We start from the raw sequence: 126,590 nt of genomic DNA, 5'->3' as shown, positions 1-126,590 counted from the left end.
ATTGTGGGAGATTGATTCATGGATCACACTTAGAGAAACCTAAAGAAACACACTCTGTTGCTCTTAGTTGAGTGAACTTCCTGTTTGATAAATCTGGAGGCTTCTTCAGTTCAGTTCAGTTCAGTCGCGTCTGACTCTCCGCGACCCCATGAATCACAGCACGCCAGGCCTCCCTGTCCATAGGAAGATACTTTGGGAGGCTTTTTCAACAAGTCACTTTTGTGATTCCTTTATTAACAATCAACTGATCGTAAAAGGTAATACCTTCCAGATTTATCTCCCAGTACAGCTCATAGTATAGAAGTTTAGAAAACAGGAAGTAGCTAAGAGCTGTCTGGAGCCAATATTTTAATTCCGTGATCCTTTTCTGGGATGTTGGTTGGTTCCCTTGTCGCTGAATATCCAGGTTCCTCACCTGCAAAGGGAGCATAGCATTTTCTAGCCATAGAGTTGTTAGGAGGGTTGAAGGAAATGATGTATGTAAAGCATTTAGCGTAGTGCTTGACCTCTTTGCTGCTGCTAGTGTGATGACAGTGATTATAAATACTTCCCACTCTAGAACTTGCAGTTTTGATGTCAGAATGATCACATCCAGCAGAGGGCAGTGGAAGAGCACAAGGTTAAGCATTTAGGCCTTCTGGAGATGGCAGTTATCAAAAATCATGTATCTTAGGTTTTGGGTTTTGTTCTTTTTTTTTAATGGGGAAAGGAGGTGTATGATATTGGTTAGCTTCCTTTATGTTTGAGATCCTCACCACTTAGTTTATTGAAAAACAACAAGGCATCCAGTTTGTCCAGTGTTTGCTTGCAGTTACTTGCTGTCTTCCCTGCCCTTCATATCTATCTTTCAAAATTAAGGGAATGGATTAATTTTTTTTTGTTTTAAAGTGTACTATGTGATGATTTGATATATGAATAATTTGTGAAGTATTCTCAAAATTGAAACAACATATCCATCACTTCCCATACTTTTTTTTGATGAGGATGCTTAAGATTGATTTTCTTACCTAAATTTCAGTTGTGCAGTGTTATCAACTATAACCACCACGCTATAATTAGATCCTTATACCTTACTCATAACTGAAAGTTTATATATCCTTTCACCTGCTTCTCCCCTCCCGTTTTCTCTCAGCCCCTGGAAATCACCATTCTACTCTGTTTCTACTCAGTTTCTAAAGGATATGATGAAGAGCACACATGAGCAGCTAGATCAATGAGGTCTGGAAAAGCCCCAGTACAGAAGCTTCTGTTGCTGTGGAGTTGGGGTCCATCACCCTCTCAGAGTGGATGTATTTGCCAACCTGGAAGATATCTAAACACCATACTGTTGGGATTACTATTCCTTACATAGGCATGATCAGTAGTTAACTCTGTTTCTAGCCTTTTTTTTTTTAAGTTTCTACCTATAAAGGATAACATGAAGTATTTATCTTCTATCTAGCTTATTTCTGGTGAAATGCCCTGATTAATCCATGTTGTGGTAAATGACAGGACTTCCTATTTTCTTAAAGCTGAATAATGTTCCAGTGTATATATATATGTCACATTTTCTTTATCTGCATCCTTTGAAGGATACGTGGGTTGTTTCACAATCTTGGCTATTGTGAATAAGTGTGAGTACAGATATTTCCTTGAAATAATGTAACTTCCTTTGGATATATACCAAGAAATGGGATTACTGGATCATGTGGTAGTTCTGTTTAATTTATTGAGGAATTTCTATACTGTTTTCCATAGTGACTGTACCAGTTTACATTCCCCAGCAACACAGGTACAAGTGTTTCCTTTTCTTCATAACGTTGCCATCATTTGTTACCTCTGGTCTTTTTCATAATAGCCACCCTAACAAACGTGAGATGATACCTCATTGTGGTTTTGATTTGCATTTCCCTGATAAATTAGTGATGTTGAGTATCTTTTCATGTACCTGTTAGCCATTTGGATGTCTTCTTCGGAAAAAAATATCTGTTCAAGTACTTTGCTCATTTTTAAATTGGATTGTGTCTTTTTTTTTTGTTGTTGTTGTTGTTACTGAATTTTATCACTGGGGATAATGGGCATCCTTGTCCTGTTCCTGATTTTACAAGAAAAACGTTCAGCTTTTTCTCATTGAATATGATGTTAGCTCTAAGCTTATCCATAAATGCATTTTATTATGTTGGGATACCTTCTATCTGTACCTAATTTGTTGAAAGTTTTTACCATGAAAGGATGCTAAATTCTGTCATGTTTTTCTGTGTATATTGGGATGGTCATGTGATTTTTATCCTTCATTTTGTTAATGCAGTGTAGCATGTTTTTTGATTTGCATATGTTGAGCCATCCTTGCATCCTAGGAATAAATCCCACTTGATCATGGTGTATGATTCCTTTAATGTATTGTTGAAATTGGTTTGCTGGTATTTTGTTGAGGATTTTTGTGTCTATGTTCATCAGGGATATTGCTCTAAGAATTCTTGTGTTCTCATCTGGTTTTCATATTAGGATATTGCTGGCCTTGTAAGTTTGAAAGTGTTCGTTCTTCAGATTTTTGGAAGATTTTGAGAAGGATTAGTATTAATTTTTCTTTAAATGTTTCGTAGAATTCACTAATGAAACCATCATTGTGGATTTTTCTTTGTTGGAAGATTTTGATTACTGATTCAATTTTCTTATTGTTGTTCTGTTCAGAATTTCTCTTCATGATTCAATGTTGGTAGTTTGTGTACACATTTTCTAGTAATTCATCTATTTATTCTAGTGTCTCTAATTTGTTGGCGTATATCATTCACAGTAGTTTCCTATGATCCTCAGTGTTTCTGTGTTATCTGTTGTGATAGCTATTTCTGACTTTGTGTCTTCTCCTTTCTCTTAGTCTAGTTAAAGTTTCTTTGGTCTTTGTTATTGTCTTTCTAGTCTCTGTTTCTCCTGCTCTGATCTTTGTTATTTCCTTCCTTTTGCTAAATTTGAGCTTAGTTCTTCTTTTTCTGTTTCCTTGAGGTATAAAATTAGGTTGTTTATTTGTGCTCTTTGTTTTTTTTTAATGCAGCCATTTATCACTAAAAAAATTCCTTCTTCTTGTTGCCTTTCCTGCATCCATAGTTTTTAGCATGGTATGTTTTCATTTTTGTTTGTCTGAAGATACTTTTAAACTTTTCTTCTTGTTTTCTCTTTGACCCAATCACTATTCAAGAGCGTGTTGTTTAGTTTTCATGTATTTGTGAATTTTCCAGATGCTTTGCCTGTTGTTGATCTAGTTTTATTCCGAGTGATTATAAAAATTACTTGGAATGGTTTCAGTTTTCTTAAATTTGTTGATTTTGTTTTGTGACCTGACAAGATCTCTCTTGGGCAGTGTGTTCCATACACTCACTGAGAAGGATGTATATTCTTCTGCTGTTTTGTAGAAGGCCCTGTATATGAACTTTCATTGATCTAGAGTGTTCACATCAGCTGTTTTCTTTATTGATTTTCTGGATAGATGTTCTACTCACAGGTGTAAGCAGGGTGTTGAAGTCCCCTACTGTTGTTATATTGCTGTCAGGTGCATGGGTGGATAAATAACTCCAGAAAGAATGAAGGGATGGAGCCAAAGCTAAACAAATACCCAGTTGTGGATGTGACTGATGATAGAAGCAAGGTCCAATGCTGTAAAGAGCAATATTGCATAGGAACCTGGAATATTAGGTCCATGAATCAAGGCAAATTGGAAGTGATCAAACAGGAGATGGCAAGAATGAACGTCTACATTCTAGGAATCAGTGAACTAAAATGGACTGGAATGGGTGAATTTAACTCAGATGACCATTATATCTACTACTGTGGGCAGGAATCCCTTAGAAGAAATGGAGTAGCCACCATGGTCAAAAAAAGAGTCCAAAATGCAGTACTTGGATGCAATCTTAAAAATGACAGAATGATTTCTGTTCGTTTCCAAGGCAAACCATTCAGTATTACAGTAATCCAAGTCTATGCCCCAACCAGTAATGCTGAAGAAGCTGAAGTTGAACGGTTCTATGAAGACCTACAAGACCTTTTAGAACTAACACCCAAAAAAGATGTCCTTTTCATTATAGGGGACTGGAATGCAAAAGTAGGAAGTCAAGAAACACCTGGAGTAACAGGCAAATTTGGCCTTGGAGCACGGAATGAAGCAGGGCAAAGGCTAATAGAGTTTTGCCAAGAGAACGCACTGGTCATAGCAAACACCCTCTTCCAACAACACAAGAGAAGACTCTACACATGGACATCACCAGATGGTCAACACCGAAATCAGATTGATTATATTCTTTGCAGCCAAAGATGGAGAAGCTGTATACAGTTAGCAAAAACAAGACCAGGAGCTGACTGTGGCTCAGATCATGAACTCCTTATTGCCAAATTCAGACTTAAATTGAATAAAGTAGGGAAAACCACTAGACCATTCAGATATGACCTAAATCAAATCCTTTATGATTATACAGTGGAAGTAAGAAATAGATTTAAGGGTCTAGATCTCATAGATAGAGTGCCTGATGAACTCTGGAAGGAGGTTCGTGACATTGTACAGGAGACAGGGGTCAAGACCATCCCCATGGAAAAGAAATGCAAAAAAGCAAAATGGCTGTCTGAGGAGGCCTTACAAATAGCTGTGAAAAGAAGAGAAGCAAAAAGCAAAGGAGAAAAGGAAAGAAGCATCTGAATGCAGAGTTCCAAAGAATAGCAAGGAGAGATAAGGAAGCATTCCTCAGCGATCAATGCAAAGAAAAGAGGAAAACAACAGAATAGGAAAAGCAAGAGATCTTTTCAAGAAAATTAGAGATATCAAAGGAACATTTCATGCAAAGATGGGCTCGATAAAGGACAGAAATGGTATGGACCTAACAGAAGCAGAAGATATTAAGAAGAGGTGGCAAGAATACACAGAAGAGCTGTGCAAATAAGATTTTCACAATGAAGATAATCACGATGGCGTGATCACTCACCCGAAACCAGACATCTTGAAATGTGAAGTCAAGTGGGCCTTAGAGAGCATCACAACGAACAAAGCTAGTGGAGGTGATGGAATTCCAATTGAGCTATTTCAAATCCTGAAAGATGATGCTGTGAAAGTGCTGCACTCAATATGCCAGCAAATTTGGAAAACTCAGCAGTGGCCACAGGACTGGAAAATGTCAGTGTTCATTCCAATCCCAAAGAAAGGCAATGCCAAAGAATGCTCAAACTACCGCACAATTGCACTCATCTCACACGCTAGTAAAGTCATGCTCAAAATTCTCCAAGCCAGGTTTCAGCAATATGTGAACTGCGAACTCCCAGATGTTCAAGCAGGTTTTAGAAAAGGCAGAGGCACCAGAGATCAAATTGCCAGCATCTGCCAGATCATGGAGAAAGCAAGAGAGTTCCAGAAAAACATCAATTTCTGCTTCATTGACTATGCCAAAGCCTTTGACTGTGTGGATCACAATAAACTGGAACATTCTGAAAGAGATGGGAATACCAGACCACCTGACCTGCCTCTTGAGAAACCTGTATGCAGGGTTAGAATTGGACATGGAACAACAGACTGGTTCCAAATAGGAAAAGGAGTACGTCAAGGTTGTATATTGTCACCCTGCTTATTTAACTTATATGCAGAGTACATCATGAGGAACGCTGGGCTGGAAGAAGCACAAGCTGGAATGAAGAGTGCCGGGAGAAATATCAATAACCTCAGATATGCAGATGACACCACCCTTATGGCAGAAAGTGAAAAGGAACTCAAAGGCCTCTTGATGAAAGTGAAAGAAGAGAGTGAAAAGGTTGGCTTGAAGCTCAACATTCAGAAAACGAAGATCATGGCATCTGGTCCCATCACTTCATGGGAAATAGATGGGGAAACAGTGGAAACAATGTCAGACTTTATTTTTTTGGGCTCCAAAATTATTGCGGATGCTGATTGCAGCCATGAAATTAAAAGACACTTACTCTTTGAAAGGAAAGTTATGACCAGCCTAGATAGCATATTAAAAAGCAGAGACATTACTTTACTCCCAAGGTCCGTCTAGTCAAGGCTATGGTTTTTCCCGTGGTCATGTATGGATGTGATAGTTGGACTGTGAAGAAAGCTGATCGCCGAAGAATTGATGCTTTTGAACTGTGGTGCTGGAGAAGACTCTTGAGAGTCCCGTGGACTGCAAGGAGATCCAACCAGTCCATTCTAAAGGAGATCAATCCTGGGTGTTCATTGGAAGGACTGATGCTAAAGCTGAAACTGCAATACTTTGGCCACCTCATGTGACGAGTTGACTCACTGGAAAAGAGTCTATGCTAGGAGGGATTGGGGGTGGGAGGAGACGGGGACGACAGAGAATGAGATGGCTGGTTGGCATCTCTGACTCAATGAACATGAGTTTGAGTGAACTCCGAGAGTTGGTGATGGACAGGGAGGCCTGGCGTGCTGTGGTTCATGGGATCGCAAAGAGTCGGACACGACTGAGCGACTGAACTGAACTGCATGGGTTTATTTCTGGGCTTTCTATCCTGTCCCATTGGTCTGTTTTTCTGCCAGTACCATACTGTCTTGATGACTGTAGCTTTGTGGTATAATCTGAAGTCAGGAAGGTTGATTCCTCCTGCTCCATTCTTTCTCAGGACTGCTTTGGCTATTCAGGGTCTTTTGTGTTTCCATATAAATTGTGAAACTTTTTGTTCTAATGCTGTGAAAAATGCCATTGGTAATTTGATAGGGATCACAAAGTATCTGTAGATTGCATTTGGTAGTATAGTCATTTTCACAATATTGATTCTTCCTACCCAGGAACATGGAATATCGCTCCATCTGTTTATGTCATCTTTGATTTCTTTTACTAGTGTCTTATAATTTTCTGTGTACAGTTCTTTTGTCTCCTTAGGTAAGATTACTCCTAGATATTTAATTCTTTTTGTTGCAGTGGTAAATGGGATTGATCCCTTAATTTCTCTTTCTGATTTTTCATTGTTAGTATATAGAAATGCAGGTGATTTCTGTGTATTCATTTTGTATCCTGCAACTTTGCTAAATTCACTGATTAGCTCTAGTAATTTTCTGATACTATCTTTAGGGTTTTCTATGTATAGTATCATGTCATCTGCAAACAGTGAGAGCTTCTTTTCTGATCTGGATTCCTTTTACTTCTTTTTCTTCTCTGATTGGTGTAGCTAGGACTTCAGAACTATGATGAATAATAGTTGTAAAAGTGGACACCCTTGTCTTGTTCCTGATCTTAGGGGGAACGCTTTCAGTTTTTCACCACTGAGCATGTTTGCTGTGGGCTTATCATATATGGCCTTTACTATGTTGAGGTAGGTTCCTTCTGCTCCCATTTTTTGAAGAGTTTTAATCATAAATGGGTGCTGAATTTTGTGAAAGGCTTTTTCTGCATCTATTGAGATGATCATATGGTTTTTATCTTTCAATTTGTTAATATAGTGTATCACATTGATTTGTGTGTATTGAAGAATCCTCGCATTCCTGGAATAAACCCAACGTGATCATGGTGTATGAACTTTTTGATGTGTTGCTGAATTGTTTGCTAAAATTTTGTTGAGGGTTTTTGCATCTGTTCATCAGTGATACTGGCATGTAGTTTTCTTTCTTGTGTTGTCTTTGGTTTTGGTATCAGGGTGATGGTGGCCTTGTGGAATGTGTTTGGAAGTGTTCCTTCCCCTGCAATTTTTTGAAAGAGTTTTAGAAGGATAGGCATTAGCTCATCTCTGAATGTTTGATAGAATTCTGTGAGGTCATCTGGTCCTGGGCTTTTGTTTTTTGTGAGATTTTTGATCACAGCTTCAATTTCAGTGTTGCAATTGGGTTGTTCATAATTTCTATCTCTTCCTGGTTCAGTCTTGGAAGATTGAAGTTTTCTAAGAACCTGTCCATTTCTTCCAGGTTATCCATTTTATTGCCGTATGCTGCTGCTGCCGCTCAGTCACTTCAGTTGTGTCCGACTCTGTGCGACCCCCTAGACGGCAGCCCACCAGGCTCCCCCATCCCTGGGATTCTCCAGGCAAGAACACTGGAGTGGGTTGCCATTTCCTTCTCCAATGCATGAAAGTGAAAGTGAAGACACTCAGTCATGCCCGACTCTTAGCGACCCCATGGACCACAGCCTACCAGGCTCGTCCATCCATGGGATTCTCCTGGCAAGAGAACTGGAGTGGGTTGCCATTGCCTTCTCCGTTTGTTGTCGTATAGTTGTTCATAATAGTCTCTCATAATGCTTTGTATTTCTGCATTGTCTGCTGTAACCTCTCCTTTCTCATTTCTAATTTTGTTGATTTGATTCTTCTCTCTTTTGTTCTTGATGAATCTGGCTAAAGGTTTGTCAATTTTGTTTATCTTCTCAAAGAATCAGCTTTTAGTTTTATTAATCTTTACTATTGTTTCTTTCATTTCTTTGTCATTTATCTCTGCTAGGATCTTTATGATTTCTTTTCTTCTACTAATTTGAGGGGGAGGTTGTTCTGTTTTCAGTTGTTTTAGGTGTAAAATTAGGTTGTCTATTTTATTTTTTTCTTGTTTCTTGAGGTAGGATTGTATTGCTATAAACTTCCCTCTTAGAACTGATTTTGCTGCATCCCGTAGGTTTTGAGTTGTGTTGTCATTTGTTTTCTAAAATTTCTTATGATTTCTCTTTTGATTTCATCAGGAATCTGTGGATTATTTAGAAACGTGTTGTTTAAACTCAATGTGTTTGTGTTTCTTACAGTTTTTTTCTTGTAATTAATATCCTGGAGAATATTCCATGTGCACTTGAGAAGAAGGTGTATTCTGCGTTTGGATGGGATGTCCTGAAGATATCAATGAGATCCATCTCATTTAATGTATCATATAAGACTTGTGTTTCCTTATTAATTTTGTTTTGATGATCTGTCCATTGATGTGAGTGGGGTGTTAAATTCTCTTACTATTATTGTGTAACTGTCAGTTTCTCCTTTTATGGCTGTTAGTGTTTGTCTTATGTATTGAGGTGCTGCTATGTTGGGTGCTTAGATTTTTACAATTGTTATGTCTTCCTCTTGGATTGATCCCTTGATCATTATGTCGTGTCCTTCCTTATCTCTTTATTTTAAGGTCTGTTTTGTCTGATATGAGGATTGCTACTCCAGCTTTCTTTATCTTCCCATTTGCATGGAATGTATTTTTCCATTCTCTCACTTTCAGTCTATATGTGTCCTTAGGTCTGAAGTGGGTTTCTTGTAGACAGCCTGTCTATGGGTCTTGTTTTTGTATCCATTCAGCCAGTCTGTATCTTTTGGTTGGAGCATTTAACCTATTTACATTTAAAGTAATTATTGATATATATGTTCCTATTGCCATTTTCTTAATTGTTTGGGGTTGATCCTGTAGATCTTTTTTCTTCTCTTGTGTTCCTTGACTATATAAATCCATTTAACATTTGTTGTAAAGCCGGTTTGTTGGTACTGAATTCTCTTAACTTTTGCTTGTCTGAAAAGCTTTTTATTTCTCCATCAATTTTGAATGAGGTCCTTGCCAAGTACAGGGATCTTGTACAGGATTCTTCCCTTTCATTACTTTAAATATATCCTGCCATTCCTTTCTGGCCTGCAGAGTTTCTGCTTAAAGATCAGCTGTTAAGTGTATGGGGTTTCTCTTGTATATTACTTGTTGCTTCTCCCTTGCTGCTTTTAATATTCTTCCTTTGTGTCTAGTCTTTGTTAGTTTGATTAGTATGTGTCTTGGCATGTTTCTCATTGGGTTTATCCTGTATGGGATTCATTGTACCTCTTGGACTTTATTGACTATTTCCTTTTCCATATTGGGGAAATTTTCTATAATTTCTTCAAATATTTTCTCATACCCTTTATTTTTCTCTTCTTCTTCTGGGACGCCTATAATTCGAATGTTGGTACATTTGATGTGGTCCCAGAGGTCTCTGAGATTGTCCTCAGTTCTTTTCATTCTTTTTACTTAATCTGCCCTTCAGAAGTTATTTCCATCATTTTATCTTCCAGTTCACTGATTTATTCTTCTACTTCAGATATTCTGCTACTGATTCCTTCTAGAGTGTTTTCAATTTCAGTAATTGTGTTGTCTCTGTATGTTTCTTCTTTAATTCTTCTAGGTCTTTGTTAATTGATTCTTGCATTTTCTCCATTTTGTTTTCAGGGTTTTTGATCATCTTTACTATCATTATTCTGAATTCTTTTCCAGGTAGTTTGCCTATTTCCTCTTCATTTATTTGGACTTCTGTCTTTCTAGTTTGTACTTCATTTGTGTAGTATTTCTCGGTCTTTTCATTATTTTTTTTCTTGTGTTTGAGGCCTCCTTTTCCCAGGCTTCAAGGAAAGTTGAATTCTTTCCTTGAAGAAGATTGAATTCCTTCTTCCTTTTGGTTTCTGCCCTCCTAAAAAGCAGAGACATTACTTTGCCAACAAAGGTCCATCTAGTCAAGGCTGTGGTTTTTCCAGCAGTCATGTATCGATGTGAGAGTTGGACTGTGAAGAAAGCTGATCGCCGAAGAATTGATGCTTTTGAACTGTGGTGCTGGAGAAGACTCTTGAGAGTCCCTTGGACTGCAAGGAGATCCAACCAGTCCATTCTAGAGGAGATCAATCCTGGGTGTTCATTGGAAGGACTGATGCTAAAGCTGAAACTCCAATACTTTGGCCACCTCACGCGATGAGCTGACTCACTGGAAAAGACTCTGATGCTAGGAGGGATTGGGGACTGGAGGAGAAAGGGATGACAGAGAATGAGATGGCTGGATGGCATCACCGACTCGATGGACATGAGTTTGAGTGAACTCTGGGAGTTGGTGATGGACAGGGAGGCCTGGCGTGCTGTGATTCATGGGGTCGCAAAGGGTCGGACACGACTGAGCGACTGAACTAAAGTGAACTGAACTGAAGGTTGGTCCAATGGTTTGTGTGAGCTTGTATAGGGTGAGATTTGTGCTGAATTTTTGTTTGTTATTCCTCTGATGGGTAAGGCTGAGGGAGGTGATAATCCTGTCTGCTGATGATTGGGTTTGTGTTTTTGTTTTGTTTGTTGTTTAGATGAGATGTCCTGCACAGGGTGCTACTGGTGATTGGGTGTTGCTGGGTCTTATATTCAAGAGGTTTCCTTTGTGTGAGTTCTCACTATTTGATACTCCCTAGCGTTAGTTCTCTCATAGTCTAGGGTCTTGGAATCAGTGCTCCCACTCCAAAGCTCAGGGCTTGATCTCTGGTCAGGAACGAAGGTTCCACAAGTGGTTTGTTGTGGCATTAAGTGAGATTAGAACAAATATCCAAAAACGAGAAACCAAAGATGAACCTCAGACAAATATCAGTTACAAAATCAGGCAAATAATACTTAAAATTATGGAATATACACATAGATGTATACACCCATGAGCAAAGTCAAAACAGTCCAACAGAAATAAAAGTACAATAAATTGATCTGCCAAACGAGGCCAAAAATTATATCTACCAGTTAAGAACAAAACTAACTAAAGCACAAACTGGAAAACAAAACTAAAGCAAGGTGTCAACTGGGGAACAAAGCAATGAAAATAAAAGTAATAATTATGTTGAGAGGAAAAGAAAGAAAGGATATGCAAAGTTAAATAGAAGTAAATAAAGAAGATTTATATGCATTAAAGTTTAACTGCAAGGGGAAAAGAACAGTAGGAAAAGCAAACAGGAATAAATGTAGAAAAAATAATAATTGGTTTAAAAAATTAAAAAAAGAGAAAAGAAAAATGGAAAATTCCACAGAACTGCAAAAGCCCAACACAGAGGCAGAGATTTATAGCAATTATAAACCTCTAAATTATAGGGGGGAAAAAGCTTAATTGGATTTCATAGTGCCAATAAAATCAACAACTACAACAGAGGGTGAAGAAAAAGGAAAAAGAAAAAAAAATCCAAAAGAATCCACTGAACAAATCAAAAAATAAGAATAATAAATGTTTTTTGAGTCACTGCTATCAGAATCCTTTCCCTCGCTGAGAGTCACACTCCACATTACCTCCCTTGGATACTCTCCAACACTTTGCTGATCTCTGGACCTGCCTTGGGGGCAACTCAGATTCTAATCTGAATCCTATTCCTATGTGTTCTTGCCTTCAATGTTCACAACTATCAGCGCTAGTGGGTTTTCTTTTGTGGGAGCTCTCAATGACCTTTTATATATTCCATAGACCAAGAGTCTGCCTAGTTGATCATGTGGATTTAGTCTGCAGCTTGTACAGCTATTTGGAAGGTTTTGGGTCTTCTTGCTTAGCCACAATGCCCTTGGGTTTCAATTGTTGTTTTATTTCCACCTCTACATGTGGGTTGTCCACTGGGGTTTGCTCCTGAGGCTACCCTGGAGGACTTGAGTCTGTTCCTGCGAGGGCCAGGTGTGGAGGTGGAGCAGCTGCTTGGGTCACAGGGTTTCTGGCAGCCCTGGGTACTCAGGAGTTGGTGGTTAGGGCAGCAGGAAATATAATGCTTTAGAAGGGTATGGCAACCCTTATTGGCCCATACACTTGGGTATTGCCTGGAGAACCCCCTTCCCTAACAGAGAAGCCTGTCAGGCCACTGTCTACACAGTAACAGAAGTCAGACACTACTGAAGTGACCCTGTGCACACAGGCCCAAGACTTTTTTTGCCTGTGGCAGCTCTGCCCCAGTGAGAGTGGAGTGTGAAGGTAGACCAGCTGCTTGGCTTGTGGGGACCCTGGTGGCACCAAGTGTGCAGGAACACGGACTGCCTCCACCACAGAAGTTATGACCCTATTAGAGTCTTTTTGAGCCTCTTCTAGCTGGTGATCAGGAGGCCTCTTTGGCCAGTCTTTCTCCATAGCTCTGCCCGTTCAGGCACTTACAGTGCTCCCTTGCCTGGGGTCCTCTGTTGTTCGGTGTGTCAAGCACTTAAAGGGGGGGCACCCTGGGTGGGGGCCTACTCTGTAATTCAGTGCATCAGGCACTTGATGGGCCAGCCTCTCTGTTGTTCAGCTGCAGATGCTGGCATGTGGGGGGAGAGAGGCTACGGTGATGGCTCCATCCCCTTCACATGACTCAGCAGTATCGCCTTGCTTCCATGGCTGCCTGACTTTTCTCCACAGGCATTTTCCACCATGATTTCCTCCTTCACATCCTCTCAATCCGTCTCTCCACAGTCAACGGTGATCCTTGCCCTGGGATTGCTCCATAATCCCTAAACTCCAGCTCCCAAATGCTGCGCCTTCCAGGGGACCAGCATTCCTGTCCACGGTATGTATGGCTATTGCAAGGTCTGTCTGAGTCTCATTCCATTTAGGCTGCCACAGATCTGCTGTTTCACTCTCAGCCTTAAATGTTTTTCCTCTGACTCAGACAATTGCCCCACTGTGGGGATCTGACTCCTGCTTCAGTTCTCCCACCCGCTGAGGACAGGTCCAGTCCTACTAACACTCCTGTTTTTCCCCCTAGTTTCATTGTCCTACCGAGTTTTGTGTGGTTCTATATATTCTTTTCCACTGGTCAGGTACTTCTATCTGCTCTTAGCTGGTGTTCTGCATGCGCTTCTGTGTCTGAACGTGTATTCCTGATGTATCTGTGTAAAGAGATGTACTGCACGTCCACCTACTCCTCCGCCATCTTGTTCTTTGCCAGGAATTGACATCTTAATAAGATTAAATCTACTCCATGAATATGGGTTGCTCAGTCATGTCCGACTCTGTGACCACATGGACTGCAGCTCACTAGGTTCCTCTGTCAATGGAATGTTCCAGGCAAGAATACTGGAATTGGGTTGCTGTTTCCTCCAGGAGAACTTCCTGACCCAGGGATTGAACCATTCTCTTTCATTGGCAGGTGGATTCTTTATCACTGAGCCACCTGGGAAGTTCATGAATGTGGTATAGCTCTTCATTTATTTAAGTCTTCTTTTATTTATCTCAGCAATATTTTGTAACTTCCAGTGTAATATTTTGAATACTTGATATTTACTAATGAATATTTTGGTTTTTACACTATTCCGAATGGTATTCTGTTATTTAATTCCTGCTAGTATAATAAAAATATAATTGATTTTTTCATATTAATGATATTATGTAACATTATCATTTAAGTAAATGTTTAAAAAAAAGTTGTTTTGTAGGTTCCTTAGGATTTTCCATGTGAACAGTTATGTCATTTGCATATAGAGATAGTTCTGCTTTTTAAACTAAATTTATGCTTTTCTTTTTTTGTTTTATTACAATGATTAGGACCTTCAGTACAATGTTGGATTGAAGTGACATAACTGTGCATCCTTTCCTTTCTCCTAATCTTGTGGCAAAAGCATTTGATACTTATCATTGGTTGTGTTAGCTATAGGGTCTATGTCACTTTTGGGGAGACAGTTCTCCATGAGTGTCCTGTGGCTACACATCTTGCAGGCAGATATACTAAGCACTCTTTTGTTCTGGACTACCTTTTCAAGGATATTTGTATAGCAAAAAATGTTTGGAATATATAGTGTCTCCCTCCAGATCAGATGTTTACTGTCCAGTATGATAATGTCTCCCTCTGGGGCAAATGCTGGGCACAGTTGCTTGCAACCCATTGAAAGAGATTTGGGTTCACTAAACAGTGTTTCTCTTCTTCAATGCAAGCCACTGTGTGTGCAGGTGGTTTCTAGCCCTCTTGTGTCACCCTGTGAAACTGGGGTTTGAGAAAGTAGCACAAGAAAATGATAATATGGTAGGTACTACTATGGTTAATGAGAAATAAACTGTCCTTTACAGTGAAACTAGATTTGTGTCTTCTGCTAGCATCCATGACAGGCTGATTTGGTTAACTTGTAAGTAGAGTGAAGTTGTAACTATAATTCTTGGCAATGACTTTAATCAAATTGTGGAAAGTCCCTTCTATTCATAACTTTTATGAGTTTTTTTTTTTTTTTTCAAGATCTGAGTCTTGGGACTTCCCTGGTGGTTCAGTGGTTAAGACTCCGCTTCCACTGCAAGGGGCTTGGGTTTGATCCCTGGTTGAGGAACTAAGATTCAACATGCCACCCTGTGATGCAGCCAAAATAAAGTAAAAGATCTAATTATCAGTTGCAAATCATTAAATATAATAAATTTAGAACTTTTGGTATAAGTGGCTGCCATGCCTGTTGCCATTCTGAATGATGATTACCAGTGTACCACCAGCACACTTTAAAAAATTCAAATAACTTACTCTTTGTGACACTGAAGGAATGCTGAAAATAATATATATATATATATGTATATATGCACTCCAAATAAGGCTTGCCTTCTCCTTAAAAAAACTCAGACGTTTAAAATCATAAATGAGTGTTGAATTTTATTAAATGCTTTATTTTTACCTATTGAAATTGTCAAATACTTCCCCCTGTCCTGTTTTTGTGAATTACATTGATTTTTGAATGTTAAACTAACCTTAACACACACTATTTGGTTCTAATGTATTATCCACTGTGTGAGTAGCTGGGTTTGATTTGCTAATATTTTGCGGACATTCACACCTGTGTTCGTGAGATATATTGGTCTGTAATTTTTCCCTTTCCCTTCTCTCCTTCCTTTCATTCAGTCTCTCTCCGTGTCTGTCTGTCTTTCTCTATATTTTGTAATATTTTTGTGAGGTTTTGATATTTTGGACACACTCACCTCATAAAACTAGTTGGGAAAACTTCATCTTCTGTAAACTGACCAGATTTATGTAAGATTATGACAAAATTTTTGTAAGATTTTGGGCTTCCTAGGTGGTAATAGTGGTGAAGAACCCACTTGCCGATGCAGAAGACATAAGAGACATGGGTTCAATCCCTGGGTCAGGAAGATCCCCTGGAAGAGGGCATGACAATCCACTCCAGCATTCTTGCCTAGGTCGCCAAGTATTGGACGTGACTGCAGCAATTTAACAGCAGCAGCATCTAAGATTCTGTGTTCCTTAAATATATGATAAACTACACTAGTGTAGTCACCTGGATCTATAGTCTTTCTGAGAAAATTTTGATAATAGATATAATTTCTTTAATGGATGTAGGGAGGCCTATTAAAATGTCTGTGTCTTTTTGTGTTTGTTGGTGGTATTTTTCAAAGAATTTGTTCATTCATCTAAGATGTCAAATTTGTATAAAGTTATCCATTATATTTTTATTGTCTTTTTAATGTATGTGAGGTCTGTGGCAATAGTTTATTTCTTATATTGAAAATTCTTTCTAGCTAGAACTTTATCAATTCTGTTGATCTTTTCAAAGAACTTACTTTTGACTTTGATAACTTTCCTTGTTGTTTGCTTGTTTTATTTCAAAGTATTTATATCTTCTCTTTATTATTTATTTTGCTTTTCTTTTATTAGTTCTTTGAGCTCTAAACTTAACCCATTAATTTTGACCTTTCTTTTCTGAAATCAGCATTCAGAGCTATAAATTTTTCTCTAAGCACTGAATTAGCTTCATTTACATACTTTGATATGTTATATTTTCATTATCATTCTATTCAAAATAGTTTCTAGTTTTTCTTATGATTTCTTCTTTGACCCATAGGCTATGGAGAAGTCTGTTGTTTAATTTCTAAATTAGAGAATTTTTCTAAATATCTTACTATTGACATAATTTAATTCAGTTGTCAAAGCAGACTCTGATTTCAGTCATTTTAAATTGATTGAGACTTGTTATTCTAGCATTGGTCTACTTTAAAGAACAAACCATGTGCACTTGACTTGCAAAGAATACCTATTCTATTGTTGCAAGATATATTTTTGTATAAAAGTCAGTTGGATCAAAGTGATTGATAGTGTTATTCAGATCTGTCTTCACTAACAATTGCAAGTGTATAGCAGATATGTTAGTCACTTCGGGCTATGTAGCATGTATGAATAAGAAGGAAGGAGGGGAAAAGCACCTTTTATCTATGAGTTTGATATTTTAGAACTTGACTTTATTGTAATTTTATATTAAAGCTTTCTTTATATAGTTACTAATTATAAGAGCTACTGGTTGGGATAATTATGGTTAATTACTCATACATGCTAATAGAAAAAACGAAAGATCCATGTTAAGGACCAGTGGGAGGAAAAATAGTTAAAAATAGGAAGGATTAGATTTATAGTAGTTTGAGACATGGTAGGGACTATGGTAGGGACTTCCCTGGAGCTTCCCTGGTGGCTCAGAGGTTAAAGCATCTGCCTCCAATGCGGGAGACCCGGGTTCGATCCCTAGGTCGGGAAGATCCCCTGGAGAAGGAAACGGTAACCCACTCCAGTATTCCTGCCTGGAGAATCCCATGGACGGAGAAGCCTGGTAGGCTACAGTCCACGGGGTCACAAAGAGTTGTACACGACTGAGTGACGGAATGGAACGGAGGGACTTCCCTAATAGCTCAGTTGGTAAAGAATCCACCTGCAATGCAGGAGACCACAGTTCAGTTCCTGGGTTGGGAAGATCCCCTGGAGAAAGGGATAGGCTACCTACTCCAGTATTCTTGTGTTCCCCTTGTGGCTCAGCTGGTAAAGAATCCTCCTGCAATGAGAGAGACCTGGGTTTGAATATTCATTGGAAGGACTGATGTTGAAGTTGAAACTCCAATACTTTGGCCACCTGATGCAAAGAACTGACTCATTGGAAAAGACCCTGATGCTGGGAAAGGTTGAGGGCGGGAGGAAAAGGGGACAACAGAGGACAAGATGATTGGATAGCATCACCGACTCAATGGACATGAGTTTGAGTAAACTCCAGGAGTTGGTGATGGACAGGGAGGCCTGGCATGCTGAAATCCATGGGGTCACAAAGAGTCGGACACAGCTGAGTGACTGAACCGAACTGAACTGAGACATGGTATGTTGTGTTGTGGCAAGTTTTCTATGCAGTCCCTTTCTACTGGAGAAAAGGAATCCACCATCACTGAGTTCACTCTATTTGCAAAACATTGTGCGATAAACTTAACACATGTACATTCATTTTATGAGGTAGATATAATTATCACCATTTTCCAAGTGACATAGCTAAGAAAGATTAATTGTCAGGTTTATGAGGTTAACATAGCAGAAGACAATGCTTTGTGTTCTTCAATATTTATAATGTTTTCCAGCCTAGACTTGAAAAGTTTGCTTCCCGTTTCCCTTGTAATTAAGTGGGGCTGAGTAATAGTTCTTATCATTGAGCTGTAGCAGTAAAAAGTCCCTCAAAATTCTTCATTGTTTCCCCTCCCCTGGTACTCATATATTAAACTATGAATGGAGAATGCCTGAGCTGTTGAGTCACCACTGAAAATATGGTGCCCTGTAGTTGCACCAAGCAGATATTTGAGAAGTGAGAAGCAAATTTTGTTAAACACTGACACCTGGGAGTTGTTTGTTAGTGTATAAAAAAAATCTATCCTGAATAAAGTAGAGGGAGCTGGAGTTTGAATCCAGGTTTATTAAACTGAAACCCATGGTTTTTTTTAATACCTTTGCTGTTTCCCCAAAGGTCCAGAAATCAGGGTGGATATAGAAAGAGTGAGGGTTGCACTATAAAGAAAGCTGAGTGCTGCAGAATTGATGCATTTGAACTGTGGTGTTGGAGAAGACTCTTGAGAGTCCCTTGAACTGCAAGGAGATCCAACCAGTCCATCCTAAAGGAAATCAGTCCTGAATATTCATTGGAAGGACTGATGCTGAAGCTGAAACTCCAATACCTGGGCCACCTCATGCAAGGAACTGACTCATTGGAAAAGACCCTGATGTTGGGAAAGATTGAAGGCAGGAGGAGAAGGGAATGACAGAGGATGAGATGGTTGGATGGCATCACTGACTCAATGGACATGAATTTGAGTAGACTCTGGGAGTTGGTGATGGACAGGGAGGCCTGCAGTCCATGGGGTTGCTAAGAGTCGGACACGACTGAGTGACTGAACTGAACGGATAGACATCTTTGATTAGCCAGAGGGGTTGGGATGGATGTGTATATTAAGAACCTAGTAAGCACTAATTAACTATTTTTTGGAAACAGAAGTTGGGCTTTGGGGGGCTTCCTGGGCTTCCCTGTTGGCTTAGTAAAGAATCCACCTGCAATGTGAGAGACCTGGGTTTGATCCCTGGGTTGGGAAGATCCCCTGCAGAAGGGCATGGCAATCCACTCCAGTATTCTTGCCTGGAAAATCCCCATGGACAGAAGAATCTGGTGGGCTACAGTCAATAGGGTCAAAGACTCGGACATGACTGAGCAGCTAAGCACACACACTGGTGGTCCAGTGGTTAAGAATCCACCTTGAAATGCAGGGCACACAGATTCCAGGCCTGGTCAGGGAACTAAGATCCCGCATGCCGTAGAGCAACTAAACCCAGTGCCACAACTCGAGAAACCACACTGCAACAACTGAAGCCCATGTGCCACAACTACTGCGCTCATGCAGCATTACTAGAGGGTCATGCATCACAATGAAAGATCCTGTATGATGCAATCAAGATCCCGGGTGCTGCAACTAAGATGCAGCCAAATACATATTAAAAAAAAAAGAAATTGGATTTCTTAATCTGCTCTATGTACTTCTAATTACTGACCATATGTCAACTGTACACTGAAAAAAAAATTCATTCTTGCATAGGTTTTTGTTTTCTATACAAGTCACCTGACCTGAGTAGATAAAACTGTTGTTAATGGCTGTTATTGGATCCCTGAACAGTGGTTTGCAAAATTTTTATTGTAAATATATATGTGCACTTTTAGAAGTCTATACACTAAAGAACTGTGGTATACAATATGGTAGCCACTAGCCACAGGGGACTATTTAATTTTAAGTGAATTAAAATTAAATTAGACATTCAGTTCATTAGTTTGTACTAATCACATTTCAAAAGCTTGATAATTCATTTCTGGTCAGGTAGCCACCGTATTGGACAATGCCAATATGGTGCATTTTCATCATCCTAGAAATTTCAGGAGGACAATGCTACTGTAGAACTTTTGTCAGTTATCAAAGGAGTCTGTGATTGCAAAAAGGGTAAAAAACGATTGAGTTAGTACAGGCAGTTGCCTCATGGTGTATAAAAATAGCTTTGTCCTTGAGAGGTGGGCTATACCTCTGTTAATGATGATTCTAAGGTATGAAATATAAACTCCAGAAACATATTCCCCTGATCCTCTTAGATTGTGGTAAAGGAAATTAGAAGCTTTCTATGTGAGGGGATCTCAGTCACCTTTTTCTGATGTTTGCATGGGAGAAATCAAGTAAGGGTATTATATTAGTGTGCTTGGGCTGCCAAAACAAAATACCACAGACTGTGTGTCTTAACAGAAATTTAGTTTCTCACAATCCGTCTCACAGTCCATGATTGAGATGCTGGAAAACCTGTTTCTCGTGAGGACTCTCTTCTTGCTTGCAGGTGGCCGCCTTCTCACTGTGTCCACAAAAGGCCTGTCCTCTCTGGGGTGCAGAGACTGGCGGGGAGAGAAGGAAATCTTTTCCTCTTCTTATCAGGTCACCAGCCTTATCTCCTTATGGTTTCTCTGAAACTTTATTGCCTTCTCATAGGTTCTATCTCCAAACATAGTCACACTGGGATTAGGGCTTTCACGTGAATTTGGAAGGCAGGGAAATAGAAGGGGGAGGTGAAGGCAGACACAATTTAGCCCAAATAGGCATTTTCTATTGTGATATGAATCACAATTCCTATAGTAAATGGCAGGAAACAGGTTTGGATTTTTTTTAATCTATTTTTTATTTGGCTGCGCCAGGTCTTAGTTGTGGCATGTGGGATCTAGTTCTCCTCCCCTTGCATGGGGAGCCCAGAGCTTTACCACTGGACTACCAGGGAAGTCCCAGAAACGGGTAATTTCTTCACAGAATAAGTGCTAGGGGGACAGTGAATGAAGAAAAGTTTAGTAGTGTTAGCCTGAGGTATGAAGGGCTTTTCCTAGTTCATTTATTTATTTGAGAAAGAGTTATTGGACATCTCCGGTATGTCTCATGTTATGTTAGCATTTGATGAACAAATACAATGAGTCTATGTGAACACATATGATGACCATATATGATGAACAGGATATGGTAAATGCCATTGACCATATCAAGTCAGCTGGTGGATGTGGGAATGCACATATTCAGATGTGTGCAGGATGCTGGTAGCCTGGAATCCTTAGCTAGTGAGTTGTGTAAGCTGTTGTGTAAGTTGTGATCCTGTTGTGTAAGCTGGGAACTTTGTTTTAGGGTTAATATTTTTATTTTAGATTTCCTATGTTTTCTATGTGCCACAATTAGAGATAATTAGAGATTAGCAGAGTTTTGCAGAAAATGAGGCTCCCTGGAGACTTGCTTTTCCCTGATTAACCCTCCAGCCTCAACACACAGCAATACACCTCAAAATATTAGAGTCAATGGTGAGGGGAGGCTCCCAGGAGAACACCTTTCTCAGTTGGGCAAGGAAGTGAGTCTGGGCACAAATGATAATTTAGTCAGGGCCGTTCAGTGTGAACTAATACTTAAGGACCACACACTTTAGACTTTAGGGCAAATTTAATTCCCTTGTTGATGAAGGACAGGGAAGCCTGGTGTGCTGCAGTCCATGGGGTCACGACTTGGCGACTGAATAACAACTTTACAAACAAGGGAATGTAAGCCCAGTGAAATTAAAAAAGCTTGCCTACACAGAGTGCTATTGACAGAGCCCAGAACAGCATCCTGGCTCAGTTCCTCTTAGTGCTACTCAGGTGTGCTAGTGTTTATTTTATTTTCACAGTGTGTAAGTACAGAAATTTTAAGTAAAGAAATTGAAAGCCCACAGAAAGTTCCACAGCAATTTGACATTGCCACAACATCCAAGCACTGGATCATTTTTCTAATTAACTTTTATTGATTTTACAAAAGATGGCAACACATTGGAAAGAAGAAAATTGGTCTTTCACCGCAATTAGTGTGCCAGCTCTCTGATAGTACCTGGTAGAGCGGTTAGGTTGATTTAATCCGTGTCTGGGGGCAGTCTAAGCACTGGGAGACCCTGGCATATCCAAGAAAGCCGCGCTGGCTCCCTGCTCTGCTCCACCCTGCTCTCCACTCATTTCCTCCTGCCACAGCAAAGGTCAGTCTGTCCCCAGGGCTCGTCGCTGACCCCCTTCTCTTCCTTCTCCACGCTCCCCTGAGTCCTCGTTTCCGCTCTGGGTTGTATTTATAGACCTGTCTCCCAAAACTATTTCCTGCCTCAGGCCCTCTCTGTGACTCCAGTCTCTCATTTTCATTGTCCTGTTTCTCTTCATCAACTTACTTCAAGTTTATAAAGCACAAAATTCTCTGCTTCCTAGCACAATCACTCAGCCTCAGACCCTCAGTATCCTTACTCCCTTCCACTTCCTCAGCACCCTGGCTAATCATTCATCATCGTTCATCAAAAACATACTTTAATTTTTCCTTCAAAATATTTTTGGCACCTGCCTCGTCTTTCACCCCTTCTGCCACCATGGCAGTTCGGTTATTTGATGGCTGAGATCTCCTTGCTGGTCTCTCTGCTTCCACATGCCCTTCTTTTGAACATATTCTTCAGGCATTCCTAAAATGCTCTTTTAGTTGGTAGAACTTTTTCCCATTTAAAAACCTTCAATGACTAACTGTAAGATAAATTCCAAACCTTTACTCAGTGATAAAGGCCACGTCCAATTTCCTGGTCCCAACCCATGTTTCCAGTCTTGCTTCTCACTCCTCCATCACATACCATCTGCTGCCAGACAAGTGGAATTTCCTAACAGGTTTTAAGACATTCACTTCATTTTCTTTGTTGCATTTCTGTTCAAGTTATTTCTTCGGGTTAGCATGTTCTCCCTCTCATTTCTGCTCACTAAATGCCACTCATCCTTTAAAACCCAGCTCAGATCTTGCTCTCCTCAGCATTGTCAGAATTGATATTTCTGCCTACTGAGCTAAAGAATTTTGGTTGTGCCTCCATTGTGGCATTTATTTCATATTATTTTGCATTATAGTTATTTGTGCACATGTAAAATCTTTCCTAGATTATCTGCTCCATGGGAATGGAGTTCACATATTTTATGCATGTAGCTGGTATGTTGGATAACATTGACACATGGATTATAATCAAAATATAATTTTATTTTTATCTTTCACCATTCCTTCAAACTTTATTAAGTGGCAGCAATTTACTCCTTACTTTGAGTTCCAGCTGACCCATAGCTGTTCTGATCTTTCTTGAGTAATAGATTGTCCTAGAATCATTTTTGCAGTCAATCATTATTCAATAATCACTATGCCCAATCTAACGTGGAAGGAAAATCCCTTGAAGTGACACTAAGCTTTCTCTCTTGGCTTTGCTAGGGTAGACATACTCTTTATTCTCTTTCTGCTACTTCTTTGATCACATTTGATTGATTTTAACATATTGCAGTTACCCATTTATTTGCTTATGTATCTTATCTTTGGCCAATAGGAGCCTCTTCAAGTTGGCTCTGAATCCAAGGCCTTGTCCTAGCTTTGAAGAGGGAGAAAGGAGACACCAGCCAGGGAATGTAAGTGGTCTCTAGAAGCTAAAAAGTCAAGGAAATGGATTCTCTTCAAGAGCTTTCAGCTGCACCCTGCTGTCACCTTGATTTTAGCCCAATATGACACATTTTGGAATTTTGACCTCCAGAACTGTAAGATACTGTGTTATTTTAAGCCACTGTGTTTGTGGCAGTTTGTTACAGGAGCAGTACAAAACTAATGTTGTATGCACCAGCTTCCTCTGTCCTTGAGTGGGGGAACTCTGAGTTATATGTTTTGTGTTAGCTCTCAGAGTTTCTGGAGGTGGGGATTAAGTGCCTTATCTACGGTGGTAATTGTCTTGAAAACAAACCACATATTTGCTTCCTTCCTATTCCTGTCTAATTTTTTCACTCTCATACTGTGTTGGGAAGACTTCTGAAAAAACTGCTTACACTCAAGTCCTTGAACTGAGATTTGCTTCTGGGAAAACAATCTAAAACAAAAGTTGAGATGGTTTTGGTGAGAGACTGATATAGTACTTGTTTGAATTCTTCAGTTCGGACTGAAGAAGAGAGTTCTGTATTTATGAGAAATTTTTATTAAAAAAATTCTTATGAGAAATTTATCATAAAATTTGCTTATGAGAAATTTCCAAGATGCAGGAACGGAGGAGCCTTGGGAAGTGAGTGGAAGCCTAAGACTCAGGTGATAAAACATAGTCACTGCCTTTTCCCCCTCTTCTTTGTATGTTATTGTGTGCTTCTTCAGTACTTGGAGTAAGACTGTGTTGTAAGTCTCCAGAAGTGACACCTAGGGCGTCCACAGACACCAGGGACTATAAATCTGAGTTGGAATTTTAAGGCAGATACAGTAGATTGGTTCACTGTACACCAGAGTTTCTCAACCTTGGTACCAATGATGTATTGAGCTGGATAATTCTTTTTTTTTTTTTGGCTGTGCTTTGTCTTTGCTGTTGTTCAGGCTTTTCTCTAGTTGTGGTGAGCGGGGGCTATTCCAGTCAAGGTGTGCAGTGGCTTCTCTTTTTGCAGAGCACAGGTTCTAGGCATGCGGGCTCAGTAGTTGTGGCACAAAGGCTTAGTCACCTCATGGCACATGGAATCTTCTGGGACCAGGGATCAAACCCATGTCCCCTCCATTGGCAGATGGATTCTTAACCCCTGGACCACCAGAGAAGTCCCTGGATAATTCTTTATTTGCAGTCCATCCTGTGCATTGTAGGATGTTGAGCAGCATCCTTGGCCTTCACCCTCTAAATGTTATTTTCACTCCCACCTCAGTTGTGACAAACAGAAGTATCTCCAGACATTATCCACTATCCTGGAGGGATGAAATCACCCCGCAGTGAAAACCATTCCTCATGGAACTCCAACTCCTTTTCCTCCTGCCTTCTGGGACCCTGGAGGCAGAAAGTGATGATCACATTCCCCGGACTCTCTTTAGACAGGAGTCTGCGTGTGAGACTCAGAACATGGCAGTGAACATACATCAAGGAGCAGCAGACAAGTGATTTTTTTGACAAGCACAGTCATTGAGGTGTTTGTTTCTAGAACAGTAGTGGTAATGGCCTACTCTCAGACCTCAGGTGTGTTGAGTGCACTGGAAGCAGTGTGATTTTGTTATAACAATCCATACTTTGACCACCCGATGCGGAGAGATGACTCATTGGAAAGACCCTGATGCTGATAGAGATTGAAGGCAAAAGGAGAAAGGGGGAAACAGAGAATGAGATGGTTGGATGACATCACTGTATCAATGGACATGAGTTTGAGCAAACTCCAGGAGATAGTGAAGGACAGGTAAGCCTGGTGTGCTGCAGTTCATGGGGTCACAGAGTCAGACACTACTCAGTGACTGAACACCAATTGGACAACCGGGTATTTCTCTCCACTCTATTTCTCCTCGTTATGTAACATCTACGTTGGTTTCTTGGCACTTCAAGAAATTTGAAATTAATTCTTTTCTGGTTAAATTGGCTACAGATGATTCTGTTATCTGAAATGCAGTCATTTTTACCAGGACTGTGTGCAGAAAGCATCACAACCTAAAATGGCTTTGGTTTCATGAGAAAGCTGGGGAAACAATACTAAAAATTTAGACTCTGAAGACTGGAAAGCTTGTGAACCTAGTTATATGACATTCAACAATCCTTAGATGGCAGAACTCATGCTGACCAAGCTTGTTACATTAACCAATATGTTAGGGAAAATTCAAAATGTTAATGTGTATGTGCTGGTTATTGCTGCTTTCATCAAAGTCTGGAAAGATACAGATCAACTCAAACTATAGGTGAAAGGAAATAGAACTTGGCTAAAAGAGGCCATAGGCTTGTTGCCTGCAATCTAAGTAGCTTGAGTCTTCAGTAATTTGGAATCTTGCAGAGTTAACAAAATTCAACTCTGGTGTTTAACCAAATGAGTTGAAAACTTATGTCCACACAAAAACCTCCGCATAAATGTTTATAGCAGCTTTATTCATAATTTCCAAAACTTGAAAGTAGCCAAGATATCCTTCAATTGAATGGATAAATAAAATGGGGTATATCCAGACAGTGGAATATTATTCAGCATTAAATAAAAATGAGCTACCAAGTCATGAAAAAACCATAAAAGAAACTTAAAAGTATTTTATACTCAGTGAAAGAAGCCAACTTGAAAGGGTGGCATACTGTATGATTCCAATTCTATAATATTCTGGAAACAGTAAAATTGTAGCCACAGTGTTTGCCAGGGGTTAGATGGGAGGATGGAGAAGGAAATGGCAACCCACTCCAGTGTTCTTGCCTAGAGAATCCCAGGGATGGGGGAGCCTGGTGGGCTTCCATCTATGGGGTCACACAGAGTCGGATACAACTGAAGTGACTCAGCAGCAGCAGCAGCAGCAGATGGGAGGAAGAGAGAGACAAATAAGCAGAGCACAGTGAGTTTAGGAGAGTGAAGCTACTCTGTATGATACTGTAATGGTGGATAAATGTCATTACGCATTTGTCAAAACCCATAGAAGGTACAACACCAAGAGTAAACCATAATATAAACTATGGACTTTGTGTGATAATTATCTGTTGATTTTTGTTCATCTGTTGTAACAAACCTTCTACTCTGGGGCCGGATATTGATGGTGGGAGAGGTTGTGCTTGTGTGGAGGAAGCGAGTATATAGGAACTCTTTTTTCTGCCCAATTTTGCTGTGAACCCTAAAACTGGTCTAAAAAACAAAGTCTACTTAAAAAATAAAATCAACTATTTTCTTACTCCAACAGTAAAGGTTAATGTTTAGCCTTAGAAAGAAATAAGTTTCAGATCTCAAGTATTTTCAAGTAAGTCCATTAAGAGTTGTTTGCCTGATAATGGGAGCTAGCTTATTGATAAAGATCAGATTAAGAATTATCTTTCCATTTAATCCTCTTTAAAACAGGTGCAAGATAGCTCTCATTAACCAAACTGGAGGGTGAACAAAGGATAGTGGCCAGTAAGTCTTCTGGCTTAAAAATTCACAACTACACACACTTCTTAACTGTAGTTCTTTGTGCATGAAGCTAACTGAAAAATAATAGAAATCCTACTAGATTGTTGAGGGAACCCCAAGACCAGCTTACAATAGTCTGTGACTGATAAATACCAACACTGTGCCTGGGCCCCAACTTGCACAGATATAAAGTAGAATGATGAAGCTGTGCATTCCTCAGTGTCATCCTCCCCAAGCTGCCCCCCTCAGCTGGAGTCATACAGGAAAAAGGACCAGTGTGTTAGAAGCTATGCTGCACAATCCAGACCCCCTTGAGGACTGAAGGACAATTCTTCAGCTCCTGGGAGTGTTCTCAGCTGTCAGTCTTGTCTGGGAAATTACTGAAGAGAAGTATCAATTCTTCACTAAAGGACACACCACCCTTCCTGAAGACAGCCTGCATCCAGTGACTTGTCAACACAGGTACGTAAAGTCCCACTCCTCTCAGCCAAACCTGAAACTTCTCTAAGGGACCAGTCCAGTTCCAGATGTTCCCCTTGTTGGCTGAAGCCTTTCCTGAGACAGTATCATAGCCTCATTATCCCTCTGCTTAATACTCCTGTCTTCTCTGTCCTTCCATTCAGTGATCCCTAGAGCACTCTTTACTAAATTTCCCGCATGCTCATCTCAGCCTCAGAGACCGCTATCCAAGAAACTTAATCTTCAAAAACTAGGAAGAGACTTCAGAGGCCAAAGGTTAGGGCAATTGGAAGCGCAAATGTAGGAACTTGTCCACTGTTGCAGCAGGACATCATTGCTCTTATCAGTAGCTACATTTCGTTTATACCCTTTTCTGTATAGAAATGTGTGTTATCTTTTACATACAAGCTGAAAAGAAATCATATCGACATTTTTACTTTTGGTTTGAAGTATCTTTCTATATAATATGGAACACTGAGGCACCGTAGTCTAGAAAAGATATGGAGAAACATGTTATTTATATCACAATGGACAAAATATTAACTGATTAGAATTTATTATTGTCATATAATAATTTAAACTATGGGTACTATGTTCATTCTTCACTTGGGGACTCCAGTTATTCTAAAAGCAGGCCTCCTTTATGTTGTTATATCATTGTAAATAACACTTTACTCAATAATCAAAAATACTTATGAATTTTTTAAAAAACACTATCATAGAAATGTAGGGAGCAATGCCTTAACTTTTAGTTCATAAGTCGTAGAACCATGAGAAGCTACATGCAAATCTGATGCAGAGAATATGTGTCCTCTAAATATCTCCGCTTTGGACAACCTAGCAAGGTAAGATGTTGATATTGTCTCTTTTGGAGAGGGATGTGTGTTCATGGATATGTAAGTGCTTGAAGCTTTGGGCCTTCTTAATAAAGGAATCTAGAAATTTAGTTGTGTATATTTTTCTTGCCTAAATAGAAGATTCTATTTTCAAGTCTTCCTTGCAGGAAAATGTGGCTATATGATTAAGTAATGTTCAGAGTGTTGTTAGGTGAAAGTTTGGTATTGGATTTCCAGAAAATCTCCCTAAAGCATCTCAGTCACCCCCAAGGTCTGCTCCCTTTGTCCTCTACCTCTTTCTTTGAACCTGTAACTCAGACATGATGTCTAGAGCTGAGACCACTCATCTTAGATCTTGGCCCCAGAAGATGGATGCCACAGTTAAGATAGTGAAGCAAGAAAAACCAGGATAGAAGGGTGCTGATTAATGAGGAGCCACAATATCAGCCCTGTCCCGCCTACCTCTATACTTCTTTTGCATGTAAAAGAAACAGTGTTCTATTTTTTTTTTAATAAAACCATCACTACTTTGGACTTTTCCACTATACATAGTGAAAGTCGCTCAGTTGTGTCTGACTCTTTGTGACCCCATGGACTGTATAGTCCATGGGATTCTCCAGGCCAGAATACTGGAGTGGGTAGCTTCTCCCTTCTCCAGGGGATCTTCCCAACCCAGGGATTGAACCCAGGTCTCCCGCATTGCAGGCGGATTCTTTACCAGCTGAGCCACCAGGGAAGCACATAGCTGAACTCTATCTAAACTGATATGAAACTCAAGTGATGTAATCCTAGGATAGCCCTTTGACCCATGCCATCACTTTTCCTAGGGAAGGTTAGGGATGTGCTGCCTAGTGGTCTCTATAGTTACCAGGTACGTGAAGCTTCACAGGAGATGAGCTAGGCTTGAGAACTTCTAGCTTCTTATGGCTTGGCCTCACCCACACTATTTCTAAAAGAAATTCCATAAAACTTTTAGAATGTAGCAAGTTTCCTTTTGTATTAGGATAGAAGATTTACTGGACATTAACATTTTGACCTTTGCTGGGAATTTGCATGATGGAGAATAAAACATTATTCTTTACTTTTCTACTGCCACTGTAATAGCACAAACTGTCTTAACACAGCACAAATGTATTCTTTTACAGTTCTAGAGAATCAGATACCAAAGTGAGTCTTATAAGACTAAAATCAAGATGTCAGCAGAGCTGGTTTCTTCTGGTGGCTCCAGAGAGAAGAATCCACTCCTGTCTCTTCCAGCTTCTAGAGGCTGCTGGCATTCCTAGGCTGGTGGCCATATCACTTCAATCTCTGCTTCTGTTGTCACATTTCCTACTCTTCCAACCCTGACTCCTTCTGTTTCTCTCTTATAAGTATAATTGTGATCACATCAGGCCTACCTGACCAATCCAGGATAATTTCTCTCAAGATCCTTAATTTAATCAAATCTGTCAATTAGCTTTTGCCATATAAGGTAGCAGTAGTTTAAGGGCTTAGGATGTGGACACATTTGGGAGGCTGACCACATTTATCTGGACATCTTAATTAGAAATCATCCAGGAAAGATTTTTTCCTAATTTAAAAGGAGTACAAAATGTTACATATGGTTACTGTTAGATAGTTCAGTTCACTCCAGTTGCTCAGTCGACTTTGCAGCAGAGCAAAAATGTTTATGTGAAAAATTAACAGAACTTAAACATTCTGCAATAGGAAAATGACTAAATAAATACTGCTATAATTGTAAGATGAAATATTACTCAGCTATTTAAATGTATGCTACTGGGGAGTATTTTTTCCTAAATCACTTGGAGAAATGCCTAAGGTAAGGGCATGGGAAGCAGTCCTACAAGGTAACTGAGCAGCAGCTAAAAGTCAGCTCAGAAGTCGGGAAAACATGCTTTCCCTGGCCTTGGTCTTTCTGAGTTTCCTTTCAAACCATCATGGGAGAAAATTTAAATATATAATTATTTAAGTTTATTAGCACTGACTCCAATTAGCATGAAAAGGATACTGCTACTGCTAAGTCGCTTCAGTCGTGTCCGACTCTGTGAGACCCCATAGACGGCACCCACCAGGCTCCTCTGTCTCTGGGATTCTCCAGGCAAGAACACTGGAGTGGGCTGCCATTTCCTTCTCCAAGTAACCAGGCTCCAAATCTAGTCAGTTACCACTGATATCATTTATATGTGTCTACGAAATGCAAAATGAAATGCTATACTTCTGAACTGATTGGTGAATGGCAATTAGTTTCTGCCCTGACCTTGAGTCCTCCCTGCTTTTCTGGTCCCCTGGGAACCTTCCTTTAGCCCTCTCATTTGGGGATTTCTTCATTACTAAGCAACTGCAATGTCTGGCACAATTGGGCATCCAGGAAGCTGCTGGATATATAACCGTATAATTTCAGATGTGCTGCAGTCCATGGGGTTGCAAAGACTCAGACACAACTTAGCAACTGAACAACATGTAACTTCAAGACAAATTTCTCCCAAATTCTTTCTTTGACTTATTCCAAAATAAAGCTAACTCCATTTTGCTTTGCTATGAAATACTATTTACTTCATTTGCATGTTCTTTTTCTCATAAAGCCATGTAAATAAGGAGAGGATTTTAGTGCTACAACAAAAGCAAGTGAAGCATGTGCTGCTGCTGCTAAGTCGCTTCAGTCGTGTCCGACTCTGTGTGACCCCATAGACGGCAGGGTCACATAGACCCCACCAGGCTCTCCTGTCCCTGGGATTCTCCAGGCAAGAACACTGGAGTGGGTTAACATTTCCTTCTCCAATGCATGAAAGTGAAAAGTTAAAGTGAAGTCGCTCAGTCGTGTCCGACCCTTAGCAACCCCATGGACTGCAGCCCACCAGACTCCTCCGTCCACGGGAGTTTCCAGGCAAGAGTAGTGGAGTGCAGTGCAGCTCTGAAAAAGACTTTCACTTTATTTGGTCTGATTCCCATTGTGCTCTTAGCTACTTTCACTTTTATAGTTGAAAGGATGTGAATTTTTCAAGTTTCTGCCTGCTTTATATGCCTGTGTTTTTTGGTGTTTTTTTGTTTTTTTTTTTTTACTATTATTCCCATTGGTTGCCTGATCGTCACAATTTCTAAGTTAATACTGTGATTTCTACTAACTAGCTTTCATGTCTTCCCACTTTCTACAACATAGATTCACCTTATGAAGAATATTACCCATTGAACAAGGCATGTAGAAAAGCAAAATAAAAAGTTGTATATTAAACATTGTTATAACTGTGCAAAGTTGATGTGTTAGACTGGGTGATCCAAAATGCAGGCTCCTTGAAACATGCAAGGATTAGATTAGGGGAAATGCCTATGAGAAAAAAAAGCCAGGGAGAACTATTAGATTACCAAGTGTGATCCTGAGTGAAAGCAGGTTGCATGGAACTATGCTTGAGTGCTGCCTACTGCAAGGGAGGTTTGGCGAGATTCTAGCTTTAGATTCTTAAAGCTAAAGTAGGTCATTAAAATGATGCTGGGAAAGATTGAAGGCAGGAGAATGGGACAACAGAGGACGAGATGGTTGGATGGCACCACTGACTTAGTGGACATGAATGAGTTTGAGCAAGCTCTGGGAGATGGTGAAGGACAGGGAAGCCTGGTGTGCTGCAGTCCACGAGGTTGCAAAGAGATAGACTTGACTAAGCAACTGAACAGCAAAATGGTACAGATGAACCTAGTTCCAGAGCAGGAAGAGAGACACAGATATAGAGAATGGGCATGTGGAAACAGGCAGAAGGGGAGTGTTGGATGAATTGGAAGATTAGATTTGACATAAATATACTACCATGTGTAAAATAGCTAGCTAGTGGGAACCTGCTGTACAGCATAGGGAACTCAGCTCAGTGCTCTGTGATGACCTAGAGGGGTAAGATGGAGGCAAGGTGGGAGGGAGGTCCAAGAAGGAGTGAGTATATGTATACATATAGCTGATTGACTTTATTGTACAGCAGAAACTAATACAACATTGTAAAGCAATAATACTCCAATAATAATAAAGAACAGTCCCGTGTCTTTCAGAAATGGACCTGCCTTGGTGTTTCTGTTGTGCTCAGTCACTGGCTAGGAAGCAGAACCTCATGGCACAAATAGGGTGATCAATATCAGTGTGCAGAACCTGGGGCTTTTGGTCAATTACAATCCTTATATTTGTAAGTCTACAAGGTATGCCACCTGTATTTTCCATGTAAACCACCTAGTCCCTCCTGGAAGAATGAGTTCATGGCTTCAGACCCTAACCTTTTGCTGAGATCTGAAGCTGCAGTCACATCAAAGCATGTACATGCCCACAAAAGCAGAAGATGAAACAATCTGCAGAGCAATGATGCATGTATAAACTGGTTTCATGACAAAAACAATGAGATAAACATACAAAATGGCATAAAAATAGAAGCATATACAAATATAGTACACACAGGTGCCTAAGGAGAAGTCTTCTCTCTCCCTGCCCATGCTTCAAGGATACAAGTAAACAAGACATAGGCAGTCAGTTTATACAGTTCATCTGAGTGGGAAAAAGGAAAGGAAAACACAATTACCAGGATCCTAGTTTTGTGCTCCTGTGGCTATGGCAAGTGGTTTCATGTTTGTTAAACTTAAAATGTATGTTACTATTTTTGTCTCTTATTGGATACTTCATGACAAGGTTTCAGGTAAGTCTAATGATTCCTGCTTTACAAAGGAAATAATGGGACTCAAAGAGATAACAGATTCAGAGTTAAGTAACTTGTCAAAGGACATACATCTAGTAAGTAACAGAACCAGAATACACTTTAAGTCTACCAATACAGAAGTAAGGGGAGCAGGGTGTTTGGGGGGATTGCATGTATATACATTTTTTGATTGCACGGAATATTTTTTCCCCAAAGCATCTTCAAACTTTTGCATCCAAGGGTATTTTATACTATCCACCTCATAGTATGAGACTGATTCTCTCACCAAATGGACACTTTAAAGAGCCAAGTGAAGGAGCTCAATATCAAGTCAGCATCCTTTCCCATCTCAGAGGTGGTAGCAATAACTGTGATCCTTGTCTGTATTCCACTGTCAGTAAGTGACCCCTGCCTTTTTTCCCATCCAGCCCTCCAGTCATGCTGTGAATACACAACTACTATACTTTGACCTCTTCCAGGCTTTTGGAGGGTTACAACTCTTTCCCTGAGGGACAGGCCCAATAGCTAGACCCTTTTTACATCTCCTGTTCTCAAGCCTCTAGTTCTATTTGCCCTTCATTTCTGTGGCCTCTTTATGAAGCTGATCCATCCTTGTAAATTTTCTGGAATTCAGACCTTCTTTAAGCTGTTACATTTCTTCTGCTCTAATCAAAGACTTGATATGACTTTTCAGTCCCATTCTCTGTGCAACGATGACTGCTATTAGCAAATAAGCATTTTCAACTTGTTCCACCATTTTATTAATACAAGGCTTCCTAGTATTCATCTTGTCCAAATGAAAACCCACCTTTGGTTCAGAAATAATTATTGATACAAGTTACTGATCACTTTGCATACATTACCTCAGTTAGCCAACATAACAGATATTACCATCTGTGTTCTAAGAACAGAAAATGGAGATGTAGAACAGATTTAGTTCTCTGGAAGCAGAATTCAAAATAGACTACAGATCAACACCTGTGAAAGAAAGGTGGTGGAAGGGAGGTTGGGCAGAGAAAGATGTCAAACTATAAGCCTGACCTAATCTTAGCTGTGTCAACTGGGAGCTCTGAGTCAAGTATTGGCCATCAGTATCCCATGTGGAGTCAATGTGGCTGGCTATTGATACACTTTCCTTGTTCCATCACTGGATGCAGGCTGTTACAGGAAAGCATGAGCTTGGACAAGGGGAATCTCAGCTGAGCAGATCCTGGAGGAGTATACACCTGGATGCTCTTTGTTGACTGCATTCCCCACTCTACCATAGGCTCTAAGAATCTGGGAAATGTGTTAGAGAGTCTGCAGCTAATAAGTGGCAAAGATCTGATGGCAAGTCTTTTGTGACTCGAAAGCCCATGCTCCCTGATAACTTATAATTGGTTTACAAATATTTATCCAAACTAGTTATATCAGAATCACCTTTAAAATAGGGATTTCTTTAAAACATGACTATTTGGCTCTAAGGACTCCAACTCTGGAGGTACAAAGGGCCAGTCATTCTCATAAAAGTCATAAATAGATATCTTTTAAGTTTTTCCCATGGTCATGTATGGATGTGAGAGTTGGACTGTGAAGAAAGCTGATCGCTGAAGAATTGATGCTTTTGAACTGTGGTGCTGGAGAAGACTCTTGAGAGTCCCTTGGACTGCAAGGAGATCCAACCAGTCCATTCTAAAGGAGACCAGTCCTGGATGTTCATTGGAAGGACTGATGCTAAAGCTGAAACTCCAATACTTTGGCTACCTCATGCGACAAGTTGACTCACTGGAAAAGACTCTGATGCTGGGAAGGACTGGGGGCAGGAGGAGACGGGAATGACAGAGAATGAGATGGCTGGATGGCATCACCGACTTGATGGACATGAGTTTGAGTGAACTCTGGGAGTTGGTGATGGACAGGGAGGCCTGGCATGCTGTGATTCATGGGGTCACAAAGAGTCAGACACGACTGAGCGACTGAACTGAACTGAAAAAATACATTAGGTGTTACATAATTATTTTTTTCCAAATTTTATCTAATTAGCATAGACATTTTTATATGAAAAAATCTTTAGGGAATCATGAAGGTTTTAGCTGAGATAAACAACAATTTTAGAACTTCTTTCTGATTTGGGATAATATCCTGAGATCCTTGGCCTTGAGGCTTACATCTTTTGACTTCTGGGGCAATTTTAAAGGCACAATGAGCTTACCTCAGCTGCTATAGGTCATTTGTATTCCACCTTGAGCATGGGAAAGAAAGCTGTGTAAATATTACATAAATATTTTGAGGATGTTTACTCCAGTAATGGAAGTACTAAGAAGCTACATGTAGTTGCTCTGGGTTACAGTGTAGTGGTTGAAATGCCTGAATATTTGAGTCTCAACAGTAAAGGCTGATATGAGGAAAGTACAGTGCTGGTTGACTGAGCTCTTTAACATCAGGAAAAGTGATTTTTCATCTTTGTGCATCCAACCATTCACAGTATCTATTTGAATCAGTGACTACATGATAACTGTCTTTTAACCTCAGTGTTGGTGGTTTAGCCACTAAGTCATGTCAGTCCCTTTGCAACCCCTGTTATCCACCAGGCTCTTCTGTCCACGGGATTCCCCAGGAGAAAATCCTGGAATGGGTTGCCATTTCCTTCTCCAGGGGATCTTCCCAACCCAGGGACTGAACCTGCATCTCTTGCATGGCAGGCAGATTCTTTACTGTCTGAGCCACCAGGGAAGCTCTTAAGTTAACCTTTAACCTTAAGTACTTAAAGTCATGAAATTTGGCCTTGGAAGAAAATCACCAGCCTCTCAAAGACTTACAAAATCAACTTTTGTCAATGACCACATATGTCACAAATCTAGATTTTTCACTTGGAATCTCAAATGAGTGAATTTAACTATCTTCTGTTATTAGAAGTGGAGTTGACAAAAATCGTTCCACATTGATCCTGAGCTATCTGATCTCGAACTTTTCCATTTCTTCCTTTATTGTTTCTATTCTATTTAATTCAGATAGTAACCATATGAAGAATGTTGAAATTGGAAGTTTCCTTTAGTTGATATTCAAGATGTTATTTAGCTCAAAACTTGGATATTTAGAGAAAACATGCAGCCAATACTAATGATGATTTCATCCCATTGATATTTATCTACAGACTGAAGACAGTTGCCTTTCCTTCCTTTGTTGAGGCAGGGTTTCTTATCACTCATATTCTCCATAACCTCAGATGAATCTCCACTGGCCTAATGACAGGAAGCATTCTCATCTTTTTATGACATGATGTTTGGGAAGATAAATCTAAAATCTCTAACATAAAAGAAGTTTTGTAATCACAAACTGTGAAAAGGGGGGGAAATGTATACTTATCATATGTAGTTTTTACCATGAATTTTCTGACCTTGATTTGATTAAAATCTCAACCTAAATATTTTACCAATATAAATTTCTTTAGAATTCAATTGTTCATTTCACTGAACTTTGAATGAGAAAAACCCCAATGTGGGGCAAAAAGGCTGACACAAAAGAAGTATTTAAGGACTGAGCTGCTTTCCGGATCGAAGCATTTGAAACTGAACAGCCAATTTGACAAGAAGCAAAAACCACAGAACAGAGTACCACCGAGTCTTTGTTTTGTTTCACAAAATATTTGGGCTTTTCTTACTGTCCTCTCCCACCTCCTCCCTCTTTATTTCTTTTATAGATGTCATTAAAGAAGATAACCTGATCCAACTCTGAAAGATTCAGGGGAGGAAGGGAAGCTTTCTACCTGAACATCCCTGATATAAACAGGAAATGAAGACATCACTCACCATGCTTGGAACTGGGAAATTGTTCTGGGGCTTCTTCCTAATTCCTCATGTAGGCATTTGGAGTATCAATGGTAAGACACTGACTTCTTATATATTTCTCAGGGGATGTTGGAAGCAATGTTCTCCCTTGCTGATCTTAGTAGGATATAGTGTTTATGCCTAGTGGATGATGCTAGATGAAACCAAGTAGTTGGATTTGCTGACTGAAGACATGGTAGAAAGAACATAGCCCAAATTAGAAAACAGTATCTAAGTCAGAGTTTGGTTGGTTTTCTTAAAAACATATCCTGATGGTAAGAACAGAGAACTGGGCAGATGCTATAAATAGTTCAGTACAAATTTATCACTATACTAGCAAAAGTGTTCTGGATGCCATGCTGATGGTGAATAAATAGCTTCTTCTTTTCAAACTGAGACTAGAGGAGTGTTGGTTAGCTTAGGTGTTGGATAACTGGGATTATACATGACTCCATGGTTACCCTGGAATGGTGGGTTTAGTCGCTAAGTCATGTCTGACTCTTGCATCCTCATGTACAGTAGCTTTGCAGGTTCCTCTGTCCATAGGGTTCTCCAGGCAAGAACACTGGAGTGGATTGCCATTTCCTTTTCTAGAGGATCTTCCAGACCCAGGAATCGAACCTGGGTCTCCTGTGTTGCAGGCATGTGGCTAAATAAAATCTCCTTAATTGCTTCATGGGGCATGTGCCTTGAGAATACTGAATGAGACAGTGCTGAGAAATATGGGATCAGTGCATTCTGTCGCTGCTTTTATTATATTGAAGGTGAATGGTGTCATGTGATATAGAAAACAGCTTGAATCCTGCATTTATGTTTGGCCACTTTTGCAAAAATTTTATACAAGTGAAAAAGTGATGAGTTCACTTGCTCCTTTATTTCGTCAGAGATGCCCGTATATTTTAAAGAGGAAGGGGCCATGAAAGACAACAGAAGTTTCAAATTTCCTGATTTCAAATAGCCTGCCTTATCCCCACAAGCACATACTCTTATAAGTTTCAAATCAGAAAATACGGTCACTGAAATCCTTTAGCATGTCATATTCAGTTCTGAAATTGTGTTTTGGAATTTGTCGTCATGATACCAGGATGGCACACAAACAGCTGCAAAATAAAAAAAAACCTCTTCTCTTAAGTGTTTTATGTTTGTAAGTATTTGGTATTATGGGGCTTCCCAGGTGTGCAGTGGTAAAGAATCCACCTGCAATGCAGGAGACTCAGGTTCAATCCCTGGGTCAAGAAGATTCCCTGGAGCAGGAAATGGCAACCCACTCCAGTATTCTTGTCTGGAGAAACCCATGGATAGAGGAGCCTGGTGGGCTACAGTCCATGTGGTCGCAAAAGAGTCGGACACAACTGAGCACAACAACAACAAATCTGGTATTGTGCTGATGAAATGTTTAGATGGCTGGCTGTAATTTTCACCTTAGTTACAACTGAAGTTAAATATTATTAAACAGAAATCATACCAGCTTGAAGAATGTGCAGTGCTGTATCACACAGGGAGTACAGTTCAACTCTGCCCCTCCTTTCAATGTGTGTCAGAACTGGGTTCATTGACTGGCTCTGCCACTTTCTGCATGGCCTTGGTTTAGTTTCTTATCCTCTCTTATCCTTAGTTTCCTCACTTGTAAAATAGAGATAATAATAATTTACCTAAATTATGGAGCTATTGTGAAGACTACAGTTACGACAGGTAAAGTGCATAGCATAGTAAACTCACATAATAAAAGCTTGATAAGAGTTGGACACAACTTAGTGACTAAACCATAAACATTAATGTTATTTTTGTTAATATTCTTTACACCAAACAACCCACACAATAATCAAATAAATGGGAAACAAGTTTTAACATTATCATTTAAAATAGTTGAGGTTTTGCAGCTAAAAATAGAATGAATAAATGAAGTATGTTGTACAATATATTTAGCCCAAAGTAGAGTGACTCGAATTATTTGAACAATAAAACAGAAAGCCTTGAACAAAGGATTAGCCAGATAGCTTGTATATGTTTTTGGATTGCAGCATTACTTGAATTAAATTAGGGGTATAGGTTGTTGAGGGGTTTCCCAGGTGGCTGTAGACTCAATGGACATGAGTTTGAGCAAACTCAGGGAGATAGTGAAGGATAGGGAAACCTGGCATGCTGCAGTCCATGGGGTCACAAACAGTAGGACACTACTCAGTGACTGAACAACAATATAGGTTGGTGAGATTTGTACTGACAGCTGATGACTCTATTCCTTTAAACCTCATTTATTTTAACATTTTTATCTTAGGGATTTCTTGTGATTTAGTTACTGAATTCTTTATACAGGCACAAAGTTTCAAAGTCTTTAAGAATAGTTTTAAAATAATGTTTCCCTTCCACTTCAAAGCAATGTGAGGTGTGTGTATATATTCCTAGGAATGTGGCTGCATCAATAATAACGTTGTGAAAAAGGTAATGTTCTCTACAAACTTCCTGTTGAAGGTCCTCCTTCATAATGAAATAATTCTTGCTTGCATTTTGTGTTTCTCAAAAAAAGTTAGAGGGAGCTTTGTCCCTTTGTATCTGACATATGATTTCTGTCTGGATGAAAGTAATAGAAGTGTTAGCACATATACATGGACAGATGGGCTGATTATGCTGGCAAGAACAAGGCTCCAAGTGGAGATGCTCTTGTCAGTCGCCTGCCCCATCCTCAGTGAGTGACTCCAGCTGAGAGTCCCTGGACCACTTGATGCTCAACTTGTTCAATTTGAGCATCAACCAAGGATTCCAGCATCAAGCAGCCAGGAGTACTGCAGTTAATGTCTGGCCACTGTGTAGACTATACACATTCTGAATAAAGGCAGGAGGAAATCTTGAATCCGTACTCCACCTTCCTCCCAGATTGTGTTTCTTCAGTATGAGCAGGCCATATCCTTGGGTCAGGGCAGAAATGCTGGGGCAAAAAGTGCTTGGAATCTCTCATTCCTTCATATTCTGGTTTTGTAACACAGTGTCTTTATCAGGCTTATTTATCTGGATATGTTTATTTGTTCCTCTTGAAATACACACGTTTTATGCCAGAAATAGAGCTCAACCTTCTGCCAAATACCTATATATTGTTATCACAAAAGTGCCTGCTATAAGATGTGACAAACTTATATGTAAGTGTCTAGGAATACATTCTGCAGCTACAGGATTTCCTGGATTAAGGTTTGAAAAGACTAATTCCTGTGTTGATCACAGCCTTGAGTAGACTTTTCTAACACTGAACTCTTTAATGAATTATTACTTCCTCTGGCCGACTATCAAAATTTCCTCTATTGTAATATTGAAGTCAGTTTATCTTGCTTCTCTGGGACTTTTCGACTTAATTTCCATCGTTTGTGAGTTTCACCTTTACTTACATTTTAGAGTTGTTAAAAGAAAAATATTCACAGGCATTTGTAACCAGGTACAAAAATGAAACCAATCTTCTGCTTTTTTTCTTGGAAAAGCAATGGTAAAGCAGGTAAGATCATTCTAGATTACTAGACTACTCTCCCATCTCTGCCATTTACTGCTTCTCTGATTATAATCTCCCTGGTTCTCTTTCCTCATCTAAACAATGGGAACAACAATGATATCGAACTTATAGGGATGTTGTAAGTAGTAACTGAATTAATTCTGTAAAACTCTTAAAATAGTACCTGAAATTTATTAGCTAAAATTACACAGTAAGTGCTGTGTAAGTTTACTGATAATGGTTTAGTTTTCTTTTTTTCCCCATTTAGTACAAAACTTTATTAGCTTGATAGTCTCCTTAAAGCAGTATTGGGAGATCATCTCTCATTTGAGGTTTATAAAAAGTTGTCTATAAACAACTCTTTTTACCAAAAATATTATTTATTTATTTGGCTGATCTAGCTCTTAGTTGCAGCTTGTGGGATCTTTTTTCTTTTTAGTTGTGGTTTGTGTGATCTGGAGCTTCCCAGGTGGTGCAGTGGTAAATAATCTGTCTGCCAATGCAGGAGATGCAGGTTTGATCCCTGGGTCTGGAAGATCCCTTAGAGAAGGAAATGGCAACCTACTCTAGTATTCTTACCTGGGAAATCCCATGGACAGGAGAGAGGAGCCGGTGGGCTACAGTCCATGGGGGTCTCAAAGAGTCAGATACCACTGAGCAACTGAGCACACACATGTGAAATCTAGTTCCCTGACTAGGGATTGAACTTGGGCCCCCTGCTTTCGGAGGATGGAGTCTTAGCTTCTGGACCATCAGAGAAGTTGCTATAAACAACTCTTGATATCATTATCTCCTTGGTTATGGACTCTGATTTCCATGCTTCTTTATGGAAGAAATTATTTGTTTGCCTGTGTACACATGCAGGGGAATCGTGTTAGTGTGCTCAGAATCTAAACATGTACAATATGAGGTTCAAATTGAACACAGACAAGGAGAGTGATCGAGGGGCCATCTAGACAGTCATGGGGAAACATTAGGTTTGTCTGGTAGAGCTCTCTAACTTCTTTTCTCATTCCTGATAACCACATTTATCTTATAAGCATAACATGGAACTTGAATATATCACAAACAACCCATTTTCCAGAAGTGGCTGTGAGGAGGGCTGGGACATTTAGATTCTAGCTGGGTGGTTATTATCCCATTTCTTTTTCTTCTGTGATATTAGGAGAATTAATATTGGAGGACCATTGGCAATTTCTGCCCACATTGATAATGCTAAGTATCTTCTAGGGCTTTGAAGATACCAGTTAATCTCAGTATAATCTCGAGTAGAATATTTTAGGAAGGTGAGGAAGTATCTAGAAAAGAAGTAGAGGTGGACTTTCCTTGTGTCCTTCCAACAGCACAAAATGGAAGGATGGTTACTCTGAATGTCATACATAGCCACTCAAACACTGAAGGCAATATTTAGAAATACTCATGTTGGTTTCTTATAAAATGCCAAAGGTTCTCTTGAATGCTACTGTTCATAGCTTCTAAGGTATGCTCTAGGCTTTTCCTGTCCTGCTTTTTTCCCTAAGGTCACTGTGAGCAAGGTGGAAGGCTTAGCATCTCTGAAGGACTGCCCCATCTATGCCAGAGTCTTCCCTGCCCAGAACTATCCTCTAGATTGTCAACAAGAATCATTTTTCTGTAGGGTCTATTGAACTGGCTAGACACTTTTGCTATTCCTGAGAGATGATTACACACTGGCTAACGCACTTGCCACCAGATACTCATCCTTATCATATAGGACAGGCAGAACTCTGCAGGATTGGAGTAAATCCTCTGGCCTGGGGAGACAAAGACATGACCAGTAGGGCAGAGTCACAGGGGGGTCATTTGTCACTTGGTGGAAATGTAACAAAGAAGTACTCAGAGAAAGCGTGAGAAAGCACCCAGAACAAAGATTTTTTTACTTCCCAGTTTTGACCAAGGCTGACCTTCTTCATTAGTATAATTCTGAAGAATTTCATGTCTCATATAGATGGTAAAGAATCTGCCTGCAATACAGGAGACCTGAGTTTGATCCTTGGGTTGGGAAGATCCCCTGAAGGAGGAAATGGCTACCCACTCCAGTATTCTTGCCTGGAGAATTCCATGGACAGGGGTAGCCTGGGAAGCTACAGTCCGTGGGGTCACAAAGAGTCAGACATGACTGAGTGACTAACATACACATAAAAGGACATTTTTCTATGGAATAGAACCCTTTTTCTATCTCTATAATATTTATTTGGCTGGTGAATATACAGATCACTGCTGATCCCCAAAAGCAGTTGGAAGTGAATGTTCAGAGCAGAGGCTCTTGGGGCAGGCATTGTGGGTTTCCACCTTGACTCTGCTGCCCACAGGACTTGTACCCTTGGACAATTACTCAACTGCTGTGTCACTTCCCTAAATTCATCCTATCCAAAAAATAGTAATGCCTGGCATTTATTATTATGTATTGTGAACTAGCCACAGTGCCAGCAACCTTCCTGTGTGTTCCCATGTGCTTTCACAACTACTCTTCTAGATAAGAGCTTATGCCTTGGAGTGAGCCAGGCCTGGGTTCAAGTCCCCGTCCTGGCTCTGATTCCCGCCAGCTGGGGATCTTAAGTAAGTGGCTTAACTTCTCTATACTTGGTTTCTCCCACTGAAGATAAAGATAATAATAACTACCTTATAAAATTGCTTTGAGGATCAAAAGAAAATATGTATGGTATGTAATAAGAACTCAAAAACATTAGTCATATCCTTGTTTTCCTTCTGTTGAGAGCACCATCCTAATGGGTTTATAGTACTTTGATAATGTGAAATATGATGTAATTGTGGGCAAGTGGCAACGAAGATAGGGCAGTGATTCTGAAGACTGATTTCCAAATGTGACAAACTATCTGACCTGATGATCACTGAAGTTCTCTGCTTGTCCTGTTCTTTAATATCTCAGGGAAAGGAAATGGTGCAGGTACTTTGTATACTTTGCTGTTTGACAAAGCTGTGGCAAATACTAGAATGACTGTATTAAGTCAAAAAAATTTCAGAATTTTGGCAAACTAGATAAAACCAAGAGCTATATGGCTTAAAATCTTACATTTCTCAATACTACTGAATTAAAGGGATAGTCTTCAAACTATTCTCCAAAGTAATTACATCACATTATGAGAAATTCCAGCCCTAGAAGAAATTGCTTCAAAATGTGCTCTATAACACTTCATGGCAAATAGATGGGGAAACAGTGGAAACAGTGTCAGACTTAATTTTTTTGGGCTCCAAAATCACTGCAGATGCTGATTGCAGCCATGAAATTAAAAGACGCTTACTCCTTGAAAGGAAAGTTATGACCAACCTAGATAGCATATTAAAAAGCAGAGACATTAATTTTTCCAACAAAGCTCCGTCTAGTCAAGGCTATGGTTTTTCCAGTAGTCACGTATGGATGTGAGAGTTGGACTATCAAGAAAGTTGAGCACAGAAGAATTGATGCTTTTGAACTGTGGTGTTGGAGAAGACTCTTGAGAGTCCCTTGGACATCAAGGAGATCCAGCCAGTCCATCCTAAAGGAGATCAGTCCTGGGAGTTCATTGGTAGGACTGATGTTGAAGCTGAAGCTCCAATACTTTGGCCACCTCATGCGAAGAGCTGACTTACTTGAAAAGACCCTGATACTGGGAAAGATTGAGGGCAGGAGAAGGGGATTACAGAGGATGAGATGGTTGGATGGCATCACCGACTCAATGGACATGGGTTTGGGTGGACTCTGGGAGTTAGTGATGGACAGGGAGGCCTGGTGTGCTGCGGTTCATGGAGTCGCAAAGAGTCGGTCACAACTGAGTGACTGAACTGAACTGTGCTCTATAAATACCACACGAAAGCAAACTTAAAGTTTTCACATACCATTTTAAGAAGATTTTTAAGAAGGATATAGTAATAGAAAATGAATGTGAAAATTCTCTCTATTCATTTCATGGTCTTTGTTTTTTAAGTAAAGGGAATAAATATTAATTCATACCATTTGTATTCTTGGTGTGAAGTTCATTCTTTCCAGTTCCATTTTTGCTAAAGGAATTTTACATCTTATGAGTCTGTGTGTGACTATGTGTGGTGTATTTGTGTTTAGACAAGGACGGATTGCCTATCCCTAAGGCAACCAGTATCAGACAATATGCACAGAAAAGGAAAAAAAAATCTTGAACTAGTTTTTCATACTACTTCTCCGTCTGTGATCTCTATTATATTACATCTTGTTTGTCAGGTAAAAATGTGTGAATCATTCATCTTGCCATAGGGGCTGAGATCAGCAAATCTTCATTGCATCCCTGAAATCAAGTCACAGGATTTTCCTTTAACAAAGATCATCCTTTAAAATAGGGTTTCTAATTTTAACAATGGATGTGTGCATCACCCTTATTCAAATTTCCCCAGATATTCCCAGCACTTCTGGAAATATCTGACTTGTGGTATGGGTTTGTTTACCACAAAGTTAAAATAATAAGTTTAATCAACACTACTTAATACAACATTAAATTAGTGGTTTCTGCATGCAGTGGAATTCCCCTACCCTCATCTCAAGTCACGACATTTCTGATTTTGTGAGCCAGCTTGTGATGGGAAGTAGGTCATGTGGGCTTCCTGATGCTGTGCATGAGATTCCTTAAGGCTGTCTGGGTGGATGTCCTTCCAGGATCTTTGATGTGTGATTACATGGCAGCTGTTGCTATGTGTGGATTGGCCTTGCCTATGCCCTAAGTCCTGGAGGAGGAAATGGCAACCCACTCCAGTATGGCTGCAGTCCACGGGGTTGCAAAAAAGTTGGACTTAACCACTAAACAACAACAACATGCTCAAGTCACTGTGTCATGGGGCCCCCTAAACCAGTTTGCAAGGGATAGGCACCTGTTTCCCTTCCTTGTTAGTACCCATCTCTCCGCTCCACCCCTCTAGACTCTAAAGCAAGGAAGATCATACTACTAGCATCCTCTGAAGGCGTATTTCTTCCTGAGTCTGAAGACTAATCTTCTTCTGAGGCCTCCCCATCACATATCTGAAGTTTTTGATAGTTGTTTGTCTACCTTCTGATAGAAGCTAAAATCCTGGTTCATGTAAGGGAAAATTATTGGCATAGTATTCTTGTCATGGGCTTCCCAGGTGATGCTAGTTGTAAAGAACTTGCTTGCCAATTCAGGAGACATAAGAGACTTGAGTTTGATCCCTGGGTTGAGAAGATCCCCTGGAGAAGGACATGGCAACGCACTTCAGTATTCTTGGCTGGAGAATCCCATGGACAGAGGAGCCTGGCCAGCTACAGTCCATAGAGTCGCAAAGAGTCGGGCACGACTGAAGTGACTTAGCACACACACACACTTGTCACAGTCATTTTAGCTTTTATATGTACATATTTATGGTCAACTCTAACACAGTCTTAGGTCAAATTAAGGCACTCAGGCTTCATCACTGTCATTTTACTGTCATTCATTTATTTCAGTGAATGTAACAATTTTGAACTTTCCATAGATGTAAGAATTTTTCAATAGAGAGGTTAAAATCTGTTGGGGTTTTCCTCATGGCAATAGTGATAATCAAGGTATATCATCTTTAAAAATAAGAAATAACTGTATTTCATTTAAGATTCATAACCATAAACCTCTTTTTTTCTCAGTTGTTATTGAGTTTTACAAATTACTTACTCTGTCTAGCTCGTTATGGTATTTACACCTGTGGCTAGGTTTGCTCAGCTGGAAGATATTGGGCCATGCAGTTTTTTGTGGTTGGCATGCCTTTCTGATTGGTTGATCTAGGTGTCTGGATAACCATGGAGTGTCACTTCTTAAATACTTTGAGCATCACCCCGAATGGACATAAATCAGGCCTTTCTACACTACATACTTATAAGATCTAGTTTTTCTTTAGTACTTAGGTTATAACCACTAAAGGGTATGTTGAGATGCATATATCCTTCACCTTGACATTTTGAGTCCACATCCCAAAGGACTCAGGGCTTCCCTGATAGCTCAGATGGTAAAGAATCTGTCTGCAATGCAGGAGACCTGGGTTTGATCCCTGGGTTGGGAAGATTGCCTGGAGAAGGGAATGGCAACCCACTCCAGTATTCTTGCCTGAAGAATTCCATGGACAGAGGAGCCTGGTGGGCTACAGTCCATGAGGCTGCAGAGTTGGACACGACTGAGGGACTAAGCACACACACTCTAAGGACTCAGCTGTGTCTGTTTTGTGTCCTTAGTGCACAAACAGCATAGGAGTTGTGAGCAGGGGATTTTTCTCTTCATGAAGCTCTTTCTGTTCAGTCTCAGGGTACATCATGCTTCTCACTTTCACACTTTTTCTAAGGCCATCTCCTTTTGCTATCCCTGGGATGATAGGAAGATCAGAAGACAGAAGCATAAACACGTATTTAACTATAATACAGTAATGCATGTCACACAAAATAGCATGGGGCATTTGGTGTGGCATCAAGTGGATGTGGGTTGCTAGAGTGTGTTGTGGAAGGGAGGGGAATAAGTTTGCATAAAGAAGCAGGGGATAAATGCCATTTGATGAAGCCTGGACATTTGCCAGTAGGCACTAATGTGAAGAATGAATTTGGTTGAGGGAGAGGAAAAAGGTCAAGTTTGGAATGCAGAAGACTAGTTAAGCTGTGACAGTAATCCTCATGAAGTAGAATGAGACCCAAATTAAGGCAGTGGCATGAAAACAAATCCAAAGATATTTTGGATACTGAATTAACTTAACTTGGTGACTGATGGAATGGGGCAGGAGACAAGGATGGCACCCAGGCTCTAGCCATGTGATTAGGTAGACAGTGATATTATACTTCGATAATGTAAAGGGCACTAGAACTGCCCTGGGGTGGGATTTGGAGGTGGAGAAGATTCAACCTCCTCCTTGACGTTTTCTCTGATAGTCCAGACAGATAGGAAGGCTTTATCCCTCTAAGAGATCTGAAAACTCTGAAAGATTATATCTTGTCAAGATTTAAAGAAAAAAAAATCATATTGGAAAACTGAAGAGCCAGGTGAGGCTCTTTCTGTATCCCCTTAGCACTAAAAACTGTTCCATTACTAAATAATCATGAACAGTGGGATGTCCACACTCCTGGGATGTGGGCAATAAAGGGGTACATTGTCTGTACAGAGTACAGAGTTTTAAAACAAACAACAAAAGTCAGTCTACTTTTAATGACCACGTACCAGCAATTCTGAACATCAGTGATAAAATGTTTCCTCCACACCCAAGCATTTTGGTCTAAGTTCTAAATAATTACTATGGTTACTCCTGAATTTTAATAATATGTATGTAAGTTTCAAATGAGTACATTTTTCAGTACTTTCCCTTTGATAAATACTGCATCTACATGAATGTTAACTTAGAGAACATCCTGGTTAGAGAGTTGGCCCTGCACACATAAAAATTCAGCTACATGTGGGCTTCCCTGGTGGCTCAGTAGTAAAGACTCCATCTGCAATGCAGGAGGTGCAGGAGACATGGGGTTCAATCTCTGGGTTGGAAAGATCCCCTAGAGTAGGGCATAGCAACTACTCCAGTATTCTTCCCTGGAGTAACCCATGAACAGAGGAGCCTGGTGGGCTACAGTCCGTGGAGCCACAAACAGTCGGACATGACTGAATCGACTTAGCATGCACACAGGCATGTTCACTTCAAGAGTAAATTCATAATGTTCAGAATTACTTGAGCTTTAGGCATAGTTTGTGTCTCAAACCCCTGTGGTACTACATATTTCTGCATTTAAACAGGAGATTTTAAATAAGCAATAATATCATAGTGATTAGAGAGACAAGGAAACACAATGTAAAGTTTCATTTCTTTTGTTCCATGCAAATATTTTGAATATTTGTTTAAAATTCAAAACAGTGAAACAGAACACAGACTGTCAGGTGCAATATTTTTTCATGCATGAACTAAAGTTTATATCTGAAATGTTTTATTGATTGATATCTTTATAATTGAAATGCTTTATTGACTAATAGCTATATAGTTTTAGCTTTGTATTTGATAATCTTTAAAGTGTTGTTTTAATATTAAAGAATGAATCAAGAAAATAAAACTTTATGATAGTAGTATTGGTACAATATAGTAATTGTTTATATTATATTTTTTATAGAACTTTAGTTTTAATTACTGGAAAATTGCTTATATAAACCACAAATCAGGCTGTAACTAAAGGATCCAAGTTCACACTGTTTGCTGCTGCTGCTAAGTCACTTCAGTCGTGTCCGACTGTGTGACCCCATAGACGGAAGCCCACCAGGCTCCCCCGTCCCTGGTATTCTCCAGGCAAGAACACTGGAGTGGGTTGCCATTTCCTTCTCCATCACACTGTTTAGATACATATAAAAGTATTAAATAAATACCTGCGCACTTTTCCTTTTTTTTTTGCATTCTATTTTTCAAATATTTTAAAATTTTCATTTTTTTAAAATAATTTTTTTAGCCATATGGTATGTGGGATCTTAGTTCCCCCACTGGGGATCAAACTTGTACCCCCTGCATCGGAAGTACAGAGTCTTAACCACTGGACTGCCAGGGAAGTCCCTGCATTGCGTTATATATGAAGTTTAATGACAAAAAAAAGTCAGTTTCTTTTTTGGCCATTTTATTATTTGTTTCATTTCATGATTATTTCTGAATATAGGAGAAAAAAAAAGGTTGTTAACAATGATGCATCAATTATACTAGGTATACCCTAGCCATGGAATATATATTATGTAATAGGACTGTGAAGAAAGCTGATCACCGAAGAATTGATGCTTTTGAACTGTGGTGTTGGAGAAGACTCTTGAGAGTCCCTTGTACTGCAAGGAGATCCAATCAGTCCATTCTAAAGGAGATCAATCCTGAGTGTTCATTGGAAGGACTGATGCTAAAGCTGAAACTACAATATTTTGGCCACCTCATGCGACGAGTTGACTCACTGGAAAAGACTCTGATGCTGGGAAAGGTTGGGGGCAGGAGGAGAAGGGGACGACAGAGAATGAGATGGCTGGATGGCATCACCGACTCTGTGGACATGAGTTTGTGTGAACTCCGGGAGTTGGTGATGGACAGGGAGGCCTGGCGTGCTGTGATTCATGGGGTCGCGGAGAGTCGGACACGACTGAGTGACTGAACTGAACTGAACTGAACTGAATAATGCAGTAGCAGTTTTCATGATGATTTTTTAAAGGAGAGGCTTCCTAAACCTATAGTGACTTAAAAAGGGATACTTCATCATATGAGAGCCTGGAGACAGCAGAGGTTTCATCATTCACTGCATGCATTTATTTTAATTATTTTTAGCATTTAAAATTTCCCACCCATTAGATATAAATATTTGAGGAAACAGCAGAAACAACAATAATTAATGTTGACTGATAAACCCAGCCAAAAGCAACTGTGATCTTCATTCTTTTTCAGAAGATGATTGACAAGACAAACCCTTTGGGAACAGCTTTGGATATCCTGAGTGTCATAAAATGATTATGTGCTGTGTTGTGCTTAGTTGCTCAGTTGTATTGGACTCTTTGTGACCCTATGGACTGTAGCCCACCAGGCTTCTCTATCCATGGTGAGTCTCCAGGCAAGAATCCTGGTGTGGGTTTCCATGCCCTTCTCCAGGAGATATTCCCAACCCAGGGATAGAACCCAGGTGTCCCGCATTGCTGGCAGATTCTTTACCATTTGAGCCACCAGGGAAGCCCATAAAATGGTTATACATATTAATAGTTCAGGAAAAGCAGCAAAAAAGTGTCATCATGCTCGTCAGATGGAAAATTAGAATTGTATCATTAACTCAGTGCGTTATTCCTGACTGCAAACATCCATTTTAGTTTCAGGCAGGTAGACAGTGTTAACATCTTCTTTCTAGAGGGAATAACCTTGATGACTTTTAATGCCTATTCACAAGCCTCCATCCGTTCTTTCCTCCACTCAAGAAAAATTCCTATGCTACTCAGTGTGACAGCCAATGATCTTCATCCTTCTGATAACATACAAGAACCACAGTGATGTTTCTATTATCCCATTGCAGGTCATTGACCCAGGAATCAAAGTCTAGTCTGCAGCTTGCTAGGTAGATTCTTTACCACAAAGCCATCTGGGAGGCCCAAATGGAAAGGTAACATTATAATAGAATGAGAGACCCAGATGTCTTAGAGATTTAGCATCAGTAACACACTGAACGGTGGTGCTGGAGAAGACTCCTGAGAGTCCCTTGGACTGCAAGGAGATCCAACCAGTCCATCCTAAAGGAGATCAGTCCTGGGTCTTCATTGGAAGGACTGATGCTAAAGCTGAAACTCCAATACTTTGGCCACCTCATGCGACGAGTTGACTCACTGGAAAAGACTCTGTTGCTGGGAGGGATTGTGGGTGGGAGGAGACGGGGATGACAGAGAATGAGATGGCTGGATGGCATCACCAACTTGATGGACATGAGTTTGAGTGAACTCTGGGAGTTGGTGATGGACAGGGAGGCCTGGCGTGCTGTGATTCATGGGGTTGCAAAGAGTCGGACATGACTGAGAAACTGAACTGAACACACTGATTGCAGCCATGAAATTAAAAGACGCTTACTCCTTGGAAGGAAAGTTATGACCAACCTAGATAGCATATTAAAAAGCAGAGACATTACTTTGCCAACAAAGGTCTGTTTAGTCAAGGCTATGGTTTTTCCAGTGATCATGTATGGATGTGAGAGCTGGACTGTGGAGAAAGCTGATAGCCGAAGAATTGATGCTTTTGAACTGTGGTGCTGGAGAAGACTCTAGAGAGTCCCTTGGACTGCAAGGAGATCCAACTAGTCCATTCTAAAGGAGATCAGTCCTGGGTGTTCTTTGGAAGGACTGATGCTAAAGCTGAAACTCCAATACTTTGGCCACCTCATGCAAAGAGTTAACTCACTAGAAAAGACTCTGATGCTGGTAGGGATTGGGGGTGGGAGGAGAAGGGGATGACAGAGAATGAGATGGCTGGATGGCATCACTGACTCAATGGACAAGAGTTTGAGTGAACTCCAGGAGTTGGTGTTGGACAGGGAGGCCTGGTGTGCTGTGATTCATGGAGTCGCAAAGAGTCAGGCATGACTGAGTGACTGAACTGAACTGAACACACTGAGGGAAGTGAAGTTGAATATATGTGTGTGGAGAGGTTGACTTCCTATTTTTTTGTTGTTGTTGTACAATTTTTTCATCTGCTTTATTTATTTATTTTTGCCATAGTATGTGGCATTCGGAGTCTTAGATCCCTGACTAGGGATTGAACCCCTGCCCTCTGCAGTGGCAGCATAGACTCTTTAACCACTGGACCAGAGAAGTCCCCTTTCATCTTATTTTGTAAAGAATTGAGGGCCAGTGAGGCTGGGTGGCTATCAATATCACACAATCTGTTAGCATTTGAACAACTATGTTTAATTGAATATTATCATTTCTAGCTATTTATATGAACTTTATAAATATTCCAAAAGAATTAGGCTCTGTGTTTTCTCATGCTAGATAAACAACATTTAAACTTTTCTCCCCATACCCCAGTGCTTATTCCATTTACTCTGAAGCAACTAGTTATCTCCATATCAGTATTTTCAGAAAACCATGATCCAAGAGTGTATCAGTTCCCTGAAGCTGCCGTGAGATACCTGGATAGTGTACCTTTTTCCCTTCAACTTTCCTAGACTTAAAATACCTCCCCTGTCCTGTTCACTGCTCTGATGATCAAAAAGCTACTCACTCACTAAGGTTCATCTCAAATATAAACTTTCCATTCAGCTTTGCCCCTATAGTCACAGTTGAAATTAATCCTCTGCACACCCAAGCAAGGTCTGCACCTTTTTATAGTGTTATTTCACTCTCCCATCTGTCAAGCCTATTTCCCATTAGAAGGCAAGCGCCCTCAAGGGAGGTACCTTGTCTTGTTTATTCCTATAAGCCCTAATAACTAGCGTATAAGGTCCCCCGGAGCCTTCCTTTCAGTTCAGTTAAACTTGAAGAGTGGTAGTTAGTAAATTTATTCCAGAAAAGTGGCATTGATGGTTAATCTTACCTCACCAATTAAATGATACATTCTTTGAGGTTAAAAAGCTCTTTACCTATAACTATCTTGTTTTTCACGATGCTGGCACAGAGTTGCAGGCTTCATAGACTGTTATTGACTTATCCAAGAAAATGAAAACAGAAATGAGAAGGCTGAAGTTGTTTATTAACTTCAAGGAGGGGAACGGACTTCTGGAAAGACGGGTTTCACTTGACCTTTCTGCTTTTGACCTCTTCCCTTTTTTTGTTGCACTTCCAACCACATCCAGGCATAATGTTTTTAAACACTTTCTTTTGGTGAATTATTTTACCCTTTCTCCTCAATTTTTCAATAACCTCATGACTTGACTTTGAATTTGCTTAATTTTTTCTGAATTTTTGGAAACTGGAAGTATTTAAGTGAACTTGTCTGTGGTCTCAGAGCAATTGTAAATATGTAAATATTCAAGGTTTTCTAAATGTTCTCTGCAGGCCACTTGTCTCAATCTGATTCTTGAAAACCCAAACAGTTTACAATTAACTTTGAGCAGTGTTTGATGAGATGTAAACATAAATTACAGTGCGAGATTTATTAAGTGATAGGAAATACCTAAAAATGAAGAAATTTATGCTGGCCAGGATATAGAAATAAAGTGGAACTTTATGCTAGGTAAAGTGGTACGTGGAAGGCAGGACCATTATTTGTCCCCCAGTTCAACGCCTGACTAGTCCTCAACCTTCTTTATCTTTAAAAAAGAGTTTTGATTATAATCTCAGTTATGCTTATATTATTGTAACCTATGATACTGTGAATCTATTAAAGTCTGTAAATCTAATATTTTGCAATCACTGAAGGAAATTAATAAAGAGGATGGATGGAATATGTTGCTGAAGCAAAAGTCACTTAGTCGTGTCCGACTGTTTGCAACTCCATGAACCATACTGTCCATGGAGTTCTCAAGGGCCAGAATACTGGAGTGGGTAGCTGTTCCCTTCTCCAGCGGATCTTCCCAACCCAGCATTGAACCCAGGTCTCCTGCACTGCAGGCAGATTCTTTACCAGCTGAGCCACAAGCTGAGGAAGCGTACAAAATGGGGAAAGACAGAGCCAAAAGAGAACTATAAGGATTTAGGAAAAGGACCTCAGAGAGAAAACACTCAAGACTTTATGGGAAAAAATATAAGATAAAAGATATGAATTGCTACATAGTGCTTAGGCATCTTGGCCTTTTTTAGTTCTTTCGTTTCACCACCATAGAGTGTTGGGCCCATAGTAGAATATTTCATGATTTATACGCACTCATGAGGTAACTGACAAAAAGATTAAGCAGTTGTCATGAATTGGTGCAATTTCTCATGCTCCTTTTATGCGTAAGTCTTAAAAGGCACAATGTTGTTGCTTAGTAGCTAAGTCGTGTTCAACTCTTTGCCACCCCACGGACTACAGCATGCCAGGCTTCCCTGTCCTTTACTACCTCCCAGAGTTTGCTCAAATTCATGTCCATTGAGTCTGTAATGCTATCTAACCATCTCATCCTCTGCTGCCCTCTTTTTCTTTTGCCTTTAATCTTTCCCAGCACCAGGATCTTTTCCAGTGAGTCAGCTCTTCAGATCACGTGGCCAAAGTATTGGAGCTTCAGCATCAATCCTTCCAATGAATAGTCAGGGTTGATTTCCTTTAGGATTGATGGGTTTGATCTCCTTGCAGTCCAAGGGTCTTCTCCAGCACAATTTGAAAGCATCAATTCTTTGGTGCTCAGCCTTCTTTACGATCCAACTCTCACATCCATACATGACTACTGGAAAAATCATAGCTTTAACTATATGAACTTTTATTGGCAAAGTGATGTCTCTACTTTTAATATGCTGTCTAGGCTTGTCATAGCTTTCCTTCCTAGGAGCAAGTGTCTTTTAATTTCATGGCTGAAGTCGCCATCCACAGTTATTTTGGAGACCAAAAAAATAAAATCTGTCACCACTTCCACTTTTTCCCCATCTACTTGCTCCAAAGTGATTGGACCAGATGCCATGATCTTAGTTTTTTTAATGTTGAGTTTTAAGCCAGCTTTTTCACTCTCCTTTTTCACCCTTATCAAGAGGCTTTTTAGTTCCTCTTCACTTTCAGCATTAGAGTAGTATCATCTGCATGTCTGAGACAGGCAAGGTGGTCTGGTATTCTCATCTGTTTGAAGATTTTCCAGTTTGTTATGATCCACACAGTCAAAAGCACGACATTTTCCAGCAATTAATAGATGGATACTTCCACATAAATGTACATTCTAAACAATTCAATTTGCCCCTTTGGAAGTCAAAACATTTTTTGAAGTAACCATTTCTGATGAAATTCTTTGTAAAACAGACTGAACACTTCTTTGTTTCTAAAAATGGATGGTATTAATATTAAACATAAAATTTTATTGTTGATTCAATGTTATCATTATAAATAGAGTTATTAATCTGTATTATATAATATAATTATGCTGCTGCTGCTAAGTCACTTCAGTCGTGTCCGACTCTGTGCGACCCCATAGACAGCAGCCCACCAGGCTCCGCCGTCCCTGGGATTCTCCAGGCAAGAACACTGGAGTGGGTTGCCATTGCCTTCTCCATACTCTGGGTTAAATAGGAAATAATAATATAATTGTAAGAATTGTGAATAAGAATGAGATAAATTTTGAATCTTGTAATAATTATTTTGTTTGCCTGGAGAAAATTTCTTTTTTATATATCTTGGCTATAAATTATATTTCAGATGCTGAGGTTACCGGGTGTAACCTTTCCTGATAAGTTAAGGGTAACAGAACTTATTCAATAATATAGAGAATTAAAACATTTTTTTCTTAGCTTCAGATTTTATGTGCAACTGACTATTACTAACAGAAGGCTCAGAGAAGATAATGGAAAAATCTGTTTCCAGGAAAATTTGCTCTTCCCACCAAAACAAAGGAAAATATATTTCCTGTATGTCAGGTCAATAGGCAGAAATTCCAGAAGAGGTGGATAACTGCTTTTCCTCCCACTTAGGAAAACATAAAAAATTCAATTATTTCAAAACATTTATCTTGTGTTGCATGTCTCCTACATAGAAAAGGGAATGGAAAAATTTCAAGGTAGGTGTCATTAAAGCCATTGAAAAACAAATTTTAAAAAATGTAATGCCAACTATCATAGGGAAATATTTGTCTACAAAAATTTCTTCTCTCCCAGTTATTGAACTATACCTGAGCTAGTAATAGAAAATGTAATTACTACTCAAGAAACAACAGCAGAGTAGTGGATAATGAATTATAGAGTAATGGTCTCTAATATGAGTTTAAATCCTGATTATTTTAATTATTAGAACATAACTTTAGGTAAGGTCTTTATTACCTCAGTTTCCTTATGCAGAAAACCAAATTCATAATAATATAATATATTATTTTGTTGTGAGGATTAAATGACTAAAATATGTAGTATGTTTTGAACAGCCTCTGGAATATAAGTAACAAGAAATTATTATTATTTGCTGCTATTGGAGTAGTTTCCCTTGTGGCTCAGCTGGTAAAGAATCTGCCTGCAATGCAGGAGACCTAGGTTAGATCCCTGGGTTGGGAAGATCCCCTGGAGAAGGAAAAGGCTACCCACTCCAGTATTCTGGCCTAGAGAATTCCACGAACTGTATAGTCCATGGGGTCACATAGAGTTGGACATTACTGAGTGACTCTCACTTTGGAGTAGCTGCTGCTGCTGCTAAGTTGCCTCAGTCGTGTCTGACTCTGCGACCCCATAGACAGCAGCCAACCAGGCTCCGCCGTCCCTGGGACTCTCCAGGCAAGAACACTGGAGTGGGTACTACATGATAATAAAATAAACCTAATTAGAATAAAATATAGTTTTATAATAATAAAATGTTAACATTTTGGAAATTGAGAAAATTATTGAACAACTGAGAAAATTGTTTACTTTTTTAAACATATTTATTATGTATCTACTATGTGTCTCAGCAGACACTCTACTAGTAAGAGTTAATATACCATAAAATGTTATCTGAGAAAATTATAAAATCGTGCTTAGTAAATCTTTCACAGAAACTTTTGAAGTGGCAAATATTTAGACGAGATCGGGCGCGTTCAGGGTGGTATGGCCGTAGACTGAAGTGGCAAATATTTAGTCCTTCCAAAATGGAATTGATTTTAATTTTGCTTTTATCTTCCAGGAGACAAGTCATGTGATATACAACTTTACATTAAGAAATATTCCATGTATGTTGTATCATCAGGGGACCCATTTGAACTGGAATGCCCTATGAAATATTGTGCTATTAGACCTACTGTGACCTGGTGCAAGCTTGAAGGAAACAATTGTTTACATCTTGGGGATAGACTTCAGGGGTCTATGGGTTGGGAAGAAAGGAAGCTTATTTCAGTTTTTATTTTGCATTTTAATCAAGTGCTTGCAAGTGACAGTGGGTCATACCGCTGTTTTGTGAACTCTTCATCTGGATTCATTGAAAGCCATTCAGTTACTATTAATGTGACAGGTGAGTTCTAGATATCAAGACTATCTAATTTTTTTTGTCATGTTTTAAGAATAAGAGGGCTCAGATTCTCAAGTGATTATGTTAGACATTGAACTCATGTAAAATCATAGTTTGTGATGTGTGGTCACATATGTGACTGTGTGTTTTGGAGTGAGACAGTGAAGAGTAGAGAAAAAATATATAGTAAAATCATTGATCTTGCCTCTAGGGGATATAACATTTATTTGATAAGTCTAAAATTTTATCACAGAATCATGAGAAAAAATTGCAAAATGAATATCAAATTTAATAGCAGACAGCTTTTTACTTTTTGCCTTTTAAATTTTTTTCTTGTATTTATCAGTCCTTGACTTTCTGATAATAAATCCTTGAACTTTTATGTTTGTGTTGCTCAAACAGTTACATCCTTGTTAACAGTTCACAGCTTGCACAGAGGGCAATCAGCATACAAACAACCTGACTCCTTGATGAGTTTTGAGAATAGTCATGGTTTTGCTGCCTACCAATCCCTCCTCTGTTCCGTTCCGTCGCTCAGTCGTGTCCGACTCTTTGCAACACCGTGGACTGTAGCCTACCAGGCTTCTCCGTCCATGGGATTCTCCAGGCAAGAATACTGGAGTGGGTTACCATTTCCTTCTCCAGGGGATCTTCCCGACCCAGGGATTGAACCCGGGTCTCCCGCATTGGAGGCAGACGCTTTAACCTCTGAGCCACCAGGGAAGCCCAATCCCTCCTTAGAGGCCCTCAATAGGATCAACAACAGAGGAAGGACAGGTCATGTTGGGCCAAACTGTGTTGAATGAAACATGGAAAACCAATAGAGAAAAGCAGAAGAGAGTTAAAAATAGTTGGTTTATGAAAATTCCACAGCTAATATCATTGGGCTTCCCACATAACTCAGTTGGTAAAGCATCTGCCTGCAATGAGGGAGATCTGGGTTCAATTCCTGGGTCGGGAATTTCCCCTGGAGAAGGAAATGTCAACCCACTTCAATATTCTTGCCTGGAGAATCTCAAGGACAGAGGAGCCCGATATCATACTCAATGATAAAAAACTGAAAGCTTTCCTCTCAAGAACAGGAACAAGACAAAGATGTCTACTTTTGCCATCTCTATTCAATATTGAACTGGAGGTTCTAGCCAGAGCAAGTAGGTAAGAAAAATAAAAGACATCTATTAGTAACTTAGAAAGAAGAAGTGAAGCTATCTCTTTTCACAGATGACAGGATTTTAAATATTAAAAAATCCTTAAAAATCTGCACAAACCATTATACTAGGTCCAATAAATGAATTCAACAAATTTGTATTATCAACACAGACAGTGACAGTTTTACTTCTTCCTTTCCAATCTGAATTCCTTTTATTTCTTTTTCTGTCTGATTGCTATGGTTAAGACTTCCAATAGTGCATTGGATAAAATTGGTGAGAATTGGCATCCTTGTCTTGTTTCTGATCTTAGAGGAAATGTTTTTAGCTTTTCCCCCATTGATTACGATGTTAGCTATGGGCTTGTCGTATATAGCCTTTATTATGTTGAGGTGTTTTTCCTCTGTACCCACTTTGAAGACAGTTTTTATCATGAGTGAGCACTGAATTTTATAAAAGCTTTTCCTGTACCTATTGAAATGAGCATATGGTTTTTATTCTTCAATTTGTTCATGTGGTGTATCATATTGACTGATTTGCAGATATTGAACCATTCTTGCATCCATGGGATAAATCCCACTTGGTCATGGTATTTGATCCTTTTAGTGTATTATTGGTTTCTGTTTGCTATTATTTTGTGAGGATTTTTCCATATATGTTTATCATTGATGTTAGCCTGTAGTTTTCTCTTTTTTTTAATGATATCTTTGTTTTCTTTGCATCAGGATCATTCACCATGATTTTTACATGTATTTCCATCAGGAATATTGCCCTAAAACACTCTTTTCTTGTGGTTTTCTTATTTTTCTATCAGGATATTACTGGCCTGGTAAAATGAGTCCAGAAGTTTTTCTTCCTCTGCAATTTTTGGGAATAGTTTGAGAAGGATAGATGTTAACTCAGAGTTGAAATTAAGATCGACAATCTGTCTCCCTTGAGGCCTAACTTCAGCGGGAAGGGAGGCAGCATTCCCTCCTAAACTGTATGTCCCAAGGGGATGACCGGAGAAGAGTGTGAAGGGTGAAGTAGTGAAAGGGGACATCTAAAAGCAGTGTAGGCGACATGAAGGGCATTTTAAGTTCCCTCTCAAGATTTCTGTTCTTCTAATTTCCTACTCTCTCACCTTCTTATCATTCCCTTTCTTATCACATTGATGATTCGTGCTCCTGAGCCCATTAGAAATTCTCCAAGACTTCGCTTTGACTTTCTACACTTGTCTGTCAACAGCCTTCCACTCTGTAATTGGTTCCCTTCTGGAGCTTCATGATCAGTTCAGACCTTCACTATTTTCTTTCTAAATATTCCAATTAGTTGTATGAACTGCTTGTCTTTTAATTATCTCCATTTTTGGTTCATTTCAACCAAAAATCTTCCTGAAACACTTAATTTGCCTAATAGGCTTCTTTCATAATGCCACTCTTTAGTTGAGTCCCCTGCAGAGCGTTCTCAGTGCTTACACTATTGGGCTGACACCAATCTGCCTCCACCTATCAAAATTCTACCTCTCCTGTCAAGCCCAACTCATTTTCTAATTCTTTATGAAGTTGTCTATGTTTATCCTAGAAAAAGTGACTTATCTTTCCTAGTAATTTTTGTGCCATTTAAGGTCTTTGCCTCTCATTTATCACAGATTTCCTTATACCACAGATATGTAGGGAAATGTCTTTTATCCCATGAAGGGTTATGATACACTGGCAAGCAGGAACTGTGTCATATTTCTTTGGATCATCCTTGCTTCCTTTACAATAGTCAAATAACTCATTTAGAAATTGTCTTTGAATTGGGTGTGGATTTTCCTTTTGTGAAGTGATTAAAACAAACATAACAAGAAGAGTGTCAAAGAAAAATTATTTTCTTTCTGTATCAGGGAGTACTCAATGAGCTGAGAATGATGTAAGGAGAAAAATATACTCTGAAATTATATTTCAGGACCATGCTTTTGGTAAATAAATTTTGGTGCTATGATATAAAATCTTTCATTTTTCCCCTTGAAATATCTTTCTTATGGAGTATTGGAACTTTTCCTGTTTTTATGCCTGACTCTGCTTTGCTTTTTATGTTCAAGTTAAAAATCAGTGAGTTGCCTGGTGGCTCAGACAGTAGAGTCTGCCTACAATGCAGGAGACCCAGGTTCGATCCCTGGGTCAATTGGTCCTTGTGAAAGCAGGATTGTGACAGAGTCTGGGTCTGGATGCTTATCCAATTGTTATCTGGGAAAGCAATTATCTCCCAGAAGGAAGAAAAGCAGTTTGCAAAGTCTCGGGAGGAAAGTCAACAGAATAGTCACTGAAATATACACTGGCCTGCAATTCTGTTCTCTCCAGTCTGCCTTTGGTCAATCAATCCCTGATTAGGAGCTTCACAAAGGCAGATAGTGATGATTTTAGCAGGAGAGTGGGGGTGTAGGAGTGGGCAGAAGGTGAGAAGCACAATCTTTTTTCCAGAATTAGTTCCCACCACATCATCAAAAGCCTTCTTTCCTTGTGGCATTCTGTACTCCCTTGGAGCACTTGCTGAATGTATATCTTGTTATTCCAATTGCTCAAAAGAGTCCTATAGGATGAATTGTTTCCTTATAATTAAGGAGGTGGAAAGAGGGAGTCAAAGCAGACAGAGGAAGGTTGGGTTGTATTTATACAGTCTCTCTTTTAAAAAAAATTAAATTTGATAAACAATATTGTGATAGTTTCAGGTGGACAGCAAAGGGACTCGGTCATATATACGTGTATCCATTCTCCCTCAAACTCCCCTCCCATCCAGGCTGCCACATAACACTGAGCAGAGTTCCATGTGCTATACACATTTTGGTTTTCCATTTTAAATGTAGTAGTGTTTTACAGTCTTTCTTTGAGACTCAAAATAAACCCAGGGACTTTTGTCCATGAACTTGAAGTGATGATCTACACATTTTCCAAACTGCCTTTCAGCTGAATTATTGAATTCTCTGTAAGTATGTAAATACAGATGTCTTCTCGGAAACTAGCTCTGATTTTGGACAAATCTGAGTAGAACCTTCATTGTTTTCACAACCAATTCCAATTCTTTATCTTGTTTTTCTATTTCAGAACGGACTCAAAATAATTCAGAACATCATCTTATAAGTAAGTATCAAACTTGCCAAATAAATTCAAGGAAATAGATTGTTATGTGGTTGGAAAGTAATACAGGTTGCATCTTCTTCACTGAGTGGATTTGTTTGTACTAAGTTATCTGTTGTGGGAAACAGTCCTGTGCTCCTATCCATTCCCCTCCCCCAGACAGTTAAATCTGTCACTGTTCGTAATAAGTTGGCTGCTCGCCCAAACTAAATAGCAGCTGCCACATGAACAATACAGTATTTGTTACCACTCAATTACCAAACTACTTCATGCCCAGATCCAGTAGCTCCTGACCACATTTACCCCAAAACCAAGGATATGAGGAAGGAATGTATAACTAGGTTAATATATCTAGAAATAAAGCCTTCCTGAACAAATAAAATTGAGCACAAGTACAAAATTAAAAGATTTATGATGAATTCTGATATTTTCTTTTTTGTTATCTTTCGTTTTTTGACTTCATTTGTTATCTGTTAAGCTGTTGCATGACCCACTAGTAGGTTACAACCTATCATGGAAAAACAGGGCCTTAATGCACATTGTGTGTGTGTTAGTTGCTCAGTCGTGTCTGACTCTTTGTGACCTCATGGATTGTAGCCTACCAGGCTCCTCTGTCCATGGGATTCTCCAGGTAAGAGTACTGGAGAGGGTTGCCATTTCCTTCTCCATAATGCACAGTAACATTGATCAATAATAATGGGAACCAGTTGTATGCCCATAGAAGCATATCTGGAGATACCAAAGATATTTGAAGATAATAAAGTATTTGGAAATATCAGGGTTAATGAGACAACACAAAGCATTGTGTTAAAGGAACTTCAATTTTGTTTCAAAAACATGTTGGATTGAGTCCCGGCAACTGCCATTTACTAGCTGTTGGACTTCTGGCAAGTCTTAGGACAATTACTCTTCTCAGAACAAGTGACTGGATTTAAAAAAAGAAATACTCCTTGCCTTTCTTCTCCTCTGTTTACTTTTCTTAAGTGATCATTATGAAAATTAAATAAGACGTTGTAAATGAAAACGCATGGTGAAATACTTTCTGAGAGCTGTTATGGATAGTGTTTTACAGGAGATTAGCCCTAGAAGAATTGAAAGATAAATTATAGCCACTCACATACACTCAGCATTAAAGCAAGAGGTGGGGGAGAGGACTAAGTCCTGGGGTTCTTGGGAGAAACCTCTTAAAAGAGAAATAGAGGCATCAGCTAGAACTCCATTTAAGTTCTGACAGTTCAGAGGGTGTTACTTCATTTGTCCCGTATTTTCTAACTGTCTTGAGTATTAATGAACATTTCAGATACAAAGAATGCCTCAAGACCACTCTCCAAGGAAGAGATGGTAGACCGACAATGGATCCTTTATAGTTTGCTTCCTTTGGGGGCTTTACCTCTACTTATTACCTGTTTCTACCTATTCTGCTGCCTTAGAAGGCACCAAGGTGAGTTCCATCTTCTCTCTGCTGCTCTGTGCCACACATATGGGGTTTCATTTACAATAGCTAATAGATTTTTAGTTTCTGGTGGTTTTTTCCACAATATTCTACTCTAAACCATGGACAATGATTTCCTGGGGAATAACTCATCTTTCCACCAGAAAGCCAAATGGATGAATTCAGATCTCCTCTAGTCTTGAAGAGGCATGCTCACCACAGAAAAGGCTTGTGGTGAGGAGGTAATATTGCTGGGACTTACTCATTCTACTTGGGTCCATGATAGGAGGAACTCTTCTGACATTCAGGGTGTTGAAAAGGAGGTTGAAATAATTTCACAGATCAACATGTCTGCATTGAATTTATTTGTCTGTTCCTGTCTTCCACAGTCATATCACATCATGCCAGTCATCCACACCCCTGTCTAAATGAAGACCCAGTGCCCCCAGAGGAAATTCTTATGTCTGTGCTTACTGTTGCCATCATAAACAGATGCTTGAACTGAATCCCCACCCAACAATAATGTAATTGAAAAACATGGTTTTGACTATGATCAGAGAGGTGATATTTTGAAAACAATTACTTTCTATTTCTGTACGAATTCACTTAAGGTCATTCAGTTCAGTTCAGTTCAGTTCAGTCGCTCAGTCAGGTCCGACTCTTTGTGACCCCATGAATCACAGCATGCCTGGCCTCCCCGTCCATCACCATCTCCCGGAGTTCACTCAAACTCATGTCCATCGAGTCGGTGATGCCATCCAGCCATCTCATTTTCTGTCGTCCCCATCTCCTCCCGCCCCCAATCCTTCCTAGCATCAGACTCTTTTCCATTAGCGAACACTTAAACACATAACAGAGAGGGATATGACGAATTCTTGTCTAGCTGGGGTCGAAAGCAGGTCAGTCCTCTCTCTCTTTCCTTTTTCCCCTCAGTCATCTTGTCCAATTCCCTTTTCCACAGCAGCAGTCACAATGTAGCTATAGAAGCTAAGCTGGACAGAGCAATCCTTATTTCTGCCACAAGAGAAAGCCTTGTCTGAGCAAAAGTGCTCTTCGTGTTTTGTGGTGAGGACTTCTGGAGCCTAGAACATTCTCAGGATGCTGAGAGACTGCTCTGTGACTCCAACTCCACTTCTGCAACACCAAGGCTCTTTCAATGGTCCCCCCTCCAGTTTCCACCACCTTTCATGAGGTAGCTGGAGCTTCAGGAAAGAAAAAAACAAGGGTAAATCTTTTGATTTACCACATCCAAAGTGAACTAGGCCAGAGAAGGTCCCAGCTGTGAAGGTGACAGGACATCTGTGAGTGTGGCATTACATACAGAATGTCCCCAGAAAAAAGATTCCCAGGTTTTTAAAGTGCCGGGCTAGGTCCTGTGCCTTCCTCTTGGCTCTGCCATAGGCCGTTCTGGAGTGAGAAGTGAAGAACCAATGAACACAATGGACAGCACGGATTCTCACAAACAGAGGTTTGTGTGTCACGATGGACATAGCAAACAAAGAAGCCCAAACTAATAATGCTGTGGATGGTGTGCACGTGGCTGAATTTGTGTAGGGAGGCGTCCCCACCTCTGGGACTGAATTTCAACCTAGCAATCTGATTCTAGAACCCCTATTCTTAAATGGCCCTAATGTACAAGGAATTGAGGAAGAATTTTATTTTGTGATGTTCATTACCTCTTTTGGTTTTTTATTTTTCTTTTTGAATTGCAGGGAGACAAAAGAAGCTTTCTAATTCAACAGGAAGGGATACTAACCTGGTATGTTTGATGGTATATAACACAACCTGTGTTATACCATGCTAATATTTATATATTTTAAAAAATTTATTTATTTTTTAATTTAATTTTTATTTTTTAAAATTTATTTATTTTAATAGGAGGCTAATTACATTATTGTATTGGTTGAGTCTATGTAACACCATGTGCCAAGCACTGTTCTAAATGCTATATATATTTACTTACTTTAAAAATATGTTTATTTTACATTTACTTTAGTCTGTAGCAGAGATTCTTCCAGACTGTTGTTTAGTTGCTAAGCCATGTCCAACTCTTTTGTGACCCCATGGACTGTAGCCCACCAGGCTCCTTTCTCCATAGGATTTCCTAGGCAAGAATACTGAAGTGGGTTGTCATTTCCTTCTCCAAGGGATCTTCCAGACCGAGGGATTAAACCTGTGTCTCCTGCATTGGAAGGCAAATTCTTTACCACTGAGCTACCTAGGAAGCTCTTCCTTGGGATTAGCAAATCTCATAAGTGAGTCTTATTAGGCATAGAAGACAGTGTAGAACCTAAGAAGAAAAGTCAGAGGCTGAACTGTACAGTGTTGACTCTGTTCTCAACCTAATATGTGACTTCAGGCTGTTGGTTTATTCTCACAAAAATGCCTTAAGTGTTTCCAGAAGGGTTGTTGTTCAGTCACTAAGTCGTGTCCGTCTCTCTGTGACCCCATGATCTGCAGCATGCCAGACTTCCCTGCCCTTCACTATCTCCTGCAGTTGGGAGTAAATAAAAGAATGAATCATAAATAACTCATTAAATCAAGTATGATTTCTTAATGAGTCATACCAGCAGATAAAGAAGCACGATCACAGGTCTAGTTACTATGCAAAAGTCACTCATAATGTGTGTGTGCTTATTAAGGGGGAAACCTGGTAGACAAAGCAAAGGGTGCTTCAGAAGCAGAGTAGTTTCCCCACAAGCTCTTGGAATACCAGTTTAGACCTTTCTTTTGGATTCAATGTTCTGTAAAGACTGGAACTCAAAATAGAATGCAAAATGAAGCAACATATTTCTGGAAAAAATTTTATGTAGCTCTGATTAAAAACAAATAGTCATAAACAAGGTACCATAAAAATAATTTGTGTGGGTGTGGGTGTTTCCATTAGGAGTAGTAATAAAGATGTATTCAACGTCTTAAAATTTCCAGAAATGCCAGAGGCAGAAATAACCAATAGTTCTACATATAATATTAACTGGCACTCAGCATTCCCCACCAGGTAGCTTAATATTAAATAAAAGTAAATAAATTCAAATTAAGAAACTTGCATGAAATTTTTAGTATCATCGTGTTGGGTGCTAAGGTTTTGTTTCTTCACATAGGGAAATTTTCTTAAATGTGATTTCCTTTCTTTCTATAGTGAACAACAACAAACTGCACTCTGTTACAATGAGCACTAAAAGCTATGACAGCATTAAAACAATGATCTAGGTGCTTCCCTGGTTCCTTAACCAGTCCAGTGGTTAAGACTCCAAACTTCCACTGCAGGGGCCTTGGGTTTTATCCCTGGTCAGGGAACTAAGATCAATCATGCTTTGGCAAGATAAAAACAAAAATCTAAATAATTTACTGGGCATGTAAAGCCCAGGTTGGCTAAAATAGAGTTACATTTCTTTCTGTGTAAACTGGATGAATTATTTATGATTTGCAGTTGAACTCAAGAGGGGGTTTTCTATGTGTACAATTATCAGGAAATTTTGTTTTATGATCTTCATGTATTTCATGGGAATTCAGAGTTTTGCCCCATTTGAGTTGTCAAGCATTTCAGAAAATAATCAAAGAGATACTGTGTTAGACCTTTGAGACTCAAATTTGGTTAAGAGGGAACTTGTATGTGAACCAGTGGAATAGAAATCCAAAGTAGAGAAAGGATAGTATAAAACATACTTTTAAAAGTCAAAATTTTAATCCTATTCCAGCATGTCCATTGAAGGTATGAAAGTACTTGTATAGTATAAATAAGTGTACTGCATATTTTCTAAAGTGCTTTACAAACTGTGGAGTGCTGTACAGATATAGAATAAGACAGCTGCTTCAGCCCTGCCATCTCTACTCCCCCCCCCACACCATGGTGCGCCAGCCTTGTGGCACCCACCCACATTGATCAGGTGCCACAGAATAGGTTCAGCCACCATGTTTTCTTTTATCTAATTTACCCTAACAAAATTTTCCATGGAAACCAGCCACCTTTTGGAATGGGAGGCAGGTAATTGAGTTGACAACCTACATAAATTTAAAAGTACAACAGAGACCTTGTTGATATGTTAAAGATTTATGGCTAGTTATGAAAGAGTAACAGGCAGGAAGGCCAGGGTTCTCCAAAGAGAGGAAACAGGCTACAAGTGTCAGACACTTTTTTATCTCTCTCTTAAGCAGCAGAAGGAAACAAACTAGTGATATATATTTTTCCCCTTCTCTATACAAATTTAAAAAGAGGTTTCTCTTAAAATACTGTGTTGCCATAATGACACCTGGTTCCACCTGAACTTTTCTCAAATTTTGAGCTAATCAATACATTTTTCTTATGGAAATGTTTGTCTTAAGCTATGTTATGTACTATGCATTTACCCCAGACTCTGTCTTCAAGTCACGGCTCAGAACTGACTTGACAAACCAGTATGTTATACTCATACATTGTTCTCTTAATCCATATAAACAAAACTATTTGTGTGACAATCTGCCTTTCTTCAAGATTCAAATCAATCGTATTATGGCCCGGGATGACTCCCCTGGTGCCAAGATTATCTCAAAATGCATCTTGTGGGTGAGGAGCCTGGTGCCATTCCCTGAGTTTTGAGACATTCCTTTCTTTCATTAACAGACTGCTAGTAACTATATAACATCCAACTAAAGACTAGCAGGCGGGTATTCTTTCTGCCCCCTTCTGATGTCTATGTCAGAAGCTTTCTCTATCTCTTTTATACTTTAATAAAACTTTATTACACAAAACCTCTGAGCCATCAAGCCTTGTCTCTGGCCCCAGATTGAATTTGTCTCCTCTGGAGGCCAAGAATCCTGGCGTCTTTCGTGGTTCAGCAACAACCTTTCAGTTATTAGGTCACATGACAGTCTTCTTCTCCAGAGCTCCTCCAGAGACTGTAGTAGTGTTTCTTTGAGACACTTTCCATCTGAGTCAAGAGACGAAGAAGTTTAAATGAATCTTGCTTCTTTCAATCATTCAGCCTCGGTGTTATTTCCTAGGCAGCTAGGCCATCACAGGGAGGCAGTGTACTCAGCAGTTAACACTTCATTTGTCAGAACAGAGTTAGACATGTTTGCATGGTGGGTGTGGGTGTGTGTGTGTGTGTGTGTGTGTGTTAGTTACTCAGTCGAAACCGACTCTTTGAGATCCCATAGACTATATAACTAGCCAAACTTTTCTGTCCATGGAATTCTCCAGGCAAGAATACTGGAGTGGGCTGCCATTCCCTTCTCCAGGGATCAAACCAGGCTCCCCTGCATTGCAGGCAGTTTCTTTACCACTGAGGCACCAGTATAGAACTCTGTACACATCACAATGTGGATGACAGAAGAGCAGGTAAGGCATATAGATTATCAGGTTAGGCATATCAGGTTATAGACCTGATACCTCAAAGAAACTAGGCTAAACCTCAAGAACATAAATTGACTGGTAAAATTGGGATTTAGAAAATTGAAATAACAAGTCTTAGCATTAACATGGTATCTTCATTTTTTATCAGCCGGGTCCCTTGTATAGGTAGAAATAGCTAATAAATAACTGAAAAAATTTTTTAAAAATCAGGTTTCAGTACTTTTAATTTACATAAGTTCACTAAACTTATGTAAAGTTTCTTGAAAACTTTAAGATATTTGACTCAATTTGGAAGTGTAAGAATATCCTTGTGGTGGAAATAACAACTGGAATATTTTTAGAAATTTTTCTAAGCTTTGTCCACCCACATCAAACTGACAGCAACTTCCAGTCCCAGGTTTCAAATCATAATAATATATCTTCAGTTCAGTTCAATTGCTCAGTTGTGTTCGACTCTTTGTGACCCCTTGAATCACAGCACACCAGGCCTCCCTGTCCATCACCAACCCCCGGAGTTCACTCAAACTCATGTCCCTCGAGTTGGTGATGCCATCCAGCCATCTCATTCTCTTTTGTCCCTGTCTCCTCCTGCCCCCAATCCCTCCCAGCACCAGAGTCTTTTCCAGTGAGTCAACTTGTCGCATGAGGTGGCCAAAGTATTGGAGTTTCAACTTTAGCATCAGTTCTTTCAATGAACACTCAGGATTGATCTCCTTTAGAATGGACTGGTTGGATTATTCTTCATAGTATTTATTCTTTTTGTCCCTTAGAGAATAACTGTTCTGCTTTATCTTTGTTTTATCCTAAACTGTGTTAATGCTATACATTATATTACACATCTCCTGATGTTCTAAAGGGATATTTTATGCTTTTCTCATTAATCTGATGTGTGATTTCCATTTCAAAGAGGGATCAAAAAGGGTTCTGTGAACTCAAAAATGACCATAAATAAAAGGGAGCTGAAACCCATTGCTCTGTGACAACCTAGAAGGTTGGGATGGGGTGGGAGATGGGAAGGAGGTTCAAGAGGGTTGGGACATATGTATACCTATGGCTGACTCAAGTTGATGTATGGCAGAAAACTTCACAATATTGTAAAGCAATTATCCTCCAATTAAAAATAAATATATGTTTAAAAAGCACAAAATAACTCTTTCAGAAGAGCATAGTGGTCTTTAAGCCTGTCACCCTTTAATAAGTGAGAATCTGCTTTAAGGAGTAGATGTCAACACCTGCAACGAAGAATAGATTATTTCTCTCCATATATAACCACTCAATTTATCCTACACTCATAGTTTCCTAGTGGATACGCACTATCACATCCTTAAGTTGTAATTAAAGAAATCTTTTTTTTTTCTCTTTTAGGCTGATGTTCCCCAGTTCTTTAGGATTGAGCCAACTGAAGTCAACATCATAGAAAGTTCCCAAACATTGCATTCAGAAACTGGAATTTATGATAACGACCCCTGGTTCAGGGTCCGGAGAGAGCCTGGGGTTTATTTTAATGCAAGTCTGGAAGAAAACAAACAGGGCATTGTTTATGCTTCCCTGAACCATTCAGTCATTGGAATGAACCCAAGACAGGCAAGAAATGTGCAAGAAGCACCTACGGAATATGCAACCATATGTGTGAGGAGCTAAATCTGGTCCTGATCTCCCACCAGTGATCAGCAACTGATCTGTTAGTCAGCACCACTACTGAAGACCAACAGAAAGTCAAACAATGGTCCTTGACTTGAGAAGTTTCACTTTCAAGAGGTTCACCTTGGTGCTTGGGTCTTAAGCATCCATAGGACAAATGACTAAAATTTCTCTGAGAAACTTCTTTGGGAGCTTTTTATATTTATAGCCTTGGGCAGTAGAATCTTCTTTCCCAAACCAAATGACGTCATTTTTAGACCCAGCTACATTTAACCTGATACACAAACTCAACATTTTCTTTGTATTTATTTTAAGAGTAGTAGCATTTTTAGACCCAGCTACATTTAACCTGCAAGGAGATCCAACCAGTCCATTCTAGAGGAGATCAATCCTGGATGTTCATTGGAGGGACTGATGCTAAAGCTGAAGCTGCAATACTTTGGCCACCTCATGCGACGAGTTGACTCACTGGAAAAAACTCTGATGCTGGGAACGGTTGGGGGCAGAAGGAGAAGGGGACGGCCAAGAATGAGATGGCTGGATGGCATCACCGACTCTGTGGACATGAGTTTGAGTGAACTCCGGGAGTTGGTGATGGACAGGGAGGCCTGGCGTGCTGTGATTCATGGGGTCGCGGAGAGTCAGACACGACTGAACTGAACTGAACTGAACATTTAACCTGATACACAAACTCAATATTTTCTTTGGGACTACAGAGAATGTAGGACAGAAAGGTTTAGATTTTCTAGATCAGTTCACTATATACTCTTGAAAAAGAAGTCCCAATTCAGATAACTAAATATAAATACAGTGATGATTATGTGTCTTTTTCCAATCTTCCATAATAAGAATTTTTTCTTTATCAATCTAATATTGGAATTTCTTAAATGTAAAGGAGAAATAATTTTAAACTTGATGATACAAGGAAAGAATGGAAAGAATAAATGATGCAATAAAGATGTGGAATATACCAACTGGATACAGGGTAGATGTTCCCCATGCCTGACAAGCAAATACTTATATCTATCCTGTTAGATTACTAAGCAAATAGAGTTAGTAAATACAGCAATTAATGTATGACGCATTTATAAAGTGACTGTGGGTAACATAGACTAATATATATGAATGTGACATAATGCTACTGAGTTATTACATTGGTACAAAAGTAATTGCAGTTTTGAACTGTGAATTTTAAATCATTATAACTAGGTTCAAAGACATCTTTATTAATCAGAATAGGAGCCATTACAATCAACATGTTTTTGCCAATAAGAAATAAGTTTGTTTATTCCTGTAGCACAAAATTCATACTTCAGGATTTGACAAACTCTTGGAAAGGATTTTCTGCTTACTGTTGGTTGTGGAAGCGTTTTCCCTGAAAAATATTGTCCAGATGCTTGAAGAAGTGGTAGTCAGTTGGCGAGAGGTCAGGTGAATATGGCAGATGAAGTGAAATTTCATAGCCCACTGCATTCAACTTTTGAAATGTTGGTTGTGCGACCTGTGCTTAGGCATTGTCATTGAGAAGAATTGGATCCTTTCTGTTGATCAGTGCTGGCTACAGGAGTTGCAGTTTTCTGTGCATTTCATCGATTTGCTGAACATACTTCTCAGATCTAATGGTTTTGCCAGGACTCAGAAATCTGTAGTGGATCAGACCAGCAGCAGACCACCAAAGAGTAACCATGACCTTTTTTTGGTGCAAGTTTAGCTTTGGGAAGTGCTTTAGAGCTTCTTCGTGGTCCAACCACTGAGCAGGTCATTGCTGGCTGTCATATAAAATCCAGTTTTTGTCACACATCACAATCTGATTGAGACATTTCTCAATCATTAACATTTCATTATTGTTGCATAGAGTAAGAGAAGACGACCCTTCAAAATGATGATTTTTCTTTTATTTGTAGTCTGCTTACGAGGCACTGATTTATAGAGAATTGTCACCTTTCCAGTTTGCTTCAAATGCCAAATGACCATAGAATGGTCGATGTTGAGTTCTTTGGCAACTTCTGTAGCTGTCAGAGTATCAGCTTCAATGCTTGCTCTCAATTGGTCGTTGTCAACTTCTGGGCCAGCCACTCCTCATCTTCAAGGCTCTCATCTCCTTTGCAAAACTTCTTGAATCACCACTGCACTGTACATTTGCTACGAGTTCCTGGGCCCAATGCATTGTTGATGATGCGAGTTGTCTCTGCTGCTTTACGTCCCATTTTGAACTCAAATAAAAAGATCTCACGAATTTGCTTTTTGCCTAACATCATTTCTGTAGTCTAAAATAAATATAAAATAAACAGCAAGCAATAAGTCATTAGCAGAAAAACATAAAGCAAGAAATGCACATTAAAATGATGTATAACATAACCATATTTATTTAAGAATGTATTCCAATACCAAAAAGCAAATTTCAACAGTGCAAAGCTGCCATTTCTTTTGCACCAACCTATGGGATTCCCTGGTGACTCAGTTGGTAAAGAATCTGCCTGCAATGCAGGAGACCTGGGTTCAATCACTAGGTCAAGAAGATCCCCTGGAGTAGAAAATGGCAACCCATTCTGGTATTCTAGCTTGGAAAATTGCATGGACAGAGGAGTCTGGTGGACTACAGTCCATGGGGTTGCAAAGAGCTGGACATGACTGAGTATACATGCATACTCAATAATATACTAGGGGGTGTCTGAATTAATGTAAAAATCATTGTCAACAGGTATAATCAAGCAAGTGCAGACTAATGGCTTAAACTGCTTCATTGTTTACCAGATACCAAATTAAAAGCACAATTGATGGAATGGAGAAAAGTCCAGAATATTTAATTGGCCAGTATGGGTCAACATACTTTGATTTACTGTATCTGTATCTTGCTGTTCTTCTTACCATAGATTAGGGGCAGATCATTCATGGTAAAGTAATGCAATTTGATAGCCATTTGTTTTAAAATAATGAGGTTGCAGCCGCTTAAAAGTAAAGAAGAAGAGATGAATTTCTGAATTTCCAGTGTACATGGTCTAATTATTTCAAAAATAGCTTGTAACATTCAACAGTTTGAGGCCTTAGCATTCTCAGATGCTTCTGAGAATAATGCAATAGACCTCATACAAAGTGGATAGCAAAGGTTAGGATCTATTTGCTGCTGCTGCTGCTGCTAAGTCACTTCAGTTGTGTCCGACTCTGTGTGACCCCATAGACGGAAGCCCACCAGGCTCCCCCGTCCCTGGGATTCTCCCGGCAAGAACACTGGAGTGGGTTGCCATTTCCTTCTCCAATGTGTGAAAGTGAAAAGTGAAAGTGAAGTCACTCAGTCGTGTCCGACCCTTAGCAACCCCACAGACTGCAGCCTACCAGGCTGCTCCATCCATGGGATTTTCTAGGCAAGAGTACTGGAGTGGCTTGCCATTGCCTTCTTTGAGTATCTATTTGAGCAAATACATAAACTACTGCACAAGTGGAATGGGTGAGAAAGTGTGTGTGTGTTATTGTACAGAAGGGAGGATAGATGACTTACAGAAATGGTTAAAAAAAACCTGAAAAAACTGACATTCCGTTTCAGCTTACTAAAGAACCTCAAACTATTAGAGTAAATGGGTCATTAAAGAAAATATATGAAAATAATGTACTATGTCATGGCAGTTAATATGTTGGTTGGAAAAGAATTTCCAGACACGGAGTATCACAGAAAGGAGTGGGTTTATTAAGAATAAAGAGCAGAGAGAATGTGGTCGCTGCAAGCACAGAGGGCCGACCTCCTGACAGACTAGTGAGAGTTGATGCTTTTGGTAGGTTAGTAGCTAATTTTTATAACCTCAAGATAAGGAAAGTTCCTGCAGAAGGGTGGGTGATTTATTGGGGTATTATAAGGTGAGTACCAGAGTGAGCATTTTTGCCTAATATGGGTCAGGAAGCTTGCTGGTGATGTTCAGCAGAGCTTTGGCAATGATTCCAAAGGGGCTCAATCAGTTCCGGAAATGACCTTGGATATGGCTCTGCCTCTGTGGCCATGGGGTCACTAAGTGTCAGACACGACTGAGCGACTTCACTTTCACTTTTCACTTTCATGCATTGGAGAAGGAAATGGCAACCCACTCCAGTGTTCTTGCCTGTAGAATCCCAGGGACGGGAGAGCCTGGTGGGCTGCCATCTATGGGGTCGCACAGAGTCGGACACAACTGAAGCAACTTAACAGCAGCAGCAGCAGCTGTGGCCTTGGTGAGGCATTGTGGCTTTGGGGAAGGATTCCATAAGATATGGAGATGGCAGTATGACATTACATAAAAGTTTTTGTTCCGGAAAGACACAATTGAGATTTGGTAGCAGAGTTTTTCTTGGCACTCAGATTTTGCTGCATAGGATTGGGGTTGTGGGAGTTGTGTTAGAGTCACTGTCATCTAACCAATATGGTAGCACCTCTCCTAGCATTTTGAACAACCAGTTCTAGGTAGGCTCTTTCATCCAAGACACACTTAGGGGCAACTAACTCTGCAAAAGATATACTAGAATAGCTGCTAATCTTTTATATATAAAAACAAGAAGTATGGGGAGGATATATTTAGCTCTCCTTATCAGATGAACACACAAAGCTGAACAGTTTCTTCATGATTTTCTTGAATTTAAACAATAAAATATTTCTATTATTGAGACATTCTTAGCATATCTTATGGTAAAGATAGCATTAATGATGATTGTAACTTTAAATGATTTATACTTATATTTGTACCATGCTGCCCAAACCATGAATCATTTACATTTTTTATTCCTTCTTAATAAAATGTGTCAGAGTTATATATGTCCCCAATATTTCAGTATTATCTACATGGTTTATTTCATTCATAAAATATGAAAAAATGTAATAATTTAATGAATTTTAAGCTTGCTGATTATTCCCAATAAGAAGATAAAGTTATTAAAAACATTTGGAATCAATTTGGTATTGCTTTATATACAAAAAAAAGTGTGGAAATGAAAGAGAAGAATGATTCTCCAACCTTATGGAATATAAAACAACTTGAAGAACTTTCAAAACTGCAGATTACCAGCTCCCAGCACTAAGAAATTCTGATTCAGGAAATCTAGGATATGACTCCACAATCTTCACCGTTAAAGGACACCCCAGGTAATTTTAATGTAGGTTTCCCGGTGGATAGGCTAATTTGTTTTATGTTGTTAATTTGACAGCTTTGCCCACTAATCAAAACTTTCAAGGCCCCAGAATGGATTATCTGGGCTGATTATACTTACACACACACACACACACACACACACATATATATACACACTTCTTTAAAGAGTAGTTTTAGGGTCAGGGAAGTTGAGTGGAGAGTACAGAAAGTTCCCATATGTCCCCTGACTTCAAACAAACACAGCCTCTTACATCATCAATATCCTGGTCCAGAGCAGTGCATCTATTATAACTAATGAACCAACCCTGATACATCAACCAAATTCCATACGTTTACATTAGGGTTTCTTGGTGTTGTAACTCTTCATGTCTGACAAATGTATAGTGCCATATCAGTCAGTTCAGTTGCTCAGTCGTGTCTGACTCTGTGACCCCATGGACTGCAGCACGCCAGACCTCCCTGTCCATCACCAAATCCCGAAGTTTATCCAAACTCATGTCCATTGAGTCAGTGATGCCATACAACCATCTTATCCTCTGTCATCCACTTCTCCTGCCTTCAGTCTTTTCCAGAATCAGGGTCTTTACAAATGAGTTAGTTCTTTGCATTAGGTGGCCAAAACATTGGCGCCAGCATCAGTCCTTCTAATGAATATTCAGGACTGATTTCCTTTAGGATGGACTGGTTGGATCTCCTTACAATCCAAGAGACTCTCAAGAGTCTCCTCCAACACCACAGTTCAAAAGCATCAATTCTTCGGCACTCAGCTTTCTTTATAGTCCAATTCTCACATCCATACATGACTAATGGAAAAAACATAGCTTTCATTAGATGGACCTTTGTTGTCAAAGTAATGTCTCTGTTTTTTAATATGCTGTCTAGGTTGGTCATAACTTTCCTTCCAAGAAGCAAGCGTCTTTTAATTTCATGGCTGCAGTCACCATCTGCAGTGATTTTGAAGCCCCCCAAAATAAAGTCTGTCACTATTTCCACTGGTTCCCCATCTCTTTGCCATGAAGTGATAGGACCAGACGCCATGATCTTAGTTTTCTGAATGTTGAGCTTTAAGCCAACTTTTTCACTCTCCTCTTTCACCTTCATCCAGAGGCTCTTCAGTTCTTCTCACTTTCTGCCATAAGGGTGGTGTCATCTGCGTATCTGAGGTTACTGATATTTCTCCTAGCAAACTTGATTCCAGTTTGTGCTTCATCCAGCCCAGCGTTTCTCATGATGTACTCTGCATAAAATTAAATAAGCAGGGTGACAATATACAGCCTTGACGTACTCCTTTCCTGATTTAGAACTGTCTGTTGTTCCAAGTTTAGTTCTAACTGTTGCTTCCTGACCTGCATTCAGATTTCTCAAAAAGCAGGTCAGGTGACCAGGTATTCCCATCTCTTTAAGAGTTTTCCACAGTTTGTTGTGATGCACACAGTCAAAGGCTTTGGTATAGTCAATAAAGCAGAAGTACATGCTTTTCTGGAACTCTCTTGCTTTTTCAATGACCCAGTGGATGTTGACAATTTGATCTCTGGTTCCTCTGCCTTTTCTAAATCCAGCTTGAACATCTGGAAGTTCACGGTTCATGTACTGTTCATGTACTACTCAAGCCTGGCTTGGAGAATTTTGAGCATTACTTTGCTAGCGTGTGAGATGAGTGCAATGGTGTGGTAGTTTGAGCCTTCTTTGGCATTGTCTTTCTTTGGGATTGGAATGAAAACTGACCTTTTCCGGAGAAGGCAATGGCAAGCCACTCCAGTACTCTTGCCTACAAAATCCCATGGATGGAGGAGCCTGGTAGGCTGCAGTCTGTGGGGTTGCTAAGGGTCGGACACGACTGAGTGACTTCACTTTCACTTTTCACTTTTACACATTGGAGAAGGAAATGGCAACCCACTCCAGTGTTCTTGCCTGGAGAATCCCAGGGACAGGGGACCCTGGTGGGCTCCTGTCTATGGGGTCACACAGAGTCGGACACGACTGAGGTGACGAAGCAGCAGCAGCAGCAGCAGCAGCAGTGTTTACTAAGACTCACTGCTGAGACAGTTCCTTGTTACATGATACGGATAAAAGATTTAATTAAGTTATTAAAAAGGACACTCTAGGTTAGTTTCTAAGGCTTATCTCGGTAACCAGTCTTCAGATAAAGGTCGGATGCTGCTTAATGTACAACAGGAGATTAATACCAGACTATAATCATTTAACGAATGAAGTTAGGTGACTTGGGGTATACCAGGCTTTATCTAATGAAAGTTCTTGACTTATAATTCTTATTTTACTAATAACTTCTGCTGCTGCTGCTAAGTCACTTCAGTCGTGTCCGACTCTGTGTGACCCGATAGACGGAAGCCCACCAGGCTCCCCCGTCCCTGGGATTCTCCAGGCAAGAACACTGGAGTGGGTTGCCATTATGGCTATATTATTTTCTATGTCACTTGTTTCACTGAGCCTGTGATATAATGCTGAACTGACAGTTCCATATGAGATCAACAATTGTAATAATGTGACTCTGGGTATGGGAAAAAGCAACAAGAGGAAATATTTTCCTGGACCAGGAGGCTAGTAAGACAGTGGTCCAGAGACTTTTGCTACTTGCAAGGCCTGGTCCAATTTTAGCACACTGAGTGGCCCATCACTTCCCTAGACCTGGGAATGAGCCTTCCCAGCACCGCGGGACACAATGGCCATGAAATGGTGTCACATGGTCAGATATGTGGCTATGAAGGGACCCTGCTGACTGGAAGTTGGTCCTTGCCAACTGCCTCTACAAAGATTACATCATGACCATTGCAAGCTGCTGACCTTCAACACCCCCTGAAAGAAGTTCAGGGTGAAAATCAGGAATGAGGCACTCTGTGCTCTGGAAAAAAAAAAAACTGGCAGAACAGGCCTTCAGATAGCTAGCTCTTTTCAGAAAAAGGTTTTATGAGTTCCAATTCTTGCATCTTCTCATACCTAGAAAAACACTGGCATCATTAATGGTGAAATCTGCTTTGGCTATTTAAAAAAAATTTTTTTTTTACAATTAAATGTCAAAATAGAATAGCTATGGTTCAGACATCGTGGGAAATAACTGTTTCCCAGATATCCTGAAAAATGATATAATGGGTGTGATTTCAGATTAGATGCTGTGACCTAAGGTAGAACTTAATGCTCCTGTAATGCATTTTTGCTGCTGTACTTTGCTTGCTGCTCGTAAAACCAAAGTTACTCCATTTTAAGATAAGGTTGTTTTTAAGTAAAGATTCCTAAAATTGTTTTTGAAAAAATAAAAAAAAAAGAGTAAAAAAAAAAAAGGAAAACTGACCTTTTCCAGTCCTGTGGCCATACCAGACCACCTGACCTGCCTCTTGAGAAACTGATATGCAGGTCAGAAAGCAACAGTTAGAACTGGACATGGAACAACAGACTGGCTCCAAATAGGAAAAGGAGTATGTCAAGGCTGTATATTGTCACCCTGCTTATTTAACTTCTATGCAGGGTACATCATGAGGAACGCTGGGCTGGAAGAAGCACAAGCTGGAATCAAGATTGCCCAGAGAAATATCAATTACCTCAGATATGCAGATGACACCACCCTTATGGCAGAAAGTGAAGAGGAACTAAAAAGCCTCTTGATGAAAGTGAAAGAGGAGAGTGAAAAAGTTGGCTTAAAGCTCAACATTCAGAAAACTAAGACCATGGCACTTGGTCCCATCACTTCATGGCAAATAGATGGAGAAACAGTGGAAACAGTGACTGACTTTATATTTTTGGGCTCCAAACTCACTGCAGATGGTGATTGCAGCCATGAAATTAAAAGATGCTTACTCCTTGGAAGGAAAGTTATGACCAACCTAGATAGCATAATAAAAAGCAAAGATATTACTTTGCCAACAAAGGTCCATCTAGTCAAGGCTATGGTTTTTCCAGTGGTCACGAATGGATGTAAGAGTTGGACTGTGAAGAAAGCTGAGCACTGAAGAATTGATGCTTTTGAACTGTGGTGTTGGAGAAGACTCTTGAGAGTTCCTTGGACTGCAAGGAGATCCAACCAGTCCATCCTAAAGGAGACCAGTCCTGGGTGTTCATTGGAAGGACTGAAACTCCAATACTTTGGCCACCTCATGCGAAAGTTGACTTATTGGAAAAGACACTGATGCTGGGCGGGATTGGGGGCAGGAGGAGAAGGGGACAACAGAGGATGAGATGGATAGATGGCATCACCGACTCTATGGACATGAGTTTTGGTGAACTCTGGAAGTTGGTGATGGACAGGGAGGCCTGGGGTGCTGCGATTCATGGGGTCGCAAAGAGTCGGACACGACTGAGTGATAGAACTGAACTGAATTGAACATGAATGTCAAGGATGAAGAGTGCCCTTTTCTTTATTGTTGTCACAGTACTTAGCACACATTTTGTCAGCTCAACAAGTTCAACAAACTTTTGTTGGAGGAATAAAGCAAGTGAACACACAGAACTCCAAGGTGATCCATGGTGAGGGTCCTTTGGGGAGGAACCACTTCTCTTTTATCTTAGTATTTCTAGTTTCTACCATAGTAGATTCTTAAAAGGTGGTTGCAGATTTCGATTAAATGTAATTGAGTGGGTCCATTATTCTTCATTGTAGATAGCAGGCCGTTTACAAGACAAATGGTCTCAAGGAAGCTTGCAGATTGGATCTAAGTAATTTTCTCTTTACTGTCCATGTGTCTGTCCTTTGTGTTCCCACAGAAAGACCACACTGACAATGCATGGAAACCAATTATCTGTAGTGTCTACTGGTTGTGTTTTTCTGTGCATATTCTCACTGAATTATTGTAACAATCGTGTAGACAGGAATTCTGATCTCCACCTTATAGGTAAGTAATCTGAGACTTAGAGGGGACTGGTATAAGAGCATATTCTGGAAAGCAACAGATGGGCACAAGTCTTTGGTTACAAATCAAGTATGCCATTTCTATATGAAGCTATAAACATACTTTCTTAGTCCTGAAATACACCAGTCTAGGGCAGATAGTCAGTTGACTTTTATTAAAAAGTTAAAAAAGAAATTCCCTCAATTTTAGAATGAGAGAAAAGAAATAAGAAAATGAACAAAATCAAGTATAATACATAAAGGCAATTTTAGATTTATTTTTGTTGTGTTTTTACATATATATCTGATTATACGTACTTCATGATCCAGTCTCTTCAAAATGTTTCTTTGTCATTGAGTGAAAACTTTTTCTTATTTAAAATTTCCTGTGGAAAGTGCTTTGATTATTAGTATGTTATGCCCTTGACTACCGGTCCCAGGCGTCAAGGGAAAATATTACTAAATGGAATAAAAATTCTTCTCAGTTCAATCGAGTTTCTATGACCATCCACTTATGTCAGTATTTTCACTCTTTTAGAAATGGTATATCAAGTATGTTGGAACCATTTCTAATCTTAACACTTTTTTTTTTTTCCCAGCTGGATTTATTTATTTATTTTTTTTTTAAAAAGAATTTTATTAAAAAAGCACAAATGCAAAGAAATGAACAGAGGAAAATTTATGCGTCGAACCTGGACTGGTCACTTATGATAATATACATGCTACAATTCCATTCTCTCCAATCATTCCACCTTCACCCTCTCCCACACTTTTCATTTTATATTGGAGCATACTTGATTAGGGGAAAGATTGAAGGCAAAACGAGAAGAAGACAGCAGAGAATAAGATGGTTAGATAGCATCACCAACTCAGTGGACATGAACTTGTGCAAACTCCAGGACATAATGGAGGACAGGGAAGCCTACTGTGCTATAGTTCATGGGGTCACAAAGAGTCAGACATAACTTAGTGAGGGAACAGCAACAGCAACATAGATGTTGTGATAGTTTCAGATACAAAGCAAAGTGATTCAGTTATACATATACATGTATATATATATTTTTTCTAATTATTTTCTCATTTAAGTTGTTACATAACATTGAGCAGAGTTCCCTGTGCTATACAGTAGGTCCTTGTTGCCTATCCACTTTAAATATAGCAGTGTGTACATATAAATCCCAAACTCCTTAACTATCTCTCCCCTCCTCCCACTGTTCCTCTCTGGTAACTATAAACTCTAAGTCACTGAGTTTGTCTTTGTTTTGTAAATAAGTTTATTTGTATCTCTCTTTTAGATTCCACATATAGGTGACATCACACAATATTTCTCTCTCTCTCTGACTTACTTCACTCACTATGACAGTCTCTAGATCTATCTGCATAGTTGCAAGTAGCATTATTTCATGCTTTTCAATGGATGAGTAACAGAGTTGGACTGTGAAGAAAGCTGATCGCCGAAGAATTGATGCTTTTGAACTGTGGTGCTGGAGAAGACTCTTGAGAGTCCCTTGGACTGCAAGGAGATCCAACCAGTCCATTCTAAAGGAGATCAATCCTGGGTGTTCATTGGAAGGACTCATGCTAAAGCTGAAACTCCAATACTTTGGCCACCTCATGCGACGAGTTGACTCACTGGAAAAGTCTGATGCGAGGAGGGATTGGGGGCGGGAGGAGAAGGAGACGACAGAGAATGAGATGGCTGGATGGCATCATCGACTCTATGGACATGAGTTTGAGTGAACTCCGGGAGTTGGTGATGGACAGGGAGGCCTGGTGTGCTGTGATTCATGGGGTCACAAAGAGTCGAACACGACTGAGCGACTGAACTGAACTGAACTGAACATTCCATTGGATATACGTACCACATCTTTTTTTATCTATTCATCTATCAGTGGACATTTAGGTGGCTTCCATGTCTTGGCTATCGTAAATAGTGCCATGATGAACATTGAGGTGCACGTATCCTTGCAGACAGGTATATATTTCCTTCTCCAGATATATGCCTTGGAGGAGGATTTCTGGATCATATGGTAGCTACATTTTTAGTTTTTTAAGGAACCTCCTTACTGTTCTCCACAGTGGCTATACCAATTTACCTTCTCACCAACAGTGTTGGAGGGTTCCCTTTTCTCCACACCCTCTCCAGCATTTATTTTTTGTGCATTTTTCCATGGTAGCCACTCTGACTGATGTGAGGTGATGTCTTATTGTAGTTTTGATTTGTATTTTTCTAATAGTAAGCAATGTTAAACATCTGTTCACGTGCCTCTTGACAATCTGTATGTTTTTTTTGGAGAAATGTCTATTTGGGTCTTCTGCTCATTTTTTGCTTGGGTTGTTTGTTTTTATGATATTAAGCCATGTGAATTTTACTATTTGTAAATTTTGGAGACTAATCTCTTGTTGGGCTTTCCTGGTGGTGCTAGTCGTAAAGAATCCACCTGCCAGTGCATGAGAGGCAAGAGAAGTGGGTTCAATTCTTGGACTGGGAAGATCCCCTGGAGAGGGAAATGCAACCCACTCCAGTATTCTTGCCTAGGAAACCCTATGGACAGAGCAGCCTGACGGGCCACAGTCCATGAGGTCATAAAGAGTCAGACATGACTGAGCACACATACACTTAATCCCTTGTTGGTCACATCGTTTGCAAATATATTCTATGGTTTATCTTTTTGTTTATGGTTTCCTTTGCTGTGCAAAAGCTTTTGAGTTGAGTTAGGCCCCATTTGTTAATTTTTGTTTTTATTTCCATTATTCTGGAAGACACAGCAGAAAAAGATACTGCTGTGATTTATGTCAGACAGTGTTCTGTCTTTGTTTTCCTGTAAGAGTTTTATACCATCTGTTCTTACATTTAGGTCTTTAATCCATTTAGAGTTTATTTTTGTGTGTGGTGTTAAAGTGTGTTCTAATTTCATTTTTTTAACATGTAGCTGTCCAGTTTTTTCAGCACCATTATCGAAAAGACTGTCTTTTTTTTTTTTATTGTGTAGTCTTGCCTCCATTTTTGTAGTTTTATTGACCATAGGTGCATGGGTTTATTTCTGGGCTTTCTATCCTGCCGCATTATCTATTCTTCCATTTTGTGCCAGTAACATACTGTTTTGATGCTTATAGTTTTGTAGCATATGGAAGTCTGAAGTCAGGGAGCCTGATTCCTCCAGCTCCATTTTTCATTCTCAAGATTACTTTGGTTTGGAGTCATTTGTTTGTCTCCATACAAATTTTAAGATTTTTTTGTTCTAGTTCTGTGAAAAAATGCCATTGGTAATTTGGTAGGGATTGCATTGCATCTGTAGATTGCCTGGGGTAGTATAGTCATTTTGACCTCATTGATTCTTCCAACTCAAGAACATGGTATCTCTTTCTACCTTCTTTGTCATTTTCTGTTTCTTCCATCCATATTTTATAGTTCTCAGAATACAGCAGAGGCCTTTCATTTCCTTAGGTAGGCTTATTCCTGGTATTTTATTGTTTTTGATATGATGATAAATGGGATTCTTTAATTTCTCTTCTTGATCTTTCATTGTTAATATATAGAAATGCAATAGATTTATGTGTATTAATTTTGTAACCTGCAAGCTTACCAAATTCATTGATGAGCTCTAGTAGTTGGCTGATAGCACTTTTAGGATTTTCTATGTATATTATCAGGTCATCTGCAAACAGTGACTGTTTAACATCTTTTCCAATTTGGATTTCATTTATTTCTTTTTCTCCTCTGATTGCCATAGCTAGGACTTCTAGAACTATGTTGGATAAAAGTGGTGACAGTGGACATCCTTATCTTATTCTGTTCTTAGAGGAAATGCTTTCTATTTTTCATCATTAAGTATGTTAGCAGTAGGTTTGTTGTATATGGTCTTTATTATGTTGAGGTATGTGCCCTTTTATGATAAACAGGTATTGAATTACATCAAAAGCCCTGAGAAAACCCAGAGGGATGGGATGGGGAGGGAGGTAGGTGGGGGATTTGGGACGGGGGGACACATGTACACCCATGGCTGATTCATGTCAATGTATGGCAAAAACCACCACAATATTGTAATTCAGTTCAGTTCAATTCAGTCACTCAGTCGTGTCTGACTCTTTGCGACCCCATGAATCACAGCACTCCAGGCCTCCCTGTCCATCACCAACTCCCGGAGTTCACTCAAACTCATGTCCACAGAGTCGGTGATGCCATCCAGTCATCTCATTCACTGTCATCCCCTTCTCCTCCTGTCCCCAATCCTTCCCAGCATCAGAGTCTTTTCCAGTGAGTCAACTCGTCGCATGAGGTGGCCAAAGTATTGCAGTTTCAGCTTCAGCATCAGTCCTTCCAAAGGACACCCAAGATTGATCTCCTTTAGAATGGACTGGTTGGATCTCCTTGCAGTCCAAGGGACTCTCAAGAGTCTTCTCCAACACCACAGTTCAAAAACATCAATTCTTCGGTGATCAGCTTTCTTCACAGTCCAACTCTCACATCCATACATGACCACTGGAAAAACCATAGCCTTGACTAGACAGACCTTGGTTGGCAAAGTAATGTCTCTGCTTTTTAATATACTATCTAGGTTGGTCATAACTTTCCTTCCAAGGAGTAAGCGTCTTTTAATTTCATGACTGCAATCAGCATCTGCAATATTGTAATTCCAATTAAATAAAATTAATTAAAAATTTTTTTTTCTCCATTTATTGAGATGATCATATGGTTTTTATTCCTCAAATTGTTGATGTAGTGTATCACACTGATTTGTGGATATTGGAAAATCCTTGCATCTCTGGGACAAATTTCACTTGATCATGGTGCATGTGTGCTCAAATGCATCAGACTGTTTGCAGCCCTATGGACTGTAGCCCACCAGGCTCCTCTGTCTATAGAATTCTCCAGGCAAGAATACTGGAGTAGGTTGCCATTTCCTCCTCTACAGGATCTTCCAGGCTCAGGGACTGAACCCGCCTCTCCTGCATTGGTAGGTGGATTCTTTACCACTGAGCAACTTGAGAAGCCCATGATCATGGTGCATAATAATCCTTTTAATGTATTGTTGGATTCAGATTGTTTGTATTTTGGGGGTACTTTTATGTCTATGTTCATCAGTGATATTAGCCTGTAATTTTCTTTTTTGTGGTATCTTTGTCTGGTTTTGGTGTCAGGGTAATGGTAGCCTCATAGAATGAGTTTGGAGTGTTCCTTCTTCTGCAGTTTTTTTTTTTTTTTTTTTTGAGCAGTTTCAGAAGGATAGATGTTAACTCTTATCTAAATATTAGATAGAATTCACCTGTGAAGTGATCTAGTCCTGGACTTTTTGTTGGAGGTTTTCTAATCACTTTCAATTTAGGTAACTGTGACTGGTCCATTCATATTTTCTATTTCTTCCTATTTCATTCTTGGGAGATTGTCCTTTTCTAAGAATTTGTATTTTCCAGGTTGTACATTTTATTGGCATATAGTTACTTGTATAGTCACTTATGATCCTTTGTATTTCTGTGGTGTCTGTTGTACCTTTTCCTTTTCTAATTTTATAGATTTGAGTCCTCTTTCATTTTTTGTTGATGAGTCTGGCTAAAGGTTTATCAATTTTGTTTATCTTTTCAAATAACCAGCTTTTAGTCTAGCTTCTTTTATTTTCCATTTGAATGGAACAGCTTTTCCCATCTCTTCACTTTCAGTCTGTAAGTGTCCTTAAATCTGAAGTGAATCTCTTGTAGACAGCATATAGTTGAGTCTTTTTTTTTATTTATTTTATTATTATTATTTTTTAATCCATGTAGCCACTCTATTCGGAGAAGGCAATGGCAAACCACTCCAGTGTTCTTGCCTGGAGAATCCCAGGGACGGGGGAGCCTGGTGGGCTTCCGTCTATGGGGTCACACAGAGTCAGACACGACTGAAGTGACTTAGCAGTAGCAGCAGCCACTCTATACCTTTTGGTTAGTGTATTCAATTCACTTACACTTAGAGTAATTATTGATATGTTAGGACTTGCTAATCTGTTTAGTCGTTCAGTCGTGTCCAACTCTTTGTGACCCCGTGGACTGCAGCATGCCAGGCCTCCCTGTCCATCACCAGCTCCTGGAGTTTACTCAAACTCATGTCCATTGAGTCAGTGATGCCATCCAACCATCTCATCCTCTGTCGTCCCCTTCTCCTCCTGCCCTCAATCTTTCCCAGCATCAAGGTCTTTTCCAGTGAGTCAGTTCTTTGCATCAGGTGGCCAAATTATTGGAGTTTCAGCTTCAACATCAGTCCTTCCAGTGAACACCCAGTACTGATCTCCTTTAGAATGGACTGGTTGGATCTCCTTACAGTCCAAGGGACTCTCAAGAGTCCTCTCCAATACCACAGTTCACAGGACTTGCTAATGCTGTCTTATTAATTGCTTTGTGACTCTTTTGTAGTTCCAATCTAGATTTGTGCTTTGTGATTACCATGAGGCTGACATAAAACATCTAATAGATAAAACAGTCCATTTTAACTTTGAAGGCATACAAAAGCTCCACCCTTGTACTTCCTTCCCCCTTTTATATTTTTGATGTAATAATTTACTTTTTCCATATTGTATGTTTATTAACCAATTAAATTAGCTGCAATTATTTTAAATACTCTTTTTCTTTAACCTTTAGACTACAGTTAGGTGATTAACACACCATTATAATAATTAGAATTTTCTAAATCTGATTGTGTATTTAACTTTACCCATGTGTTGTATGTTTTTGTACATTTTCATGTCACTATCACTTTTTTATTTTAGCTTGAAAAACTCCTTTTGGCATTTCTTGCAAGGCAGGTTTAGTGGTGATGAACTCCCTCAGTTCTTCTGGGAAAGTCTTTATTTCTCCTTCATACTGGAATGATAACTTTGTTGGATAGAATATTCTTGTTGTGGCAGCTTTTTTCTTTCTTCACTTTGAATATGTCATTCCACTCTTCTGGCCTAAAGGGTTTCTGCTAAGAAAACTGCTGATAGCTTGAAAGGAGTTCTTTTGTGGGTTACAATATTTTTTTCTCTGACTGTTTTTAGGATTTGTCTTTGTCTTCGATTTTAAACAGTTTCATGATACTGTTTTTGAGAAGATCTTTAGGATTGAGATAAAAAGATGACCTATAAATTTCATGAACTTGAATGCCCAAGTCTTTCCCTAGGTTTGGAAAGTTCTCAGCTATTTTCTTTAAATAAAATTTCCTCTCCTCTCTTCCTTTTGGAGTCCAAATTATTCTAATACTTGCATGCTTGATGGAGTTCTATAAATTACATACACTTCCTTCACTCTTTTAAATTTTTTCTTTTGTTCTCCCCTGGGTTATTTCAAAGTTGTTATCCTCTAGATCATTGTTTCTATCTTCCATTTGGTCTGCCCTGCTACAGATACTCTCTGGTACATTTTTTATTTTATTCATTGAACTCTTCAGTTCTGAATTTCCTTTTAGTTCATTTTTATGATTGTTATCTCTTTGTTAAATTTCTCATTTTGTTTACATGTTGTTTTCCTAATTTTGTTGAATTATCTTTTGGTATTTTCTTGTAGATAGCCAAGTTTCCTCATTAAAAGCTATTTTTAACTCTTTATCAGCTAGTTTGCAGAATTCTATATCATTGAATTCAGTTATTAGAGAATTATCGTTATCTTTTGATGATGACATATTTTCTTAATTCTTCATGTTCCTTGGAGTTTTTCAATACTGATTTCACATTTGAAATAGCAGCCACCTCCTCAAAACTTTACTGATTGCCTTTGGGTGGGATGCACAGTTGGTCCTGGTATAGATGAAAATTTCTCTGACCTGTATGTATGCACCTACTCCACACTTCTTTCTCCCACTCAAGGCAGAATTCTTAAGTGTTTGTATTTCCTGTTCTTACATCTCAAAAGGTTGGCAGCAGAAAACTTCCCTTTTATTTTCCAGGAAGTAGTGTTACAATTCAAGTTTGTGATTTCTCCCTTATCACAGATCCTGATCTGATTTTCTGAGAGTACTCTGTTTATCGGAGTTCACTTTTGTCCCCACACTCAGTAGCATGCAGAAGAGCTGGCCACAGGATAGGGGAAGTTTGGATTTGGCATCTGGGATATCTGGGGTGTCCACAGGCCTGGGGGCGGGGGTGTGTGGAAATCCTAGAGTGAAGCGCTCCCAGAAGCTCATAGGTAGATTTCTTGCTGAAGTTCTGAGCACAGTCAGAAGGAATCATATCCTTTAATGCCCTCTGATATTCTTCTCTGTCATGGATGTCCCACCTCAGGACTTTGGGTGCTGCTGGAGAGAAATGGGTTTCTTCTGCAGTGTCCCACAGCTGGGATAACCAGACACTCCCTCACCCTCTTCCTTTTCCCCTCAGTGAAGTCTCCACCAGCTAAATTAGTCCTGTGCTGTGTAGACTTGGGGAAGAGATGGCGCTTTGCAATGTTTCTTTTACCCTAGCCAGTGCATTCTTTTGCTCCAATGGCATGCTGTAATTTTCCCTTGGGAAGGCTGGAGTTCCAGACTCTTTGTTGTCCATGAGTGTCTGCCAATCGGCACTCTCCAGGTTTTCCCTGTTCATGGCCAAGAGGGATTGATGTAGGTTTGCAGGCTCCTACTAATTCTGCAGACTCTACTGATGTTTATCTGCTTATTACCAAATGCATAGGTGGGAGAGACTCTTCCTCAGGCTCTTGGAACGTGATATTGGATCCAAAACTTCCACAGAGGTGCTTTTGTTTTGGGGTGGATGCCTATTTGGATGTTTAAAAGGTAGAAAAGAGGATATCTATGCCATGATATTTCTGACATCACTGACATAGTCTTATAGGCAGACTTAACATGAGGAAAATAAGCCAGTAGAGAGACTGACACAAAATTCAGGAGAAGAAATAATGAGTGGTGTGAAGTCCTGGATAATGGAGGCAAGGAGTGAGACACAGAAAAAGAAGCAGCATCCTTTGAGTCATGAGGGAAAGAAGAAGGTATGGAACAGGGACAAGGGAAAAGTGGGAAACTGGATCTGGGCTTGAATATTTCTACTGTGGTTTCCTCGTGTGTCATAAACATAAACACTCTGTTCTTCATTCCCCTCTGTGACTGACAGTGTCAGAGAAAAATAAAACCATGCTGCAAGACATAGAGATGACTCTATAGTTAGATCCTGAGCTGTGAAATCATTATATCCTTGGAAGTTCCAGTCAGAAATGTGAAATGTTTAGAATCATGCCTGTTTCTTCAGGCACCTCTTGCAGAAATGTAGCTAAGAGGAACTATGGATCATGAACCCGAAGGGTACAGCAGTTGGTTTAATATCCCTCAAGTTTCGCAGTTTTGGGAGCAGCAGGAGATAGTACCCAAGGCAGAGGGCACTGTTCTCACATGGAGGATTGGCAAAAGTGATCATGGGAAATGCCTCCCACAAGTGAATCTTGGGCATTGGTCTCGAAGGACGTGTTCTCCTGAGCACATCTGAGAAACTTCCTAGAGATGCTTCAAGAAATAACTGGAAGATATTTTAATTGGTGAGACACGGAGGCAGGGCCTGATGAAGGTCCTGATTCAAGCACCAGGAGATGAGTTGGCAGAATCTAGACTGTCAATGTTAATGCTACATTATTTGTACCTATAGGCTCATTAGATTAGAAGACATTTAGACAGCATGAATTTCAGCAAGTCATTTTTATTTATTTCTTAAATATGTAAGAAGTTAATCAACAGAAACTTCAATTAATTAAGGTTGGGAGACCAGAGGGGAGCTCTCACACCCTGAAACCTCCTTGTCTTTCCTGGCAATAATTCAACCAATGACAAGCCACGGACTCTTTATTTATTATTGTCCTCCCAACTTCCATTTCCACCCTATAAAACAGTTCTCCTTCCCTTGCTGTGCAAGGACTTGCATGTGGTTTGCCATGTGCAAACCAATTAAAAAGTATTTTAATTGGAGGATAGTTAAATTTACAATATTGTGATAGCTTCTGCCATACCTCAACATGAATCAGCCATAGGCATACATATAAACCCCTCCCTCCTGAATCCCCTCCCACATCCCTCCGTACCTCATCCCTCCACATTGTCACAGAGTACCAGCTTTGGGTCCCCTGCATTATACATCAAACTCCCACTGGCTATTGTACATATGATATTGTATACATTTCAATGCTATTCTCTCAAATCATCCCACTCTCTCCTTCTCCCACTGAGTCCAAAAGTCTGTTCTTTATATCTGTGTCTCCTTTGCTGCCCTGCATGTAGGATCATTGGAACTATCTTTTGATTCCATATATATGTGCTAATATATGATATCTGTCTTTCTCTTTCTGGCTTACTTCACTCTATGTAATAGACTCTAGGTTCATCCACCTCATTAGAACTGACTCAAATGTATTCCTTTTTATCACTAAATAATATTCCATTGTGTATATGTACCACAACTTCCTTATCCATTCATCTGCCAATGGATATCTGCTCGCTTCCAAGTCCTGGCTATTGTAAACAGTGCTGCAACAAACATTGAGGTACACACGTCTTTTAAAAGTATGGTTTCATCAGGGTATATGCCCAGTAGTGGCACATACCCAGATTGCTGGGTTGTATGGTAGTTTTATTTCTAGGTTTTAAAGGAATCTCCATACATTTCTCCATGTTGGTTGTATCAGTTTACATTCCCACCAACAGTGTAAGAGGGTTTCCTTTTCTCCATACCTTCTCCCGTATTTATTGCTTTGTAGACTTTTTGATTATGGCCATTCAGACCAGCATGAGATGATATCTCACTGTACTTTTGATTTGCATTTCTATAATAATGAGCAATGTTGAGCACCTTTCCATGTGTTTATTAGCCATCTGTATGTCTTTGGAGAAATGTCTGTTTAGGTCTTCTGCCCACTTTTTGATTGAGTTGTCTGCTTCTCTGGTATTGAGCTGCATGAACCGCTTGTGTATTTTGGAGATTAATTCTTTGTTAGTTGTTCCATTGGCTATTATTTTCTCCCATTCTGAGGGTTGTCTTTTCACCTCACTTATAATTTCCTTCATTGTGAAAAGGCTTTTAAGTTTAATTAGATCCTGTTTGTTTATTTTTGCAAAACACCAGTTTTCCAGGAAAACATCTAGCAATCTATTTGTTTTAGGTCAACAATAGAAATCACCCTCAGTAGTATTAGCATTTAGCTGCTGCTGCTGCTGCTGCTAAGTCACTTCAGTTGTGTCTGACTCTGTGTGACCCCATAGATGGAAACCCACTCGGCTCCCCCGGCCCTGGGATTCTCCAGGCAAGAACACTGGAGTGGGTTGCCATTTCCTTCTCCAATGTGTGAAAGTGAAAAGTGAAAGTGAAGTCACTCAGTCGTGTCTGACCCTTAGCGACCCCACGGACTGCAGCCTACCAGGCTCCTCCATCGATGGGATTTTCTAGGCAAGAGTACTGGAGTGGCTTGCCATTGCCTTCTCTGCAGCATTTAGCTACAGGGGTTTAAATCCTAAATTAGAAGCTGGAGAACAGATAGCACAGCTCATGTGATAGCCATGTATAAGATATGAAGACATTTCATTTTCATGTAGAGATGCTATCTCAGCTCATGGTCTGGGGACATGTGTATTCTCTGGACTAGGGAGAGATGAGTATCACTGACTGTGTAAGACAATGCCATTGTTCAGATCACACACATATGTGCACATGTTTATTCCTGTCAAAATTGTCAATATACTCTTGTCTTTCACGTCCTCCTAAATTACAGTGCTCAAGTACTCCTCCTGGTGTCATTATATTGTCAAAAAAACTCCCTGAATAGCAAGTTGAAAGATAACATTCTTACTTCTTCTTAAAAAGCGGACTAAAATATCTTTTCATTTGTGTTGCTTCACACGAAATAACTTCAAGCATGAAATGTGTTCATTATTCCAGCATTCTAAGAAGTCTATTTATAAGTTGTCCTTCTAAAGGTGTACCCTTCATATGCCAATAATGCCCCAACTTATATCTGTAGTCTTCATCTAAACTCTGCATTCACACATCTAATTCTATAACTGATAACTCCACTTAGACATCTGATATAAATGTCAAACTTGGCATGTCTGACACAAAACTCTTAACTTCCTTCCTCTTCCAAGCCTGCTTCTGATGTCTTTTTATCTTAAGTAAATAACACCTTACCCTTTTAGTCATGCCAAAAACCTTAGAATCACCCATGACTTCTGTTTCATTCTGTCACATCAGCCCATCAGCTCCCTCAAAAATGTATCTTTATTATACCCATTCATCACCATACCCTTTGAAAAAAAGTGAAAGTGTTAGTTGCTCAGTCGTGCCTGACTCTTTGAGACCCCACAAACTGTAGCCTGCTAGGTTCCTCTGTCCATGGAATTCTCCAGGCAAGCATAGTGGAGTGGGTAGTCATTCTCTTTTTCAGGGGATCTTCCTGATACTCTTTACCCTATTTATTTATTTTTAAGTTTTTGTTTTATATTGGAGTATAGCCAATTAACAATGATGTAATAATTTCAAGTGGGAAGGATGCGGGGAAGAGATAGGAAGTTTGGGAGTACATGGGAAGTACATGGGAAACACGTGCACACAGTGCTATATTTAAAATGAATAGCCAACAAGGACCTACCGTGTAGCAGAGGGAGCTCTACTCAATGTTATGTGGCAATCTGGATGCGAGGGGAATTTGGGGAAGATGGGTACATGTATATGTGTGGTTGAGTCCCTTTGCCGTCCGCCTGAAAATATCGCCCTATTTAAAACCACTGTAGAAAGCTCTCTCCAGACTCTCCCACCTTCCCCCTTGACTACCTAAGACATGTCTTCACTCAGCCACTAGAGTTACCTTTTAAAAACAACCTTCCTCATATCACTTCTCTATGTAAAATCCTCCTATTGGGATTTTAGGGAGATAAGAAACAACTCTTCCTTTTCAGTTCCCAAGTCTGGATTCAATTGAGAGACAGACATATTTGGACAGGTGAGACAGAAATATTAGTTTCATAACTGATAAACGCTTCCTTCCCACTTCCTTCTCTCTCTCTCTAGCTCTCACTCGCTGTTTCTCTTTCTTTGTCTTTTCCCTTTTAAATCATCTAAATATTTTTTATGTAGTAGGTATTTTCTTAACAAACATGATGCTATAGACTGAATGATTGTGTCTCTCCCCCACCCCAGTTCATATGTTAAAATCTAACTCCCAGTGTGATGGTATTAGAAGTTGAGGCCTTTGGAAAGTGATTAGATCATGAAGGTGGAGCACTCATGAAACAGAATAAAGTGTTAGTTGCTCAGTGTTGTCTGATTCTTTGTGACCCTGTGGACTGTAACCCTGTAGGCTTCTCTGCTCATGGAATTCTCTAGGCAAGAATACTGGAGTGGGTAGCCAATTCCTTCTCCAAGGGATCTTCCTGACCTAGGGACTAAACCTAGGTCTCTTGCATTGCACGTCGATTCTTTACCATCTGAGCCACGAGGGATGCCCATGAAATGGAATGAGTGCCCTTATAAAAGAGATCCCAGACAGATGGCCAACAGTCACATGAAAAGATGGTCAATATTGCTAATTATTAGAGAAATGCAAATTAAAACTATAATGAGGTATCACCTCACACCAGTAAGAATGGTCATCATTAAAAAGTCTACAAATAATAAATGCTGAAGAGGGTGTGGAGAAAAAGGAACCTCCATACAATGTTGGTGGGAATGTAAATTGGTGCAGTTATGATGGAGACCAGTATGGAGGTTCCTTAAAGAACTAAAATAGTTGTCATACGATTCTGCAATCCCACTCCTGGCGTATATCCAGAGAAAACTCTAAATCAATGGGATATATGCACCCCTATATTCATAGCCGCACTATTTCTAATAGTCAATACATGAAAGCAACCTAGGTGTTCATTTTGATGATGAATAGATAATGACAATGTGGTATACATATATGCAATAGAACATTACTTAGACGTGAAAAAGAATGAAATACTGCCATTTGCAGCAACATGAATGGACCTAGAGATAGGTTGTATTAAGTGAAGAAGTTGGGGAGAAAAAAACAAACATCACTTACATGTGGAATTTAAAAAATGATACTGATGAACTTATTTACAAAACAGAAAAAGACTTGCAGACATATAAAACAAATTTACCAAAAGGAATAGTGGGGGTAGGAGGATATAAATTAGGAAATTGGGATTAACAAATATACATTACTATACATAAAATAGATCAACAAGGGCCTACTATATATAACACAGGGAACTATATTAAAATCTTATAATAACTTACAATGGAAAAGAATCTGAAACTTTACAGATTCACTTGCTGTATACCTAAAACTAACACAACATTGTAAATTAACTACAAGAAAAAGGGACCCCAGAGAGCTCCCTTACCCCTTCCACCACATGAAAACATATGAAGACAAAACAAGAAGACAGTTGTATGTGAAATAGGAAGCCAGATACTGAATCTGCAGTTACCTTGAACTTGAACTTCCAGCCCTCAGAACTATGAGAAATGTTGTTTAAGCCACCCAGTCTGTGGTATGTTTGTAATAGCATCATGAAAGAACTAAGACACATGCATTGTTAATATTATGGTTCATTATTAATAGTCTTTAAAAAAATTCTTATTATTTTTATTTAATTATAATTGATTTCACCATATTAATTAGTCTTAAAACACCAAACTAGATTTTAAGAGGGATTTAGGCTAAATAAAGATATCCATAATTACTCTATTGTGTAGTAATATTAATTAACAATCTATTATGTTCACCTGTTTGTCAACTTTTTGGACAGTCTATATTTTGATATGTTTACCATCTTTTGAATCTTGCAAAACATATTTTAAGTATAAACAAGTGACTGATAAAAGCACATCTTGTCTCAGTACCTGATCACTATTTATTTCTTCTGATCTATGTGACCAAAATGTACTTTCTGCCTCTCATCTATTCATGCCCATCAGTTTATATCTGAAAAGAGCTGGACAGGTTTTCACCAAGATTGAAAGTTGCATTTAATGTGGTGAATTGATTCATCAGTAAGTGAATTTATAAGCTCACATAATTGAAAAGCCTAGAATAGATCATCCTTGGAGAAGCTTGATGAGAAGCTGATGTTAAACCTACCAGAATCTGTATATTTTTCTCTATCTCCTGGTTCTGCTCAGTCTATTTTGGGTCAGGTTCTGACTGCAGCAGCTCCAGACTCCAGGTGCAGCAGAGGAGAAAGTCCTGGTCTCAGGAACCTCATAGACTGATAGTCCAGACTTACTGTATCATTGTCTATATCTCATCATCTCATGTCCCTATGCACATTTGTAAATCAAGCTGTGACCACACCAGACTGTGATACACAAATGTATTGTCTGATTCAGGATTTGGCTGTAAGCAGATCCCCAGAGCCAGGTATAAAGTCAACTTCACTCTACACATATGGACAGAAGCTTGGCAGAAGAGTGACTTTCCAAAACCAAATCAGGGTTCTGTACCCACAGGCTTAGGAGTCTTGACTTTGGTAGCAAGACCAGCAAAGACCCATTATAGATGTTCTGCTACATGATACAGTCTCTATAGAACATACAAACATTACTTTGAGCGCTTCACAGAAAGAGACAGTCACTCTTCAGTCAACAATAAGTTGATGTTTGGAAAGATACCTGTAAACTCTGATCTGGAAAGACCATTCCTATTAAAAGGCAATTAATGAATAAAGAAAACACTCCTTCCAGTAATAATAAAAAATAAATAAAAAATCATAAAAGCACATGCTTCAGCTTTCCACTCATGGTGCTGCCTCTTAAGAGAGCTATTTCCTGACTCAGCAGCAACAGAATTTATTTAATTTCACAACTGTTAACATTCTGAAAAGCAATGCCTGGGGGTCAGCTAGTGATCAGATCAAATTATGCATCCTGAATTTTTCACTTAAACTCTCTGCAAAAGTTTTCCAGTTCACATGTGCTGGCTGTGTTCCACATTACAGAGAGCCTGACAGGAAAGAAGGGAACCTCTTTAGTCATCAGTCTGAGGAGGTTGATAGAGTATGAATGACTTTCTGAAGCACTTCTCTGTCATGGTACAAGGGAGTGCTGTCCAAATGTAGGAGGAAACATGCTTTCTTTGCCACCATAATAAAGTATTTATTGAACACTTAACATGGTTTTAGTCCTGCTAGAGCAAACTTAGTACGAGAGTGCCTGCATGCTTGCTCAGTCATGTCCAACTCTGCGATCCCATGGACTGTAGCCCGTCAGGCTCCTCTGTCCAATCCTCCTCCACTGGAGTGGATTGCCATTTCCTACTCCAGGGGATCTTCCCAACCCCGGGGTCGAACCTGCAACTCCTGCATATCCTGCATTGGTAGGTGGATTCTTTGTCACTGAGCCACCTGGGAAACGCTAATAAGAGAGTGAAATTCATACTGTTTAAATGCATACTTCTTGTTTATGTCATTCATAGCTACTTTGAGCTTTTAAATTCTTTCATTAATAAAATTTACATACATACATAATATGCATTTTAAAAAAATTAGTATTCTGAAAGCCTGCTATGTTGTAGCAGTCATTGTCTTAGATGTCAGGAATCTGAGAAAGACATTTTCCCTGTCTTCGTTGACCTTCCAGGATAGTGATGAAGATATTAAGAAAATAACCACATAATCATTAGTTATATTTGTAACCATTACAAGCCACAAAGTATCTGTGGTATGCAGTGAGAGCTAATTATTATGATGAGCTCACTTAGTCTGGAGGTTAGGGAGAAAATGAGACCAGGATTATGAGCTGCTATAAGAAAAGGGAGGGCATTGTCTGCGTCCCATCAGGAGATCATCATTTAGACAAGGGAAGTGTAATATAAAAAATTATCAAGCTGATTTAGGAGACTATATACAGGGAAAGAGAACTCTAAAAGGTACCCGAGTGTTGGGTGGCATACCTAAGGAAGGACAAACTTGCAAGAAAGGTTCAGCTTTCATGGAAAGAGGGGGTTGAAGGAGATGCAGTTGTAGCTCCCTGGAGGGTGGAGAAGATTGCCAGAAGATTGCCAGAGTTGGACCACAGTCTCTGTGCAGGGAACGAGCAGACTGGTAGGCAGCCATGAGGAAAGAGCACAGTGGGAGTTGCAGGTACCCCTGGAATGGAGAGGATCCCTCCATAGAAACCTAGTACACTCCCACACACAGCTCAGGCTAGGGCAGCTCAGAGTAGCGTGTGCACACGTGGGGTTGAGGGTGAAGCAACAGTGACGTAAACTGGGGACAGGCTCACACTATCTGAGCCCCCACTCAGTCACGAATTGAAGAAAACATGTGGCCAAATGCTGGAGAAATCTATGCCATGCAGGCACCTCTCATAGATGAAAACTATGTGGGCTGAGCACTGAAGAAAAAAACATGCTCTCTAGAAACTTAGCAAATGAGACACTGGAACAGGAAAGGAAACTTGTTCCCACATTCCTGTCCAGTGCTCTCAACTGAAAAGGCTTACCATAATGTCAGCTGCCAAAAGGGAAACATGTAAAGGGCCCAGATCCATTTTCACAGATCAGGCAACGAGGCAAATTTGGAGCTGAGAGACTGTACATTGATCATGGTCCAGGTGTAAGGAATGTTTCAAGCAGAAGGAAAAATAAATTGGAAACTCTTTAATAAACCCTCAGTGTGATCAAGTTGCTGAAAGTGGGCCCGGTGGCCCCGGGAGTCTCATTTAGAGGGGTAGGATGGGATAAAAGAGACTGGGAGAGGCTGGAAAGCAATTCAAAAATGGTTTAAGTCATTAACAAAAATTGCGGGCTCTCATAAACGAAACTCTAATAGTAAAGTGAGCTTCAGGCAAGGGTTTATCCAGCAACTCCTATATGGACAAAAATAATTTATTACCTGTCCTACTCTCTTCTTTCTGCAGATGTTGTACAGTTTTGTCAATGTAACTATGGTTTCATTTTTTTCACCTCAAAGTTGTCAGTTTTCCTAGAGGTTCTGACCTCTCAGTTCAGTTCAGTTCAGTTTCTCAGTCATGTCCAACTCTTTGTGATCCCATGAATCACAGCACGCCAGGCCTCCCTGTCCATCACCAACTCCCAGAGTTCAAACTCATGTCCATCGAGTCGGTGATGCCATCCAGCCATCTCATTCTCTGTTGTCCCCTTCTCCTTCTGCCCCTAATTCCTCCCAGCATCAGAGTCTTTTCCAGTGAGTCAACTCGCCGCATGAGGTGGCCAAAGTATTGGAGCTTCATCCTTAGCATCAGTCCTTCCATCTGACCTCTAGAAAATATTAAAAGATTAAAAAACAAAAAATAAATCTTACCCAGTTCTCTCTTTTTTTTTTTTTTTTTGGTTTTGTCAAATGTTTTATTGAGTGTAGACATCTGGAGTACTGTAAAACATGCATTATCTGTAGATTCAAAAAGGAGCAAGCCACATTGTCCTCACTGTCAAATGTGTCAGGCTTGGCATACATGATGGAGATTAATGAAGTATCATGAGAGTAATATGGTTCCTGAAAAGCTTCTACAATTTGGAGTAGGGTCTTAATCACGTGAAAAGCAAAGCTGTTCACATTTAGTGAACTTGCATCTCATTGGAGGTACACAGTATTTTAATTTTAAAACAAATAAAAATAATTGTTTGTAGAAGATTCCCATCACCCCAACTTTACCTGCCCTTTCAGTTTTCAGAAATTTTAATTAAAAAAAAAAAAGTATATGCCTTTTGGAAGTTGTACATTTATCTGAGCAATAGTTAAAATTTATTTCTTCTTCGGTTGCTGAGGTGTATTAAATTTGAAGAAGATAATATCTCCATCTTCAACAATATAATTTCTGCCTTGTTGCCTGTACTTCCCAGCAGCCTTGACTGCATTTTCAGAACCTTCCTCTTTAAAATCTTCGTATTTCATTACTTCAGCCATAATGAATCCTTTTTCAAAATCTGTGTGAATCTTTCCTGCAGCTTGAGGAGCCTTCATCCCTTTCCTGATGGTCCATGCACGCACTTCATCTGGGCCTGCAGTGAAAAAGCATTCTAGTTGGAGTGCTGCAAACCCAGCCTTAATGATCTTTGGCAAAGCGCTTTGTGTCATGTTCGCTTCCAGATACTTCTGTCTCTCCTCAGCACTCAATTCTTGCAACCTGAGTTCCAAGGCCCCACTAAAAGGAATGACCAAGGCACCTGGGTCATACTTGTCCACCCACTCTTTAATTTTTATCAACCATTTGTTTTTCTTTCTAATGTAGTCTTTTTCAGAAAGATTAACCAAGTAGACCATTGGTTTTGAAGTCAGAAATAAATGTATATTCAATACTTCAATCTCTTTGTCATTCCAATCATGATAGAATCGAACAGGTTTCTTTTGATCTATAACCCAGGATTTGACTTTGCACATTATGTCATATTCAGGTTTTAGTTTTTTATCTCCTCCTCTCACAGCCACTTTCTCTAGTTTATCTATAATGGGCCCAGTCATTTCCTCATCTTTAAGCTGAAGCTCTTCATGTATTATTTCTATATCTCGAACAGGATCTACACTTCCTTCAACATGTGTGATATCATCATCTTCAAAAGCACGTGTTAAATGAAAGATTCCATCACAGGCACTAATATGAGATAAAAAGGCATTCCCCAGGCCTTGCCCATTGTGAGCTCCTTTCACAAGGCCAGCAATATCCACTACATTTAGAAAAGCGGGAATTTTGCTTGCTGGTTTGTGGTACTGGCAAAGAAAGTCAAATCTTTCATCAGGCACAGGTACTCTGCTCTCATTCGGATCAATGGTGCAGAATGGGAAGTTTTCTGCTGAAGCTTGACTATTGGTTAGTACATTGAAGAAGGTAGATTTCCCAACATTTGGTAATCCAACAATACCAATTTTCAAAGAGGTTCCAAATCTTCCAATGATTGGGGGTGGTTTAATTCCATCACCTCCCTTTTTGGGGGGCATCGTGCTCTGGGCGCGCGATGACACGGGGTCCCAGCGGCAGCGGGAGACGGGTCCTACCGGCACCGGGAGGCGGGGAGGAAGGAGGAGAGAGCGCAGGCCCGGCCCCTCCGCCGAGCTGCACACACGTCGGCGGCGGCGGCCCCAGTTCTCTCTTTAAACAGTCAAATGCTGCTTTTTCCTAAGGCTCTAGTAAACACTTCCTCCAGTCTCTTTTTCTCAAATAGGTATGTGTTTCCTGAACCAGACAAATGCTGCGCTTATTGGTTGAAACCAATAAAGGCCTGCCCATAAGAAGGACAACTTAGATTATGGGTGAGATCACCTTCCTCAAAAATACATAAAAATTGGGATTAAATTTCAGGGAAGGATAGGGAATTAAATCTGATTGGTCAACAGACTGACTAACCAAAATGTATACCTAATGTGAGGATTCTATTCTAACTGTAAAGTCAGTAGTTCATGTATGGGTAATTAATTGGGGTGGGGGGGGAAGCGATGAAGGGAGACAAATCTCTGGAGATCATCTAGGTGAGAAGGAACTTTGCCGGTGGAAAATGGAGAGGTGGAAGTGGATTCTAGAAACATCTAACAAGTAGAATTTTGGGGGCTTGGTACCGAGTTGGATTTGGAGGCCAAGTGAGAAGGAGGCATCAGAGGTAATACCCAGGATTTGAGTGCCCAGGAAGGAATGCAGGTTCGTTTCACTGTGGATTCCAAGGCAGAGGAAGTAGTGGAGGTCAAGTATCGCTTCAGTTTTAAACATGTTGAGTAAGTGAACACAATGCTATAGAAAAATTACAAGGACAGTATTCAGGGATTGGTTTCACTATTTCCAAATTCAGGAGCTTTACTTAAAACCTGATCAGAACTCACAGAATTTAAAAAACACACAAAACTAAATATGCAATATATTTCAAATGCAAAAAATGTATTTATTACAAAATATCAAATGTGTTTGTATCACAAAAGATCAAATAAAAGTAAAAAGTGAACTTATAAGCGAAGGTAAATTATCCTTCTTGCTAGCTCTGCTCTTCTATCAACATCAGTTCCTTTAACCCCAGAGCACCTTTTGAGCTTTGTCTCTGACGGAGCTGGTTCCTCTGAGCACCAGTATTAGCATCCTGTGCTTAACTTCCAGAGTTTTCCTCTGCCCTGGCCCTGGTCTGCAGGGATTTTTACCTGTCTTTCTTTCAGCCTTGTCCTGCTGCTGCTGCTGCTAAGTCACTTCAGTCGTGTCCGACTCTGTGTGACCCCACAGACAGAAGCCCACCAGGCTCCCCCGTCCCTGGGATTCTCCAGGCAAGAACACTGGAGTGGGTTGCCATTTCCTTCTCCAATGTGTGAAAGTGAAAAGTGAAAGTGAAGTCGCTCAATCGTGTCTGACCCTTAGAGACCCCACGGACTGCAGCCTACCAGGCTCCTCCATCCATGGGATTTTCTAGGCAAGAGTACTGGAGTGGCTTGCCATTGCCTTCTCCGCGGCCTTGTCCTGGCCAGGTTCTAAAACCTTCCCTTCCTTGGGGGAGAGATCCTCCCACTTCAGACGGCGTCTTCCTCAGACATTTCTAAGTCTTTTTTTTCCCCCAGTGGAGATGGGATAGGGAGAGCAAAAGGAAGATGAAGGATGGGGTGCAGGGACTGCAGGATCTGGCCAGGCTTGTGGTCAGGGTGTTAGGGATGAGAGCCAGGGGACTGATGTAGAGAATTTGTCTGAGAAGAATCCATCCTCTTCTCTTCTTCAGCACTCTGTTAGTCTTAACAATTTGAGACTTCTGGAATTCATTTTGTGCCTTGAATCACATTTTCTAAAATAAAGTTGTTCTTCCTGTTTCAATGGAAATGTGAATGCAGTGTTAACAGACTTCTTTCAGTAAATGAACAAAAAAAAAAAGTGTTTTAAGAAATTTCCCCTAATGAGAATTCTGGGTCAGTATGAAAGATGAACTTTAACAAGAAGAAATTGCCTTCTATTGCTATCAATAGCATCATTATTCATTGGATTTTCCATGAGTCTCTTGTAATATTTTCTCCAGAAAACTAACTCAGTGAATTAAATGAAGGAAATACCCAACCATAACGAAGTTACAAAGATTGCATAATACTTCTTGGATACAAAAATAAACTTTTAATGTGGAGTCCAAAGGAAGATTTTAAAAAATACTGTTCAAACAAAGGGAAAGTGCAGTTCAGTGAGAAATAGAGAAAGACAGAGAAAGAGAAAGGATAGGATTCTGCATGAATCACATATGTTTTATAGACAAGCTACTTGGTATCAGGAGATGTCGTTGTTGTTTAGTCACTAAGTCGTGTCTGACTCTTTGTGACCCCATGGACTGTAGTCCACCAGACTCCTCTATCCGTGGGATTTCCTAGGTGGGTAATATGGGTTGCCATTTCCTTCTTCAGGGTATTGTCCTGGCCCAGGGATCAAACCTGCACCTCCTGCATTCTTAGGTGGATTCTTTACCACCGAGCCGGCAGGGAAGTCCATCAGGAGATAGCCCCTGCTATCAGAATGGACTGTGTTCCAGTGTCCATATGTGGTCTTTGGTTTAGGTCTTAGAACAATGTTGAAAGAGTAATGTCCTAACACATGGGTAATAACCTATTTAACGTTCAATATGCCTAAAATTCTACAACAGCTGTGACTTACAAGCCCATAGGATTTGATACCAAACAAAAATGCACTCAAATCCACAGTGTCAGATATGGGAACATATCTCCACATTCAGGAAAGAGATCAAGTTCCCCATATTCTATATACCAATAACAGTGACAATCTCCTGGTGGTGACCTCATGGCCTAGGCAGTCTTTGGAGTGAGAATAGGAAAGGAACTGGAGAAAGGGTACAGAGAATGGCTAAGGAAGGGCTCCAGGAGACTGAAGTTGGAGGAGGTATGGGGCTTTGACTTGTTGCTGGATAACTCCACAAAGACGGTTTTAGTTTTGATTGCTTTTTTAAAAATTTTGTTGGACTATAGTTGATTAATAATGTATGTTAATTTCAGGTGTATAGCAAAGTGATTCAGTTATACATTTACATGTACCTATACTTTTTCACAACAGACTGGTTCCAAATAGGAAAAGGTGTACGTCAAGGTTGTATATTGTCACCTTGCTTATTTAACTTATATGCAGAGTACATCATGACGAACGCTGGGCTGGAAGAAGCAGAAGCTGGAATCAAGATTGCTGGGAGAAATATCAATAACCTCAGATATGCAGATGACACTACCCTTATGGCAGAAAGTGAAGAGGAACTCAAGAGCCTCTTGATGAAAGTGAAAGAGGAGAGTGAAAAGGTTGGCTTGAAGCTCAACATTCAGAAAACTAAGATCATGGCAACTGGTCCCATCACTTCATGGGAAATAGATGGAAAAACAGTGGAAACAGTGTCAGACTTTATTTTTTTGGGCTCCAAAATCACTGCAGATGCTGATTGCAGCCATGAAATTAAGAGACGCTTGCTCCTTGGAAGGAAAGTTATGACCAACCTTGATAGTATATTAAAAAGCAGAGACATTACTTTGCCAACCAAGGTCCGTCTAGTCAAGGCAATGGTTTTTCCCCATGTATGGATGTGAGAGTTGGACTGTGAAGAAAGCTGATCGCCGAAGAATCGATGCTTTTGAACTGTGGTGTTGGAGAAGACTCTTGAGAGTCCCTTGGACTGCAAGGAGATCCAACCAGTCCATTCTAGAGGAGATCAATCCTGGATGTTCATTGGAGGGACTGATGCTAAAGCTGAAACTGCAATACTTTGGCCACCTCATGCGACGTGTTGACTCGCTGGAAAAGACTCTGATGCTGGGAAAGGTTGGGGGCGGGAGGAGAAGGGGACGACGGAGAATGAGATGGCTGGATGGCATCACCGACTCTGTGGACATGAGTTTGAGTGTACTCCGGGAGTTGGTGATGGACAGGGAGGCCTGGCGTGCTGTAATTCATGGGGTCGCGGAGAGTCGGACACGACTGAGCGACTGAACTGAACTGAACTGATACTTTTTCAAGTTCTCCTATTTAGATTATTATAGAATATTGAGCAGAGTTCCTTATGCTATACAGTAGGTCCTTTCTTTGGTTCCTTTGTTATCCTTTGGATAACAAAGAATTATACATCCCCAGATTTCATAGTACTGAGGTGGAGAAACTGTGGCATAGAACATCACCTTGGAATTCGTTAGAAATACAGATTATCAAGCCCCACCCAGACTTAAATGAAGTGGAATCTGAGGGCAGGACCCAGAATTTGTGGCTTAAGATGTCTTCCAGATGATTTTGATTCTCAATATAATCAGAGAGATTACTTTGATTGAACTATAATTTTTTAAAAATGTAAATCTTTTGCTACTTTCACTTCTTTATGATATTCAATTTTACCATAAGATTGTTTTCTAAACACTTCACAACCTACTGAGACCATTTGACCAGTCCTATTATCAATCATATTCATGTGAGACATCAGTGATTTCTTAACATGGCTAACTTGAAACTCTGAATGATGAAAAGTGTCATGATAACAAGAATGACTAATCAGAATATCTCACATCTGTAGTCTGACAGGGTGACCTAAGTAACTGGTGATACAGGAAGGATGAATGATCAATCCAAAATTTCACCTAAGGGACATGGCAGATCTTTAAATTTGACATCTAGTATAAATAATGAAATGGTAAGGTTTTAGCGAAGATGAAGGAAAATATGGGAATTCGCCTCCCTAAAACTAAACAAAACACATACTACCCATAGTGTAACCTGTGGGTCAGGACTGTGGGGAGCATGTGGGGGCTGTGCAGCATCTCAGGACCCACTATAGACTCATTCAATCAAATATATAAACACTATGTTTTCCTAAGTTCTCCAGGTGGTTCAGATGCACATAAGGGTTTGAGAAGCACTAGAATAATTCAAGAGCGATGTTGTATGAGAAGTACATCATTTCCTTACTGTTTTTGCTTTTGATATATGATGTCTTTATGGGTTCCATTTACTAACACACACTTGAACACGTAAGGAAATTAAATTCAATAAACTTTGTTCTCTAATTTTGAAATAACAGGAAATATCTTAATCAACTTTCTGCTGTTGCCAAAGTTGAGTAACATCCAACTGTCAACTAAAAAATATAGTCACAGCCTGAAAGTAGAGAGTTATATTATTCGATGGGAATGTCTAGGACTCTGAGCCCAGGAGACAGCATCTCAGTAGCTCTGAGAAAACTTCCAAGGGGTCAGGAGGGGAAGTCAGGTTATATACAAGTTTGCAACAAAGGAAGCAGGCAGTCTGAATATCGAAGATCAACTATCAAGTTAAGGGAAAGACGCTTGCTCCTTGGAAGGAAAGTTATGACCAACCTTGATAGTATATTAAAAAGCAGAGACATTACTTTGCCAACCAAGGTCCGTCTAGTCAAGGCAATGGTTTTTCCTGTGGTCATGTATGGATGTGAGAGTTGGACTGTGAAGAAAGCTGATCGCCAAAGAATCGATGCTTTTGAACTGTGGTGCTGGAGAAGACTCTTGAGAGTCCCTTGGACTGCAAGGAGATCCAACCAGTCCATTCTAAAGGAGATCAATCCTGGTTGTTCATTGGAGGGACTAATGCTAAAGCTGAAACTGCAATACTTTGGCCACCTCATGGGACGAGTTGACTCACTGGAAAAGACTCTGATGCTGGGAAAGGTTGGGGGCAGGAGGAGAAGGGGACGGCAGAGAATGAGATGGCTGGATGGCATCACCGACTCTGTGGACATGAGTTTGAGTGTACTCCGGGAGTTGGTGATGGACAGGGAGGCGGGCGTGCTGTGATTCATGGGGTCGCGGAGAGTCGGACACGACTGAGCGACTGAACTGAACTAAACTGAAGGGAAGATGCAAGCCTCTGGGCTCACTGAATTCATTCCTTTCATATGCACCTCACATATTTGGGGCCAATCCTGTTCCCTCTGTCACCTTAAGGAGTGGCAGATGGCTGCTTCTTGCATTCTCCCAGGTCTGCAGCAGTCACTGTGGGGGGGGGGGTGGGGGTGGGGGGGGTGGTGGCAGCATCCCCTGGATCACAGTTTTGGGAGCCCTCATTCACATTTGGAGGCAAGGGATTGCTGATATCTGTGAAGTTTCTTGTTTATTGGTACGGCAGGCAGTATTTTCATTTCACAGAACTTGGATGCCACTATCCAGGCAGATAAATGAAGGAAGCTCATGTCTGCGATATACAATTCTTTCCTTTTTTCTTTCATTACTCCTTCTCAGCCTCCCATCACCACTGCTTGGTTTGTTCTTTTATTCATTTGACAAATGCCTTTTAAGCATCAAGTGTGTGCCAGGGTCTGTTCTAAGTGTTGGTGGTTTATGGAATGAAAAACGTAGCTCATGACTTTCTTTACGGGTATAATTTCTAATAAACAATATACAAATGAGATAAAGGACAGGCTCTCAATTTTTTTTCAAGGGTCAAATAAATTTGATACAAGTTTAAAACATTAAATGGATGAAGTGACAGATTTATTGAAGCAGGAATTCATAGGGCCTGGACTCCATCTTAGGCCTGTTCATGCTGATCATGCTCGGCCATCTTTCCTATGGACTCTGAACTCTATGTTTAGTGCTTATAAAACTGACAACAGAAGGATAAGACCCCCTCCAAACGGGGGAAACTTGAAGATCATATCTAGGTTGCTGCTGCTGCTGCTGCTAAGTCACTTCAGTCGTGTCCGACTCTGTGTGACCCCATAGACAGAAGCCCACCAGGCTCCCCCGTCCCTGGGATTCTCCAGGCAAGAACACTGGAGTGGGTTGCCATTCCCTTCTCCAATGTGTGAAACTGAAAAGTGAGAGTGAAGTTGCTCAGTCGTGTCCGACCCTTAGCGACCCCACGGACTGCAGCCTACCAGGCTCCTCCATCCATGGGATTTTCTAAGCAAGAGTACTGGAGTGGCTTGCCATTGCCTTCTCCGTCATATCTAGGTTACTCATCGCCTAAGAGAAAACATATACTAATCACCCCTTCCTCCAGACAGGCCATAAATTTTTCTGTATTTATCGGAGTGTAACCTCAGGCTTGTTGATTATTGGCTGTTTGACTGTTTGAGCACATAGCACATGAATGATGGGGTTACTGGGGTTGTATTTTTCTTGGTTTATGTAAGTCTCAAGGAATTTGGGGTGGTGGGTTCAGACACGTACACATGGGGTATAAAAGATTTTCACAAATGTTGGTCGGGATCCTTGGTTAAGAGGAGACTCTGCCTTGGGCCCGCCGGTGTAATAAACTGCACTCCACTATCTGCATTGTCCTTCTGAGTGAGTTTGTTTCCCGGAATGCGTGGCTACAACATCATAGTCTAATGTTTTTTGATTGGACCTCCCTGGTGGCTCAGACAGTAAAGAATCTGCCTGCAACACAGGAGACCCAAATATTTGGCATGTGTTTTACAAATATTTTCCTTCATGAACCTTCTATTGTAGTAGCTTCTTTCCATGTCTTAACCTTTGGAATAGATGGCAACTGAAATGAGCAAGGATAAAGCAATAGAAAGAAGTCTAGGATGAGGGACATCTCTATTTGGGCCACTAGGTCAGTCTGTTTGTCTTGGATTAAAATCACTTTCTGTTTTATCAATTCAGCCAGTGAATCAGGATGTCTCCTCCCATACTAAAGTGGGGGAAAATGTAGTTCAATTTGTTTCAAATATTTGACACTCTTTTGGGCAAAGTACACTGGAAAGGCTGATCGCCGAAGAATCGATGCTTTTGAACTGTGGTGTTGGAGAAGACTCTTGAGAGTCCCTTATACTGCAAGGAGATCCAACCAGTCCATTCTAGAGGAGATCAATCCTGGATGTTCATTGGAGGGACTGATGCTAAAGCTGAAACTGCAATACTTTGGCCACCTCATGCGACGAGTTGACTCACTGGAAAAGACTCTGATGCTGGGAAAGGTTGGGGGCGGGAGGAGAAGGGGACGACGGAGAATGAGATGGCTGGATGGCATCACCGACTCGATGGACATGAGTTTGAGTGAACTCCGGGAGTTGGTGATGGACAGGGAGGCCTGGCGTGCTGTGATTCATGGGGTCGCGGAGAGTCGGACACGACTGAGCGACTGAACTGAACTGAACTGAACTGAACACTGGAAAGGATGCTGTACTGGGTGTTGGGAGAAGGCATTTGAGTTCTGGCTTTGTCCCTAACTAGATATGAGGCTTGAGCCCATACTGTCACATTTCTGAACCTCAGTTTCCTAAAATGTAAAATGACAATAAATGTAGTAAAATTTATGAAAGTACTTTGATATAAGGATATTAGTAATCATGTAAGAAAAAATTACTGTTTTGGGTCTTGCATTGTTTCAGGAATAATGCTTACTCAGGGTTGTTATCATGAAATGAGGAAGTAAACTGCAGCTGATGGAATTCTGAACAATTCCATGTAAAACACGTTTGAATTTGAATTTGTTTACAATAGCCTCCTGAAGACCTAGAATCACTTTTGCCTAATCCTGTTTAGAATTTCCAACAACTGATCTCCTGAGTGTATTTACACATCTAAGTTTACCATCAGATGACTCTAATGGGGGTCACTTGTAAGTCCAGGTTGAGGTACTGTTAAACAGGTTATCAATATTCAGTCCCTGCTGTACTCTTTTGCAATGATTTTCTATTAACATACCAGGTAGGTATGAGTGAATGGTGAAAAAAGCAACATTTAATGTGGCTATTCTCTCTTCAGTTTAGTTCAGTTCAGTCTCTCAGTCATGTCCTACTCTTTGCGACCCCATGAATCACAGCATGCCAGGCATCCCTGTCCATCACCAACTCCTGGAGTTCACTCTAACTCATGTCCATCGAGTCGGTGATGCCATCAAGCCATCTTATTCTCTGTCGTCTCATTCTCCTCCTGCCCCCAATCCTACCCAGCATCAGAGTCTTTTCCAGTGAGTCAACTCGTCGCATGAGTGGCCAAAGTATTGGAGTTTCAGCTTTAGCATCAGTCCTTCCAATGAACGCCCAGGACTGATCTCCTCTAGAATGGACTGGTTGGATCTTCTTGCAGTCCAAGGGACTCTCAAGAGTCTTCTCCAACACCACAGTTCAAAAGCATCAATTCTTTGGTGATCAGCTTTCTTCACAGTCCAACTCTCACATCCATACATGACTCTGTTAGATGAGCAAAATTAAGTCTTCTTTATCTACTAATAGATGAAAAGTATTGATTAGAATTGTTCCACTGTGCATATATAATTAAGTGAAACCAATTATTATAATCTTTTAAATTTTATCATTTTGATAAAAGGGGGAAAGTACACATAAAATGAGATATTCTATTTTGCTCACTAAAACTCACATTTTTGTTTGTTTTTCTCCCTGTTGGTATCTTCTCAACCTTATGCTAGATTGAATTGATTGACCCTTTAGGAGAGATTGGTCTAGGAATTTATTTCCAATCTTTGCCCAATTTTATTCTTTTTTTTTTAATCAAAAAATATTATTATACATGACACTGCAGTTTCTGGGTCCTCAGCTCCCTCTTTCTTCATGTCTATCTAGTTAGAACACTTCCCTGTTATTGTTGCTCATCTATGCAAAAAAGAAAGAAAATTAACATTATGTTTTGTTTTACTTTCTCATTTAATCTTCAAAGCAATGCCAAGAATTATTCACAGATGAGGACATGTGAGCATGAAAAATGAGTTTGTGATTATGTAGTCTGTGTATTGCAGACCTTGGATTTGTGCTGAGGTTTGACTCCAAACCCCATCATACTCCAATACTACTTATCTATCCTGCTGATCTCTTTTAAAACTAACGTTTTTGAACATGAAAATCCAAATTTTCTTTCTAGTCTATCATTTAAATCACAAGTACTTCATAGGAACACCACAAGTGCTAAAAATGTTAAAAGTCATAATGCAAATTCCAATTAATAAGGTACTTTAGTAGCTGATAGTTATACATGACCTCTTGCATTTCTCTCAACAGTAGTACAAGATGAATCTCTTTTAAAAATTTTTAATTGGAGGATAATTGATTTGCAATGTTGTGTTGGTTTCTGCCATACAACAACGTGAATCAGCCATAAGTATACGTATGTCCCCACCCTCTTCAGCCTCCCTCCCATCACCCCCCTACATCCCACCTCTCTAGGTTATCACAAAGCACCGAGCTGAGCTTCCTGTGCTATACAACAGCTTCTCAATAGCTATCTATTTTACACATGGTAGTGTATATATGTCAATACTACTTTCAGTTTGCCCCACCCACTCCTTCCCCCCATGAATATCTTTTTTAAATGGGGAGCCAAGGTTCAGAGGGGTAACTGACTTGTGGGAGATGGCACAGTGATGATTTTGACAGTGTGAACCTTGATTTTCTGGCTCCAAACCCACAATAGCTGCACGACTCTACTATGTTCCGTGTTTTGTTGAGGAAACATCTGTAGCTTTCTTTCCGGGGAAGCGTCCATCAGAGGAAGGACAACAAAGATCTCAGTAGTCTTACAGTGGTTTCCTTCACTAACAATTTCAAGAGTGGTCCCTCCCCCATTTCCTATTTTCCAGTGAAGGTCTAGAGTGGTAGGTAGTCACTATGGCTGATATTTGAGGTGGGTTTTTTGTTTGGTCTTGGAGATATGCTTCTTCTCTCCCCTTGTTTCCCTATGACCATTCACTGAGAGGTTCAAACACAGTTTGCAGTGTGGGTGCAAGAGTGTTAGTGAGTAAGTGTTAGTCACCCAGTCGTGCCCGACTCTTTGTGGGCTGGACTGCAGCCCACCAGGCTCTTCTGTCCATGAGATTTTCCAGGCAAGGATACCGGAGTGGGTTGCCATTTCCTTCTCCAGTGGTTGCAAGAACTTGTTACCAACTGGAGAATGGCTGAGCCAAACTATTGCAAAAACCAGTCCCACTGGCTGCCATCATTGCCAAAGTGGGAAGGCTCATGGTCCACTCATCCACCCTTATGGGAGTTCTTGCTCTTCTTGGGTAACCTTTTCTCTCAATTTCTTTAGTTTTCTTGCAACATTATCCATGTTAGAATTCCTTTCCTTGTATGTGGAGACCTGAGGGCTATGTTCTTGGCTGGGCTTCTGAAGCCTGACACTGAGTTTGATAAGAACATGAAGTTTCACAAAGGAAAAGATTGTTGGGTAAAGGGGAAATAAAACAGAATCTTTGATAAAGTGAAGTTGTGAGTCAAGTAAACCAAACAAAATATGCATTAAAAAGGGTGAGAATGTGTGTCATGGGAGAAAATCAGGTAAGAGGCCAGGATGATGGTGAGGAGAAAGGCAAGGGCTAGTTTAGAAGTGCCTATGAAGACAAAGTATGAGGAGTTTTACTGAAGCACCCAAGGTAGAGATAAAACCCTTAATATAGGCCAGGGTCACAGCTTCTTTACCAACTGAGCTATCAGGGAAGCACTCAATATGACAAGAAATTTGGAAAACTCAGCAGTGGCCACAGGACTAGAAAAGGTCAGTTTTCATTCCAATCCCAAAAAAGGCAATGGCAAAGAAAGCTGAAACTACCACACAATTGCACTCATCTCAAATGCTAGTAAAGTAATGCTCAACATTCTCCAATATTCCAAAATTCCATTCTCTAATATTCTCAAATTCCAGATGTTGAAGCTGGTTTTAGAAAAGACAGAGGAACCAGAGATCAAATTGCCAACATCCGCTGGATCATCAAAAAAGCAAGAGAGTCCCAGAAAAACATCTATTTCTGCTTCATTGACTATGCCAAAGCCTTTGACTGTGTGGATCACAATAAACTGCGGAAAATTCTGAAAGAGATGGGATTACCAGACCACCTGACCTGCCTCTTGAGAAACCTGTATGCAGGTCAGGAAGCAACAGTTAGAACTGGACATGGAACAACAGACTGGTCCAAATAGGAAAAAGAGTACGTCAAGGTTGTATATTGTCACCCTGCTTATTTAACTGATATGCAGAGGACATCATGAGAAATGCTGGGCTGGAAGAAGCACAAGCTGGAATCAAGATTGCTGGGAGAAATATCAATAACCTCAGATATGCAGATGACACCACCTTTATGGCAGAAAGTGAAGAAGAACTAAAGAGCCTCTTGACAAAAGTGAAAGAGAAGAGTGAAAAAGTTGGCTTAAAGCTCAACATTCAGAAAACAAAGATCATGGCATCTGGTCCCATCACTTCATGGGAAATAGATGGGGAAACAGTGGAAACAGTGTCAGACTTTATTTTGGGGGGCTCCAAAATCACTGCAGATGGTGATTGCAGCCATAAAATTAAAAGACGCTTACTCTTTGAAAGGAAAGCTATGGCCAACCTAGACAGCATATTAAAAAACAGAGACCTTACTTTGTCAACAAAGGTCCATCTAGTCAAGGCTATGGTTTTTCCAATAGTCATGTGTGGATGTGAGAGTTGGACTATAAAGAAAGCTGAGTGCAGAAGAATTGATGCTTTTGAACTGTGGTGTTGGAGAAGACTCTTGAGAGTCCCTTGGGCTTCATGGAGATCCAACCAGTCCAAGGTGATCAGTCCTGAGTGTTGTGTTCATTGGAAGGACTGATGTTGAAGCTGAAACTCCAATACTTTGGCCACCTGATGCAAAGAGCTGACTCATTTGAAAAGACTGTGATGCTGGGAAAGATTGAGGGCAGGAGGAGAAGGGGATGACAGAGGATGAGATGGTTGGATGGTATCACCTACACAATGGACATGAGTTTGGATAAACTCTGGGAGTTGGTGATGGACAGGGAGGCCCGGCATGCTGTGATTCATGGGGTCACAAAGAGTCGGACACGACTGAGCGACTGAACTGATCTGAACTGGGTCACAACTTTCGTTATAATTCCTTTGCTCTTCACTTGAGAATTGCAATTCCAAGTGAAATGGAGAGGATTGAGCTTCAAATCAGGTCAGATGCTCCATTGAGAAACTAGAGAAAAATCACCCTTGGCTTAGTCAGAAGACATTTTGGGACATTTAAACAATGACACCAGGACTTACACTTAAGAATATTAATTTTCTGGGGTTTCCTTAGTGGCACAGTGATAAAGAATCCTACCAATGCAGGAAACATAGGTTTGATCACTGATCCAGGAAGATCCCACATGCTGTGAAGCAACCAAGTCTGTACACCACAGCTGTTGAGCCTGTGCTCTGCAACAACAGAAGCCACCCCAGTGAGAAGTCTGCACCCTGCAGCTGGAGAGTAGCCCCCTGCTCGCCACAACTAGAGAAAGCCCACACAGCAACGAAGACCCAGCACAGCCAAAAATAAATAAATTATTTTAAAAATTTGAACACAGAACTTGAAAATCCAGAGCAGACAGTTATAAGTATAACAGGTATTCAGGTTTAGACCAAAATGAGAAGGATCTGTTTACCTCAGAGAAGGATGGAGTTGCATCAAGCTTCCCTCCGAGATGGGATTGAAAGAACCATAAGACTAACAATAGGGCAGAAAGAAAAAGTTACAGAAATCATTTCACTTAAAAACACTATCATCAGATGCTATGTATAACACAAGCACCTGTCATAGAGTAGAAGTTCAATAAACATCTATTGAGTGGATAAATAAGTGAATCAAAGTCATTATGATACACGCAAAAGATGTTTGGTTTTAGCATGACTATAACATTTGACATTATCAAGAAAATGAGCATCTTCTTCCCATATCAAATGTTATTATTTCCAAAACGTAAGCTGAAGCTCCAATAATTTGGCCACCTGATGTGAAGAGCCAACTCATTGGAAAAGACCCTGATGTTGGAAAAGATTGAGGGCAGGAGGAGAAGGGGATGGCAGAGGATGAGACAGTTGGATGGCATCACTGACTCAATGGACATGAATTTGAGCAAACTCAGGGAGATGGTGGAGGACAGAGAAGCCTGGTGTGCAGCAGTCCATGGGTTCACAACAAATTGGACACAACATAACAATTGAAAACAACAATCAAGAAAAAACAAAACTCTAACAATCGAGCAAAAGAAATAAATGCTAAGATTGCCTTAAGAGTTTAAACAACATTGATAGCTGACAATGATTTATTTCTTAAATTTTGTGGGGTGGATTGCATTTTTAGTATATTACTCTTTATTCCTTATAAAGCCTTTCTTAATGTCTTAGTTTAAAATAAATTACAAATTTCATGAATTGAAGTAAAGCTCATTATTTTGTACCCTGCCAAAATGTAGGGTCTGCAGGGTCAGGGAGGAATTGAAGCTGAAGCTGACAAGGAGTGAGCAGACAAACCCCCAGAAATCTTCCCATGTCGAGGATCTAGGATTATCATGGAGTCCATTCTGCTGGCATTTGAAAGGATTTTACTAACCAGCTCATTTCTCTCTTTTTCTACACATCATGAAGTTTTGTCTAAAAAAAAAAAGTCTTAATATACAATAAAATTTTTCTGAATGCCCCTTAGGATCCAAAACACTAATATGACTCTATGAAAGTTATTATGGAGCCTTTTAACCTCACTTTCTGCTGCCATTGAACTCAGTACTGGGAAGTACAGTTTACAGTAAGGAAACCATCCTTTCTCAATCTTTAAACCAGCTAGTTAGTGAACTAGATCTGAGTTCCATGTCCAAATTTCCTGTTGTTTGATCAGAGTTTGACTGAGTCAGCTATAGTCCATTAATCTGCTGGCACCTCATCTAGAAGCAATGATGAGGAAGCTCAGCATTGTCTTCCAAGGAGTATAAAACTACTCCAGACCTACACTGTTTCTAATCAATGACAAATTTATATGAATTTCAGGGATGCAGAAATTCTTGGACTTTATTCCAAGATTGCTCAGAAGTCACCCTGGAAGAAAAATATAGTACCTTAATTGTTTACCCTTATTTAAAATTAGACGTGCAAACATACTTGAATGTTATTTTCTATTTAAATTTATAATCACCTACACATATTCTTAAAAACAGAATTCAGCTAACATGATAATGGTGAGAAACAAAATTTTCCTGAAAAGATCAGGAACAAAGCAAGAATGCCCTCTCTAGCCACTCCTTTTCAAAATTTTACCGCAAGACCTAGCGAATGCAATAAGACAAAAAATGAACAAACGAAACAATATATATTGAGAAGGAAAAAATAAAACTGTCTTTTTAAGCAGACCATATGTGGGCAATCTCACAGAACTGGCAAAAATATTCCTGGGACTATTACTAAGTGATCATTACTATGTTGCAGGATTCAAGATTCATATGCAAAAGTTAATCACTTTCCTATATACCAGCAATGAACAAGTGGAATTTGAAATTTTAAAAAAATGCCATTTCCATTATTACTTCCCAACTTGAAATACCTAATATAAATATAATAAAATATGTACAAGATCTATATGAGGAAAAGTACAAAACTCTGATGAAAGAGATAAAAGAACTAAATAAATGGAGAGATACTCCATGTGCCTGGAATTAGAGTCATTATTGTTAAGATGTTTGTACTTCTCAAGTTGATCTATAGATTCAACACAATTCCAGTCAAAATTCCATTAAGTTATTTTGTAGATAGAAACAAATGGATTCTAAAGTTTATATATTCACTGGCAAAAGACCCAGAATAGTGAAGACAATATGGCAGGAGAACAAAGAAGATCATCACTATCCAACTTCAAGACTTACCACAAAGCTACAGTAATCAATACACTGTGGCAGTGGTAAAAGAACAGACAAATAGATCAATGGAACAGAACAGAGATCCCCCAAATTGGCCCCACAAATATATGCAAGTGATCTTTGACTCAGGAGCATAGGCAACACAATAGAGCAAAGAATATAGACACAGATCTTTCATCTTTCACAGAAATGAATCTTGAACTTAAATATAAAATGGAAAACTATAAAAAACCCAAGAAGAAAACATAGAAGAAAAATTCAGGTGATCATGAGTTTGGTGATGACTTTTCAGATACAACTCGAAAGGCATGACCCTAAAGAAATAATTGATAAGCTGGTCTTCATTAAAATAAAAAATCTTCTGCTCTTCATAGAACACAGTCAAGAGAAAGAGAAAGCAAGTCACAGACTGAGAGAAAATATTTACAAAATGCTTCGCTAATAAAGGACTGTTACCCAAAATATAAGATGAACTCTCAAAACTCAACAGTTAGACTATAAACAACCCAGTTCTTTAAAAAGTCCAAAGATTTGGACTCTCAAAGACAACTCACCCAAGAGGATACACAGGTGGCAAATAAGCACCTTTATAAACAATGAGCTACCACTATACACTTATTAGAATGGCCAGAATCCATACACAAACAACACAAATGCCGGCAAAGACTCAGAACAATAGGGACTGTCATTTATTTCTGGTGAGAATGTAAAATGCTACAGCCACTTAGATTTCCTAAAGGAAATCTGTCCTGAAAATTCATTGGAAGGACTGATGCTGAAGCTGAAGCTCCAATGCTATGGCCATGGGGTGCGAAGAGCTGACTCGTTAGAAAAGACCCTGAAGGCAGGAGGAAAAGGGACAACAGAGGATGAGATGGTTGTAGGTAGTATCACTGACGCAGTGGATATGAGTTTGAGCAAGCTCTGGGAGCTGGTGATGGACAGGGAAAGCTGGCTTACTGCAGTTCATGGGGTCACAGAGTCAGGCATGACTGAATGACTGAACTGACTGACGGCCGCTTTGAAAGAGTTTGGAAGTTCCTCACAAAATTATACATTCTGTTAACCACATGATCCAGCAGTGACATTCATTCATGTTTACCCCAAAGAACTGAAAACTTAAGTCCACACAGAAACTTGCTCAAGGATGTTTATAGGAGCTCTGTTTATAACTGACAAAACTTGGAAGCGACCATGACGTCTTTGGTGAATGGAAAAACAAACTGTGACCACAGTTCCATCCAGATGATGGAATATCATGCAATGCTAGAAAGAAATGAGCTATCAAGACACAAAAAGACACAGAAGACACTTAAATGTATGTTACTAAGTAAAAGAAATCAATATGAAAAAGCAACACATTGTATGGTTTAAATTATATGACATTCTGGAAAAAGCAAATGTATGAAGAGAATAAAGGACCAGTGATTGACAGAGGCTGGGGGGAAACAAGGGGTGAAATGGTAGAGTACACAGGATTTTTAGGGTGTGAAACTATTCTGTATGATGTATACTACATATAGTGTATACAGGGCGTTATACGTCCGTTCAAACCCATGGAAGGTACAGCACCAGTGAAGCCTAATGTGTAGTATGGCTGCTGCTTCAGTCGTGTCTGATCCTGTGCAACCCCATAGACGGCAGCCCACCAGGCTCCACCGTCCCTCGGATTCTCCAGGCAAGAACACTGGAGTGGGTTGCCATTTCCTTCTTCAATGCATGAAAGTGAAAAGTGAAAGTGAAGTTGCTCAGTCGTGTCTGACTCTTAGCGACCCCATGGACTGCAGCCTACGAGGCTCCTGCATCCATGGGATTTTCCAGGCAAGAGCACTGGAGTGGGGTGCCGTTGCCTTCTCCTTGTGTAGTATGTATGGACTTTGGGTGATAACGATGTTTCAGTGTAGATTCTTCAGCTGTAACAGATGTACCACTCTAGTGCAGAATGTTGATAGTTAGGGAGGCTGTATCTGGGGAGCAGGCAAGAATGGGAAACCTCATACCTTCTGCTCAATTTTACTGTGAACCTAAAACCAAAGTCTGTTTAAAAACAAAAACACTAAAATGTAAAATCTAGAGACATGGGTTTCATTCCTGGGTCAGGAAGATTCCCTGGAGAAGGAAATGGCAACCTACTCCAGTATTCTTGCCTGGGAAATCCCATGGACAGAGAAGCCTGACGGGCTATAGTCCATGGGGTCACAAAGAGCTGGATATGTCTAAGCAACTAACACTTTTTCACAGGACACTAGTATGAAGGGAAAAAAAGGACTGTGTGCACAGAGTCCATCTGTGCCTTTAAAAAGATTTGCTTTTTGAGTTTTCCAGAAAGCTGCCTGTTCCTCTTTTGAGTCCCTAAGGACAATCATAGGGACTTTCTTGTGCAAAAGGTGGAAAAAAAATCCGAAGGGTCTTGTCTGTCCCTTGGATGAACTAAAGCAGAAAATGCTGAAGAGGCCATTGAAAGAGCATTTTCACATTTCCTGTTCTCCACTTAGACAGCCACTTATATTCTCTGAGTGACTCTTATATAAAGATACTGTTCTGGACACTGAAAATATAGGAGTGGACAAAACAGAAAGTTCACACTTGGTGTAGAGGAAACAGCAAATACAGAAAAAACCTGTAATCTGTAAACCAACAGATGCCTGCCAGCAGCCAAGCTCCATGTGGTTCAACCCTGGTGACTGAGAAATCACTGTAGAAGGGGTGGCAGGAGGACGAGGTGGGATTTCCAGGGAGGGCCAGCAGCAGGATAGACGTCTGCCTGGTTTACATTTTATTCCATCTGAACGTGTTTCTCCTGATCTGCTTCCTCCCATTCATGCTCTGACCCTGACCTCAGTGCAGCTAGACATTCTCTGCCTATAAGGGAAGGAGGTCTGACTTGGTAGTGCCGCCTGCCAGGAAAGTTTACTAGGTTCAAAAGAGTGGGAAGGGGAAGGAGGGACAATTGAGCTCTGTTTACAGAGTCACAGAACTGGCACCAGGCTCTGCTGAAAGAAGCACAAATCACACCCTTGTTTTACAAAAAGGTGCTGCCCACCAAAACCCCTTCAGGGAAAAGAGTCTGGAAGAAGCCAGTCAGATTCATTTTTACCATAACAAGTGTGTGTATGTGCTTTGGAAGTGGGAAGCATACTGAAGAGGGTGTTTTTTTTTCTTCTTCTTCTTAGCTGCCTCTTGCATAGTTTTTCCAATTAAGGGATTTTGGCATCTACATTCCTGGGGATCCCTAATTCATTCTCTCTGCTCCATTGAGAGTGAAGTTCCACAGTCCTCTGCACACTTTTTCTCTCTCTAGCTCTTTCTGGCCTGGCTTTCTCTCAGCCTCACTTTCATCAAAAAGATTTTTTTTTTTTAGATCCATCTCAGACTGACAACAGTTGGCTTCTTTTTAAATCGCATAGAGGCTTTTGTGGACAGGAAACAATACTTAGAGTAGCCTGTGTTATCACTGATGTTCTGTCTACTACAGTTATAAACTGAAAACTTTATTCTTCTTAAACTATTAAACACAATTGCAAAAATCTAGTAAATTAAGAATTTTAGATTGGAGTTAAGCACAGTATGTACTTTATTGTTAGATTAGCTTACACATTTCATGAACAAACAGTGCATAATCTTTCAGACACAACATACAAATTTACTACTTTATTTAAACATATAATTCAACAAATGGATGTATAAAGCCATTAATTTGAATGTTTCTATATATTTGAACACATTTTAGAGACCTGGTTACTTACATTCCTATAAATATTTCCATCTATATTCACATTTCATATAGTGGATTTCCTTGTGAGCAGCTAAGAAAGCAGACATGCAAACCCCATAAACAAAACCTTCCAAAACACATACATAACTATAGTAAACCTAATTATAACAAAAACTTATGCAGATGATCCTTGAATAACACAGGCTTGCACTGCATGAGTCTATTTATATGTCGATTTTTTTCAGTAAATTCACACTGTAATACTACATGGCTGGTTGAACCATGGATACAGAACTGAGGATAAAGAGAGGTGGAGTAGGGGGTCAGCTCCCCTAATCTCCTTGTTGTTCAGTGGCCAACTATATATTTACATATGATTCTCGTAAGCATTTCAAAATCTTAAAGCCTAATTTAGTAAACTTCTAATTTAGTAAATCAGATTATCTCAAGTATTGAAAATTGACTATAAATATAAATGGGTAAAATACCTTAAGTGTCTCAGTAAAAATCATTTGTCTACTATGTTCAGTTCAGTTGCTCAGTCATGTCCAACTTTTTGAGACCCCGTGGACTACAGCACACTAGGCTTCCCTCTCCATCACCAACTCCCAGAGCTTGTTCAAACTCACGTCCATTAAGTCAGTGATGCCATCCAACCATCTCATCCTCTGTCATCCCCTTTTTCTCCCGCCTGCAATCTTTCCCAGGATCAGGGTCTTTTCTAATGAGTCAGTTCTTTGCATCAGGTGGCCAAAGTATTGGTGCTTCAGCTTCAGCCCCAGTCCTTCCAATGAATATTCAGGACTGATTTCCTTTACGATTGCCGGGTTGGATCTCTTTGAAGTCCAAGGGACTCTCAAGAGTAGAGTCCCTTTTCTCTTCTCCAACACCACAGTTCAAAATCATAGTCTACTGTGTTAGTTTCCTATAAACATCTTTAACATAAGTACATGCAAAGCAGTAAAATGATTTTTTGAACTTGATATATTTGCATTAAAATAAAATTTTACAGAAACAATGTCATATTTAGTTTTTCAGCATCCATGTGTTTATTTCTTGGTATAGTCCTCGGTTTGCAAGTCATTTATTTAAGTAGAACAGAATCATGATTTGAGGCCCATCATAGTAGATGAAATTATTTACTCAGAGTCCTTGATCAGACATTTTATACAATAACTCAGTTGATAAAGAATCTGCCTGCAGTGCTGGAGACCCAGGTTTGATTTCCGGGTTGGGAAGATCACCTGGAGAAGGAAGTGGCAGCCCACTCCAGTATTCTTGTCTAAAGAATCCCCATGGACAGAGGAGCCTGGCAGGCTACAGTCCATGGGGTTGCAAAAGTCTGACACGACTTAGTGACTAAACCACCACCACTATGGGTTGGGGTTATTGGTCACTGGTCAAGGAATTAAAACCTGAAAGATATAAACCAATACAAAACACATACCAAAAAAGATTCAATTCAGGTATACAGGGTAAGACTCTTTTCATGGTGTCTGCTATGTCAGTGGAGAAACCACTGCATCAATTTCACATATTTTGTAAGTCCTGGCCCTCTTTTCAGTATCACCCTTACCCAGATTTTATCATGTTTACTTACAACATTTTATCACCTGATTTAAATAAATGAATACTGTAACACATATCCAAATTTCAATCTCTCTGCTTCCCGATGGGAATAAATACAGTTGTGCAATATTGTATACTTTATTGCTTTAGCAACCATGATTATTTAACTTGGGCAAGGCAAGAAATGAGGACATAAATGGAGTAAAGTTCAATGAAGAGATGCATATTGGCTTCCTATAACTATGGTAACAAAGTGCCACAAAGTGAACTGCTTATTCTCTCAAGTTCTGGAGGTTAGCAATCCAGATTTCAGTCAGCAAGGCCATACTTTCTCTGACACCTGTAAGGAAGAATCTTTGCTGCCTCTTCTCATTTAGCTTCTGGTGGTTTGCTAGCCATCTTTGGCACTCCATGACTTGCAGATGGATCACTCTAATCCTTCATCTTGTGTCTCTGTCTCTTCACATTATATTCTTTTTGTAAGGACACTAGTTATTAAATTAGAGGTACACCCTACTTCAGCATGACCCTGTCTTAACTAGTTGTATCTTCAATGACCCTATGTCCAAATAAATTCACTTTCTGAAGGACCAGGGATTAGGACTTTAACATACAAAATTTTTTTTTTTTGGAGGATACAGTGCTTTATATAACACCATGGTAGAACCAATGGCTTGTAGATACTAGTCATGTGAAGCAGAGTCTCTCAATCCTGGTACTGTTGACAGTTGAATTGGATAATCCTTTGCTGTGGAAGGCTGTCTTGTGCATTATATGACGTTTAGCAGAAGACCTCTACCTGCTAGATGCTGGTAACACTCTCCTAGCTGTGAGAACCATAAATGTTTCCAGACATTTCCAATGTCTCCTGGGGGTTGGAAGGTTGAGGTCAAATTGTTTCAGTTGAAAACCACAGATAAAGGATAATTAATGTTGGACTACTTGAGAGGAAAAAGAAAAAACCAGTAACAATAGGAGGCTGTCTTATGGCAGTGGGAAGTGTGAAATAGGAAAAGGAAGTCATGAAGGGTAGCAGTTTTGTGATAACAGAGATTAGGATGTGATCATAGAAGTGTGTGCCTTAAGTAGGAATGAGAGCTAGGTTAGTAGAGGGGAAGAGGCCAGGGAATGAAAGAATCATCTATACACACAATGATATAATAATTATGACAGAAGTAGTTTTGGAGACCAATACTGAAACTAAAATCTTTAAGGAATGAAGGGTAGTTACTTGATAAATTTAATGATTATATAAAAAAGAGGAGAGGTTCATAAATTATCTGATGATTTGAAACTTAATGAAGGTATTTTTAATGGAGCCAAAAAGGGGAGTGACTTGGAAGTGGCAACAAGGAGCAAAATGATACCTCCCCACATCACAGCCCAGTCCAGGGATACAAGGAAAGCAAAACCAAGAGGGAGAGCTTCAGGGAACTGCGGTGCTCAAAAGGGCACCAGGCTCAATAAGTGCAGGAGATAGAAAGAAACCTTTAGAAAAAAAGGTTGAGGATATAGGGGAGTTTGCTGGTTATTGGTCGTATGTTCCAGGGAACAGAGTTGAAGGCTTTCAGGAGCTGGTGATTGGTAGGAGGTATGGTTAGGAACTGAAGAGGAACTCAAAAGCCTCTTGATGACAGTGAAAGAGGAGAGTGAAAAGGTTGGTTTGAAGCTCAACATTCAGAAAACAAAGATCATGGCATCTGGTCCCATCACTTCTTGGGAAATATATGGGGAAACAGTGGAAACAGTGTCAGACTTTATTTTTTGGGGGCTCCAAGATCACTGCGGATGCTGATTGCAGCCATGAAATTAAAAGATGCTTACTCCTTGGAAGGAAAGTTATGACCAACCTAGATAGCATATTAAAAAGCAGAGACATTACTTTGCCAACCAAGGTCCATCTAGTCAAGGCTATGGTTTTTCCGGTGGTCATGTATGGATGTGAGAGTTGGACTGTGAAGAAAGCTGATCGCCGAAGAATTGATGCTTTTGAACTGTGGTGCTGGAGAAGACTCTTGAGAGTCCCTTGGACTGCAAGGAGATCCAACCAGTCCATTCTAAAGGAGACCAGTCCTGGGTGTTCATTGGAAGGACTGATGCTAAAGCTGAAACTACAATACTTTGGCCACCTCGTGTGACGAGTTGACTCACTGTAAAAGACTCTGATGCTGGGAAAGATCGGGGGCGGGAGGAGAAGGGGATGACAGAGAATGAGGTGGCATCACCGACTTGATGGACATGAGTTTGAGTGAACTCCGGGAGTTGCTGATGGGCAGGGAGGCCTGGCGTGCTGTGGTTCATGGGGTGGCAAAGAGTCGGACACAACTGAGCGACTGAACTGAACTGATGGTCAGGAAAGGGAATGGAGTTATCTCACCATCTACCCATGAAGCCCAGATTAAAAACTTCTACTGTTGCAGAAATCACTAATTGAGAAACCAAGCACTATACTCAGAGAGTTGGAGAACTCAGGTTTATTACACCGGCGGGCCCAGAGGAGCTAACACTCTAAGCTCTGAGCCCCGAACAAAGGGGTTACAGAGTTTTTATACAGAGACAGGCATGATTAAGTGGGTTTGCAGGTTTGCAGAGGTTGGGCAATTGCAAAGAGCAGGACAAGGATGAGTGAAATAAGCTCCACTTCCTAGCATTGTGAGTCCCCACTTTATAAGATCTACGTGATCCAGACTTTGCAAGGAGCAAGCTGAGTTACAGAGGCAGAAGGAGCAGGAGGTTATATAAAATTTTAACTTTTCCTCTTTACTATGTGGCTTCCAAAAAGTCATCTAATCAGTAATCTATGTGGGCTCAAATTATTAATGTTAATTCTTTACTATCTCAAAAATAAGGAAAATTGTTTAGTTGACTTTAAGTCTAACTGCGGGGCTTCCCAGGGGGCTCAATGGTAAAGAAACCACTTGCCAATACAAGAGGTATGGATTTGATCCCTGGGTCAGGAAGTTCCCCTGGAGAAGGAAACGGCAACTGACTCTAGTATTCTTGCCTGGAGAAGTCCATGGACAGACGAGACTCACAGGGCTATACAGTCCATGCAGTTGCAAAAGAGTTGGACCTGACTTGGTGGCTAAACAGCAAGGCTAATTGCAATTATGTGAGTTTTGTGTCCTCAGGTAGGCTAGTGGCCCAAAATAAGAGGTCATCAGAAAATAAAGAAGGCATATTTTCCCGTAAGAAAGTCTGTTCTTCTACAAGTGTAGAAAGCATCAGATGAATCAGCTTTAGGGAGATGATTGCATAGTTATGATTGCCAGATATTCCCAATTTATTTTCCAAGCATGATCAACATTGACTTCCTCTGGCCCTAGAAACTACTCTTCCTGTTTGGACTTAACTATATTATTCTTAACCCAAACAGAGACAATGGACAATGATTTGAATAAAAGCTGGGTATTCCTGAGAAGTGATTCCAGAAAACCGCAGTCAGAAATATGTAAATCTGACTCCCAGTTCCATTCAATGGACTCTCTTCCTCCTGACCCTTCACCTGCTGAACCATTATGCGAATTGCCAGAGGCGAAGAATTTTATAACCCTGGCGTTGACACTCTTGAGCAATTCCAACACTTACCAAGTTCACTCTTTTACTTTCTCCAAGTTGATTCTAGTTCTCTTCTTGGAATTTTTGTATTCTTTTCCTGGAGCTGCTATCACACATTACCATAAATTCTGTAGTTTAAAACAACACAAATTGATTCTCTTGCATTTCTGGAGGATAATAGTCCAAAAGCAAGTTTACCCACAGGGCTACACTCCCTCCAAAGTATTTGTGGGCTATATGTTATTTATTTATTCTAGCTTTTGGTGGTTCCAGGCATTCCTGGGCTTATTGTCACATTACTCTGATCTCTGCTTCCATGGTCACACTGCCTTCTCTTCCCTTCTATACATATGTCTTGTGAAGGTACTTTTCATTAGATTTAGGGCATGCTGAGATAATCCAGGATGATCTCATCTCAAGGTCCTTATCTGAAATCACACTGGTACAGATTTTCCAAATAACATCACATTCTTAGGTTCCAGGGACTATGATGTGAACCTCATTATCTTAAAGAAGAGTGAAGTGGACTCTTTCAGAACACCAAAGGCTGTATTTAAGTAGTAACTTCTGGAGAATTTCTCCAAGTTTTGATCAAAATGAAGTGAAGTGAAGTCACTCAGTCATGTCCAACTCTTTGCGACCCCATGGACCGTAGCCTACCAGGCTTCTCCGTCTATGGGATTTTCCAGGCAAGAGTACTGGAGTGGGTTGCCATTTCCTTCTCCATTACATCAAAAATGTATATCACATCATGCATTTTTTTTTCCATGTAGTTATGCCTAGTTTTGCCAGTTTCTAATTGGAAAAATTACTTAACTTAGTCTTCCCAAACCTCCAGGATTTTTGTTGTAGTTGTTATTATTGTTCTTGTGGTGGTGGTTGTCAAATAGAATAATAATACCCTTTTATAAGATTATTGTGAATATTAAATATTTTCCCAGCACTATGCCTGGCAAAATATCACACTACTCAATGTTAATTATTATTATTATTCTTTTATAGTACTTTGAAGTTTTTAATGTGCAAATTTATAGTATTAAATCAGTGATTCTTCTGATTTAATACTATAATCCCACAGTTGGGTAGGTATTATGTCAGGAGACCTACCTAGTCTTGGCAAGATATTACCACAACATTAGTTTAAATATTGATTTTTACTAGTCCCTTCTCTTCCCCAAAGTGACTTGAAGCAGTTTCAAAATACATATACTTAAAAAGTAAATCGGGAAAATCAACCAAGTGAAAGGTAAGTATTCATATCAAACATGATGAGAAATTCAAATTCCATCAATTGAGTGTCATAGTTGGCTCTTATAGGAATATTAGCAGTGGCTCTGGCTCTGCTGGATGGCGGAATAATGGGTTAACTATTTTTTATGTTTCTCCTTCCCCTGTTTTTACTCTACTGTACTTTATAATTTTCTATAATGAATATGTTTTTATTATTTTTATAAACAGAAAGAAGTTCTTAATTGAACTTCTTGATAGTCAAGGAAAGAGGGCACATATACAGTAAAATCAGAAAGGAGGGAGTGTGTCATTTCCTTTGGGAAAATCAGTTTTTCTAGTATTGTTTTATTTGCAGTACTAATCAGTATAATGTACTTTTAACTCAGCATCATTTCTCAGCAAATACATCGACAATGCCCACAGATGCTTCTTGCAGCATTGAGCAAAAAGAACAGAAGGCGTACATGAATCTGTAATGGACTAAGATTATGCAGTCCTTAGACAATCACTCCTAAAGATCACTGTGAAGAGAGCCCAAGAGTAAGTGAGAAAAGTGGGTCTGGTTCATTTGTATTGAGTCTGAAAATATGCCCAGAGCTGGCTATAACAGTTTGGAGTATCTGGGGATGATAAGTATGTGTTTAAAATTTTGCAGTAATATTGCGTGTAGTATAACTCCAGAGATGAAGAAGTACCTGGTTTAGATGGGTGGCCTTTAGCCTGTAGCCACTTTAAGAGCTGAAACTCTATAGTCATTGAGGGAGGCTCTAGTCATTGGAATATTAAAAGCAGAGCACTTGAGATTATATTTCCGTTGATAAGGATCTAGAGTAATTCAGTATTGTTGATTGAAGAAAATTTTATTTGGAAAATAGATGAAAATTCAGCAGAGATGAATAAACTGTGAAAATACAGGTGATGATATTATTCTTGTTCAGAAGAAAGTCTCCCCTCAAGTAGCCCATTAGTAACAAAGTTGGAATCCAATTCTTTTTAAAATTTATGAGTTTTTCAAACATATACAAAAGTAGAGAGGAAAGTATGAATAATCTCAATTTCAACAATTTCTACATATGGCCAATCTTATTCCCTATCATCCATATCCAAGATATCTTTATATATGTAATGATGTGGAATCAAAATATAAAATTGAATTATAATAAGTACATTTATAAATTTTATTTCCAATTCATGACATCATGAATTTTTATAAGTTATTTTAAATACATGTAGGAAGGTTTATTTTGTCTGTGCTTAAGTTTTAAATTTCTCCAGGAAAAGAATTTTTCCCATGCCTTCCTCAGCAACTATCTCTCAGGACCCGGGACAGCTGGGTGGTTGAAACAGTGCTTAGTAAATGCTACCCACTGAAAGATATATGGTGATGTAATGATCACTATAAATATAACTAGCAGAATATGAACCAAATAGCAAAGATGAATGCAGCATTTCTAACAGCTCTATGGTTAGAAAACTATACATACTTTATCGGTACAAAAGCCAATTATCACAACTGCATCTAATGACATCATCACCTTTATTCCATCTCTTTGTTCAAGAAACCAAGTCAAACACAAATCTCAGACTTGTGAAATCACTTGTTTTCTTTCTCTTCATCTTTTTACCATTTTTGTAATGTTCTCTCTTAACATGTTTTGCTTTTGAAAATTGAGGACTAGAAATTCACTCAAGTCTGACTTTATTAGTGTTAGTTTTACATGTGATTCTTGGGGCCTTTTAAATTTTTATTTTAAACCTGATATATCTCAAAAATTGCCTCTCCTTAGCCAAGAATTTGCGTGCTTGCCCTCCCTGTCTCTTTGTCTGTCTGTCTCTCTCTTACAGCATTCACCTCCCCAAAATTATCTTAGCTG

At 39.7% G+C, this 126,590-nt stretch overlaps 2 protein-coding genes across 4 annotated transcripts; one reads left to right on the top strand and one right to left on the bottom strand.

The window, feature by feature from the left end:
- Positions 1-8,254: 8,254 nt before the first annotated feature.
- BTLA (B and T lymphocyte associated) lies at positions 8,255-71,439 on the top strand. 3 transcript variants are annotated; one of them, XM_088836893.1, is made up of 8 exons: positions 8,255-10,851; positions 13,089-13,182; positions 36,460-36,639; positions 56,232-56,555; positions 60,766-60,801; positions 62,099-62,239; positions 63,943-63,989; positions 68,928-71,439. In XM_088836893.1, the coding sequence occupies exons 3-8, from the start codon at positions 36,552-36,554 to the stop codon at positions 69,201-69,203; spliced, it is 912 nt and encodes a 303-aa protein (XP_088693019.1). In that variant the 5' UTR covers positions 8,255-10,851; positions 13,089-13,182; positions 36,460-36,551; the 3' UTR covers positions 69,204-71,439. The 3 variants fall into 3 exon arrangements, with proteins under 3 accessions (XP_088693019.1, XP_088693024.1, XP_088693020.1); XM_088836898.1 differs by lacking the exons at positions 8,255-10,851; positions 13,089-13,182 and adding an exon at positions 67,410-67,547 and having other exon boundaries at positions 36,187-36,639; positions 68,928-69,056; XM_088836894.1 differs by lacking the exons at positions 8,255-10,851; positions 13,089-13,182 and adding an exon at positions 49,449-49,599 and having other exon boundaries at positions 36,212-36,639.
- Positions 71,440-97,425: 25,986 nt separating this feature from the next.
- Positions 97,426-99,161, bottom strand: LOC129550582 (obg-like ATPase 1). The gene has a single exon (XM_055418391.2). The coding sequence runs from the start codon at positions 99,025-99,027 to the stop codon at positions 97,837-97,839; it is 1,191 nt and encodes a 396-aa protein (XP_055274366.2). The 5' UTR covers positions 99,028-99,161; the 3' UTR covers positions 97,426-97,836.
- Positions 99,162-126,590: the final 27,429 nt, after the last annotated feature.

Source organism: Moschus berezovskii, chromosome 1 (assembly GCF_049115385.1).
Source record: "Moschus berezovskii isolate FMDL1 chromosome 1, NW_MosBer_1.0, whole genome shotgun sequence".
Classification (NCBI taxonomy): Eukaryota; Metazoa; Chordata; class Mammalia; order Artiodactyla; family Moschidae; genus Moschus; species Moschus berezovskii.
This window is presented reverse-complemented; position numbering and strand designations above follow the sequence as displayed.

What these genes read in the sequence shown, in the direction of transcription:
- BTLA (XM_088836893.1), top strand. Translation starts at nt 36,552, where the DNA reads ATGAAGACATCACTCACCATGCTTGGAACTGGGAAATTGTTCTGGGGC. An exon ending in AGTTACTATTAATGTGACAG is followed by an intron (nt 56,556 to 60,765) that starts GTGAGTTCTAGA and finishes TTTCTATTTCAG; the next exon opens with AACGGACTCAAAATAATTCA. An exon ending in CTGCCTTAGAAGGCACCAAG is followed by an intron (nt 62,240 to 63,942) that starts GTGAGTTCCATC and finishes TTTGAATTGCAG; the next exon opens with GGAGACAAAAGAAGCTTTCT.
- LOC129550582 (XM_055418391.2), bottom strand. Translation starts at nt 99,027, where the DNA reads ATGCCCCCCAAAAAGGGAGGTGATGGAATTAAACCACCCCCAATCATT.